The following is a 144179-nucleotide window of genomic DNA, read 5'->3' as shown; positions in this document are numbered from 1 at the left end:
GGAAAACTGTGTGGAGGTTTCTCAAAGAATTAAAAGTAGACCTGCCCTACGACCCAGCAATTGCACTGCTGGGGATTTACCCCAAAGATTCAGATGCAATCAAACGCCGGGACACCTGCACCCCGATGTTTCTAGCAGCAACTTCCACAATAGCAAAACTGTGGAAGGAGCCTCGGTGTCCATCGAAAGATGAATGGATAAAGATGTGGTTTATGTATACAATGGAATATTCCTCAGCCATTAGAAATGACAAATACCCACCATTTGCTTCAACGTGGATGGAACTGGAGGGTATTATGCTGAGTGAAGTAAGTCAATCGGAGAAGGACAAACAGTGTATGTTCTCATTCATTTGGGGAATATGAATAATAGTGAAAGGGAATATAAGGGAAGGGAGAAGAAATGTGTGGGAAATATCAGAAAGGGAGACAGAACATAAAGACTCCTAACTCTGGGAAACGAACTAGGGGTAGTGGAGGGGGAGGAGGACGGGGGGTGGGGGTGAATGGGTGACGGGCACTGAGGGGGACACTTGACGGGATGAGCACTGGGTGTTATTCTGTATGTTGGCAAATTGAACACCAATAAAAAATTAATTTATCAAAAAAAAGAAAGAAAACATGTGTATAGCATGTTAGTCGATTTCTTCTAAAACTTTGATTATGTCTCACTACCTACAAATTATACTCTGAAATCCTGACAAGCCAAGCCTAAATAAATCATCTTTCTATTATCTTATGTAAACTCCAACTTCAGTGTATACATTCTGCAAATTCTTTTCTCATCTTCCTCCCAAAAATGATCTCCTGCATGGTCCCTGCTTACTTATTTCCTACCTATTAAAATAGAACCATGATAAATTAAAAAAAAATCATTTCTGATCTCCACGTTCTATGCTCTACATTATTTTCTAGACTTACCTCCATCACTTCTTGCACTTCTTCTTCTATGGCCTCAGTTATTATTATTTTCTTTTACAAGCTTTTATTTAAATTCCAGTTAGTTAACATACAAGGTAATATTAGTTTCAGGTTACAGTATACTGGTTCACCACTTCCATACACTACCTGGTGCTCATCACAGCAAGTGCCCTCCTTAATCCCCATCACCTATTTCACCCATCTGCCTGCCCACCTCCCCTCTGGCAACCATCAGTTTGTTCTCTATAGTTAAGAGTCTGTTTGTTGGTTTGCCTCTCTCTTTTCTTTCCCCTTTGTTCATTTATTATTATTAATTTCAATTTCAGAATATTTGCTCACACTATTATCTTAGCTAAGAATGACCTTTGTCATAACACAACTTCTCAGCAGCATCTCCAATTTTTAAGGCACAATGTTAATCACTTTTTTCCATAAAGACTCCTTATCAGAAGGAGTTTTCCACTCCCCCCAGAAGTTGTTCTAGCACTTATGACTTCTAATACTCACATAAAATCAAACATCTACTGAGTTTAAAGATTGTGGGAGATTTATGTACAGAACTCATCTCCTTTACTAAATGGTAAACCCCAGGATGGCCATCCCGAGTTTCATATAGCTTTAAATTCTTTATATAATTTAGCATCACATTTTGCACATGGGCAAGACATGAGACCCTTTAATAATTATTTCTTTTATTCTTTGAAAACTTACATCTTTGTTTGACTTCTTAGGAAGGGTAATCTTGCTTCTGATTTTAAAAATATATAATTGTAGAAACACAACTATAGACAATAATAATAATAAAATGATTGCATATAGTTCCACCAGCAAAAACTGAAAATAGTTAATATTTTGATGTATCTTCTCTTTTTTTAATGTCTCTATTTATATAGATCTATGGATTTTCATATCTAGTTTCACACAAATTTTGGTGATAAGGTTTTTAGCCCATCAGTAAACTTATTAGGAGCATAATTTTATGTATTTCCTTCCATGCATCCTTTTCTTCTTCTAGAGATAGCCTCCCCCCCCCCATTTTCATTGGAATTTTTGAGTAAAATTATGTAGTCTCCTGCATTATTTTATATCTTTTATTGTGAAAAGAAGAACCACCACTTAATTAAGACTTGATTGATCTGATTTATTGACAAAGTCTTATCAAAGGTTAAAACAAAAATCAAAATCAAGTTTATTATTGGGCAGGAGGGACACTGCTTTTTAAAACTTTTACTGACATATAAGTTATATACCATAAAATCCATCCCTTTAAAGCAATGTTTTTGGGACGCCTGGGTAGGTCAATGGTTGAACATCTGCCTTAGGTTCAGGGTGTGATCCCAGGTCCCAGTATTGAGTCCTGCCTCAGGCTCCCCACCAGGAGCCTGCTTCTCCCTCTGCCTGTGTCTCTGCCTCTCTCTCTGTGTCTCTCATGAATAAATAAATAAAATCTTTAAAAATAAAATTAAAAATAAAATAGTAATGTTTTCTTATAGTATATTTACAATGTTGTGCACCCATCACTACAGTAGAAGTTAAGAATATTTCATCACCCCCAAAAGAAAAAAAGTCATTTCCTATCTCCCTTCCACCAACCCTTGACAATCACTAACCTACTATCTCTATGGATTTGCTTATTCTGAACATTTCATAAAACTGGAATATTACCATACATTACCATTCTTTCATGAGTATCTTATTATAATTAGCATAATGTTTTCAATGTTCATTCTGGTTGTAGCCTGTATCAGTACTTCATTATTTTTGATGCCTGAAATATTCCATCGTATGGATATACCACATCCATCGTTTATCCTTTTATTAATTGATAGACATTTGGGTTTTCCACTTATGGACTATTATGAGTAATGATGCTATAAACATTATGTACAAATTTTCATACAGACATATGTTTTCATGATTCTGGGTAGAATCTCTGAGCCACTACTCTAGTGATGACTGTGGATTGTGGTTGTTTTTCTCAAAGTGATCCCTGCTTTCAAAGCAGAGCTGTGGGAGTGGTTAGACTCTGATCCTCCCAACTTCTTTTGACTTAAAAATCTCTTCTCATTGCATGAGCTGGACTGAGTATAATTGGGGGCCCTCACATCCTTAGCCTGCCTTACAAGAATGAAATTTCTTCCCAGTGAGTGGAGATGAGTAGACGAAGAGAAGAGAACCTCAGATCTCTGAGCTTTTCTTGCTTTTAGTAAAACTTCTACTACATGGAACTGAGAAGATATCGTAGTCCCCAAGTGAGAACTGAGGGAAAATGGAGCTCTGTGCTTCTGGCTGCACCTGCCGGAGGTAGAGCTCCCCTCATGCTAAGCTCAGAGTGAGAGTCAGGAGGCTGCTGTAGAATGTCACTGTTCAAATTTAGCACAGTTTCTCAAATAAACGTATCCCCATTTCCTTTATGGCCTTAGGACAATTTCTAGAGACTCAAAATAGTTGCTATATTTTATAGCACTGCTATATTCACCAGTGACAGTTATTTCTATGGGAAGAGGGTTTGCAGATCACCTGATGCCACTATTCCTCACAAACTTCTGCGGGGCCACCATTTTTTGAAGTATTTTCTCTTCCTAGGCACTATATTAAGCTCTGTTTGTAAGTAAGTACATTAAACTCTTCTGACATAACGTTAATACACTTATTTTACAGATAGAAAAACTGAGACTTGCCCAAAACTAGTAAGCATTAGTGTCGGAATTTAAATACAATTTGTCTCAGTCCAAAGTTCATACCTTTAGACACTATGTTAATATACAGAGCACAGCACAATGTCTAGAAGATTAGAATCTGCTCACTTCTAAACATTGATTTCATGACTATGGCCTTAGGAGATAAAATATTGGACACAGAATAATGGTACAACTAGGTAGAGAGAGAAGAAAGTGATTGTTGGTAAGTAACCAAGAAAACTCATTTTTACATTTTTGTCAGGGTTACCTGGTTCTAGCAATTGCTTTGGGCTTACTGAAATGGAATAAAAAATACGCAAAGGCATGTAACTGATTATATAACAATTTTCAGATTCAGCAAAGCACTTCAAATTGCCTACCTGTCTGAAATGACTATGTGTATATTATAATCTGTACAGGGAGAGCTCTTAATACAGCCAAAACTTTTCACTAGTAATGCAGCACTTAAACCCATCAGCCAATTACTATTATTTCTTCATATTTTGTCAAATTATACACAAGAATTTAGAGGGAAAAAATTGAGGAACCCATAAGCATTTAATAAGGATTAATTAACAGATTCAGATATATATTCTTCAGTATCAGCTCCAGAGTAAATTAGCACATAAACGTTTTGAGACATGGTTCTCACGCACTGACCACACCAACCCTAATGACAGAGTTGGTGTCTGAAACTAGATCCTGAAATAGAGAGTATTTTCCATTGATAAGATAGATTCAGCAGTGACTCATATTTTATGTCACGCTATCACTTTTGAATTCCTTTTAATCCAAATATAGTAGGCTGTCTTCTCATCACTTCAGAATACTTACAGTAACTACTCTCCGGACCTGATATATATAAAAAATATGAGCAGTAATTTTGCCTGAAATATAATAAATGTGCTAGTTTGTCTGTTTACTTTTGCATGATTAATAAATTTAGTACAGTTGACTCTTGAACAACATGCGAATTTTTTTAGATATAGTACAGTACCATAAATGTATTTTTCTTGCTATAACCTTCTTAATAATGTTTTCTTTTTTCTAGGTTACTTTATTTTAAGAGTGCAGAATTAGTGCAGTATACAATACATGTAATATACAAAGTATGGTTAATCAACAGCTTATGCTACTGGGAAGGGTTCTAATCAACAATAGACTATTAATAGGTAGGTTATGGGGGAGTCAAAAGTTATATGCAGATTTTTGACTGCATGGAAGGGGAGCTGTCAGTGCCTCTAACTCCCATGTAGTTTAAGGGGCAACTCTATAATGCAAAATATTAAACTATGCCTGTGGAGAAATTCCCATTCTAGAATGCAATCCAAAATGACACTCTGATACAGAATAATAGTAGTAGGGAAAAATAACATTGATCTTTATTGCCTTTATCATGTGCCAGCTACTGTATCATGGACATTATGTCTGAGCCTCAAAACAAGGTCATGAGGTTGATATATGATATTCTCCTTTTGCAGTTGTGTAACTAAGATACTTTGAGCAGCAGAGCCAAGTCTCAGAGCTCCAACTCCCAAATCCACTCCTATTACCTCTGTCCATGTCTCTGGTTCACAGTTGCAGATAACATACTGGGTTACTTAAAGGAACTTAGAGTCCTTATTTCTCTGCCTCTTAGAGTGATATTGCTATGTCAAAGTAAGCGCCCTTTAACAGTAGGTGATTAAAAGAAGGGAGAAGCGACTTATTTCTATGGACAAGGAGAAAAAAACATTCATGCCCAACCCCTTCGTTCCCGGGAAGTGTGTGTCTTATTGCAAAGGCAATATCAAGAGGCCTTTGCATGGCTGCCTAAGTCCTCGTTTAACATCCTGCCGAAAGCCAGAGGATCAGAAGTGGTTCTAAGGATGGATGTAACAGTGAGGCAGAGCCGGTCTACTACCAGGGCTGAGACTGTTGGTGGGGCTCCCTTCAATTGCTTGTTGTCATAAAAATAAACTGGATTCCATTCCCCTGATGCAATTATATCAGAAATTACAGGGGCTCTTGTTGACTCCACTAGGTTTAATTTAATAAATGAGACCTTTTTTTTTTTTTGTATTGGCATCTTCTTTAGCAGTCCAACATTAACTTGGTTTAGAACAGCTTTTTGACAACCTATTCAATAATTCATGATTGGCAATTTGATGGTTATTATGAACTGACTTGTGTCTCCTCAAAATTCATATGTTGAAGCCCTAACACCCAATGTGAGTATATTCAGATATAGGGCCCTTAAGGGGATAAATAAAATCAAATGAGGTTACAGGGTTGGGAACCTAAAGCAATAGAATTTATGCCTTTATAAGAAGAGAAAGAGACAGCAGATATCTCTCTCTCTCTCTCTCTCTCTCTCTCTCTCTCTCTCCCTCTCTCTCCCCCTCTCTTTCCTCCTCTCTCTCTCTGTGTGTGTGTCTTTCTCCACATGTATGGACACAATAAGAAGGCATTTGTCTATAAACCAAGAAGAGAAACCTCACCAGAAACCAACCCTGCTGGCATCTTGACCTTGGACTTCTTGCTCCAGAACTGAGAAAATAAATTTCAGTTGCGTAAGCCACCCAGTCAGTGGTATTTTGTTATGGTCACCCTAGCTGAATAATACAGTGACTGAGGGCAGATTTAAGCTTACAGAAAACTATTGTTTGTTTTACTAGCATCTATACTACTACTACTACTACTACTACTACAACTACTACTACTACTACTACTACTACTACTACTATTGCTACTGCTAATACTACAGCTACTGCTACTACTATCGTTGCTGCTGCTGCTGTTGCTGCTTCTGCTGCTGCTGCTGCAATGTCTTTAAATACCTTTAGGCCTAAGGCTCAATAACAAACTCTATATTTTAAAACACTTCAGCTTGGGGACGCAGGGGTGGCTGAGTCCATTGAGAGTCTGCCTTCCTTCTGCTTGGGTCATGACCTCCAGGTGCTGGGATCAAACCCTGCGTCTGACTCCCTACTCAGCAGTCTGTTTCTCCCCCTGCCCCTGCCTGCCACTCCCTGCCTCATGCTCTCTCTCTCTTTCTCTTTCAAATAAATAAATAAATAAAATATCTTAAAAAATAAAACAAGACACTTCAGCTTCTTTCTAGCTGCCAGTGTAAGAAGCCTTTTGAATTTACAATCGCTAAATGCAAAAGGCTACATCTGCTTTCAAGGGGAGAAAAATGAGTTTACAGAACTTCTATTTAATTTGTCTTGGTATCTGAAAGAAATTATTGTAAAATGAGAGAAACTAATATAGATTTACTTTTCAGAAAAACCTTCATAGAAATGGTAGCTCTTCAGCGAGCTGTATCAAACTATTAGAGAGGAGAAATTAGGATGATTCACAGTCATCCATAAAGCACAATTCTTACCTAAGAGAACTCCCTTTACCTATTAGAAATTTCAACATAAACAAAAACAAAATTGATACATTTAGAATAAAAAATATTTTACATGTACTTATAAGCCTTAAAAATTATACTTTTGAACTTCTTTTGGATTACAATGACCTAAGAATAAAACTTAGACCGCTAACATAGACATCCTTTAATAGAGGCAATCCACAACTATCAAAACCACAGACACAGTACAGTATGATTAAAAGAATGATCTCGGCATTAGAGTTTTTAGTTGCCTTTTTAACTTCTACTGGAACTTTGACAGGCTGAACTTTCTCAGGTAGCTGAACTGCTACCACTGCAAACAGACCTGCTTCTCTTTATTTGTACAAAACTATTATTAATGAGAAATAAGTGGATGCGTTCTTTAGTGCTTGTGATTTCCTCTAGAGTCTTGATATATTTAAGGAATTTAATTTAGAACTCATGTATATGTGTTTCATGATGAAAAGATGCATACTCTTTTCATTCATCCTTCTTATTGAACCACCAACAGTACAAATAAATCTACATTGGAATGTGAAGCTAGCCAAGATCAATGTGGGAGTCTGTGTGCTAATGCTATAGTAAATGCAGTCTCACAGCAGGTACCCCATTGCTGCTTGCTGATATCCTATGAGGGAGACCATTCCATTGACTCTCGAGGGCTGCTTAGGATCTTAAGATCCCAAGAGAGAGAGACAATATAAGGAAAAGTCACAGAGTATGGAAAGTCAGAGTATAGTTCAAAACAAAAGCCAAGAAGGTGAAAGTCTTCCCTCAGACGTACAGTGTTTACTGGTAGAGAGAGCAAATATTCTTCTCAGAGTTGAAAGATTACTTATGTCAAATTAGACGATGAAACCAACACTGTTTTCACTGTTTGCCAATCATGAGGTGGGCCACAGCCCCCAGAAAAATTGAAATTCGAAGTGATATTGACAGTTTAGACTAAGTGAAGCAATATACACACTGTTGAAGTTAGTCTGGCTAATCTTAAAAGTGCAATTAAAAATTGGAAAATTGGGCAACCCCAGTGGGTCAGTGGTTTAGCGCCGCCTTCAGCCCAGGGTGTGATCCTGGAAGACCTAGGATCTAGTCCCACATCCAGCTCCCTGCATGCAGCCTGCTTTTCCCTCTGCCTGTGTCTCTGCCTCCCTCTTTCTCTATGTCTCTCATGAATAAATAAATAAAATCTAAAAAAAAAAAGAGGAAAACTAATTTACATAGACTGGAATTCTATCATTTTGTGTACATATGCACAGAAATGCACATCTGAACCTAAGCAGGGAAAGTGTAATGCTAATCATTATACTGAAAATAGTGTCAAGAACCTCTGGACTATTCTTTTTTAACCTGAATTGACCAATATAATAAGACCATTACTTTTTTTCTTATTGTAATTTTGGTACAAAAATGAAAATATAGAGACAAAGCTTCTTTAAAAAGCCACAACTTCCCTTCCCCTTAGTTCACAAATTATGAAGATTAAAATAAGCATCTACAAAACTAAAAATATTTTTTCTTAAATACAAAATATAAAATAAGCAAATCTTTAATTAGTAATATATAGAGAGATACTATGGGTATTTGTTCCATTTCACTGAGTATTTATTCAAAAACTGGATTATAACCAAGGCAACAGGAATTTCTATATGTAGAGTAGAAGCAGTGGAAAGAACAAGTATCAAAACTAACCTTTTGGCTGCCTTCATACACACTATATATCTTTAGGTATTTAATTATGAAATGAGTAGCATTATGTTAATGTTTGCAATGTCTGCCTATACTTCTGCTCATCCTATTACTGCTCATGATTGCTTAATTCTTATATTCTCTTTCTTCCTTGTTCCAGGTTTCATTTTTTGCTTCTCTCTCTTTCTTTCTTTCTTTTTTTCTTTCTTTCTTTCTTTCTCTTTCTCTTTTTTCTTTCTTTCTTTCTCTTTCCTCTATGTCCTTCTTCTTTCTCTAGAAACACTGGACATCATAATGCATCCTAAAAAAAATTCATATGTTGAAAAAATAGCATTGTTTGCCTACACAGTTCAAGAACCACATTATTGGAAACTGAAAATGTTTAATAACTTATATCATATCTTTAAAATATTCAATAAAATCTAAATAAGCTCACCCCAGGTAGAGAACACCAAAAAAAGTTGTTTATAATTTGCTGAGCAGCAATATGTTTAGACATATCTAATAGTTTCTATTTGACAATTGATGCTACAACAACTACTGGATAGAACTGCTTTTGTATTCAATTTAAAAACATGAATGTTCTTCTCTTTACCCTAGAGCTTAAAGACAATTTACAGAAGTAGGCCAGTATGAAGTATTGCCACAATAAGCTGTTCTTTTACTTCCCTTTTGTAGCAAAAATTAGGAAAACACTGCAATGCTGTTGAGTCATAAAAAATGTTGCAATAAAACAAATAAAAGCTATCAAGTTTATTTAATTTCTATTCTTACCTTCATTATTCAGAGACCTTAAAGTCTTTCATATATTTGAAAGTAATTTTTTTGAAAAAATATATCAAAGTTGGAATAATAGATTTTTTCAAAATGCACACTTACAAACAAATAATCTTTTATAAAACAAAATATACGAAAGTTCCTCTACTTGTTTCACCCCAAAAATACTGTTTGAAAATAATTTTATTTTAAAAACATAAATCCCAATGGGAATACTGTGACAATATTCTTGGTATTCTTTTTCAAACAATAGTTATTGTTATTTGTCCTCATTAGATCAAGATCAATTTTATGGAGTAAACTTGTGTTAAGTAATGAAATTTATAGTGTTACACTTTCCTCCACTGAAAATATTCAATTGTCAGAATGTCAAAAATCAAATCTTAATCTTAATTTTGTCTACCATACTATCAATTTTCTATTTTAGATATTATTATTGTGATAAATTGTATTTAGATAAACAGTTTTTTTTCTAATTGATCCAAGTTACGAGAAGTATTTTAGTAGAAATGACACAAAGAGTAAAACTATAAATATGTCGACAATCTTATACATTTAAAGTTATTTTCAATTGTTAAAATGTTATTTCTTTAAATTAATGACACATTAATATTCTATGTACCATTTTCTAATTAGTAAATACATAAATTTTTATAATTTTACCAATCAATATATGAAGACTCAATAAATGACATTCTCAATAAATCACTTTATTTTGCAAATTTGATTCATCAGAAATTACTTCTGAATTTCCCTGGAGAATTAAATAATTTCATAGAGGTTCTCAAATCTGTCAACTGGAACCAAGGAGAACACATATCATTTTTTGTGCAACTGTGTTAACAGGTGTGAAAAATGATCCAGTGCAGTGGGATAAAATGGAACCCCATTATAAGGAGACAGGAAAGGTTGGTAGGCTTGGAGGAACCTCTAGCTTCCCCAGAAATTCTCAAGTTATCAAAAAACAGTCAAGACAGAACACAAACATTTAGAAGTAAGATTTCTCAATTTAACAAAAGTCAAGAGAGAACGATTATGAAAAACAGTATGAAAGTCCCTGAAAAAATTAAAAATTAAAAATACAACTACTATATGATCCAGTAATTCTATTGGATTTTTAAAGAATATGAAAATACTAATTCAAAAAGATATATGCACCTCAATGTTTTTTGCTGCATTATTTACAATAACCAAATTGTGAAAAGAGCCCAAGAATCTGTTGTTAGATGAAAGGATAAAGTGAGATATGAGTGATATATATATATATATATATATATATATATATATATATATATATCACCAGATACCAAGTTTGCTGGCACCTTTATCTTGCTCTACCAAGTCTCCACAACAATGAAAAATAAATTTTGTTTAAACCATTCAGTTTATGGAATTTGTTAAAGCAGCTCTAACTGACTAAGACAGGTTGATTAAGATTTCAGTTACCATGGAATATTAACTGCAATTGCATAAAGTACTAATTTCACTACTAGGTCTTCATTCCATAATGCTATGTGAATACCAAATGCATATCACAATCAGTGACCAATTATCTCATTCCTCTCAAAGTCTGCTGATAATCAGTCACTGTGCAGCTTGTATACAGTTCTTGCACAGACACTGAAGCATGCAGTTGTGTTGCCTCCTGGCCTACCAGTAATAAACCCACATGACATTTTCAAAAATGAATAATCAAAAGAGGGAATTGGCCAACAAAGATGAAAGTCCAACAAAGAAACAGTGAAAGGGCTGCATATGAAATTGGCTGTGATTAGAAGACAAATGCGTATGGGAATGATAACAAGCCTACTGTCTGACTCACTATGTAGCCAGAGAAACTTAGTGAAGGCAGACTTACCAACATAAATGAAGAGTGATTGTGTCTAAAAGGACGTCAATGTCCTAGAGAAAGTCACACCAGCAAATAATTTCACATTAAAGTAATTCTTGGAAATACTTCACAATGTCAAAGGACAAAGGACAGATGTTGGAAGCCAATCCAAACTTAAAAAGAAGATGAAATTTCCTGAGACAATAAAAGTGCTTACTCCATATTTCATTGTGTATCATAAAGACATATCATTGTTAAAAGATCAGAAGAAGGCAAGTACTATTCATGTACTTGGTAAGTTTTTTTTTTTTAACTTGGTAAGGTTTTAAAAAGAAATAAAACACTTTAATTCTCAATGTTTCTAATCTCTAAATTACAGTATACGAAATAATTCTAGTTCTGCTACTTTTCCTTTCCCTATATATTTATAACCAATAATAAAGAGTTCTTAGTGTTTGACAATATTTTTTAAAGACTAAACAACAATGCAATTTTCCCAATAAATATTAAATATGCTTAGTACAGTTTCAGGTTGTGCAATAATTTTTATAATTTTCAACTATTCTACAAAGACTTAGATATACACACATTTATATATAATATTATATATTTATATAAATGATATGCATTTGGGATCCCTGGGTGGCTCAGCGGTTTAGCACACCTGCCTTCGACCCAGGGCGTGATCCTGGGGTCCCCGGATCGAGTCCCTGCATGGAGCCTGCTTCTCCCTCTGCCTCTGTCTCTGCCTCTCTCTCTCTGTCTGTCTCTCATAAATAAATAAATAAATAAATAAATAAATAAATAAATAAATAAACTCTTTAAAAAATAAATGATATGCACTTATATAGATAGATATACTGCGACAGGCTAACTTATTAACATGCAAGTAGGGAAAAATGTCAATCTCTGTGCATTTTTTGACCGTATTAGTATAAGGATGGGAGTGACATGCAGAGTGACACACATGACTTTCTGAAAGAGAATGGATGAAGGCTTCAAAAGCCAATTGGCAAGATTTGAGAGAAGTCTATCTAATCAGCATTGAAATGATGACCCAACCATATGGTTGTCGGAGCAATATTTTCTTCACTTTCTTGCCTGTTAATGAGGAGGTGGATATAGGTTGAGTCCCAGGATAGGTTTAAAAGTTGTTGTCCTCGTTGTTGCTCACTCTCCTCTGGGGCAAGGGACTTTCCTCACCCACCCCGCAGCCAATCTTGGTCTGCTCTACTGTTATAACTAGTCCTGAAAATAAATAAATAAATAAATAAATAAATAAATAAATAAATAGTCCTGTGATTTGTCCTTAGTGGGCATAAGAGTCTGACCTTTCCCAGATAACAGAAATGTGTACCTACACTGCATGTGGAAAGAGGAAAATTCACAAGTGTTAAAGGCAGAAACTAGGATAATCGTTAGATTATTGACTAGTTCACTTGAGAGAGGTGACAAGATGCTCGAGGCTTCTTAAGAAAGAGTGTCAATCGCTGGACGGTTTAACAGCTCAGCCATTCCTAAACATGTTATGCCAACATTAAATACACTTGCACGTGATAGTAAAATGTCTCCATGTTGTTTTGTTTTGTTTTTTTGTTTTTTTGTTTTTAGTTTTTTCAGTGGTTCCTGACTGACCTAAAGGGGATTTTCGCTCTCCATAGGAAATTTCCCCAAGAAAGATAAACTCCTGTGGCAAACCAAACATAAAGCATTGACTTGAATTTGGGTTCTTATTTTCCAGGGTGGTTGTCTAGTTCTAATATAGGTAACTGACTAGAGAAAGTGACTCAAAAGGAGTTATATAAATATTTAAGTCAGGCCTGCCCCCCTGGAAGATTCCCTTGGCACTTCCATTGGAACTAAGCCAAAAAGCAGCAGATGATCTCAAATAAAGCAGAGTCTGCAAAGGATCTTGCTGTTACACAAGCCACGTGTGAGTCAGATGGAGGGCTCCAATCCCACAGTCCCACCCAGAAAGCAACGTGACCATGGCTGCTGAGCCAAGGGGCTCCCAAAGCTGAGGATAGACAGCTAGAGGATATTAGACAGGACACAGAACGCTGAATAGTTTTCAACTGAATAGGTTGAAAATATTAGAGGCTCATTTGATTGAGTCATAAGATATCACGTGGCACTTGTAACAGACCATAAAGGTGAAACCTTGCTTACTGGCATGGAACCACTCTCTCCATCCATGCCCCATGCCCCCAATCCCCATAGGTCTTTCCCATCACAGTTTCTCTGAAGCACATTCAAGCCCATACCCATCTGGAGATGTCAGGGAACTTTTGAGAAAGAGAACTTTGAAACTGATTGTTCTCTTGGTAAAGATGTCCAAGTCATTGCCCTGCACAGATCTGTGGAAGGAAAAGTTGCTGGGTTTAGCTTATGGAATTCGGGCAGTTAATATGGTGTTATAGGTGGGGCCCTTTGGATCAAGTAAATATACTGATGTTTCCTATGTATCTGGATTAATGGTAGAAATGTATGTGTTATATTTATTTACTTCCCTTGCCCATAAGTGCCAGAGAGGATTCTTCCAATTGGGAACAATTGCATATAAGGAAGAATTGTTGCGACGGGTAAATCTCTTCCTGACATTAGTCACAGCCCTAATGCTCCCTTCGCACTGTAAGTTTCTGTGACTAATAGAGTCAAAGCCTCAGGGCTTTGATACTTACCATTCCTTCCACCTTATAATATTCTTCTCTAAGATTTTCTTGAGGCTTCTTGCCAATTTGATCTTGGCTCAACTGTTACCTCTTCAAGGGTGCCATGATCTCCAATAAATATTAGCTCTTCATTTCTTGCATCTGTGATGTCTGTCACTTTCTATCATATCCCGGGGATTTTCTTTTAAATGATAACATGGACAGGGAGCTTATCTGTAATATTGACCAGTAAGTCATGGTTTCTTGAGCTGTGTCTCACGTATGACAGATATTTAGTAAATACTTATTTAAATGATGAAAGAATGTACTAAGAACAACACAACTTAGGCAAAATGAAAGGATCTCATATGTAAATGTGCAAAAGTCCACTGAAGTACTAATAGTAGTACATAGAATAAGCATGAAAGATTGTATTTTCTGAAGATGATGGCAGCAAAAATTCCCCCCCCCCCCCATGCTCCTCTTGCTATTCTCTAATCAAGAAGATGAGTCTATTTCTCAATCATACTGAAATCAATCTGGTTGAATTTTGTGATTGCTTTGTTTGGTTCAGGCTTTGTCCTTAAGCTGGCCTGAAATGTTTGCTCTCTGCTTCTTGGAAGCTAGCAATTATGTTTTGGGGAGGTTTTTTTGGGGGGGGGTTATTTCATTTATTTACGAGAGAGAGAAAGAGAGAGAGAGAGAGAATGAGCAAGGAGGTCAGGGACAAAGGGAGAGGGAAAAGCAGATTTCCCATTGAGCAAGGAGCCAGACACTGGGCTCCACCCCAGGACCCCGGGATCATGACCTGAGCTGAAGGTAGATGCTTAACGGACTGAGCCACCCAGGCACCCCTAACAATCATGTCATATGGGAAGCTACCTTAAGACTACCAGTCTCTGAGAAAAAAACTCCATGGTGAAAGCCAGAGGATGAGATGCCACATGGAAAGACAAAAATAAAAGGATGTCAAAGAGCACCAAGGTGCCAGACCTGTAAGTGAAGAAGACAACAGGGGATCCTCTGGCCCCAGCTGATGCCATGCAAAATGAGGTCATCTCACCTACCTGAGATCTTCCTAAATTTTTCATTCACAAAATTATGAACAATATAAATGTCTGTTCTGAGCTGCTAGTTTTTATAAGAATTCATTACACAATAACTGATAAATACAGCAATAACTAACATTTCATAGCAGCAGGCATTGTGCTAAGTGCTTTACAGGATTACACCATGTGTTTTTTTTTTTTCTACCTTCCTAAAGGGTAGGTTCTACAATTCCCCCTTTTTATCTAAGAACAGAAAAATCAGGGTTTGAATTTGGAGAATCTCAGTCCACATCATGCTCTTAACCCTACGTTTATGAAACAGCAGCTAAAAAAAAATAGGCAAGAAAATATCTAATAATGATTCCAGATGTGCTTTAATGATATATCAGCCATTTATCCCCAAGTCTTAATAAATGTTGACAACATACATGCAGCCAAGGGACCTCCATAGATCTTCAAGCAAGCAAAAGAAAGTATGGAGTAAGAGTAAGGTGGAGCATACAAAGGAATTTATAGCTGTAGTTTAGGGCAGTTTACATGTTAGCATTAAAAGGTAAAAGCATATTTAAATGGAACTAGTTACGAGGCATTTAATATAATAGTTTATAGACCAATCATTCAATTCTTGAACTACAGAATTTAAATTTTCATGAGCTTACCATTTTTCAAATGCCTCTATTTTTTGTATATATATTTTTATTATAGTTCGATTTGCCAACATGTAGCATAACACCCAGTGCTCATCCCATCAAGTACCCCCCTCAGTGACCATCACCAGTACCCCCATCCCCACCCACCTCCCTTTCTACCACCCCTTGTTCATTTCCCAGTTAGGAGTCTCTCATGTTCTGTCTCCCTCTATGATATCTATGATATTTTCACTCATTTTCTCTCCTTTCCTCTTTAATCCCTTTCACTACTTTTTATATTCCCCAAATGAATGAGACCATATAATGTTTGTTCTTCTCCAATTGACTCATTTCACTCAGCATAATACCCTCCAGTTCTATCCACGTTGAAGCGAATGGTGGGTATTCGTCATTTCTGATGGCTGAGGAATATTCCACTGTATACATAGACCACAACTTCTTTTTTTTAATAGTTTTTTTTATTTTTATGTATGATAGTCACAGAGAGAGAGAGAGAGAGAGAGAGAGAGAGAGAGAGGCAGAGGGAGAAGCAGGCTCCATGCACCGTGAGCCCGACGTGGGATTCGATCCCGGGTCTCCAGGATCGTGCCCTGGGCCAAAGGCAGGCGCCAAACCGCTGCGCCACCCAGGGATCCCGACCACATCTTCTTTATCCATCATCTTTCAATGGACACCGAGGCTCCTTCCACAGTTTGGCTACTGTGGACATTGCTGCTAGAAACATCGGGGTGCAGGGGTCCTGCCATTTCACTGCATCTGTATCTTTGGGGTAAATCCCCAGCAGTTCAAATGCCTCTAATTGTTATTGTTATTTTCTTTGGGGAAAAAAAAGTAAAATGATACTATATACTCTACAAGCAAGGTTGAGGAGGCTTAGAAGTCCACAGAATCCTATGCCGACTGACTTAATTGAAGCCAAAGGCACAGGATTTAATTTTGTTAATTGTCATAAATTTTTATGTGTTCCATATATGAGTGCAAAAACCCTCTAAAATGTATGGGAAACTATAGGTCTCCACAGTAAAGAATTCTGAGTAGTGGCAAAGGAAAATTGCACCAGGCAAAGTTAAACAGGCCAGGAAGACTTTACCCAAGACCATCGCAAGACGGAAGAGACCACTCAACAAAGGGTTGAGAGAAACAAAGGATTTTAAGAGTTTTAAGAGCTGAGTCAGGGGACCTCTTAGATCACCTAAGTTTGCTGACTGGATCCAAAGGATTTTCAACTTTCTCCCATCCTCAGGACCAAAGGCACTTTTATACCTTGGAGTGAAGTACCTACCAAAATCAGGCTTCTACCATCACAGAGACTAGGAGATAGGAGCACTATCCTCCTTGATGATTATATTCCAAAGAGATGGTTCCCCAGGTCCTTGAAGAACACATTGCCTGGGTCATAAAGCTGTCAAGAGACTTTCCAGGGGATTAATGTACATTCCAAAGGGGTCAGGGAAAGAATTTGCAACTACAAGTTTTCTAAAGTAAAAGCTCTAAGGAAGGGGAGACCACCATACTACAGTCAAGAATAAACTCATCTAAAGTTTAGTCAATCTGAGGGGAACATTAAAGACCTCATGATCAGTAGTATGTTGATTTATAATCTTTCTAATAGGAAAGCCAAAGTGTCCATTATTCTATTTTACATAATAAAACATCTGTGTGTGCTTGTGCCCTGTATGTGTGAAATGAGGAAACTATAAGGAGGGGATTTTAGTGAGGAAAGAGTTTGCAGACGCAACCTAGTGTCTTGATTTTAATTAAGGACCATCTGTATTTGGAATGCGAACCCATTGGAAACTTAACTGCTGTAACAATGATACAGATACTCTGAAAATTTTGAATCCTTTAAGAGCAGTTAAGCCTCATATTTGTTGGTCAGTGAGCTGATAGACCAAAATACAGAAATGCAGAAATTTTAAAGTCTTTTTATATAGTTGAAAGAACATTTAATGCCAGCTCATAAGTACTATAGTTTTCCTTTTAGATTTTTTTTTTTATGTAAAAAGGGGGATTCTTAATGCCATGGGTTGTGCAGAGCCTCTTCTGCTCCATTCTGTGCACTTAAAATTTCGAATAAGGCATTTCCTCTTAATGGCTCATTAGGTCTAGTATCTATTGAACCATGGGACATCAAGGGACAAGCCAATGGTTTAAATCCCTGCTAAACCTTTTTCCAGATCTGTAAACAAAATTACTTAAATTAATTGAGTTCCCTGTCCTAACTTCTTGTTGATAAAAGTGTTAAGAGACAAAGATTTAGGTAAAAATCAAAAACAAAAAATGAGCAGAAGATAAGTGACAATAAATGCAAAAACAAAAATTATTTAAAATAGCTATATTTAATAATCTGAACTTTGTAAAAAAAAAAAAAAAAGAGTTACCCACACATAGGGCTCCAGGCTTCTTTCAACGCATAGGTCTTTAATTGCTCAGAATAACTTTTAAAATGTAAAACTACTAAATTTTCACTTCCATCCACCTACTCGTTTTGTAATATGCTCTGGAATCTTCCATTCTTTATTTGAAATAGTTTGATTTACCTCTGATATCATCTTAAATCGGATGATTTTTTTAAAGAAAATTTATAAATAGCTTTTCCATTGAGTTTCCCTCTCCTCTTTGAGCAAACGTGTACACTCACCTTATATAATGTTCTAGCTTTGCAATCTATACAATTTTTTTTTGTAATGTGAATATAGCAAGTACATTGACAGAGGAGTTCTTGGATCATTGTTAAGAACAAGAAATTGAAGAGGAAAAACTCAGTGTAATTCCTATCTGAACGTTTATTCATTGCTCCTCTTTTGTAAATTCATTGATCTCCCTGAGAAATTCAATTTCCTCATCTATATAACAATAAAAACATTAGCACCTACTGGCCTTACAGAGCGATTGTGAAGATTACAGTGAAGAATGCCTGTGAATATTTGATACAGTGTCTGAACTCAAAAAAACGCTAAAAAGACTTCCTATTATAACTGAAAGGACTCAGAGTACAAGAAAACCTAGGGGATAATGTGGTTCAGTTCCAAGCCTCCACAATAAAGTGAATATCACAATAAAACAAGTCTCATAAAGTTTTTGGTTTCCCAATGCACATAAATGTTGTGTTTACACTATACTGTAGTCTGTTCAGTGTGTAATATTATTCTCTCTAAAAAACGTACATACATTAATTAAAAAATACTTTATTGCATAATTGCTAACCATCATCTGATTTTTCAGCAAGTCATAACCATCATCTTTTTGCTGGCAGAGGGTCGTGCCTCCATGTTGATGACTATCGACTAACCCAGGTGCTGGTTCCAGAAGGTTGAGCGGCTGTGGCAAGCTGTTGGAAAAAAATGGTGCTGGGAGGCATGCTTGACAGGATCGCCACAAACCTTCAATTTGTAAAAAAACACAATATCTATGTATGTAGCACAATAAAGTGGAATGCAATAAAATGAAGTACACCTATATTACAAACAGAGCAGGTAAATTTCAAATTATTTTTATATCTTCTCATTAAACTGTGTAATATTGTCAAGCTACCTACTGTACTTTGGGCTCTTCTAAAATGAATGTCCCTTTTAGAAATTAGAAGATTTGGTAAACATATAGGGTTATTAAAAGACACCTCAAATAAATTCCTTGTCTACCAATGGTAAACCTTTGCTCCTATGTTGCTTATTACACATGATTTAATATTCAACTGGCATAATTGAAGTATGAAAGTAATTTAGTAGTATGAAATCAGCAAAAGTAAAGTGAAATATACCCTCTTCAAAATCATTCTAAATTTGTATAATTCATGTTAAACATGAACAGAATATAATATAGTTTTATATTATTTTCAGCCTATGTTCTTATCAAAATCCTTTCCATATTCTTTTTATAAGGTGACTTTCTAGGAAAAATCTTTGGCAAGAAAAACTAAGCAGACTAATTACGGTTTCAGTGATTTAAAATGACATGGACAAAATATAGTAGAGTTAAAATTTAGTTTTGGGAATTCTTTACATTTTCTAATAAATATATGCAAGTGCCAATTTAAAATAATAGCCATTTATTTTTCTTTCATTTTTCAACTAGTCACACATATGTTTTGGTCTTGTATGCTTTTTTATCCTGTTAACAAAATAATGCATACAAATGTTCTATGAATCAAAATGGTACCTGATGGTGTAGGACAAAAAGGATTAATCATGCACCTGATTATTACTATCTTCTAATACCACTTCCCAAAAAGGTTATACTTTTATTGATTTGGGTTTTTGTTTCTCTAATGTGACACTGCAGTAGATCATATCTGTGTTCTCATCTTTAGCATATGCCTTTCCATTTCTTAACCATTTTGGCTAGGCCATTAGACCTGCTCTAGTCAATGAGATGTGTATTAATCAGAGCTGTTGTGTTATTTTCAAACCTAGACCTTAGAGTTTTGAGGTGTTTCATTCACATTCTACTTTTGCCACAAAAAGAATTTGCACCAAGCAGCATTAGATAAACTAAACCCACAGCAGAAGCCAAGCCCAAGGATATGGAGAGGTTGAAACGGAGCTGTCCAGAGGATCCCAGAGTAGATCAGCTAATCCCTGGGTGAACTGCTGACACATGAGTGAGAACTATATGATTGTTCTAAGTCACTGAATTTTGAGATGGTTTAATCTCCTTCTTCATGGCTCATATATGAGCCATGGCTCATATATAAATCATGACATTGATATTGCTTATTATAATACCAATTTATTAATATATCACATTAAATTATTACATTATATTTTAATTAATATTAATATAATTATTAATATACTAGTTGATCAGTTATAAATACATTATATGATGATATATTATCACATATATTAATGTGCTATTTACATGTTAATATAGAATATTTTGTCAGATGTTTATCAATTATAATATAATAATATATAATATGTGATATAATAATGTATTGTTATATGTAATTTATCTAACATAATATAATATTTAATCCATATAATATGATGTAATATAGCATAATATAATATAAATACTAGTCATAATATATAGATAATATATTATGTGTAGTTTGCATCTGCAATTTTTTAAATGCTATAACTTTTAGGTTTACTTCATCATTTCAGTAATACTGGCTTTCTATTCTGCAAGATGAAAATAATAGTATTGCTACTTTCTGTTTTCTCTCTACATTTAAGGACCCATTTCTTTGAGCTTTTAATCATTCCTAGGTTTACTATGTTTTTTTCCATGTCATGCTAAATTTACAAAGTTAAAAAAAAAGAACATATAAAAATAAGAATAAAAAGAAAAACATACACCAGAAAAGAACAACGATAAGAATACCAAGCAGTATGTTAGGGTTACGTTTCCTTTTGTATGCACACAATGTTAAGATCTTTGGGTCACTCTAACTAGGATTTTCCTACTAGCAGTGAATTATTAGTGTATATGCTTTTAGTATCTAGAATATCACTGCCTATGCTCACTAACAACTTGTTCATCCTAAAGTAGTTTTTAAACACATTCATAAAAAAAGAGCAATGGTGCAAATTCGCTTTTCCTCTATTTTTTTCCCCACCACTTATTTAGCCAATGTGGATACTAATAGAAGGTTGAGATCTGGCTCAGACTACAGAAGTGGTAGTAGATATTCATTTTCCCAGAGCACTGGAAGTTAACAGCCCAAGTTCTGTCAATCAAGAAGTTCTGCTCATGAATTTGATTCTGGAAAAAATGTGATACAGAGAAGGAGGCATTTGAGATGGCCTTCTAGGGGTCTCATGAATTAATTCAATATTCACTGAAGTCAGCACCAGGAAAACATTCAAACCAGACTTCTGATGAGATGAACTGAGTTTTTGGTTATTGATTTTTTAATAAATCCCATTTCTACTACATTAAAGAGAATTGGTTTCTTATATTCACAATTAAGTTCCTGAGTAGAATATTATTCTTATTTTATTCTTAAAATCATGGTTATTTCATCTGTGAATAGGAATGAATTTTATTATACAACCTCTATATTTGAATCCCTACATTAAGTATAATGCAGCTATATAACTTGGATGATTCTGATAATTATTCATTTTCAGTAAAAGAAAATTATAGATCATTTTAACATTTTAATAATTTGTATTCACACATTTTAGTGTAATAAGGAATTAAATTAGAGACAATTACTAAGTATTGTATTTTATTGTGTATTTATTGTTTTTTATTCATTTACTTATTTTTAAAGATTTTATTTATTGGGACGCCTAGGTGGCTCAGTGGTTGAGTGTCTGCCTTTGGTTCAGGGCGTGATCCCGGACTTCCAGGATCGAGTCCCACATTAGGCTCCTGCATGGAGCTTGCTTCTCCTCCCCCTGCCTGTGTCTCTGCCTCTCTCTCTCTCTGTGTGTCTCTCATGAATAAATAAACAAAATCTTTAAAAAAAAAAAAGATTCATTTGACGAAAAAAAAAGATTTATTTGAGAGAGAGGTGGTGAGAGTGAGCAGGAGCAGTGGGAAGGCGTTGAAGAACAGGGATAAGTAGGCTCCATGCTGAGCAGGGAACCCGAAGGGGCCTCCATTCCAGGACCCTGGGATCACAACCTGAGGTGAAGGCAGATGCTTACTGGACTGAGCCACCCAGGCACCCCTTTTCTGTTATTTATTATTTTAAAAATTTAAAGAAAAATGAAATAGCACTTAACTCACAAATTTGTAGTGGCCATACTCACATTTACAATTGCCATCAAACCCTCTCTCAACAATTTTTAACTTTTCTCTCTCTCCATGAGTAATTTATGAAAATTATATGCATTATAATTTCCGAGTAAATACACTCAAATTATATTGAAGCATACATATAAGTGATGACCTTAGGGATTTTAAATAAATTAGTAAGGTAGTTAAAAATTTAAATAGAATATTGTTATTAGGGAGAGGTTAATTTTTAGACCTACTAGAACTATATGTCACATTAATGAGGCAATAAAAGTTCTCCAATATTATTGCTATATTTCTGAAAATCTTTGGAATTTCATTCTTGAGGTTTAGTTCAAGGTCTATTTTGTGAGCTGCCATTATATTTAGTCTTACTACTTATATTGTTTTTCTTTGATTTAAATAGTAACTTTCAACTTAAATCATTTTTATTTAGCAAACTTGACTCAAAATTGGTTATGTGGTTTCCCAAAATTGAAACCACCTTTAAATGCTAAACATTTTCCAGGACTGAGAATACTCAAAAGGATGTATTGTAGGGGCATCTGGGTGGCTCAGTTGGTTAGGTGACTGACTCTTGATTTAGCTCAGGTTATGATCTAAGGGTCATGGGATTGAGCCCCAGACTGGGCTCCATGTTCACCAAGGAGTCTGATTGAGGTTCTTCCTCGGCCCCTCTCCTCATCACGCTCTTTTTCTAAAATAAATAAATAAACCTTAAAAAAAAAAAAAAAGAATGTAGTACTATAGCACCTGAAAACTATTCCAGGAGAAGATCCAGAAATATTTCAAAGAATGTCAGCATATTTAGGAAAAATGTACAGTCTTGTGACTGCTCACTAGTTTTTCTACTATGCTTGTGTTTGATTATCTTGAGGATAAATCTAATATATCCTTCACAATTACTAATTAGAAAAGACAAGTTTTCTTAGCCTGAATTTACATTTAATTTTACTTTTTAAAGGAATTTTTTTAACCTTTGTAAATTCTGTAACACTAACAAAGATGTAACTTATTCTTTTTTTGGCAATTTGCACATATAGAAACAAGAATATATTATTTTAAAAATAATAGTAAATTTCATTCATGTTGAGTCTGAGGTAATAGATTGCTATTTGTTTCTATACTTATTTGTTTATTAATATTCCTATAGATTCCCAGGGTTTTAATCCTCACTTGTTTTGATTTTAGTTTGTTTTCAATCCATAATTATATATTCTATGACTTGTGATATAAATAATTGTGCAAGGTAAATATAATAGACATGATCTTTTCCCTTATTGGAGCTTACATTTTACTGTAGGAGAAAGACAAAAAAGATAAGTAATTCCTCATGCTGATGAGTGCTTTGAAGAAAATAAACAGGGGTGAGAATGAGGTTCCTCCTCTAGAAATCTGAGTGATCAAGGAAATCTACCAGATTCTTGGAGAACAAAAAGACAATCAATCATTCTAGGCAACATAAGAATATTGAGGAAAGGCCAGTACGGATTGATCATGGAGAGAAGGTGTTTGGGAAGTAAAGTGGAGTGATTGCGGACGAGTAGCAGAACCCAGACCATGTAGGGTCCTGTAGGAAAGGAAAGAATTGAGATGGTTCAGAGTGCTCTGTCATACAACTTTAAATATTTTGGTTGCTTTAAATAACTTTGCCAAGAAAGATTAAGAAAGATATTGCGCAGAAAGGCAAAGATAATTTGCTTTTTTGAGCCTGTTAAATTTTAGAGATTAACATGTTGATACATATATATAATATCTCTTGTACAAGTGAATGAGCATATATAGACAGATGGATATAAACATATGCATACATACAAATGTATATCCTAGTGACTCATAAATAGAATGTAATAATATTCATTTGAAAAGAATATAATAGTAAAATCATAACATACTAGTATATATCAGTTGTCTGGATAAAAATCAATCGTAACTTGCACACAGATAATTGGATATTTTATGTTTAATGCTATATACATTCCATATAAAGATCTGATCAATTTCCCATGCTTCAACTCTTAATTTCTTGTATTGCTCCAATCCATATCTTGCATGGCATCTCTTTGGAAAAAAAAGAAAAAGAAAAAATCAATAGCTTATTTCCCTATTGGTCTCTCATAGATGAGTAAATTTTAAAGTCTGCCTGAAATACACATTAATGTCCATTTATTCTTCTAATTTCATCACTGTCCATGAAAAGCAGGAGGAATGTATTTATTTTTAAAATATGAAGGAATAAAGAATGCATTAAACATTCTAAGATTTATTTCTGCTATTTTTTCTGAACTAATATCATTGTTATGATCTTAGAAAAATATATTTGATTCAACAATTCCACTCCTCGGTATCTATCCAAGACAAATCAAAGCAGGTCCACATGAAAACTTGTACGTGAATATTCATAATAATCAAAAAAAGGAAACAACTCCAGTGTACATTAATGGATGAATAGATTTAGAAACAACATACACATACAATTGAATACTATTCAGCCATACAAAAGAATGACATATTGATACATACTGCCACAAAGATAAACCCTGAAAATATGATATTAAATGTAAAATAAAAGATGGAAAAGGCCACAAATTATATTATTCCACTTACATGAAATATCCAGAAAAAGGCAAATCTGTAAAAAGTAGATTAGCGGTTTACTGGGAGCAGAAAAGGAATAAAGAGTGACTGCTAATTTGTACTGGATTTTCTTCTCAAGTAATGGAAGTGTTCCAAGATTAGATTATGGTGGCAGTTGTACAACTCTGTGAATATACTAAAACCACCAAATGATGTACTTTGAATAAGAGAATTGTATGGTATGTTAAGTATATCTCAGTCAAGCAATTAAAGATTAAAATTCAAATACACAAAAGGAGATTAAAGAACTCAGATATTTCATATACTATTGTAAAATAAATTTGTATATTTAGATGAAATGTTAATTGTCTAAAATATGTGAACCTCCAAATCTAACTTTAGAAAGTTTAGGAAACCTGAAGACCAATAGTATCTAAATAAAATGAACATTGGGCAGCCCGGGTGGCTCAGCGGTTTGGCGCCACCTTCAGCCCAGGGCGTGATCCTGGAGACCCGGGATCGAGTCCCACATCAGGCTCCCTGCATGGAGCCTGCTTCTCCCTCTGCCTGTGTCTCTGCCTCTCTCTATCTCTCTTTCTCTCTGTGTGTCTCTCATGAATAAATAAATAATCTTCTAAATAAATAAATAAATAAATAAATAAATAAATAAAATGAACGTATTGTCAGAAATTTCACTCCACTTCAAAGCACTGTGCAAAATTATTTCATAGGCTGTTTCTCTTAAATTGAAATAGTAATAAATATATATACACTATTCAAAATGTTCTACTACATGGAGAAAGTAAGTAAAATGAAAAGCAAAACAAAACAAAAGATGACGGATATAGAATAAGCCCATACATACTCATTTATGACCAATATGACAAATTATAAGGTATTATTAAATTTGGTCTGCATATATATTAAGAATATAAAATGACCAAATAAGTTTTACACTGAAGTGTAAATAAGTTCCTTACTGAAGATGTAAAGATAGCTTCACAGTATATTTAGCTAATTCATAAATCCAGTGAATCCCGGAGGAGTAAGTTATAATCCATTAACAAAAGACTAAATGACATAGATATCAACACCTAAGTTTTTGTAAACCTTCTCCAAATCTAAGAAAGCAAGAAATGTTTATTACTATGATTCTTTCTTTCTCTACCTTCCTATTTAAATGTGGAATACACATATATACAGCACACATAAATACATTTATAATATATAAATACATATAGTATATATACTATGTATGTTTATAACTGCGTATGAATATAAATTCAAATTAAAACCAATATCATGCTCAATAAGAAACACTGAAAACATTTACAGCAAAAACAAGAATAGGAGTCTAAAAACAAGAATAGGAGTATAATGCTCTAACTCCATATTATTTAACATGGTTCTTGACATTTCAACAACAAATTTTGACAAGAGTGTGAAATCTAAGTTAGGAGTGCTAGAAACAAAGAAGAAAATTAGTCATTAAAATACTGGCTCTGGAGTCATATTTTCTTATTAGAATCCTAACTTCTGCTCTTACCAAATGCTGGTTAAAAACATGTGACATTTATGTTTTGAAAGACATAAATATTTGCATACTCAGAGGGAAGGGGATGGAGACGACAACAGAAAAATGTCAAGCTGCTGTTTCAATTTATCTGGTAAAGGCCTGCTGCAGTTTCCCTCAATCTTTCTTGGTCCCAGAAATGTTTATCGTGTGGACTGCCTCTTGTTGCTTTAGAGATCCGTGTACCTGAGGCGAACACTGGGTAGGACAATCGATGTATGGTCTCCAAACATTTCTGACATGTATTTTCATCACTTAAAGACTTGAATGTGAATTCTAATAAATGCACATGCATTTATTTGAGAATTATATCTAGGTACTACTGTATTAAGCAACACAAAAATTGAAAAATTTACAAGGAAGCAAAAAAAGATGAAATAAATAATTTAAGAGATTTTCTTTAACAGCACAAAAGCAGTCCTTCTCCAGAGATACTATTACATTTTTATTGAAATCAATATGACTGAATAATCATTTTAAATCTCTTTTTCAGTATTTTATTGTGGGATAACATGTAAACCTCTGAGTTTAGAAAAAATAGTTTTGGGGGGATCTGGGTGGCTCAGTTGGTTAAATGTCTGGCTTTCAACTTCGACTCAGGTTGTGGTATCAGGGTCCGGATGGAGCCCTGCCTCAGATTCCATACTCATTGGGGAGTTAGCTTGAGGAGTCTCTCTCTCTCTCTCCCTCTGCCCCTTTCTCCACTCATGCTCTCTCTCACACTGTCTAAAACAAACAAAAATTAAAAAAAAATAGTTTGGGCCACTCTACATTCCCTTCCATGGTATTAAAACTTTCTACTATTAAAGGACTTGTTCCTATGATAGTTAGAAATTAGAATATGCACATTCCAAACGTGGGGACCACTGAACTAAGTAGACTTTCCATTGAGCTGAATTTCCACTGGAGTCTCCTTCTGAATGTGTCTACTGCAGATGCCCATTGAGTAGAATCTTGTTTTCTATATCCAGGTTCTTCTCAAATACAAAATGAATTGAATTCATAAAAAAGGGGATAATAATTGACCTGCAAATCTTTAAGTCCCCTACTCCCTTCCTCATAATTAAAGTTTAATAACTTTGCTTCTACAAATGACCACTGGCAAGTACTCCTTTAGATAGATATACACTGCTATAATGTCTTTGGCACGATCTCAAATATTCATTCACTAATTGGCATCATTAATACTTGAGTACCTCCTTTATAAGCATCTCTATTTTAGATATTATAAATAGATGATCCCTGAAGTCCAATCACTGATGAAGCTTATAGCCTCTGGTATTTTCTATGATTTCTAATTCCGCTCTTCACTATGAAGTCAGCCAAAGTAAGCAATCTTGATGTTCATGCTTTTGTAAATTATAGCCATTCATTCATTCATTCATTCATTTTGAGATGAATGAGCAATAGTAAACAATAACTACAACTCTTTACTATTACCAAATTATCTTTCTACCACCTAATTCTCTGAATATTTTCTCTGCTAGGTTGTGGAAATTCTAAATCCAGAAACAAAGTAGTGGATGAGATTAAATGAACTTTCTCAGCACTGTTTTACCTCACCCTACCCATTACTGTGTGTCTGGTTAGGGCAGACCTCAGTTCCAGGACTCAGTGGGAGTGTCTCTGGAAATGTCAAAGTATCCTGATGACAGCTATTTCATGTTGCTATATTATATATATATATATATATATATAATGGTGGGGAGGAGATGGAGCCTATAGTTCCTAATACATCACCTCCTGAGATTCTCTACCTACTGATTCTCTTTCTACTTGCTCTTTCATAAGAAAACCTCCCTCGTACATTTTACAACACAAAACCATAAGTGATATGAAACCTTTGGACATATATTGTTAGTAAAAGCTATGCCGAGGCAAGATTATATAAAGTACCGTGTTAAAATAATCAAAGAGAACAATTTAGCTAAGCAAATTTTATTTCACACCTCATGAAGTGGACCATCTCCACTCTCAAGAATTCAGAGAACTGCAATGTAAGGAAAGGCTTTAGGAAGACAATCAGGGAATAAAAGAGTATTTAGGTTAAGTTGATTGGATGGGGATGTATATTTGAACTTATATTGGAATAAGGAAATTATTACAGATTCTTGTCAGTTGGAGATTGGCTGGCTAGATAATCTGTTTCTATTTCTGGTCAAGTGAAACATTAACAAGAACATGAAAATTATCCAAGTTTTGATTTGCTGATGTGATTCCTCTAAGCAGGAAAGGCTCTATCTTGGGCCTAGAAATTTATTTCAACACTCATTTGAATTTCCTTAACATTGTTCATTTGACATTTATATCAAAGGCAACTGATATTTTCAGGGCAAGAAGTGGGGGATCATACAATCTATTAAATATCCGAGAGGGAAAATTGATTTTAACCCATAGCATGGGATACAAAATGCAGCACACAGTGTATGTCTATCCACAAGGTGCTTATGATCTAGAAGGGTATATTACTCTTAGGTATATAACTACTAAAAAAAGTAGTTCCATATGAAAAGATTTTGTGAGTTCAAATGCACTGCTTCAGAATTATCCTTGGCACTGCTGGGTTAATTAGAAATAGGTGTCAAGTAAATTAAGTCTTTTTGCATTGGATTCTATCAGAAAAAAAAACATATCATCTGCTATCAGTGCTACAAAATAGAATTATAGTTCTAGATAAAACATTTACATACAGTTAAGTGGAACCACAGAAATGAAACCATACGTGCAGTTTAGTGAATTCCCTAAATCCAAGATCCACTCACATTCAATAAATACAAAGCAAATTACAAGTGCAATTACTTTTCTCATAACAATACTATCATCCTATTCTTGAATTACTATCACTCGCATATTAGGCTGGTTTATATCATAGGCCCACAACTAATCTTTATGCCCTTAGGGTAAAGAGTTGAGTTGATTTGTTAGGATACAGTATAGACTCTCCCCAGTCAGTCCATTCACATGGATTGAGAATGTGAGAAGATGAATTGCCAAGTGAGGTGATCAGTTGTAGAAAGAATGCATGGTGGATGCTCAGAAGAAAACTACAAATACAACATGATAGAAAAGGAATAACTGCAGGAAGTCTCTCTGCTGCCTATTAGCATTTAAACAGTCCTTTCAGTTAATATTTAAGCTCTAGAAAAAATACTATGTCTCTCAAATAGCCTTGGTCTTCCCAGCTTTCCTCCCAAGATTATTTCTGAAGGAAGTTGTGGCCAACATATTGCTGGTAGGAAAGCAATGGGAGTCCATGGTACTTTGTGTGTTGAATGTTCTGGTCACTATCAGCTTATGTCCCTGCCTCCATCTCTTGTTTTCCATCCTAAATTTTTTTTTTGTCATCCCCTAATATCATCTACACTTCAACCACAGTGAAGTAGACCTTATGATCTCAAGAACTGAGGCAGAATTGTCTTTGCTATTATAATATGAGGGCAAATTACAATGTGACTCCCCCAGTAATATTAATGATAATAATAATAACACTTGATAATAATAATAATACTTATAATGCACTATGTTATGTGTCATTATGTGTCAGACGTAGTTCTAAGCTCTTTACAACTATTAACTCATGTAATTAATCACCATATTAAATCATGAACTCGTATGCACTTTATTCATTCTGCAAAGAGATAGTGATTCTGTTCCCCTCCAGATGTATTCTCTAAGCCAAATAGGATGAAGATCCTGTAATCAAAAAGGTCACAGTAAAACACATTAAAAATTTCTCCCAAGTTACTCCTTTATTTCTCCCTATCCTTAGCGACATGTAGCCACATAGTTATCTTAGTTACAAAATATTTGCACAGGCATTAATAACAGATATTGTAGAATATAGTAATATTAACTCTGCTTTATTTGACCTTCCTCTGAAGAGCCTCTCAAGAGCTAAGAGCATGATCTGAGAGAGGAGAAAAGAGAGAGAGAGGGCGAAAGATAGGGAGAGAGGGGACACCAAGAAAGAACTGAAAAGGCAGGCAGACAAAATGGAAATAGCTAAGAACAGTACAATAATGATAACATACCTGAATTCATCATGTTAAGACAAAATTGTGGATTTATTTTTATCTCTTTCCTCAGCATGATCTTCCAAATCTGCAACATCAACCCCACTGTTCTCTTGTCCCAGAGCAAAGAGAGAAGTAGGGATTTTGAAAGGAAGGGGGAGAGATGGGGGGGGGGAGATGGATTGCTGGCCTAGGGCACATGAGAAGGAAACCCCACTTACACGGCTATTCCTGGGTCACGGCCCAATATATATGAGACATAAAGGCCCAGGTGAATCGGTTTAATTGGTTTGAAGTTGCCTATCACGGGAAGCCACACAGCACTGGGAAAAGATCAAGAAAAGGACACTGAAAAGCTTGGCTTCTGGTTCCTACTGCTATCAGCTCTTTGATCTTGGGCATGTCATTTCTCTGGATTTATTTTCCTCTTATTAATCATAATCACACAATCTCTTTAAAAAAATACAATCTTTCTGTATCTCATTTCAGACCTACAAAATACCATTCACTTTCCCAGGGTTAGAGTTCCAGGTTGACTCTAATTGCCTGACATCACGGGAAACACGGGAAAAAACTTTTAGTTTATATTTGCTAATAGACTACATTTCCAGGAGATTTGCTGAGTTATATGAAAATATTTAATTTGACCAAATGGCACCAGTTTGCTTTCTATAATATGGCTTCACCAGTCATTAGCCTTTCCAGCAATTTCCATATATCCTCACATTGCCAATTTTTGGCATTATCTAACTACATTTTTTCCCAGTAAAATAGGTTCACGGCTTTATTATTATGGCATTAATATGCATTTTTCCAGATATTAACTATTTTAAATCTCCCTTTATAGGCTTTCTAGATTTGAGGTTTCCCTGTTTGGGAATGACCTGCTCATAATCCATTTTTTGGCTTGGGATCATGCATTTCTTTGTTAACCCACAGAAGCTCCTTCTATGTGTTAAATAGTCCCTTTTTGTTTGGGGCATTATACATAAATTCTCACATTCTTTCAGCTATACATTAACTTTTCTATATGGCCTTCCATGGACAAGAAATAATATAATCAGATTCTCAGATTCACAATACTTTGCTTCCTGTTCTGTGCTTTTGAAAAATTATAGTTTTTTCTTCCATTTAGATTTTTCAAGTAATTTTCCTATAGTTTCCTCTAAGTGTTTGTTTAATCTTTCAAATTTAGGTTTATAATCCAGGTAGAGTTCACCTTTGTACATGGTTTTAGGATGTATTTGGAGTTTTCTTTGAGAATTATTTTAAATTCCAGTATAGTTTACACTGTAATATTAGTTTCAGCTGTAAAATATAGTCATTCAACAATTCTGTACACCACCTGGTACTCATCATGACAAGTACCCTGCTTAATCCTCATCACCTATTTCACCCATCCCCAGCCCACCTCCCCTCTGGTAATCATCAGTTCTCTATAGTAAAGAGTTTCTTGGTTTACCTTCTTCTTCTTCTTCTTCTTCTTCTTCTTCTTCTTCTTCTTCTTCTTCTTCTTCTTCTTCTTCTTTCTTCTTCTTCTTCTTCTTCTTCTTCTTCTTCTTCTTCTTTCTTTTCTCTCTCTCTCTCTCTCTCTTTTTTACTTTGCTTATTTGTTTTGTTTCTTAAATTCTACATAGGAGTGAGATCCTATGGTATTTCTCTTACCGTTACTTATTTCATTTAACATTGTGTTCTCTAGCTCCATCTTGCAAATGACAAGATTTCATTCTTTTTTATGTCTGAATAATATTCTATTTTATATACATAGATATGTATATATCATATATTTCACATCTTCTTTATCCATTCATCTATATAGATAGACACTTGAGCTGCTTCCATATCTTGACTATTACAACTGTATCCCTTTGAATTAGTGTTTTTGTATTTTGGGGATAAATATCTAGTAATACAATTACTGAATGGTAGGATAGTTCTATTTTTAACTTTTGGAGGAAACATCATACTATTTTCTACAATGGCTGTACAAGTTTCCATTCCTATCAGCAGTACATGAAATGTTCCTTTGTCTCTACATCCTCACCATTGCTGGTTGTTTCTTGTGTTACTGATTTTAGCCATTCTGATAGGAGTGAGGTGGTATCTCATTGTGGTTTGATTTGCATTTGTATGATAATGAGTGATGTCGAGCATCTTTTCATGTGTCTGTTCACCATCTGGATGCATTAACTTAGTTTTCTACACTGTCTACCTAGAATTTACCTCTTCCTCCTTGACTTGTGTTGCCTTCATTATTTACTAGCTACCTTATGAATAAAATGTTTTCAAGCTCTTTTTTCTCTTTCTGCTGCTTTTCTATTATTATGTCTTTGTAACATGTCTTATGCTGAGTCAAATAACTTCTCTTAATTCTACTTTTTAACGTTGAGCTAACAATTCTTGCTCACTTTTTCCTCCATAAATTTAGAAAAAAAAATATCAGGTTTCTGGAGGAAAAAAACTGAATTCTAATGCTAATTGAGTTGAATTTATAGATTAATTTGAAAAGAATGGAGCTTATTTATGTTATCATGTCATTACTTCCAAGAACATAGATTATGTTTCTGTAGGTAATCTTTTATATACTTTATCACACTTACAAACTTTTCTCCAAGAGGGTCTTACGTAATTTGGAAAAGTAGTTACTAGACATTTCGTGACATTATTTAAAAATCAGTTGTTAGAAGCATAATTTACATTCAATGAAATCTATGCCTTTAATGTGTAAGGTTCAGAACTTTGACAATGGTAAAAGATTGGTAACTATCATAATGTGTATAGTCTGTAAGCTAAAAATTTACATTAACCATTATTGATTATTAAAATCAAAATAGTAATAGTATTTTGTCACATGTGAAATGACATGAAATTCAATGTCAGTATCTATAAATATATTGGAACATAGCCACATTTATCCTTCTTCTGTTATCTATGGTAGATGTCACATTACAAGGCAGAGTTCAATAGTTGCAGCAGAAGACCACATGACCTGCAAGATATGAAGTATTCACTACCTGTTCCTTTACAAAAGGTTTTCCAATATCTACTCATTTTGATTCTACTCTATCACAATTAATCACCATCACCTCTTCTCTCAGACTAACCAACCTCTTACTTTCATTTACTTTCAGCTCAGGGTATCACATCCAGGTTTATTAAGAAAAGTTAACAATCAGAAGAGAATTTCCACAAGGTCTTAATAAATTTACTTGCATGTGTACATCTCAAACCACACATATGTCTGTTCATGTTTTCACCACAAATGAATTAACTAAAAGTCAATCTTTTTATTTGTGAGCTAAATTTTATTCTATTTAAAGACACTACAACTGCATTTCCCCCATTTTTACCTGTAGAACCAACTTCTGACTTTCCTCTGGTCCAACAAATGATATGATACGTCTCGCATTCTTAAAAAATAAGAAAACTTCACCTACCACTATAATAAGATACCTCTACTTACTGATGAGAATAGTTCTAAAAATAGAAACAAAAAATATCTGACAATGCCCAGTGCTGAGAAGGATGCAGAGCACATGGAATTCTCACACATTGCTAATAGCAAAGTATTCTAGACACTTTAGATAGCAATTTGTCAGTTTCTCTTAAAAGCAAACATACTCAGGGTACCTTGGAGGTGCAATCTGACAATTTTGGCTCAGGTTGTGATCTCAGAGCTGTGGGATCCAGACTCCCCTCTGCTCCACTCTCTATTTGGAGTCTGCTTGCGACTCTCTCTCCCTCTTCCTCTGCCCCTCCCCACTGCTTACTCTCTCTCTCTGTGTTTCTGCTATCAAATAAATAAATAAATAAATAGTTCTTTAAAAAATAAAATAAAAATAAACATGCTTAACATACAACTCAGCAATCTCACAATTAGAGCTTATTCAAGTGAAATGAAAACTTATACAAGTACAAAAACCTGTACAAGGGTGATCTTGACGGCTTGTTAAATGATCAGCAAAACCTGAAAACAACGCGAAGTATCTCACTTGGGGAGACATACAAAGTCTCTTACTTGGATAAACAGATTGTGGCATATCTGTACAATAGAATTTTCAGCAGTAGAGAGAAATAAACACTGATACATGAAGTAACACGTATATGCCTTATTTTCATCATGCCAAGTGAAAGAAGCCATATCCAAAGCTTACGTACTATATGATTCCATTTATGTTACATTCTGGAAAAGATAAAACAATAGAGACGGAAAGCACATCAGTGGTTGCTAGAGACTGGGAACAGGGAAATTGTCAACAACAAAGAGACACATGAGAAATTGAGTGATGGAACATTCCATATTGTAATGATTGTGGTTGTTAGACAATTATATGTGTTTATCAAAACTTACATAATTTTACACAAATAAGGGCAATTTATTACATATAGACTATTCCATAATCATAATAAATATTCTTAAATGAGCAAGACTTTCAAAAAAGTGCCAAGATCAATAAATCGATCAAATAAAGAGGCCAGAGTCTACCAAAAGAAATGGAATAAAGGTAATGGCAGAAATCAATGAGACAGTGAGAACAAAAAACAAACTAGAGAAAATTAAATAAACCAAAAGCTGGATCTTTAAAAAAAAAAAAAAAAGATTAGTTAAGTTAGATACACAATCTGGCAAGTTGAACCAAGACAAACAGAGAGAAGTTGTAAATAACCTCTTGTGGAGAGCAGGAAAAATTAATATTTCAAGAAAAATATCACAAGCAATATAAACTAATATGCTATAATAAATTTGAAAACATACTTGAACTAGCCTTCCAGTGAAATTGTGATCCCAAGGACCTGGTCTGTCCAGATAAAGTAACAACTGCCCTGAAACATCTGGGGATGGACCTCCCCAGTCTGCGCCAGTGTGGGCTGGCGTGCAGTGAAGGTTATGTGTTGGAGGACGCTAAGCTCAGTGAAATAAGCCAGACTCATGAGGACAAATACTGTATGATCCCACTTTTATGAGAAACCTAAAATAGTCAAACACATAGAACTAGGAAGTAGAATAGTGGTTACCAGGGGCTGTGAGAAGGGGACAGCGGGGAGGTGTCGATCAAAGGGTACAAAGTTTCAGTGTGCCAGATGAATAACTTCTGGAGACTACTCTATAACACAGAGCCTATAACTAACAATGCCATATCCCATCCTTAAAATTTTGCTAAGAGAGTAGTTCCGTTAGGTGCCCTTTCCACAAAAGAAAAGAAAATTAATTAAAAAATAATACTAAAGGTGCCAGGAGGAAACGTTTGAAAGTGATGAATAAGCTTATTGCCTTGATTGTAGTGATGGTTTCATAGTGTATATTCATTGTCAAACTCATCGAATCATATGCGTTAAGTATGTTCATTCAGCTTTTTGTATGTCAACCTTATCTCAATAAAGAGGGTTTTGTTTTGTTTTCAAGTGCTGATGCATTTCCTTTTTTTTTTTTTTTTAAGATTTGTTTACTTATTTATTCACGAGAGACAGAGAGGCAGAGACATAGGCAGAGGGAGAAGCAGGCTCCCTGTGAGGAGCCCGATGCGGGACTCAATCCCAGGACCCCGGGATCACGACCTGAGCCAAAGGCAGACCCCTTGACTGCTGAGCCACCCAGGGGGCCCTGATGCATTTCTTCTCAGCACTCTTGAGGGTGGGGCCTGTGGCTTCTGGGGATACCTGGTCTGGCAACCTTCTTACCCGAAGCATTCTTCTCAATTATTCTTGTGTCCCCAACCAGTGTTATTCTCTACGCATTCTCTACGCATATGCCAGGAAGATTGGGAAGCGCTGCCTTTGAGAATCCTGTCAAAATAATAAAACCCTGTGAGACAGCAAAGGCATTTTTCTTCAGCCTCGTTAGCCATAAGTATTTAATACCATCTCTCCTTCAAATCCTGTACTGAAAATCATCTGCTTCCTCCTAAACACCCTAGGGCACTCTGAATTCAGGATATATTGTGACAATTTATTAATAATGAGCCTATTCAGACTACCATAATCTACTCACAGCCACACAACTTTTTTTTTTTTTAATGCACTTCCATGATGAGAAGGCACGAGGCCATGGAACTCAGGGAATACACACTAGATCAGTATGTTTTCTGTGTGCTCACAAATTATTGATCTCAAAAAGCATAATGTTTCCCTACAGAGTCAAACATCTTGCAGCCTTATTTTATGTCACTTTCTCTGAGCACGTTCAAGATATGAAAAAGCCTTCTGTGACCTCTCCTTTTTAGAGTATTCTGAAAAATACATTTATCTAGATTGGGGACTTTGGGGATGATTGTTTGGTGGAAACCTAGGAGAAGGGCAGCAATAGTGTTGTTTTTCTTTGTTACACTTTCACTTTCTGGCATCTTCTATCCGTAGAATGAAGATGGGAATGACTTCCAGCTGCCTGAAGTCCTTGGACAGTACTTCTTAAAAGTTGGAGCATGTCCTAATCATGTCTAGTATCCCCTGCATGAGCCCTTTGTCTGGACATAGCAGAAGCTTACTCATCTTAGAGCCACTGTGTCTCTAAAGTGAGGATAGGCTTCAGTATTTGAGCTTCAAGGAGATGAGCCAATCAATAATTGCCATAGGAAGTGCTTTCCAGAAAGTAATTTGAACATATGGCACCTGCAACCCACTCCTCACCATCGCTACATTGCCTAGCGCTTCTATGTGCACCACTTCACTGTTTTGGCCTCCTCAACTCTAAAGGATTAGGACCTCTGAAGCAAATTTGGCAGGCATGTGTACTCAGGTGGGACCCAGGAACAATGAATGCCTGGGACCTCTCTGACATTTGTGACTTGCCCAGGGGAAGCCCTCCCACACCCAAATATCTCTCTTATCATAGATATTTGCATCTCTGCCAAATGACAATGGCCAGCATTGCCATTAAAGGATACAAACATTATTTATACTGGAACTTAACTCAAGGGCTTATAAAAGAGTGTTAATATTTCCCTCCCCTTGGGACACCTGGGTGGCTCAGCATTGAGTCCTGCATCCGGCTCCTTGCAGGGAGCCTGCTTCTCTCTCTATGTCTCTGTCTCTGTGTCTCTCATTAACAAATAAATAAAGCCTTTAAAAAAATATTTCTCTCCCCTCTACTTAAACTAAGCTTTTAATTGTAATTATATATGTATATATATTTTTTTTTTCTACAGTGATTATCAGTATCTTGGGAAGAACATTTATTGTGGCTTCTTCAGTCTCTGAAATGACTGATCGCTCTTTCCTCTCCTTCCTTTGTTACAAACTTCAGGACAAGGTGCAAGTTACCAAAAAAATCACATTTAATAAACACTGTAAATGAATCCCTGGCTAAAACAAAATCTCTTCTCAGTATGTCTCAGGGAAAAAAAAAAAAGGAACCATAAATGTGATCTCTGGAAAGACATTTCTCTCCATATACTTTTTAATACTTCGTTTTAAGATATCTGGAAGCCAAAACCCCCTCTTGTACACCTCTTTTATTCCAAAAACAACTTGTCAAATGCTTACCTTTCTGTCTTTATGCCTCACTGATCTATTCGTCCAAGGAGACCAGTCTTCCCAGCACTTAGTCCTGAAAGTTTATTAGGGTGAAAAAAAAAAAAAAAAAAAAGCAGTGAACCAGTGTTTGTTCAAGTGAAGGCTATAGGCAAGTATACAATTTTCAGGACAAAAATGTTCATTCTACAGCATGGCCGGAGTCTGAAAACATGAGTGAATATAGATAGCAAAATATTGATCACCATCGCGTTGCAATACATAACGTGGCCAATGACATTACACAATATGTTTGATGTGTTGTCTCTTATTTTCAACGCATAATACAACGCACTGTGCAAAGTTGCAGCAAACTCAGTTCATTAACACTGCATTCCCTTCAATCCCTGGGTTGCCTCAGATGCTTTGTGTCTCTGATTTTTACTAAATTGACACAGACCTTTAATATACCCCTGAAGGGATCTGATCTGTAAAAAGCTGTGTAATTGTTATCTATGTGTTTAGACCTTATGGCCAGCTATAAAAGTAATTCTGTAACTCACACATTGTCCTAATCACTGGAATGCAGTCAAGAAAAAGACAGGAGAGTAGCTGTCCTCATGGAGTAGATTATCGAGATAGGATAATTGCATGTATAATGTACAGAGAGAAGCATTGTGATATGAAATCATAAACCAGGGGACCTTAGACTAGTCTATGGGATTAGGGAAGATTTTCTGAAAAAAAAATGATATTTTGCTCAGATAGTAAGGAAAAGTAGACTGTATTAAAATGAGACTACATATTTGGATGGATTGGCTCAACCTAAACAGCAGATATGGCACAGGCAAAGCCCTGGACTAGCATAGAATGTGTCATCTTTGAAGCACTGTAAAAGAGTCTAGAATATTATCTGGGTGTAGAGTCTGGTGAAATGGGTCTGGGAAGGAAGTTAAGACTTCATGTGGAGACCCTTTTAAGCTGACATTACATTTCATTAAATGTTACAGATTCTATCAGAAGAGCAATAGGAATTCATCGGAAATCTTAGAGCCCAACTAACACAGCTGAATTTTAATTTGAAAATAATGTTTTAGATCAGGGCAAGTGGATGCAGGGAGACCAACAGGAGATTAGTGCAACGGTCAGGACAAAGATGCGGTAACATGCCAGGGGCAGTACACGGAAACAGTGTGTGACTTAAGAGACCTTGCAGAGGTACAATTGATCAGCTGGATTTGGTGATTGTTAAATACAATGGGGCACAGAAAAAAAGAATCACAGGTATTTCCAAGATTGAGCAATTCCAGGTTATTTAATGAGATAGAGAAATGCAGAGATGGAAAAGTTGAGAAAAATTGATAAATCTGTTGCTGGATGGTCTGAGTTCGAGATATAATGAGCTGTCCATTGAGCATATAGAGAATGGAATTAGGAACTATCTGTTGATAGGTGGTAATTGAACCTGTGGACTGGATCCGTGCATATGGGTATGAGTTCAAATGTGTGACTATTTGTTTTATCCCTTAATGTAGAAGCAGTTAAAGCATGTTTAACATTGGTTGGAAGAGAACAATCGAAGGCACAACTTTAGTGTAGAACTAAAAAGAAATAATTTTGTAGCTGAACAATCTTGGGAGTATTTGTAATTATCCACTCATCCTAAGAAGACTGGTTTCTGGTAAGCAGAAAATTCTTAGTAGAGAATTCTTAATCTATGGAGTACGAGTTGTTATTGTCAATATAGTTGCTTTCCCGCTGAAACGAGTTTTAAGAAATGAAGCAAGTATGCATTTAAAAGAAATCTGACTTAGCTCACTTTACTTGAATGAAATAAAAAAGAAAGATTGAGACCCAATGGGGAGCACCTGGGAGTGGAAAAAAGTAGGACCAGAACGGCTGGGCTCTTTGTGCAAAGGAAAGAAAAGGGACCTAATGCTGGCAAAAATCTAAAGAGGCTGAGGCATAGATAACAAACATTTTAAATTGGGTTTTCGAGTGAAGTTCTACTCAGCATCTGACATAAAGCTATACTTCAATTCCCATCAAAATTGTTGGCAAAATCATCACTTCTTCCCAATACCCTAATATAATTTGCTTCCTTGTATTAACTGTGAAGCGCTACCATTAATCGTAAAGAACCAGTATTTCTGTCAAAGAGGCCCGTGGATTAGCCAACCTATACATCAGCATTGATGATACCAGGTTTTCTATGTGATAGCACTGAAGGTGGAAATCAGAACACAGGTGTAAGGACAGCTCTGAGGGGGTTCCACACCTTTCTATTATAAGAGGTGGGGGGGGGGAATGAAGATGGGTACATAGCAAAGTCAGTTTCGGAAATGGATGAGTGAGATGAAGTTAATGCCAGTTTAAGAATAATGGGGGAAACTGAAATTATTATGAAAGATGGGCATGTGAGCTTACAATGAGACCAATGTAAAATTGCCAAAAAGCATCGAGAACAGTGAGTGCCAATCAGCCCTCCTGTAACATTGGTTCAATAGCCAGGACATAGTTGTGGTTGGGGGATTCCATCTGAAGACTGACGTTTTCCTATAATGGTGGGATGAAAGGACAAGGGGGCCAGAGAGCTCACCCACTAATTTGACAATTCTTATTCCTAAGAGTCCAGCCCTCAGCAGAGGACAGTCTTGAGATGTCTCATCTCCAGCATGCTTTAAAATACTGTTTCCATTCTGCAGAACAGCAAATTCTTTTATAAAATAGTAGCTTTCTAGTTCCCATTTTATGTGAAAAAGGTCAAAACCAAACAAGTACAGATGGATCCCTATTAACTTCACATATGACTCATAAGATATACTCCTTTTTCTTTTTTTCTTCCTGATTTAGTTTGTCTGGAGAAGGCTCGAAACTCTCCACCCTTATTTACCCAGCATTACCAGTTTAAAAATTTGCTTTCCAGCTTCAATTTTTGTTTTCAAGAAACCATTTTCCCACTTTGTTTTCTGAGGCAGTGGGCGGTAGTTTTGAACTCGGAACAACAATTTGTTCAAACGTACATCGCTCATCTAAGTGTGTTAACCACATGAGCTAGTAAATTCCCAAATAAAACCACAGATTTGGAAATGCTGGCTTGTAGGGGAAGCCTACGCATGCTGCAATATTTTAAGTATTTCTCTACAGGCCTTTACAATGGTTGGTACAATAGTAATGCTAACATTTAAATTATAAACCAAAACCCCAACCGAACACCATTTAGAAGAAACCAGTCCAAGAACAATTACATCCTTTCTGGCTTTCCCTTTGTCTGTTTAACAGGATGAGTAACAGCCTTCTGCAAAGCCTGGAAGGAGCACATAAAAATATAAAGCCATCTTAGAAAACACAACCCGGACGTGACCCTTCTATAATTGTAAATCCTCATAACAGAGGCAAAAAGTTCCTTGTACCCGTTCCTTCCCTCGGGCCTCTCACCTTGCATCAAACGGCCAAGTAGATTCAATATTTTCAGTGTTGCCTATTTGGAAGCGTGAAATCTGAAAACATTTTCATCCACTATGGAAAAACAAAGCAAAACTGACAAACAGACATTCGAGGAATGAAAAAAACACATTATTTAAGTGGCATTGGTTTCTTTGGCCCTTAGAGAAAATAACCCGTGCTTGTGTTTTTATCATATGGTCCCAGAGCTTTATTTTGGCAAACAGTAAGAACCTCTCATGTTCTGAAATGTCTAGTATGTCTACAGTCCATTGAAAAGTCCCTTCTTAACTTAATAGCTTACTGTAACAGAAATAAGTATTGGGGTGCTGCCAAGCAAGGAGAACATTCCTTCCTTACTGTTTATAATGAGGTTTTAAAAATGTAGACCATCCATACTTGCAATAGGCCAATTAAATCTGAATTTCAGGGTAAAGGAGTCCAGATATTGGTCTTTTAAAAAAATACCCTAGATCATTCATATGTGCAGACAGGTTTGAGAACCACTTACACAGACCAACAATCTGACTGATGGACAGCTTCATTTCTGTTGTTGTTTGCTTTTTTTAAGTGCTGATTGGGGTACAGAAAACCATTATTTCCTTTTAGACTCTTAAGCTTTTCTGGATACCATAAGACTTATTGGGTGTTTCAATTTTAAATACAAATCATTAACAACTCAGTCAAAAACACGAAATGGCATGCATCAATGCAACTACTTGAATAATTTAGCTACTACGAATTGTGCTTTACCTCATGGCTTGTACTCGCCTGTTCTTGAATCAAGCAGACTAAAGTTAAGTCAAATAAAAAACAACTGTTATAAAAGATCCTTTATACTATTGCAAGAAAAATAAGAGTCCATTTCCTATCCCAGCGACACTAGTAGTTATAAAACACTGGCTCTGGGGTGGACACTAGAGAACATGTTACTCAAACTTTCTTTCCTTCTTTCTTTCTTTTTTTCTTTCTTTTCTTTCTTTCTTTCTTTCTTTCTTTCTTTCTTTCATTCTTTCTTCTTTCTTTTTAAGGAAAGGAGGATTGAGATGAGGTTTATTTTTTATTTTATTAATTTTTTAAATTAAAATTCAATTTTCAAACATACAGTATAACACCCAATGGCTCTTGCCATTAAGTACTACTCAAACTTTTAAGTTTCAGAGCAGCAATGCTATTTAATATAAAGAGTTTCAAGGGTGCTGGGGTGGCTCAGTTAAGCATCTGTCTTCGGGTCAGGTCATGATCCCAGAGTCCTCAGATTGAGCCCTGCATCCAGCTCCCTTCGCAGCAGAGACTCTGCTTCTCCCTCTGCCCTTCACCCCATTAGAGCTCTTGCTCTCTCTCTCTCTTTCTCTCTCTCTCCCTCTCTTTTAAATAAATAAATTAAATCTTTTTTCAAAAAATAAATAAATAATAAAGAGTTTCAGAGATGGGATAGCAGGGGTGAAAATACCACGGCTGATCCTCCACACACCAACCACCAATTTCTAGCTACGTGACCACAAACATTTAATCTCTCTGAATCTCACTATCCTCACAGGAGAATATGGTATTGTCATGAAATTAAACCATGTCAAGGATCTAACACATGGCATCATTCTTTGAACTGGTCCCCATCATTTTTTTTTTTACTGTGAGTACCTTGTCATCTACTGTCTAGTTTCAAACACAATAGTATTCGAGATAGATCTTGTTTTCAGATAGTTATTGTTATTTTCTTATATTAGAGGTTAGGTAGCTTTGGTTGGCATGAAAAAATGTCACTTCTGCATTACTAGAACAAGAATGTTTCCAAAACAAGGCTTCATAAACCAAACAGATTTTTCTCTTCCTTCTTTCCTCCCCGCCTCCCTCCTTCTTTCTTTCCTTTCTTCTCTCCTTCCTTCCTTCCTTCCTTCCTTCCTTCCTTCCTTCCTTCCTTCCTTCCTCCCCCCCTTTCTTTCCTGTGAGAATATGGTACACCAATCTAGTAGCAATAGATCCAACTCTGATTTAGCCTATATGTGAAGATGAAGCTATAAATGTGAAGCCAAGAAGAAACAGAAAGCCTTCTAAGTAGAATCAAAATGTAAAAGCAAAACAGTTCTCTTCTTTTCTTGAGACTTAAGTTTTTACCTTGACTATCAGCAATATTACTCATGTTCACATGTAAGAATGACAGATATAAACATATATTTATGCCTCAGTATAAATTATAATTTGATATAAATATTACTTTATATTTGTCACTATGATTTCTTCATACCATTACTTCATACCAAATGACAATAAATGTTGATACATAAAAATAAAAATAAAATGTTTTAATGGCATCTGTCTACATTCCGCAAGTAAATATTTTATATATGTATTTATCAAACAAATTTTTTCTTTATATTTTCCCTTCAATTTCCATTGTATTTGTTACTCCTGAGCTCAGGTAAGTACACTTCAGGACTTGATACTGCAACAGCTACCTGGGATTCTCTATTTGACACTGTCTTTAGTCAATGGTTATGTGCTAAGACAAAAACATTTTTATTAGCTTTTCATAAGATTCCACATTGTTTTCCAAATCTAACTTTTCCAGCTACCTTCCATCCATTCTCCTCCACAAATATTCTATCCCCATCAGCCTGCTGATAATGCCTCTGTTGAATTTGTTTCTTCTTTCATCTTTTTTCTCTACACCCTGGACTTGATTTCATCCTCTTCTTTCACAGTAAAAACTCATCTAACCTTCATAATCCTACCCTGCTTGCTTCTCTTCTGTAATGACTTCTCTGGTGAGCCAAACCAAAATGTTTTCTCCTACTAATAAAGCCTCATAGCACAACCTTCCGAAACACTGTTTGTCAACCAGCCCCTGGAATGTGCATCATGTGAGGTATGGTTGGAAGAACAAAGGCCCTCTCAAAATATTCACCTCCTAACTTGTGAGATCTTTAAATATGTTGTCTTACATGTCAAAAGGGACTTTGCAGATGTGTTTAAATTTTCTTGAGATTGGGAGAATTTTAAGAAATTCTCCCAAACTCTGAGCCCAGGTGGCTCAGGTGGGTTTAATGCAATCACAAGGCTCTTGTGATTGCATTAGATCTAGCAGTTCCACTTCAGATATTTTTATAAAGAAAATAAGAACAATAACAATTTGAAGAGATATGTGCACCTCCATGTTTATTGCATCATTATTTACAATAACCAAGATATGGAAGCAACCTAAGTATCCTCTGGTAGATGAATGGCTAAAATAGATGTGATATATACACACATACATATATACTGGAATATCATTTTGCCATAAAAAGGAATGAAATCTTGTCTTTTGTGACAACATGGATAGATCCAGAAAGTATTATGCTGCGCCTTACAGAGAAGGACAAATACTGTTTGATTTCACATATACGTGGAATCTAAAGAAACAACAAATGAACAAACAAAACAAAACAGAAACAGGCTCATAGACACAGGAAAAAAAAATCTGTTGGTTACCAGAAGAGGGAGAGGGTAGAGGGGGTGGAAAAAGTTGAACAAGGGTGTTAAAAGGTCAACTTTTCAGTTATAAAATACGTAAGCCATGGATATGTAGAACCCAGCAAATATAGGCAGTAATGTAATAACTTTGTATGGCGGTAGATGGTAACTGGACATCACAGGGATCGTTTTGTAACATATAAAAATATTAAATCACTGTGATGTATACCTGAAACTAACAAGATATTATGTGTCTCTTATCATTCAATTAAAAAAGAAGAAGAAATGAAGAGGCAAGAAGCTGGAGAAGACAAGGGAATGTAGTCTCCCCTAGAGCATTCCTCTGTGAAGAAATACTGCCCTTCCAACACCTAGATTTTCCCATGGGAAGGCCCACTTAGGACTTTTGCCCTTCTGACTCTAAGTCATGCATTTGTGTTGTTTTAAACCACTATGTTTGTGGTAATTTGTTGCAACAGCAATCGGAAAATAATACCTGAGCTAACCACGTCTAATAATGAGATGGGTGCTTCACTGTAAAGATGCACATGGAATAAAAGGGGCAGGTGTGGCAGCCACACAGCTCTATTTCATGTCATGGGATCCGGAAACATGGCCAGCCTCCACAGCTTGAATTTAAGCTGTCTCCTGGACTCCTGAATGTATTTCAAGCCTCTCCACAATAGCGGAAATATGTTATGTTTTATCATTAAAATTAAGTCAGTTCTTTTTGTCTGGACTACACCCTTCCGATGACTACTAGTAACTCTTCACCTTTTAGTCTGCACCCCTATCCTGCACTTCATGGCTTTTGCTTGATTTTAGCTTCTGTTTATGCATCACTTGCCTTACTTCCCTGTGGTTTTGACGCACAAGTCTATCTACTGGCATTCTGCTTACTTGGCACTCCTGCTTCCAGATGCCTGTTCCTGTCTCCACATCTCCAGGTCAATACCTGGAGGAAGAGAATATAAGTGGTCCAGGTAGTACTTGGCACTTCTATTTGGATTCAGCTTTCGTATCAAGTCTCTTTATGAGCTGTAGCTGGCCAACAATTACTGCCTGGTTGGCCTTGCTCTGGCACATATGTGACTTTCAGTTCACTATATGGAGGTTTATCTTTGTTTTTAAAACCTGATTACAAGAACTTTGATATCTAGGACCAAATATACTGTGTTCAACCCACCTTATTTAGGGCCCAGGCGACCCAGTTTCTAATTAGCTGTTTTGTCAATTGACTAAGATTGAAATTATTGCCATCAACCCTATTAATGAATGAGAAAATGACAAAATACATATTTGCCAAGGCTGCCACTTCTTCAATGTGAGGTAGATGATGTGTACCACAAACTTAGTCCTTAAATATTGCCATCATTTTTCAGATATAAATTTAACATACAATAAACATGCACATGTGTAAATATTAAATATATACAAGTTTATAGGTAAATAATTGGAAATATACGTTTATATGTACATATAAATGAAAATATGTTCTCTGGTTCATTTATAATGTTACAAACTGTACAGATATGTTTATTCTCACTGACTTTCCAATTAAAATATCTAATCAATCAGTGATGCATTAAGAATTTTAACTTAAGGGAACCTTAGGTGGCTCAGTCAATTGAGCATCAGCCTTCGCCCAGGTCATGACCCTGGGGTCCTGGAATCCAACCCCACATCAGGCTCACTGCTCAGTGGGAAGTCTGTTTCTTCCTTTTCCTCTGCCCCTCTCCTCCACTCATGTTCTCTTCCTATCTCTCTCGAATAAATAAAATCTTTTTTAAAAAAATTTAAAGAAAATTGTAACTTAAAAGTATCCATGTCATTAGAGGATAAGAATTTTATGCGCTTTTCTTATAATGTACAAGAAATCTATCCCTAATTAAGTTTACACATTGTCCTATGCTCATATTTCTTTTAAGTTGATGACATGTGTAACACTATAGAAAGTCATGTAACATGATAATGTTGATATAAATATGGACATTATTTTTGCTCTATATTTTTATACTTTACTCCTATTCTATAAAGTCCCATTATATATTTTCCATGTCTCTAGAAGATGATGATCATAGTTTCCCAAACAGTGAATATAGCTAGTTCAATTTATATGCTTAAATATAAGCCTTATTTAAAAAGGAGAAACAAACTCCAGGACAAACTAAGAATTGTACTTTTCCATGGTAAATATTGTGAAACACACTGGAGAAAAATAACCTGCTTTACAATAGACATATTTTATGTTCATAAATAATAAAGCTTAGATTTTGTCTAGCAAATTACATTTTTTTTGCTAGAAAAGGACCATGAATTCACATGAAGTACCCATTAGGAATGCCCTATTATGGAGAATTTTAAATGACAATGTATTTCTATTATTATTTATCAGGAATGCACTTTTCCTCTTGTAGAGCTCAAATACCACTTCAGAAGAGCATATTTTATAGTTATACACACAGTTAAATTCTTTCTTGGCAGGAAATTCTTCCTGAAAGGAGTTTAGGAACCTTGTTATTCATATTTCCCTCTCGTGCTATCACTTCATAAATAATTGATTAATTAGAATATAGAACATAAGAGATGTCTCATTTTTTTTAAATGCATAGAGACTGGAGATAGCTCACCAGCTTTAGAATGAACCACAGGAGGCAATCAGCCCCATAATGCTTCTTTCAAGTAAGTAGTGCAGAGAGTTAAATTGGTAGTGTTCTCACTATTGCACACAAAATATTATTTTTTAAGCATGATTGGTCCCTATCCTGAAGTGCCTTCTATTCATTCTTTAAGTAGTAAGAATAAAAATACTACAAAAAAAATCTAAAAAGCACCAAACGGTATGAAAATAACATACGGAGAGTCACTCTGGAGTTAGTTGTTTTCTTCAAGACCCTTTTTTAACTTCCTCTCAGCTACCTGGTACAAGAATAAGAAACTGAAAGTGAAAAATGGCAAACGAGTAAAACAGAAGCCATACACTTGTTGCGATATCCTCTTGATTACAGTCTTCAGCTTCAGTGTCTGTGGGGGTTAACTTGTGTCACTGTCACTCATTCTCTAAGTATATAGGAGCCACATGCCACCTAAAGTCCCCATGCCCCTGGCTTATAGTGCAGTTTTCCTTAGGGGGTGCTGATTTTGTAGCTTTTCAGTCACTTAACATTTAAAAAGTGAGTCTCAGTGATATTTGTCTACCTGGTGGTTGCCAGACAGGAGGGGCCAAGGGGATGGGCAAAACGGGTGAAGGGGAGTGAGTGATACAGGCCTCCAGTTATGGAATGATTAAGTCATGGAATAAAAGGAACAGCCTAGGGAGCACAGTCAATGGTATTGGAATGGTGTTGTTTGGTGACAAGTGGTAGCTACACTTGTGGTGAGCACATCATAGCCTATGGAGTTGTTGGCTCATTATGTTGCATGCCTGAAACTAATGTAACATGGTGTGTCAACTACACTTCAGTTTTTAAAAAGTAGTATTTGTCTACTCATTCCAGACTTAACTGAAAACATAGGCCAAGAATAAGAACTCCTTTGACTAGGTGCTTTATAAAAGAAAATGCACTGTTTAAATTCTGATGGTATTGTATAAAGTCGTGGCAACAACTAGAAATGGAATGATAAAAGGCCCTGTAAATGGCACGTTTTGTTTCTCTTGACTGGTCAACTTTATAATCAGCTATCATAGTGTTAATAGTTGCTAATATTTAATTAGAACTTAGGAATCATTATAATAAACAATTACATGTATATTATCAAAAAGTTCTTTAAATAACTTTATAAAATCAATCTGAGAAACCAAAGTTTAGACAACTTTGTGTACGTTTCTGACTTTGTGATATGCCTGGAGCCAGCTGTGTGAGCAAGAGAAGAGACAGCAGTAGAGATAAGGTCAGAGAAGTGGCTGCTGCACTGAGAAGAGACTGAAGCAGAACATGCGTGAAGTGGAGAGATCACCCAGAAGCTCTTGCAATAATCCACGTGAAAGATGATGATAGCTGGGACAGGTGGGAAAAGTGGGCAGAAACTGGAAATATTTAAAAGATGTCTCCTGCAAGAATTACTTAGAACTTATATGAAGTGTGAGAGAAGAGCCAACGATAACACTATTTTTGCGCCCAAGTAATTGGAAGGATAAAATTGCTTTCACCAAAAGCTCAGAATTATCTTTCAGTGGTCTCTCCCTTGTTAGGTTCCAGTCACACTGACCTGCTTTCTTTTTACCCAACAGATGCAGCTCTATCTTACCTCAGGGCTTTTGAACTTACTGTTCAGTTGTCTGAAACGCTCCTCCTCTTCTGTTAGCTAGCTTTTGCTCGCCCTCAGGTGTTAGCATGAATATTAACTCCCAAGAGCTTGGTTCCCTGAAGGCCCAATCTAAAGTAGAACATTCTGATATCTGTTAACTCACCTACTTTGCCTTATAGTACGAGCATATGTCATTCCATTGTGTTTTGCTTGATTGAACCTCACAGATATTGTGTTTTTTACAAATTGATGGTTTGTTGGCAACCCTGTGTTCAGAAAGTCTATCGCCGCCATTTTTCCAAAAGAATTTGCCTGCTTCGTGTCTCTATGTCACATTTTGGTAATTCTCACAATATTTCAAAATGTCTTCTTCTTATTAAATTTGTTGTGGTGATCTGTGATCAGTGATCTCTGATGTTACTATTGGAATTGTTTGGGGGCACCACAAAACAGGCTGAGGTAAGATGGAGAACTTAATCAAGGAATGTTACATGTGTTCTGACTATTTACCCATCCCTCTCCCTCTGCTCAGACCTCCGTATTCCCTGAGCCATAACACTAGTGAAACTAGGTCAATTAAGAACCCTATAAGTTCCAAGATCTATAAAGAACTTGTTAAACTCAACAGCAAAGAAACAAACAATCCAATCATGAAATGGGCAAAAGACATGAAGAGAAATCTCACAGAGGAAGACATAGACATGGCCAACACGCACATGAGAAAATGCTCTGCATCACTTGCCATCAGGGAAATACAAATCAAAACCACAATGAGATACCACCTCACACCAGTGAGAATGGGGAAAATTAACAAGACAGGAACCACAAATGTTGGAGAGGATGCGGAGAAAAGGGAACCCTCTTACACTGTTGGTGGGAATGTGAACTGGTGCGGCCACTCTGGAAAACTGTGTGGAGGTTCCTCAAAGAGTTAAAAATAGACCTGCCCTACGACCCAGCAATTGCACTGCTGGGGATTTACCCCAAAGATACAGATGCAATGAAACGCCGGGACACCTGCACCCCAATGTTTCTAGCAGCAATGTCCACAATAGCCAAACTGTGGAAGGAGCCACGGTGTCCATCAACAGATGAATGGATAAAGAAGATGTGGTCTATGTATACAATGGGATATTCCTCAGCCATTAGAAACGACAAATACCCACCATTTGCTTCAACGTGGATGGTACTGGAGGGTATTATGCTGAGTGAAGTAAGTCAATCGGAGAAGGACAAACAGTGTATGTTCTCATTCATTTGGGGAATATAAATAATAGTGAAAGGGAATAGAAGGGAAGGGAGAAGAAATGGGTAGGAAATATCAGAAAGGAAGACAGAACATAAAGACTCCTAACTCTGAGAAATGAACTAGGGGTGGTGGAAGGGGAGGAGGGCGGGGGGTGGGGGTGAATGGGTGACGGGCACTGAGGGGGGCACTTGACAGGATGAGCACTGGGTGTTATTCTGTATGTTGGCAAATTGAACACCAATAAAAAATAAATTTATTATTAAAAAAAGAACCCTATAAGTATTCAAGTGAGAGAAAGAATCGCACTGTCTCCCACTTCAAATCAAAAGCTAGAAATAACTAAGCTTAGTGAGGAAGGCATGTCAAAAGCTGAGATAGGCTGAAGGCTAGGCCCTTGCACCAAACAGTTAGTCAAGCTGTGAACACAAAGGAAAAGTCCTTGAAGGAAATAAAAACTGCTATTTCAGTGAACACACAAATAATAAGAAAGTGAAACAGCCTTATTGCTGGGATGGAGAAAATTTGAGTGGTCTGGATAGAAGATCCAACCAGCCACAACATTCCCTTAGGCCAAAGCCTGATTCAGAGCAAGGCCCTAACTCTTTTCAATCTGTGAAGGCTGAGAGAGCTGAGGAAGCTGCAGAAGAAAAGGTGGAAGCTGACAGAGGTTGGTTCATGAAGCTGAAGGAAAGAAGCCATCTCCATAACCAAAAAATGCAAGGGGAAGCAGCAAGTGCTGATGTAGAAGCTGCAGCAACTTATAAGAAGATCTAACTCAGGTAATTCATGGAAGTGGCCACACTAAACAACAGATTTTCAATGTAGACAAAACGGCCTTATATTGGAAGACCATGCCATCTAGGACTTTCATCTAGGAAGTCAATGCCTGGCTTCAAAACTTCAAAGGACAGGCTGGCACTCTTGTTAGAGGCTAATGTAGCTGGTGACTTTAAGGTGAAGCTAATGCTCATTGACCATTTCGAAAATTCTAGGGTCTTTAAGAATTAGGCTAAATCTGCTCTGCCTCTGCTCTAGAAATGGAAAAACAAAGCCTGGTTGACAGGCTGACAGGTTGACATTTGTTTACAACATGGTTTCCTAAATATTTTAAGCTTACCTTTGAGAACTACTGTTCAAAATAAAGCTTTCTCTCAAAATATGACTGCTTATTGACAATGCACCTGGTCACCCAAGTGTTCTGTTGGAGGCGTACAATAAGATTAATGGAGTTTTCATGCCTGCTAACACAATATCCATCCTATAGCCCACAGACCAAGGAATAACTTTGATTTTCAAGTCTTATTAAGAAATACATTTTGTAGAGCTATGGCTGTCACAGATAGTGATTCCTGTGATGGATCTGTGTAAAGTAAAATTGAAAACCTTCTGGAACAGATTCCCCATTCCAGATGCCATTAAGAACATTCACGATTCATGGGAAGAGGTCAAAATATCAACACGAACAGGAGTTTGGAAGAAGTTGATTCCAACCTTCATGGGAGACTTGAGAGGTTCAGGACCTCAGTGGAGGAAGTAATTGCAGCTATGGTGACGGCAGCAGGAGAACTACAATTAGCAGTGAAGCCTGAAGATGTGCCTGAATTGCCACACTTTCATGGAAAGTTTTAATGGAGGAAGAGTTACTTCTTATGGATGAACACAGAATGTAGTTTCTTGAGATGGATTTACTCTTGGTAAAGATGCTGTGAAGATTGGTAAAATGACAATAAAGTATTAAGAATATTAAGTACATGTAGTTGCAAAAGCAGTGGCGGGGTTTGACAGGATTGACTCCGATTTTGAATGCGGTTCTATCGTGGGTAAAATGCTACCAAAGAGCATCATGTGCTCCAGAGAAATCATTCATGAAAGGCAGAGTTAATGGCTGTGGCAAACTTCATTATTATTTTAAAAAAATTGCCACAGCCACCCCAACCTTTAGCAACCACTTAATCAGTCAGCAGCCATCAACATCAAGGCAAGACTTTCTACCTGCAAAAAGATTATGACTCCCTAAAAATTCAGATGAGGGCTAGCACTTTTAAGCAATAAAGCATTTTTAAATGAAGGCATGTACATTGTTTCTTTAACCGTAATGCTATTGTTCACTTAATGGACTACAGTATACTCTAAACATCACTTTTACATACACCCTGGGAAGCCACAAAAATTTATTTGACTTGTTTTATTACAAGATTCGCTATACAACAGTGATCTGGAACTGAACTGCAGTATCTCCAAGATATGCCTATATGTACAGACATGTGCACATACACACAACATACATACAGGAACATATTGACTATATGAACATATAGTACATAAATCTGTTATATTTATATGTATATGATTATTTTATAAGCACATTTGTTTATCATATGTTTATTTATTTACTTTTTGTGTCCCCATTAAATTTCATGACTATACGATAGGGTTTACTTCTGTACTCTCAAAAATTAGCACAGCCTTTGACCATAGAAAATGTAGATGAATTAATGAATGTGATTTGGTATTATCTTGTCCTTCCTTCAATAACATCCTTCTACTTTATTCTCTACTAAAGAGTCTTTAGTGAAGTTGAATCTGGTCAACCAGACCTTAGTGCCACCATCCCTTTTAAGATGACTCAGCAGAACTCTGCTTTGATTCTGTGTACTCATAGTCTACCATTTTACTACAGGAGATCTTTTTTTTTTTTCTTCAATATATAAATTTAGAAAAATACCTATGCCAGTTATTAGCTGATTCTATCACCTAAATTTTATTTTATTTTTAAAGATTTATTTATTTATTTATTCATGAAAGTCACAGAGAGAGGGGCAGAGACATAGGCAGAGGGAGAAGCAGGCTTCTCACAGGGAACCCGATGTGGGACTCAGTCCCTGGACCTAGGATCACACCCTAAGCTGAAGGCAGATGCTCAACTACTGAGCCACCAAGGCATCCCTATCACCTAAATTTTAAATCAACCTTTTGTGATGTGACTAAAAGCTTGAACACATTTTCTTCACTCTAGCAGATTGGGCTGCTATTGGTGAAACACTGGAATGCATAAGTATATCCACAATGCAAATACCTTAAAATAGTCCAAAGAACGACTAAATCTTTATTGGTAAAATTGTCTGACTCACCACTAGAGTCACAGTAACTTCTCTCTAAGGTCATCCTGCTGATTAATGCAAGATTAACAGAATCAGGAGGTTCTGTTTAGTTGATTCTCCGATTCTGCCTCTGAATAAGGAGAAGATTACATTCAATTTCTTTTTATTAGTAACTGTTTTATTCTTAATTCTTTGAAAATTGTGGATCATTTCAGATAATGGCAATATTCAATGCACAAGAGCATTATTTTCTTTACTTCCTACCCTTTTTCCTACACTAGCCAACTATTGGGAAATTACTGAATTAGTGTTAACAATTATGAGGTCCTTTGTGAGCCCCAAATAGGTTATGTAGGAAAAATAAGGGAAGAGTAGACATTCTCTTAGTCTAACTTTTAGACCCATGTTATTATATTTAGATACTAGTATAAAGGATGATTTATTTCAGCAAAAAAGCAGAAAGTATTAAGTGTTGAATAAATTAAATAGGTCATGGGAACAAAAAGAGGAATGAATTATAATGTAAGTATATGGGAAATTTTTTTAACTGTAGTAATTTTGTTTCAAACTTCCATAATATGTTCATCTTTTCTTGTATTCAGATAGAACATGTGTGATAAGTAATACAGGAAATTACTGGTACAAATGAGGTAAGCTCCTGCCTAAGAACCAGCACTAGAAAATTCTCTCATTTTTCTACTAATGAAAGAAAATAATTCCTGCTCCTTTTTTTTTCTGGAAACATAATATATTAAAATGTTTTTTTTCTTTATTGTCCTAGCTCTTATTGAATATATTTTTAAATTATATCAAACTGCATTTCCATCCCTGCAGGTAAAAGTTAATAAAATTTGTTTGTAATTTATATTATAGAAGTATCTCAGATTCACGTTCTTGAACAGTTGTTAAGATTACACTCTGTATTGAAGGATTGGTTAAATGCAAAAATAGTCTGTAGTTCAGAATTAAAAATCTTTTTTATTATATGTTTGTTCACAGCTCTCTTTTAGTAAGAGAAAAAAATTATTTAGCCAAAAGTTCCAGCTGTTGAGGTTTAATAATCAAAACACAAATGCTAACAGAAGATATACTTTGATTCACAATTTTCAATTAATATAGGAAGATATTATTATTTATGTGCTATCAATTATTTACATAGAATGGAAGTTAGAATATAAGATCACTAATATATAAAATGTTAGTCTAATTTGGGTTTGATAAACATAATTATAGAGCTAAATTAATAATACTTGAGAATATATATTTAACTTAGGACTTTACTGAATCCATCTTTGTACTTCCATATCCTTTGTCTCTGACCCGAGTTTAGAGATGTGAATCTTATCCATATTTTCTGACTTTGGTGTGGCAACCTGATTCCAGAGACATAGAAACATGGTTAGGTGAGGTATCGGAAGATTCACTACTTCAGCTTCTTCTCTCCTCCCATCACACCTAACCTTGCACATCAACCCTAACGCTCGATCATAAAATCCCTATTAGATCCTTAATAAAACTGAAATCCCATTCAGACTCTGAAAATGTTCAAGAAGGAGGAACTGACTTCCTATTAGATGCATGACCCAGAATCCTCTGTTGGAAACATATTTTGAAACAACGCACTGTGTTTCTGCAGCTCTAGTGGGCTCACTCGGGTGTCTGGGCTCCACTTCTCACTCCCTCTGTCCTACATTACAATGCTCCTCACTGGGAAATCTCAGGCTGAATCCTGATTGGGATAGCTCTGAGATGCTCAGGAAAGTCTGTAGGTGCTGCGGGAACATGCTTACATTTTCCTCTCCTGCTTCTTCACTGCCTGGCATGGAGCAGATGGTGAATAAGTATATTAAATAATTCTTACAATGTATCAGAGAGAAGAATAAACTTCAAAAATCTGAATGCAGTCATATCCACATGAGAAAGTGCTTTTTAAATTTCTGTGTTGTTGAGATGAGTGTTTATGACAACTATAAATAGCCTCATTCTGTGATAACGGCTTGTAGAAACCACAGGTCTTGGCTCTCCCATGGTTTGCATCATGGAAACGGAATAGTTGTTTTCATAACCTCTCTGCTCAGGTCACTCATGGGAAGAACAAATACAGGAAAACACAATTTTTTACTCAGAATCTACCACTGTCAAGGCTCTATGCTACAAACATGGAAACAAAGATAACACTGACTCTACCTTCAAAGAGCTTATATTTCCGTAGGATTGATAAAAGATGCTCACAGAGAGCTGCGACACAGACAAGATTTCAAGAGGCAATGTGCCATGTAAAAGGTACAAAGAAAATGATTTCTGACACTCTCGTGTGACAATAGCTATATCCCTGTGGAAATGTAGAGCTATGATTATAGAGACATATGTGATGGGCATCCATTTGCAAGAAGTTTTGTTTTGTCTTGTTTTTAATTCAAAAAATGCTTGAAAAAAATGCTTGAAATTTGGTGACAAAAAAGTAATTGTTTTTTTCTTTTGTATCACTCTTCTCTATACATCCAAAAAGAAATACTATGTCACTGATATATTCATGTACATATAAAACTCAAGCTCCTAAGTAATGACTCAGCTTTGACAATTATGGCTTTTTAACATATGGATCATTACTGATTTCATCTTAGTTGATATGACACTTTCCTCTACACTCTGTCATCGTGGTTTTATTCAGAATAAATAACTCAAATATCTGACGATGTCATTTGGGGATATCTGTCAGTTCTGAACTAGAACTGATCATTAATTTTTCAGCATCAAAATGTTCAGAAGTTATACTGATGGAGTACAATATGATCTGTGAAATAATTGAACTTTTTTTTACAAATTATATATTCATATCACACAGAATATACTGTCTGCATGGACAATATTTTGGACATCTCTTTTTCTTATAAATATAATTTACATCGCAAAATTTATTAACTACAATTTTGTGTTGAAGCAACACATGAGATTTCCCTGTCATTGAATCGCAAATAATTTTTGATCCTCCTTTAATGAAACAAGATAAAATGAATTTTCCTCTTGGCTAGTTTCTGAAAGTCTTGCAGTTCAGTTACTACATATAGGATGTTTGTTTTACAAATAAATACTTTTATGAATATTGCCAATGATACAGTCTGTGATTTTTTTTTTACCAAGATTCAAAATATCACAGTATTGAAATTAGCAGTAGTAGACATTGACAAAAATGACATCAAGCGTTCTCAGCCAAACTAGGGGTTATATCAGAATGATCTAGGGAGGTCATTTTAATTAATTAGACTCCCCCACACCAAAAGTGTTCTTTTTTTATACATACCATATTCCATCCCCCTGCTTCAGCCAGCCACTCTTATTAACAATACAGTTTGTTACTTAGGTGTGTGGAGGGAAAGGCAAATATTTGAGAACCATTAAAATACATTAAAAAGCAGTCTATATTGAGTAAAAACAAGTCAGTTCTTCTAATGGCATCATACTTAGGTAATTTTCAGAGATAAGGAAAGTAGACACAAATCGTTTCTACCCCCTTCCAAAAACTGATGTAATAGATAAAATGGTTGCTGTTATTCATTCTTTGTCTTTGCAGGTACATTGGCTACTATGAGAGCATATGCACTGAAATTGTGTTTTAAGAATTACTGTGAACTTGGCCAATTTCAACTGTTAGCTTTGAACATATACATGGAAGAGTTTGTTTGAGGCCAAAGACCCCCACCCCCACCCCCTCCTGTTTTCACTAACACTGGTGCAAATGGTTCATGGCTCATATATGGAGAAAGATTGCCATGAGAGTTGAGATCAAGGTCTTTGGAGACATACTGGTTAGTTTTGTTTACTGGGTCTGCCACTTTTCAGTTAAGCCACCTCAGGCATTACTTATTTAATACAGCTACCCTCAGCTTATTTAACCACAAAATTGGAATAATAATAGTGCCTATTTCTAAGTGAGGATGCAATGAGGTGATTCATGCAAAAGTATTTAACTCAAAGTCTGGCACTAGGAGGGTGTCATTAAGTTCTGCAGTCATCATCATCATCACCTAACAGGTGTAGAATAACACTTTATATTAAACATACTCGGAAGCAGCTTCTCTTAATGCTTACTATTTATTTTGATAGTATATTATTTAAACTTTGTTTGTTTGAGTTGTTTGAGTTTTGTTTTGTTTCTTGGTTGATCATTTTCTTAACATATAAAATCTTTAGAGCTATTTTATGAAAGCAATTTACATTTTTGTAAATATTGCAGATTGCTAAGCCATTTCAGGGGAGCAAAAAATAAATATCAAAATATATCTAGCTGGAAAAATTCAGCTGAAATGTCTAGAAAGAGTAATTTGTTAATCTGCAAGAGTGAATTTATATCTCTTTCCTTTTGATGAAAGCACACATTATGCTAAGTGAAATAACTCAGACAGAGTAAGACAAATACTGTATGATATCACTTATATGTGGAATCTAAAAAGACAAATTCACAGAAACAGAGAACAGAATAGTTGCCAGGCACTGGAAGTTGCAAGAAATGAGGGAATGTTAGTCAGAGGGTACGTACTTCCAATTATAAGATGAGTAAGTTCTAGGGATCTCAGGTATAGTATGCTGATTATAGTTAACAATATTATATCATATACAAGAAAGTTGCTAAGAGAATACATCTTAAATATTCTGATCACACACACACGCCAAATGTTAGTTATGTGAGATGATAAAAGGTGTTAACTAATTCTGTGGTAGTCATTTTACAATATATACTTGTATCAAATCATCACCTTCTATGCCTTTTACTTATACAACATAGTATGTCATTTATATCTCAAAAAAGCTGGGAGAGGAAGCAAATATCCCAAGACTAGTAGAAGCTCTTCTATGGAGAGGACACTTCCACACAGCTAGCTCTTTTCTCACTTGTGCCACGTGTGGGAAACAACTGATAAGATGGAGAGACACCCTGTTACTTAGCCAAACTGCATCTGTCCTGCAGTTGGGTCTACCAACAAGGCTAAAGATCCCAGGGGGGATTTCTCCCTTTAAACCATAAATAGAGTCTATTTGTGCTTAAGATTAATGTTTCAACAGGAGACAGTCATTGGGAAACACCAAAGTATCACATTGTTTCTGGAGGCTTATTATTTCATTAAGTGTTCTACTTTTTTCATCCATTTTTTCCATTCAGAGCATTCATTTGAACAACAATAGTCTCATAATTGACACTATACAAGCAGAGCTAGGAAATATAATCCTCCTCCGCTGCATGTGATTTGTGAGGAGGGATGCTTTTTGAACTACACTTAACACTGGATATTCTCAGGTTATATAAATAAGAAATACACTTTCATGTATACCGTAGCCCCTTAAAAAATCAGAGAATATAAAAAATGTATAATGTAAAAGTTACCTCAAAATTCCTGAGGTGATGGAAATGTTATGCATCTCATTTGGGGTGTCGGCTTTATGGGTGTATGCATTGGTAAAAAAACTCACAGGTTACACAAATAAGTATTTGCATAAATTCCCATGTATAAATCTTCATCAATTAAAAATAGAAGGATCTGTGTTGATGTCTTTTGTTTGCCTTTTAAGATAGAGTTCTACACTGATTATTTTTTTCGTGTCATGAATTACATGCCTACTTCTTCTAGCTCGATTAAAAGAGATGAAGCATTGAAGTCTAGATTCTGTGGCAATATTGTCACCCAGTAGCAGCATATTACCATTGCAAAAATGAGATTTACAAGGAAAATTGCAGCACATAGCTACAAATAATGGAAAATCATGGCTTCTCAAGAATATCCTCTTTTAGTTACCATGGTTCCAAATATTTTGTATCTTGAGACCAATGTAAGATTTTAATCTAAGGAGGGTATCTTGGATTCAAAGAAATATAGTAAACATCTCTGACCAACCCCCAACATTGCTAACATTGAGAAAAAGACCAAAAAAGGTCAAAATGTCAGCTTTTCAAGACTACTTTGGAGCTGAAAGGACCAATCTCATTTCGGGTTGGGAAAGGGTAAAGTCTGTAGAGGGAAACATCCTCATTCTGTGTCTGTCTTACACTGGTTTGAAGATGGAGATGGGAGAGATGATAAAATTCCCAGGGCCCCTATCTTTTGATAGGTCAAAACAAAGAATTCATAATACTAACTTTCACCCAGCAACCAGACAACTGGCTCTACTTGTGTGAATAAAAGTGGGAGAAGAAGAAGACAGAAACGTTCAGGTAACAATGAAATCAGGAGTGCCTAAGAGGGTCCCTCAAAAGAGATAAAATACATAAGCAGAAAATATGTGAGATCAGGATATGAATTATAGGCAGGGCTGACTTCAGTCTTACGTACCCTGGATCACTCTCATTGGATTTCAGTGATGTACAGATTCATCAAAAGAGTTCTTTGCAGACTTAGGCAGACTTTTAAAATGTTATTACAATGCCAAATATCAGCATGAGAAATAAATAAAATCATAAAGCAATTTGTCCAGTAATGATTGGTTAAAAAGGTCTCTTGTCAATCGCTGTATATTATTTTTCAAACCATTTTAAAGGACACCTGTGGCTATCTGCTGCTGGAATTAAGGGCCAATACAAGGTCAGAAGACTTCTGTATATCTGATAGGATTATTGTTACTTGGAGGTCAAAAGGGGTAGAGACAGAAATCAGTGACAGGGGAGTTCACTGAAGTCTGCTTTGGGTATAACATGACTAATGGAATCTTCGGGCTTCTTGTTGCATGTTGAAACTTTCCAACAGCTTCTCATTTCACTCAGGGTAAAAGCCCAAATCCTGCTAGTGGCCCACAAGATCCTGTGTGATAAGGCCTCCTATCACCTTTTTATCCTAATCTAACACTACTTACCCTGTTGTTCATTCCACTACACACGTGCCTCCTTGCTATTCCTCAGACACAGCAGCTGGGACCTCACTTCAGAGTGTATCTGTTTAGCTCATACCTTCAACACACACACAAGAGTTTTTTTAAATGTCACCTTCTCAGTGAAGCCTAATAATTAGCTCAATACTCCTGGACCCTTTGACCTCTTACTTGTTTGTTTCCCATGGAGTGCATCACCAACACCATATAACATACATGTTTATTATGTGAGAGTTTGAGTCCCCTGACTGGAGTAGAAACTCCAGTAGAGAAGATATTTTTGTCTCTGTTAGTCACTGCTATATCTGATGAATGAATGTGTAGTCACATGCAGGATGACAAAAGCAAAAGGCATTCAGGATTCCCTGGTGCAACAGGATACATATCTTCTGCCTGCCATGCTGCTTTACCCCTGCTGCATGCAGCTGGCCCCTCGAGCAGTGGAATCATCCATAAGCACAACCCAGTGGTTAGGTATTTTCCCAGGATGACACTACAAAGGACCTAGTGCTTAGCTACGTCTCTGAACCTGTCTGGTCCGGCATCGCCTGCACCTCAGCTTCTGCTCCCTTCATGTTGACAGTTGGTTTGGGCTTCAGTTGGACTTCTTGCCCTCTCATCCAGATCTTTATATTATTTCCATGCTCACCTGCACCCAGTGGCATCTCTCATTCTGCACAAAGGGGTAAAAATAGAAAGCAGCCTCCTTAATTGTTGCATTCTTCAAATATTCAGCCCTCGGGGTAGTAATTTGCCACCTACAATTTTGTACTTATAGCCATGTCTGTAATTTTTAAAATCCCAGATATAACATGCAGAACATAAGGAAAAGAGGCTTCTTTTTCCTTTTAATCATATTATTTTCTCTGTTCTTCAATTTTCCTCTGCTCTCTATTGAGCTATTTTATTTTCTGCTTGCCTTGAGGTCTCTCATCCCAGACAGTATCCTAGGGGCCTATTTTCCATAGCTTGCCTCTCTGTATGTTGAATCTCAGAAGCAGGTGTGGAGTACAGGCATCTGAAACACATCATCCACCAACAAGGTGCCGGAGTGAATACTGAGTGGGGCCAGGGATGAAGCTGGGGTGGGGATTAGAGCCAGGGTGAAACAGGCTTATGATGCTAAAATGTGGACTAGAAGTCACAGGGCTGAGGAAAAGATCCAGATATAAACTTTTCACCATACTCAGGTTTTCATTCCGGGAACAAGAAAGATTTATTTTTTAAATCTTGGCGTCTTCATTTGCTGGTCGTGTAAGACTTGAGAGAATATTCAGCTCTTTAGATCTTTTCATCTGGGGCTGATAAAACCTATCTTGATGGAATCCAACTGACCTACTCTAAGGGCCCTGTGCTCCTGCACTGTGATCCCAGGTAAGTACAGTTCATGCTTTTGTGGAAATCTCTCCTTCTGAAAGTGGATAGGACCAGTGACTTGCTTCTCATCAATAAAAACTGTAAAGGTAGTTGATGGATGTCACTCCTGTGGTTATGTTACATTAAATAAAACTCCATTTTGCTAGCACACTTGTTCTAGGCTCTTCCTCTTGGCTTGACAAAGTTAAACAACATGTTGGGAAAGCCAACATGACTAGGAACTGTGGCAAACTTAGGAATCACAGAAACCTCTAGCAAAATGACCTCCAACCTTTAGCCAGCTAGAATGAGAAGGACCCTCAATGCTACAGCTGCAAAGAAATGAATTCTGCCAAAAACCTGAGTGTGTCTGAAAACACAATTTTCCCCAATCAAGCCTCCAGATGAGACTGCACCTCAAGCTTATCTTTTTTGCAGCCTTATGAGACTGTGATACTTATTATATCATTGCAAGCAAATAGTTTGTAACTTATAAGCAAATAAGACAGCTAAGATGGACCCAGACTTCTGACCCACAGAAACTTTAAGATGATAAATACATATTGTTATAAGCCCCTAAATTTATGGTAATTTGATACACAGCAGGTAGCTAGTACACTGAATTTGCAATCCCTGGTCATTTACCCATGGTAAAACACAAAAGGCTGCCATCATGCCAAAGTCTTCTGTGATTTTTACCAAAGTTAGCCATTTTCCCTACTTTCCAAGCCACATTTTACCATACTAGGATTGGCCAACTGCTAGTTCCTAAACTAAAAGATGTAACTTTGGTAATCCTTCTTGAAAACAGAACAATGCCTATTAGATTTTCTTCACAGAGCTAACACTAAGTAGCACCCTAAGTATCTCATAGATTTTGGGGAGGAGGAATACATTCAAGAACATAAGTGAATGTGTGTACTACAATATGCAATTCTTTCCACATATAAGATATTGGTATTTTATTCTCATAATTTTAAAAGTAAGAGGCAACTAAATTTCAAATATAGCCTTCATAATCGATACAAATTTACATTTGTCTCTACCAACTTGTGTTGCTATTTCTATGTTAGACATATTCTTAAAAAGTCTTTGGTAATGAATCCACTTATATAATTAAACACTTGCTAGTGAGAGATATTTAAATCAGAATCTTTTTTTATGGGGAGAAACAAAAATAGCATGGGGCCCCCAAATTTAGTGATGTATAAAAATTTGCTAGTGGAAAAATGAGTGTTTAAAAAGTGCTGAGGGTATAGAAAAGTAAATTTGTAATTTTATTATAATTAGTCTCGGTAGAAATTCAAAATCAAGTCTTCCTAATAGCAGTCACATAGTATATCTGATTTTTTAGTGTTTTAAAAATATCAGCTGTTCCGTAGTGCCAATGATAGCAGATGACAGGTGCCACTCAGAAAGGGATGAATGAGACACGATACACTTCATCAAATATTTTACACCTAGAATAATAAACATTATATATTTCAAACACATTTTGCTCAACCCTTAATAAAATTGTTGAAATCAAACACCACATGTTTCAACTATTACTGAGAGAAACATGAGGGAAACTTTAATATTGTACCTCAAAATATAACATTGGATAAACATTACTTTTTTAATAAAGAAGGAAGGGAGACAGCACAAATGTAGCTGGCATAGTGAAATCTACACTTAACTCTCATCAGAAGGTTGAATTGTCTGTTTCAGTTAATAAATTCCCCAAGACCAGTCCTAAATGATGGAGAAGTTTCCCTTCATAGTTCCAGACATTGTTGCCTTAGTACTTTGATAATATAAATACTTTTCATAGGGAACTAAGTGTGTTAAACTATTTGTTGAGAGAATATGGATCCATTTAAACTTGTAAATGATGTCACAGGAGATTGGCAGGATCACTATCTGGGAACATGGAGAAACGGGGCCCACAGAAAATAGAAGAGCAGGAGATGGTGAAATGTTGTTTTGGAGGATAAGCTTCAGTTGAAAAGCAGAGAAGGGATAGCAGAAGTAGGCACAGAAATAGAAAAGGAGGGTCTGTTAAGGGCTGACATGTACCTTTAATTAAACAATGTTCTCACCGAGTCTATTTGAGAAGGTTTCTTTCAACCTCTGTGATTTATGGTGCAAATGTTTTAGGAATATTCTACTTAATATTAACTAATGTCTCCTTTCTTTCACAACAGATCTAGAGTAAACATCACATACAGATTTTATAACCACTGTAAAAATTTCTAGACAAAAGCATTACCTAGTATTTATATAATGTCCAAAAACCGGTTATTTAACTTAAGTAGCCATCTTAGTCCAGTTGATAGGGAAGTCATGTAATTAGGACTTTTTTAAAAAACATACTTTGCAATGGCAGGTTCATATGGAATTCCCAAAAGGGAGGGTGTTTTGCCACAAATACTTGTGGGAGAAAAATATGTGAAAACCCAAACCATTACCAAATCATTGTTAATAAAGCATTGAAGATGCAGCACATTCATTATCATGATGGTTAATTTTTATGTGTTAAGTTGCTTCGGTGATGATGCCTAGATGTTTGGTCAAACATTATTCTGGAGGTTTCAGCAAGGTGTGGTTCTTTGATGAGACTAATATTTAACTCATTAAATTTTGAGTACAGCAGATTACTTTATGATATGGTCCAATCAGATGAAGGACTTAAAGGAACAAAGACTGACCATTCCTGAGCAAGAAAGAATTCGCTCTGTACATTGCCTTTGGATTGAGGCTGCAGTTCCTCCCTGGGTCTCGGCATGCTGGCCTACCCTGCAGACCCTAGACTTGCACCTCCACAATTACGTGAGCTGATTTCTTAAAATCCTTTTTATTTATTTATTTATTAATGAGACACACACACACACACACACACACACACAGAGGCAGAGATACAGGCAGAGGGAGAAGCAGGATCCACGCAGGGAGCCTGACATGGGACTTGATCCCGGGTCTCCAGGATCACACCCTGGGCTGAAGGTGGCACTAAACTGCTGAGCCATCTGGGCCGCCCTGATTTCTTAAAATCTTAAAATAAATTTTCCGATTCTCCGTTTCTCTCTGATCTCACCTAGATTAATACAACTGTCTCTGTCCCAATGAATACTTAATCACCCTGAATAATAAGTTCCCCATCCATAAAAGAAAAAAAAACAGACCACATGACTTCAAAATTCTGTATAACCAGACTTTCTATGAGCTACAATTTGAGGTCATATTCTAAAAGAATTGTGACAGATGAGATTTTGGATGAGTTGCATTCTATTTTCACAATATGCTTAGAAGCAAAAGTTATAATTATATACAAACTAAATAATCATGTGGATATACCCTGTTCCTAAGGAAATCAGTCATGCCCATAGGATACCAGCACAAATGCAAGAGAGAGAGAGCTACATAGAGATTTTTCCCAAAATATTAGCACTTTGTTACTTTTTAAACTGTTTTTTTTTCATGAACTGACCAAACCAACTAACACTTGGTTATCATGTTAGTTAAGAGTTATTGCTTTGATTGAAATGATGTTTATTTTCAGTGGTCACTACATCTTTGCAGTGTTATTTGGCCTTTAAAAACTAATGATCTATGCAGACTTCGCATGCATATATCATCAAGAACATTTACATAAAGACACAAAATAATCTATTATCTTGATAATCCATCCACGTTGGCAACTATGTTTTTTAAACAGATGGCACTATGATAAATTTTCCAATATGTAGAAATCATGGCATGAATCTGGAAGCTTTGCACAGATGCTTATAATGAGATGTTCATGATCGCATACCCCTTGCACATTCAGAGAATGACAGAGCCTTCTGTTGTGAAAGACATTTATATGGTGAGGTTTCTTTTAGTAATGTTTAGTGATGCTGCTTTGCTTTAAGGGTGTTGTGTTCCCTAGGAAGTAAGTATGTTTAGTGGTCTCAATCTTTCAGGAAAATAATTTAAAGAGAAATTTTTGATGGAAAAGATCAATTTAGACATTATTTTTAATAAAAGGGGTTGAAAATACTCTGGCTTAAAGGAGTTTACAAAGCCAGCTTTCCAGATCTCAATACAATTTTAATTTTCAACCATAGTGCTCTCCAGGCTGTCAAGAGAAAAAACTTCAATTTGTTATATGGAGAAAATATTGTTTCAAGTGAAGAATAAAGTGTTGCTATCAAGTTATATGAATTATGATGTTATGTTAATTCTCCTTGAAATACAGGTCATAGAATAGCAGGTTAGCTGCACTACTCCGTAAAAAAATCTTTTATTGCAAAGGCACAGAGCCACTCAACTTGAGTTGTAAAGGACTTTAAGATAATATTAATAGGGAGCTAGTGACTTGGAATCTTGAGTGATGATTCCCAAGGAAGACAGATAAATCACTTGACATAATATGAATACAAATAACTGGCAGAAACAGGGATCATAACAATCTATTTATTGGTTCTCTACTACTGAAATATTTAAGTCGCTAATATTCTAGTAGCCGAGTCTCAACTCCAAACACAAATTCTGACTTTCTCTGATTTATATATGGAGAAAAACACATGGGTCCTAGCATATTCTAGGCCCTAATTTATCTATATTTACTCTCCGTCTCTGTGTCTTTCTTTCTTTGTGTGTGTCTGTCCTTTACATACCACATGTACATACAAACATGTTTTCTAAGAATTCCACGGATCAGATACAGGACCATAAGGAACTTGCACAAATATTACTAATTATTTTAACTTCATTTTAAACTTGATACTTCTAAATTATACATGAGAAATTCTCATATGTCCACATCTTTATCATATTGGCAGTCATTATTGAGCTTTACATCTAGAAACCAATTGTGATGGAAACAGGCTAAATTAAGTGCCACCTGTCTTTCAGTTGTGTATGTCTTGACTAAATCATGACCACTTTTTACCTAGGCACACTTGAGATTTTCTTGAACAGGTTATACATTTGATTGATGTGCAATAACTCTATGTCTCTATTACAAAAAAATTTAAATAGTATCAGGGACTTTCATTGAGAAAGTATTAAAACTGGAACCTACAAATTCACAATATTTTGATATCTCTTATGTGGAAGATAAATTGCCATTTTTTGATTAAGAATATAATAGTCCCTTACTGAGTCAGTAGAAAAATGTAGAAGCTATTTTTTAATTCTTTAAGCTCATTGTATTTTCTCAACTTTCCTCTCTGCACTCTTTACTTTTATTTATTCTTCTTATGTCCAGATATTGTGTTTAGTGGCTATAAAAAAATAAGAAAACTATCATGAAATACCCAGGCCAACATTTTCAAAATAAGGTCTGGGGATTCCTGGGATTCTAGGAGACTTTTTCAGGGGTCTTATAATATCAAAACTATTTCTTAACACTGAGGCTTCATTTATTTTTTTTCATACCCTTTGTCTCTTAAGTGTACTATGGAGTTTTCCAGAAGATAGATGGCACATGATGTCACAACAGATTGAATGTTGAAGCAGATGTGAGAATCCTACTGCCTTCTATTAACACAGACATTAAAAATATTTTCAAAAATGTCAGTGCTACTCTTTTGACTGAATTGTTTCGCAGTCCACAAAGTCAAGTTATTTTGTTTAAGAATATATTTAAATGAACATATGATGGATTTATTACTATTTTAAATTAATACATATTATAAGCATTTCTCTATTTTACATTTTAACACTGTGACTATTAATAGATATAACTCACCTTAAAAAGCTATTTAAAATCTTCAATTATCTTTAAATATATAAAGGAATGCAGAATTCCAAAACTGTAAGAACCTCTACCATAAATGAATCTCAAATGCCTGAGATTATTGCCATTTTCCACACATGTAAACAACTAAAGTGGCCCTAGTATCTATCTCTTCTGGTAATTTACTTAATTTTCTGGTAATTTACTTAATTTTTAACAAATTAAGATTTTTTTAATATGAAAATCACTATGCTAAGCACTAGGTCTAGAATGATCAGTAAGATCCTATGTCTATCACAGAAGGAAACTATGTTGTGGATTATCATGTTCTTACAACTAAGAGGTGTCCTCTTGTGAAATTGTAGCATGCATCTGATATAAAGCATTGTTTAGACTAATGCTTTTTGTATTTTTACATTCATTATTATGCAATGAATCATGCCTTCCTATACCTAAGGCAATGTTGTCTTAGTTACAGAAAATCCAGACCACACCTGGGCTAAACACACCGCCTTGAGAGACTTTATTATGGCAGGAATAGAGAAAAAGAAAGAGAAAGAAAGAAAAGAAAGAAAGAAAGAAAGAAAGAAAGAAAGAAAGAAAGAAAGAAAGAAAGAAAGAAAGAAAGAAAGAAAGAAAGAAAGAAAGAAAGAAAGAAAGAAAGAAAGAAAAGAAAGAAAGAAAGAGAAAGATCTCCTCACAATATAGACTTTTGAGAGTTTATTTTAAGGTCCACGTTTTTGATTTATAAAGGCTTGGCTTTGTTAAGAGAAAAAAATATTCTTGAAAAACAAAAATGAAGGCACTTACCTTAATAGAATGTTAGCTTATGTCACAACAAGAATTGAAGAGATGATGGAAGACACGACTTGGCCCCAGGAAGATGTAACTTATCTGTCATGGAATGAGGTTTAGGAGACACTGCTATCAGAGATGAGACTTAATGGAGGCCATGTACGGAGAAACAAATACAGCATCGTAAGCCTGGCCAGCATGGGTCACACCACCATCATAGAACTACATGGGATTCACATCAATGTTTGAAGCACATCAGTTCCCATAGCATGTGCTTCAAATGTGTTGGGCTGAGGAGTCGTGTAGTTACCTTTCTTATCATTGCCTGTTAAGGGCCTTCATCAATAATTTCCTGCAGTTTGCTCATGAATCATCTCAGGGAAGTGATCCTCAACTATGTTGCACAATTGTTCAGAGTTCCATCCAAAATGACCAACATGGTGTTCCAGTATTTACTTCCAGACTTCGTGTAAGCCTTTTGAATAACATAAAAGAATTTATGAAGTTAGAATGATATGAAGGGAAAGACCTTAGGTACTTCTGGACTATAGAGGTGTAAACATCCCAGACCTGTTACTTGTGGGGATTTATGTTGGCACCACAGAGGCATTACTAGTTCCTGAGGGGAATAAAAAACATAGCCTAGTTATTTGAACCCAAAAGTCAGGTACAGAATACAAATTTCCACAGCTCAATCCCTCAATGTTTTGGCCGAGAGAATATTTAAAGAGGTTGGATTTTGTAGGCAATGATTGGTCTCTATAACCGGAATACAAAGAAATGTGCTACTGGTAAGGTGGACGCTAAGTCACTCTGGAGATGTCTTGGGAAGTCAGAGAAGAATGAAGACACCTTCATTCCTCTTGAATAAGATGCAATTGCGACTCATAACTGAAAAATGATGCATAAGTACTCAGAAAGATTTGCTTGTGCTGGTGGCATAGATACTAGTAAAGGAAATAAATGTTCTCGAGCCTACTGAAGACCTACTGAATCAGAAACTTTGAAACCAAGTCCCAGGAATTTGCTTTCACTAAGCTCTGCAGGTGATTCTGATGCAAGTTGAAAATCACTGAAAATCACCATTCTTAGGGTAAGACTAATGGCCTCTAGTGTTCAGAGAGAGAAATGACAAGTGATAGAAAAACAAGTTGGGCAATACTTCACTTTCAACTGCTAGTACAAAATGGCATAAGATTAAGTGTCTTTTCCAAGGAAACAGTGTTTTACTGGGGTAGGATGAAACTGAGGTTACATTTTGGCAGAAAAAGCAATAGAATCTTATTCCCAATAACCCCTGGCTTCCACATGCATTGATTATGCATTGTATCAGAGGAAGTTTACATTTAGCCTGAATATTTATAGGTTAATTTTGAGTTTCAATTTAGACATTTTTTAATCTACCAGAAGATAACAGACTTTACTGTTAACTTTTTCCTACATCTTAAGAAATCCTTTCCAAATATCAATATAAAATTTAGAGGTCTGAGCATAGTTTTTTTGCCAAAACCAAAGTGTAGAGAAAACAGAGTATATAAATGATATCAGGACAGCTTTACTGTGACTTTGAAAGGAAATAAATGTGTGCAGAAGTAACAGGAGTATAAACATATAGAAGAGAAGGCTTGTTAAGATACGGAGTAGGTCTCTGATAAGGGACCAAAGCCCCCAGTTGGGGGTGAGGAAAAGATAAAATAGACACAAGATAAGGCTGAAAGCAAAGACCTGGAACCTGGGACATGTTATAACCACAGAAAATAGAAGTAGCAGCTTGACATTCGTAGGCAGAAGGAGAGCTAGAGATGGTGCCACAGGGATGCATCTCGGAGCTTTCTTGAACCATGAAGAGTTACAGAGCTCTTCAGTCATTCTCTGAGCATGCAAACATGAGGTAATTCTGAGAATTTGTGAGCTGCCAGGTGCTTCAAGTTGGAATAGGGGAGCAGAGGAATCTGGTAACCACGTGAAGTGAGGCAATGGACAGCTACCCAGTCATCATCAGTTGAGTATCAGCCTGATGGTCAAAAGCCAGGCCAAACCAGATGCACCTGAGCAGTCATCCGTTTTGGGTGACCATCAGGGCAGAGGTCAGGGAGGACAAGAAGGAAAGTACAGACAATGCCTTCTGTGGAGATTAGAAAGCTTCACTTTGAACCACATTATCAAAACAGGAAGTCATAATGAGAAGGGACTTTCTGGAGGAAATACCCCTGATAGGTTCTTAAACTTTTTACTGACTGAATATCTAAAGGAAAGCCAGTATTTCAAAGCAGAAGAGATTAGATTACATTTAATAAGCAAAGAAGGGGCTACTCCTCTGTCAACACCATCAGCAGGAATATATGCTCCAAGAGACCAGAGGTCAGGTACAGTTAATAAAGTCATATCTTCAGAGGTAAAATATGTAACTAAACACAGGAGTCAGGATTCATGGTTTGTCTTTTCCAACAAGCTTCTTAGATCTTCCAAGTAAAGCCTTCCCTTGCAGCCAGTGAGATATTTTGGTAACATCTCAGATAAATAGATCAATTCCATGTCCAAAGTGGTATTATAGTTGCAGTAATTAAGTAAATGCACATTCTTTAACTGAAAAAAAAAATTATAGGCAACCCATGCATCTTAAATAATAGCAACTAATTGTGTTTTTTGAAGTAGAATTTTCACTGTCATGTTAACATCTCTTAAAATAAATTTAAAAAGCTATAGCAACTGAAAAGTTTCCCAGGAACATTTTTGAAAAATCAATATGGCTTATTTACCAAAGCTAAGGTGAGAAATCTGACATGTGTGTTTTTCAAATATTGGCATCCATTCTAAGGCCATCAGATATAGCTTATAGCCAAAGTTTGAGGGCAAACAATTCAAGACATGCTATATAAAGTGATGCCAAAAATGATAATAAATGCCTCTATAAAAACAAGACTTATTCCTAAAAGACATTCTTTGTGGACAGATAACTCATGCTGACAGCTTGTGAATTCCAGAATTCTTCAAGCAATACTTCTATTGGCTCTTCTCTCTTGCCCAAGTTTACAATGTTAACTGATTATCACACAAAGGTGACTAGGAATGCATTTTAAAAGGAGTTTGGATAATTTGGGATTTTCAGTGGTGACTAGGAGCTTTACTAGGTTATATTATCCTTCTAAAAATATAGACAAGAGGATTAGGCACTAAAAAAAAAAAGTTTCAGCAAAACATGCATTGCATGGTTATGTAATTAAAATTGTAGCTTTAGCCTACAAACAAATATTTCCAAACAGCACACATTGAAAACATGCAGCCATAAATCTACTTAATGGCTTCTTCATTCAGGCCTGCAAACATAGCATTGTCTTTGTCAATTTGTCTGTAGTCCATTCTGGTAGGTGACATTGTTCTTGAGTACTAATCAATTGATGTCTCCGTGCCATCTGGCATTTTGCTGCTAAGCACAGCTGCAACACTGTAAGGTGAAGTGTGAGTGGCAAGAAGCAGGGTTTGTGTCCAGATTACACAGTCAATAAATCCTTGGTATGCCAGGCTTATCCCACCAAGTGAAGAAATGCCTTGGCAATACATTGCAGAAAATATGGCGAAAAGTAATCATTCCAATGAGATTTTGAAGATCTTGCTTTGTTTATTGAGTGACCTCTAAGAAAGGATACTGTTCTTTACTTGGGATTGAATATATAAATCTTATTAATGTTTATATCACTCCATAAAAAGATGTTACTGGAAAACCTGAGTTCATACCTGCTTCTTTACCACTTAGTTATGTTTAATATTTCTGATCCATTTTTACCTATCAGTAGGGGCCTATATAACTTCTTTTAAACTTCAGAGAGTAGAAGACAGTATGCAGAGAAAAACGGGCATATACCAGGAGTGTCCCAGACAAATGTAATAAAAGTCTGTAATTCGAGGAAATGGAGTCCCATTAAATATTGTAACATTCAAGTAAAGGCTTCAGTTCTTATCAAAATGTCTTCAAAATACTACTAATGGTTTGCTTTCAGAAAATCATAAATAATCAGGTGTTGTTTCAGCTTGGACTGATGAAATTTTACACACACCTGCCTCGAAGCAATGATAAGTAAGGTGTTGATTTCAGTGATAATTACTCATACTCAATAGTCATGTTGTACCTATAACATTCCAGGAAGCTTCTCTTTGCAATGTGTTTCATGATACCACAGTCACCATTCCTGCCACCCTAGGAATATGCACGGCTAGTTCAAAAGCATCCTGAATTTGATATTCCAAATCTCCTATTGGATTCTTTAGACAAAAGACACATGACTGACCTTCAAATAAACTGCTTCATTGAGTGTATCCAGGCGCAATACAGGGTGTTCAGAAATCATCATCGGGAAGGAACTGACAAATTCCTGTAGTAGGTACCACCTGCAACAGTTGAAGGTTTCAAAGATATCCCCAGCGAAGGGAAACATTTCTTGCTTAAAAAAATTTTTTAAAAAAAGTGTAGTTTCTCTTTCTAGCAATGAAACTCTGAGATAGGCACCTTGTACATTTAAATGGTTTTGAGCAAATTGTTCTATACATTTCATACATTCATCTATACTACCAAACAACCACCGCATTTTTATATGGTATTTACCATGTGCCAAGGACTTTGCAGGGTGCTGAGGATACAAAGATAACATTGTGTCCATTTTATAAACTCAAATGCAAGAAGGTGACTCAAGGAAATTAACTTTAAGAAACTACAGGAAGGTATTTGCTCTAAAAACAGGCCCTCTCTTTTTTTCTCTGACCACTTACCCTGGCCTACTCAGATGTTTTAACTGAAGTCATCAATGAGTACAACGTTTGCTTCGAAAATGAATGTTTGAAGAATGCCAAAGGGAGGAGAAATAAAAATAGACCCAGCTCCATCCTTCGATTTTCACATCCTCGCTCCAAAAGTGATATGTTCTTGTGATATGGCCATCCTTCTTCAAGGTCACGGAGACTGCCCTCCAATGTGCTTGTGTTCCTTCTTGTACTTTGACGTTGCAACTCCTGGAAATCCTCCACTGGCAGGTACTATAACAGAAGCAGGGACATTTCTCACTTTTGTAAGACCAAGTGTGAAAAATGGCCTGGATCATGCCTGGTGCTACAATTTTATTGTGCTTTAGGAAGCAGAGTATGATTAGCAATAGAAATAAAAATATTTTCTGGTTATTTACCTGTATAAGCTATAAAATGAAGCTATGTAACAACATGATAATTTATAACATTCTTTCTTTGCATCACTTCATGTGATTTTTTTCACCCCAGATTGAATAAAATAGTTAAACAGAAGTGTACAGTCTCTGCTGAGGGCTCTTAATGTCTCTTCTAGGCCTAGTGATACAGATGGACATAAATTTATGTCTTTAATAACTACTGCATACAGATAATTTAGATACATATAATCTATTTGTAGAAGAATATTTTGTAAGGTTATAAATAGGTCACCATTTCATATTATGTTTTTTGGGATTTGCAGCACTAACTTATGTTTTATGACATGTTGATTATTTTAAACAGAGCCAGAAATTTCACATCAGACGAATGATTACACAGAAGCGAATTAAAGTGCCATCTGATGGGTTTAGGGGAAAAAAATCAAAGGTAGAACCATTGTTGGAAGACAGCAAATTATCTAAAGCCTCTTCGTGGCCAAAATAAGCTCCCTCATATTTAAGAATATACTCTGAATACATTTCCTGTATATGGTCAAATTATTCTGTGAATGTGATCACCAAAATGAACAGACTGAAAAACAATATTAAGATGCAGACGGTACTAAGACATGGGAAGATTAATTATTGTTTGCTTGAGTATATTTAGTAACTGCAGTAATGGCCCAGCAATCCAGCACTTTGCTAAATGTCAGGCTATTTTGGCAATACATTCGTACTCCAGTTGCACAACAAAGGTAAATCTCAGCAATTTACAGTTCCTGCATTGTGGCTTTCGCCTCTATTTCTCCCTCCTCTCTCCAAAAAATAAGATTTAAATACTGGCACTTGAAAAGTCATCCTGAGATGATAAAAAAAATAAAAATAAAGGTTTTTTTTTTTTCTAAAAAGCAGAAAGAGGAATCTGGACATATTGCAAAAAGGATGAAGGGAAAGAAGACATAGGAGACAGAAGTTGGGAGGAAAAACTGAGGAGAGATTACCCTGGGAATAAAGGAAGATCCTGCCAGGGAAGGTGCCACCAGTTGCTTTCTTCTAACTATTGTCTCAGAGGTCAGTGTACGAAATGTGCTTTTATGATGATCAAAATTATTTTATAAGAAGTTTATTTTTTATTTAAGCATGTTATATGCAAATTAGGGAAATTGTCAAATTATGGAAATGAAGAAAGCAAAAGTTACAATTTCCCACCTCAATTTCCTTTTTTCTAAAGATTTTATTTATTTATTCATGAAAGACACAGAGAAAGAGGCAGAGACAGGCAGAGGGAGAAGCAGGCTCCATGCAGGGAGCCTGATGTGGGACTTGATCCCAGGCCTCCAGGATCACACCCTGGACTGAAGGCGGTGCTAAACCGCTGAGTCACCCAGGTGCCCCAATAAGTGTAACAATTTGACCCTAGAGATTTAAATCTCTATCTTTTCCATCTCAGGTCTCGCTCTGCATATTTTGCAGCCCGTGTCTCTCTACTGCTTACACACACACACACACACACACACACACACATGCACGCACGCACTCACACACACATTTGTTCCAGAATCATTGAAAAACAATGTTAGTTTGTCCTAACAAGCTCAAGGATTTTCGGGAGGGATTTACACCTCACTACAAACATCATCCCTTCCTTAATGTCTTTCTTATGCACACAACTCCCCAGCACTTGTACTTTCTAGGACAGTTCCCCAAATTGCTCCCCTCTTGTTAGCGCTTTCCCTGTATCTACCCTAAAATCTCCTTGCTTCAAACTGCAGCTTTTTTTTCTCTTTTTTTTTTTGCCTTTAACTTATTTTGCCACAAAGTTTATATTATTTTAATAATATCAAATGGGAATCTTTCCCCTTTCCAATATGCTGAACCAGTTAACGCAAGCCAAAATTTCGTTAGATCACCTGAGCATGAGGTCCAGGGCAGAATTTTTTTAACTGTTAATTTGAATTTGACTCTCTCTCTCTCCTCTCTCTCTGATTATATATAAATAATGATTATAGGATTATAGGAATGATAGTTTTGCATTACAGAAAACTTGAAAAGAGAGAGAAGCAAACATTTAGAAGTAAATATTATATATGCTCACTATACAGCAACAACCAGCACATGCTTAGGCTTTGAAATCTTTGTGTGTGTGTGTGCACAAACCACAATAGCATCATATTTTCATAGTGTTCTGCTACTCCATTTTTTTTTAAGATTTTATTTATTTATTCATGAGACACACACACAGAGAGAGGCAGAGACACAGGCAGAGGGAGAAGCAGGCTCCATGCAGGGAGCCCAATGTAAGACTCAATCCCGGGTCTCCAGAATCAGGCCCTGGGCTGAAGGCGGCGCTAAACCGCTGAGCCACCCGAGCTGCCCCGACTCACTTCTTTTAATCAAGAACTTCCACCACAGTTTTCTCATCTAATGTAACACCAGTAATTATTCAGATTTTCAAAACCAACCCTCCAGATATTGTTTCTGATATTCGAACCCATTCCTAGCATGCACCATGCAGTGCATCTGATTAAGTCCGTTAAGTGTTACCCAGTCTTACATAACTCAAGCTTTCTTCACTGTTTTGTTGAAATGACCAGACCTGAATATCCCACTTTTGGGGATTATCTGGTTACTTCATTGTGATATAGTTTATTTTTTCATTTATTTTCTTTATTTCATATAAACTTATATTTCATATAAGCCAAGATATGGCTTATAACTTGATGATAAAACACTCAATTTATTTTTTAGGTAGACTAGATACTGTTCTATGCCTTGTATTCCATTGATCCCACAGTCCATGATGCTAAGTTTGACGCCCCTGGTTAAATCATGAAATTCTGAGTGTAACCCGTGTGGTTTCTCAGGAATATCAAATATCCAGTTCTTCATCAAGCATACACCTAATGATTTTGATATCAATTGTTCATCTGTGCCTGACTCAATATATTCATCAGGGTTTGCCAAACTCTTGTTGTTTCTAGAATATGATTCCTTCTACATTTATTGGTTGTCCTTTTTAAAGTTAGAGTTGTCTCTCAGTAAGAGGGCTGTTTAGCCTGTGTTCTATTTGTCAGACTGCTGATTGAACTCAGTTATATACACAGCCAGAGATCAGGTATATTTCCAAAGATCTTACAGGAGTGTTTAGGGGTAAGTAATGATGAGATTGCAAATAATACTGAAATAATTCAGAAAAAATAATAGGCCCCTATGTGTCTATACATATATATGCATATTATCATATATATGTGTATGTGTGTATATATATATATTATTCATATATGAAGAAAGGGAAAATGATATTCAAAACAGGTCAAAATACTAACATGTGAATCTGGGTAAAGGTATCTAAGAGTTCATTACACAGTTTTGAAACTTTTCCTATATTTGAAAGTAATCTAAAGTTACATTTCAGAAAACTAATAAACTCATGAAAATATACAGTTGTGGGGCACCTGGGTGACTCAGTCAGTTCAGCATCCAACTCTTGATTTCAGCTTAGGTCATGATCTCAGAGTTGCAGAATCGAGCTCAGTGTCAGACTCTATGCTCAACAGGGAGTCTGCTCAAAATTCTCTCTGTCCCTCTCTCTCTGTCCCTCTCTATAGTCTCTCTATCTCAAATCAATCTTTTAAAAAAAGAAAATACACAGTTGATCATAGCAATAAGCAAATGAATTAAACATAGTGTTATTTTATCAAGTGAAAAGGGAAAATGATTTTCTTTTGAGCATTAGAAAAGAAACATTTTCTTAAATTGCAGTGGAAATATAAATTGATATATTTTGTGATATAAATTGGTAATATTTTTGTGGAGGTAAGTGGTCATATATGCCTTAGTCATAAGTCTACATTGCTTTTGTGGTTTATTTTTTTTTAAGATTTTATTTATTTATTCATGAGACACACAGGGAGGGAGAGAGAGAGAGAGAGAGAGAGAGAGAGAGAGAGAGAGAGAGGCAGAGACATAGGCAGAGGGAGAAGCAGGCTCCATGCAGGGAGCCTGATGTGGGACTCAGTCCCGGGACTCTAGGATCATGCCCTGGGCCGAGGCAGGTGCTAAACCGCTGAGCCACTTGGGGATTCCCATCTACATTGCTTTTGAACAATTCTGATTTAAGTAATTATCCTATGAAATATAAGAAATGTATAAAAATAGTTACAATTGTAATGCCCATTTTTATATGACTATTCCCGTGATAAATTTAAAGCAAGCTACCTGTACAACAAAGATGAGTTAATAAAATAATAGTCCACCCAGAGAAATGATTAAAATACAGGCAATAAAATTAAGTTGAAGAGAAATATTTGATAGCATCAGTTACATGAAAGCATACTACAAAATATTATATTTGACATGTTTCCAAATTAGCCTAAATTTAAAGGTATAATTGCATATGAGTAGATAGAAAAAAAAAAAGATAAACCATACATATGATAGAATAACAATTTCCTGAGGAGCCCAGCCCTGGGACTCTGCCTCTTAGAGTGTGGCCTGTGAACTTCCCTAATAAGCCTCATATAGGAGGCTAGTTTATTTAATTATTTTTTAATTATTTATTTAAATTCAACGTAGTTAACATATGGTGTATTATTACTTTCAGGAGTAGAATTTAGTGGTTCATCAGTTATATATAACACCCAGGGCTCATTACATCCCATGTCCTCCTTAAGGCCCATCACCCAGTTACCCCATCCCCCAACCGATCTCCTCCAGCAATCCTCATTTTGTTTCCTAGAGTTCAGCGTCTCTTATGGATAGTAGGAGGCTCGTTTAGAAGATCCCACTGCAGATCTATTCAAGCCAAAGCCCATGATGTGGTCCAGGAATCAGGATTTTGAAAGAGCACTTGGATTGATTCTGTGATATGTTCATGTACAGCTTTTCTGAAAGTAGGACTCTAAGATTAATCAAATGTTTGGCAAGAGTAAATTTAAGCCATATCAATAAATGAAATTATAAACAAAGAAGGGTGCTGCTTCTTTTCGCTCTCTTTTTTGTGTGTCTGTTTGAAACAATGAGTTTCTCTTCCTTTCTTTGCTCAAGCACTGTGTGATTTAGTTTCAGAGTGTATTTCCTTTGATTTCCATGAAAATCAGTTTGGTACCACATATCATCAGAAGCCACGTGTTTTTTCTTGATTTTAATTATCTTCTTGGCGTCTGGTGTTTGAGACTCTAACCAAATTGTTGGTGCCTATAAATTTCTCTTCAGAACTCCTTTATACAAACTACCTGTTTATCCAAATAAATAGCACAGGGCTACTTCAGACTCCTCATCATTCAGTCTTCCTTAACTTCAAAAGATCTTTGTTGCATCTCTAATACCCGCAGGCACTTCCATATAGCTGGCATCACACTTTAATTCTATTGTATTCGGTGCTGGGCCCACTTGAAAATCTGTCCAGAAATCCACTTTTAAACACCTGTCACATCCATGTGTGAATGTACAGTCTCAGCTCCAAGACTTCATCAGATTTATTCTGATTAAGAACATTTCCCCTTTTGGCCAGAAGTATTGGAAACGGTCTATGGAGGGCCTCAGAAGATTGCAAAATAAAAAATCTACTTTGTACTAGTCATATTCAATTATTCCACTTCTGGGAAAATAAATTAAGAAAATAAGCAAAGGGGCAGCCCCGGTGGCGCAGCGGTCTGGCGCCGCCTGCAGCCTGGGGTGTGATCCTGGAGTCCCGGGATCGAGTCCCACGTCGGGCTCCCTGCATGAACCCTGCTTCTCCCTCTGCCTGTGTCTCTGTGTCTCTGCCTCTCTCTCTGTGTCTATGAATAAATAAATAAAATCTTAAAAAAAAAAGAAAATAAGCAAAAGTTACACCTAAATATCCATACACCAAAATGCCAGTTGCAATAGTGTTCATATACAAAAATTAGATAGTATTTTTATTGCCTGTATGATTTTTGGCAAGTTACTTAAACCATTTGTGGTTAAATTTCTTCAACTATAAAATAAGAATAACAATTGTTCTCATTCAAAAGGTGGTTTTGCGTTTTAAATGAGCCAACATATTTAAAGTGCCTGGCACAATGTATGCAAATAGTAGTTATTAGCTAAAATTATCATAAAAATAACAAATGGTGCAATAAATTATGGTATACTCATTGTAATACATCACTCAGTCATTAAATATTTAGTAAAAATTAATATCATGAAATACATTTTAAAACAGGAAACAAAATTATACCTCCTTACTATTACTATACATAACTGTGACTATGTACATATATTTTGCAGAAGGCTAGATGAAATACATCAGATGATCTTTTTCATCTCTGTGATATGTAAAATGTCAATCCAAATATGTCAATCCATATTTTCTTAGGAGGAGGTCTTGTTCTTTTCAAGAAAACCCAAAGGATTAATAAAAGATCAGGGCATCTCGTGACATCAGTATGCCTAAGGAAGACTAATTGTAATATGGGATTAGTATTTCATTCTTTTCAAATCTCCCGGAATGTTGCTGTCTAGAAAACAACCAGCCCAATGGTAACTAAGTCACAATAAAAGCTTAAAAGCAAAAAGCCACTGTGACAGGCTCACTGACAATGAGCATAGACTCCAGACCATAATGAGACCATAATGAGACCATAAGACCATGTCTTGCCTGAGCTCCAGCATACATGGCTGCAAAATCTGAGCAGTGTTAATGCTGTGTCAAGAGTCTTATGGTATTTTAGCAGTGTCGCTTACAAGGAAGGCATCCTTGACAGTTAACAGCATGATCTTAATCATCCAGTGACTAGTAGCAAAAAAACATTTCCCTAACCCTGAAACATGACTCTCGAACAACCTTTGACCTACAAGGTCTGCTGGACATATGTTTTTTTTTTTTTTTTAAAAAATGGTGATGTCACAGGAGCAAAACAGCTGTTATATATCAAGCCACAAAGAAAGAGACCCTCAAAAAAAATGAGAGGAAAGAAATGCACTGACATAATGCATCAGATAATGTAGCATAGCTGAGAAATCAGAGAAAACAAACTAAAGGGGCTGTAGTAGCGAAAGGTGGTCCGCTGAGGCACAAATGCTGAGCTGAGGAAAAACTGTCAGGTGTTGTAGTCAGTTGATACTGCCAGGCAGCCACATCGCGTTTAACACGGTGTTGTGTTTAAAAGAAAAATCTACTTGTCGCAGATTATTTTTACTCTTTAGCTTCTTGTCTACCGATGAAAAGAAAATCTGTGTATATATGTGATGTATTTTACCTGGTGGGGAGTTGATATTAGGAGTATGCAAAATGCTCTGCCAAAATTCACTAACATCAAACACATCCCTTGACAATTGCTGGATTTGAGAATAAGCCACACGAGCACAGAAAACACTGCAGCAGAGCTGTGTTGGAGAGAATTATGACATTTGCATACAAAATCACACTTATTAAACCAATGAACTGTCATCAGAATGACATTTTCTTTCTTTCTTTTTTTTTTTTAAGATTTATTTATTTTAGAAAGAGAGGGAGAGAGAATCTCAAACAGGTTCCACGCCCAGTATGGAAACTGAGGCAGAGCTCCAAGTTCACCACCCTGAGACCACGATGAAAGCCGAAAACTAAGTCAGATGATTAACCAACCCACTGAGCCACTCAGGCACCCCAGAATGACTACGTTTTCAACAGAAATACTATCATTTTATAAAGCATTGCTTAATTGTCACTGTACTTACTACCTTTTAAAAAGCCTTTAGGTGGACCATGTATTTTGTAACTTTTATGTGACTAGATTGTCATCATCTAAACTATATTCTAAATACATTACAAATCATTGTAGTTAGGGGGTTTTTTATCTCCTAAATACCTCCTCAGTAGCAATCTTTGCGGAAAAGATATTTTTTAAGACCCAAGTGGCTATTGATTATCTTGGAAACAACATGAAAAGACATCAGACAAATGTAAGTTAAAATTTTGATTCCAACCACTACTAGTGGTGGAATATATAAGCTTCTTATCTTTATAAGTCTTAGCTTCTTCATCTGAAAAATACTTATCTTTATAAGTCTTAGCTTCTCCATCTGAAAAACATGTTTAGTACTACTTAATTAATGTATTTTTGGAATAAAGTAAAATAATAGACGTATCTGTCAATTATAATGACTGGCACAAGGTAGTATCAATAATAAATGACAGTTCTTATATGTGCCTATTTGAAATTTTAGCACAATATTTTTTTAAACTTTTTTTTAAAACTTTTTATTTATTTATGACAGTCACAGAGAGAGAGAGGCAGAGACACAGGCAGAGGGAGAAGCAGGCTCCATGCACCAGGAGCCCGACGTGGGATTCGATCCCGGGTCTCCAGGATCGCGCCCTGGGCCGAGGCCGACGCTAAACCACTGCGCCACCCAGGGATCCCATTTTAGCACAATATTAAAAACAAAAATGGGTTCACCTGCGATTACATGCCTAATGATTGGTCCATAGTGAACCAAAAAGTGACAGATTTAAAAGTGAAAGCTATCATTTGCAAGAGATAAAGAATGCAATTGCGTTGAGAGATCAAGCATTAAAAGTCTTTTTTTTTTCATTTTCCCAAACATAGATTTCAAAGACCATAAGCCTGAAAGGAATAAATACATCCCTGAGAACTCACACTCTTCCAGCTGACAAGTGTATCTTTTTAAAAGTTTGGTGGAGATCGTTCATTGTACTTTTTTGTCCTGACCAGAAAATTGTGGCTTCTCATCACACTTGACCGCCTGCCTGCGGGGCTCCTGGTAGGAAATCAGCAGTGCTGACCCTCCTAGACCTGGAATGCCCCCGGGGCACCGCGCTTGCCAGGGCCCACGGATCTGAGCCCTGCAGGCAGCCAACCTAACTGAGCAGCGGTCTGCAGGCGTTTACCCAGAGTAGTTACTTTGTTTCCAAGTTTCTCTTTCACACTCCCTTGTAACTACATGAAAGGCACAGATTGAAGGTGCAAAGAATTTCAATACCAAATTTCTTTAGAACTATGCGTTAGGTCTTTAAATCTTAAAATGAGCACATTTGACATTTGCATACAAAATCACACTTATTAAACCAGCGAACTGTCATCAGAATGACATTTTCTTTTTTTTTAAGATTTACTTATTTTAGAAAGAGAGGGGAGAGAGAATTTCAAACAGTTTCTATATATATATATTTCAATATTATATATATTTTTCAAACAAAAAAAATATTTTTCAGTTTCAAATATATATATTTTTTCAATATTATATATATTTTTTCAAACAGTTTCAAATATATATATATTTTTCAATGTTATATATATATTTTTCAAACAGTTTCAAATATATATATATTTTTCAGTGTTATATATATATTTTTCAAACAGTTTCAAATATATAGTTTTTTCAATATTATATATATTTTTCAAACAGTTTCAAATATATAAATATTTTTCAATATTATATATATTTTTCAGTTTCAAATATATATATATTTCAATTTTATATATATTTCTCAAAGTTTCAAATATATATATTTTTCAATATTATATATATATTTTTCAGTTTCAAATATATATATTTCAATATTATATATTTTTTCAAACAGTTTCAAATATATATATTTTTCAATATTATATTATTTTTTCAGTTTCAAATATATATATTTCAATATAATATATATTTTTCAAACAGTTTCAAATATATATATATTTTCAATATTATATATATTTTTCAAAGTTTCAAATATATATATTTTTTCAATATTATATATATATTTTTCAAACAGTTTCAAATATATATATATTTCAATATAATATATATTTTTTCAAACAGTCTCAAATATATATATATTTTCAATATTATATATATTTTTCAAACAGTTTCAAATATATATTTTTTCTTTTTTTTTCTTAAAGGGGGAAAACACCTTAAAAGTTCTGTTAGTATTTAAAAGGGAAAACACATGCATTTCCTATTCATTTTCAGCTGCTGGTAGCTAAAGAGGTTCTGCATCCCCCCCCCCCCCCCCCCCCCCCGCGCCTGCAGCCAGCGCCTGCGCTCCTAAAGGGGGAATCCGGTCACACTTCGGTACCTGAATCCCTATCGCACTGGAACCATCAGCCTCGGAACAGATGTCAGAAAGTAAAGATTGGCTGCTTCCAGAGCAGGGGCGGCTGCCAACTCTCGCGAGCTTTGTCAGGGGGGGTGGATCGCAATGTCAGGGCAGCCCACTTTGCAGGCTGGAGCCGCAGCTGCAAACCGCGTCTCCCGAAGTGTTGCATGCTCGCCGCTCCTTGCAAACCTCAGCGCCGAGGTGCAGCGCGTCAGGTAAGCTGCCGGTGTCCTGGGGCACCTCACGGCGAGGCTCACCCCGCAGGAGGAGCGTCACCCCTGCACTTGTTTGCTGTGCCCCCTGGGTGCTCCGTGGAGCACGGTTATTGCAAGTGGGACAGATGCAGCAAGCGAGCGGACACATGCATCCCATCTGCCCATTATTCAAGGAACCTAAACGGAGTCCGTTTGCCTGCGGAGGAAATAGCGAAATGTATTCAACTTTGTGCAAAGGACCGTAGTAGCACTTGTGGAATCCCTGGGATGTGTGTTCTGAGCGCCCTCCCTGCGCGAGGACGCTTCTGAGCGGTCTTTTACCCTTAAATGCATGATGCAGGGAATCTCTCCTGAAAAGAGTGACAAAAGTGGTCCCTGGCCAGTCTTACTCTATTTTTTTTTTTTTTACCTTTTTTCTTTTTTCTTTTTTTCTTTAAGTGGCATGAAAGAATAGTTCTCTTACTGTCTGGCTTGACACTGTACCTAATCATCATTTTGTCATCTGAAACTTTAACAGTATCATTGGCAAAGAATGAGGTCTAGGTTTCTTATATCTAAAAGAAAATTCTGTTTCCTACTTCGGTTTGCAAACTTTTCTCCCTGTGTCCTGTGTGTCCTTTAAGAAAAAGAAAATTCGCATTTAAAGTGTAGCAATATATTGTGAATTTGCTATTATTTCTGCTATTATAGAAACAACTAGCAAATTTAGATTTTTCTGCTCATCCTGCAGTCTTGTAAATCTGCCTTTGTTTTTAGTGACATCAGTTCTTGTTTAATCAGAGGATTAAGCATTGAATATAAAATGTGTGAATGATTAAATTAAACTGAAATGTGACCGAAATTATTCCATGGTTTAGGATCTCTATTTATAATTTATTTTTTATTTCAAAAGTAGGCCTTCCAAATTTTTATAAATCTATTACACAATAATAAACCCAGCGAGGAGTTACCGTCACTAGTCTGTCTATGCCTTCCATAATAAAAACTATCTAATGCTTATGATAAGCATAATTGTATTTCACTTATGTAAATAGTTACTTATTAGGGGATGAGCATGAGTTTTTGAAGAGTGACTTTAAATGAAAGTCTTTAGAATTCCCTGTGAATTTGAAATAACATCACCTTGGAATGACAAATAAAATTGCTAATTGGATTAGCAAAGCTGTTTCAGTATCCTAGATTTATTTTTATTCTTGTTTATTTTTAATGACCTGCTTCTTTAACCGTAAGAAAATGTCTTGAGATCCACATTTCACTTTATTTTTTTCACTTTTTAAAATATAAACTAATAATGTCTTGGCAAGTCACGTCTTGTTTATAAATTTAGTTTCTGCTTTGAGTCGTTTTTTGATAATAATTAATAATAACATATTTAAATTAATGCTTTCATGCCAAAATCTGCTCATTCTTAGAGACACTGCAGGTTGTTAGAGGATCGTAATTGAATAGGCATCAATCAAACACCAAATTCAACTTTCAAAGACCCAAGATATCTCTCTAATAGTAAATGTTTGAATTACTTCAACGATCTTCTTCCTGATTGAGGGCAGATTTGGATCTTACGCTTCTCATACCTAATATAGTGTCTTATATCTGTACACATTCTCTCAGTGCCTAGGGTACCCGAAGGATCCCTGAAAGACAGTGCTATAGTCTATTTATAAACAGACTTCCTCAGTTCCCCACTTCAGATAGCCTACAACAAAACAAGCTTTTTAGATTTGGTATAAAGGCTTAGTTGTTTTATTTTGACCAAATACATTTATAGGCGCTTGTTCTAGATCATATTATCTAGATGGCTCTTGCCCCACTATTTTAAGAAGACTTATTTTTATATAGAAATGAATCTTATAACTTAAAAAAAAACAGGAAAATTACACTTGGAGAAAACTATTATCAATATTTGCTTGGCCATCTTGTAAGAAGTCCTTGGGTGGCCAATTATTTTGAAAAGGTGGTTGATAATTAGCTATGGCAAATAAGTAGCTCTGTCAATCATTTTATTACATCCATATCTTAGGGCATAACATATATTTCTTAAAATTGATACTACTTTCAAAATTAATTCAAAAATGAAAAGAATAATGTTTTTTTGCATTTTTTTTTAATTTTCAAAGTTACATTGTTAAAAGTTTGGAATATTTTCCAAAAATTGCCAGTTTTTGATATCCTGAAGATTTTGATATCCTGAAGCACTTGACAAACTTGGGATACTGTAGTCTTTATTATCTTCCAGGTTTTTCCCTCTTCCCACTCCCTTCATTCATTTTCTTTTGCAATTCCAAAGGAGGACTCTTGCCTTTCTTTCAAAAACTATGGCAGTAAGTGAATTAAATTCCAATACTCACTGTAGTTGGTATGAAAAATTTCCCCATTCTTTATGATAAATGGATTATATATTCCCGAAGTTTAAATTGTTTATTTAATGTGACATTATTCAACTTGCACCAGAATTTATTGAAGAAAGACAAATGAAGTTTTAGTTAATGTTTTAATTATTGATAAAGATTTGGATATATAGGCTAATTATATTTTCTCAGTCTCCTTTATTCCTCCTTTGATTATTTAATCATGTGATAACATATACTAAAAACATGAAGCAACCTGTTAAAATAGAGAATACTGGATTATGAAGAGGACAAAATAATGCTTATTTAAATAAGGGCTGCAGCTAACTATGAAAATATTAGCCTACACTAACCTAGCAATGTGGACATGCATATTTTCATGTTAAAGTCTAAACTTAATAATATGGTATATAAGCGCTCCAACAGGTAGCATGGTGGTGAGTTGGAATTATATTGCCATTCTTACAGTGAATACATGCTTACAATGATTTTTTTGAATGTTACTAATTACATTATTTGTGAGCTGATGACTCACAGATCATCCTTGAGAAAGCAACATAATTACTTGCCTAAATCATACTATATAACGTTAACATCTTTTCAGCACAAACATAAATAAAAACATACAAGACACAGCTATGTAGATCAAGCTAAGTGACCTGGAATGATACTATAACCTTTTAAGTGTTATAGTAGATATTTTTTTAATATTCAAGGAAAATTATTGCATTTATTAATTACATACAAAACCAGAATGTTTTGGTAGTATATTATACTTGCTGTGCAATATAATTATTAAAGTATACAACAAACATTTGAAAATTATCAGAGACCAAAAATCACATAGCATTAAGTGTTTGGTTTATAAAGGTAAAATAATGTTTATATAAAACCAAGAAAAAAAAAAAAACAGACAATCTTTACACTCAGAAGAACATTGCTTGAGCGGGGCCACAGGGAGGAATGAGTACAACCAGACATGCTGCAATGAATCTGTTGAAATGTAGGTTAGAGTTAACCCGATTTGTATCTTAATTCCTATTTTCTTTGCAAAGCAGGTTTTTAAAAAAGAAAAAAAATCCATTGCTGCACTTTGTTCTCCCTCCATCTATTTAAGAGAAAGGGTTTAGAAATTATCAGAAGGAATTAAAAAAATAAGACTGCGGTTGGTATGCCTCTAAAACTCCTGAACTGTCAGAAATATAAAATTTCAGTAGTAAGTGCTAAGTCTACCAGAAGCTTCACATTATTACTACATTATCACAATGTTATGATATCATATATTATAGTTATCATAATTTATCATAAATATAGCATATCATAATAGTATAGAAATCATAAATATAAGCACAGAAATAGTATTAAAGTATTATATACTTCAATAACATTTTAATGGTCTTTACAGGTTCAGTTGTATCAAAATTGAGAGCATAAAATAATCACTGTTTTTTTAAAAAACTTGTTAGCTTAATAATCATTATAGATAGACATATATGTGTATATATATGCATAAATATATAGACATTGATATAATTAAATCTAGATAAATAGATATATAAACAGAAACAGAGGTAGAGATATCTGTAAGTACACTAACAAAATACTGTACACAGTTGATCAGTTTATCCAGATCTTTTGGGGGCTCAAAACCTACTTGCTGATCACTAGCTATACCATTAGCAGTGGCAAATGAGGTTGATTTAACATGTGAGAATCCTAATCCTGTGACAGTTTTCAGGATAATACTTTATTTTCTCTACCTTCTGAGACAACCTAAATTTAAAAAAAAAAAAAAAAAACACTAATACAAATTCTCAAAGCTCACAGGATTAGCTTCTTAGGCACATAGATTGTATTTACAACTACAGTATGAAAAAATAATACAGAAAAGGTTGTGTACATTTGCGGACCTTTGTTATTATTGCGTGGAGGAGAATCATTGTTTGTATTTGACTGTTTCAATCAGGTTTTATTCCAGTTATATAAAGCTGTTAGTTCTTTAAAAAAATATGGGCATTACATTTCTGTGTCCCTCTGTGTCATGTGAAGTTTCAGAATCTGATTTTTAAGTGTTACTAACTTTAAGGAAACTCGGTGTGCATTATGAATTTTTTAGAAGATGGATTTATTTATTTGACAGAGAGCAAGCACTAGTGCAAGTGGGGACGGGGGCCGATAAGGGAGAGGGAGCGTGGAGCCCCATGCTGCTAGATCACAGGACCCATGAAATCATGGCCTGAGCTGAAACCAAGAGTAGAACCCCACCCCACTGAGCCACCCAGGTGCCCCACATTATGAATTTTTAATAAAACTGATTTCCACCAGCAATCTTTCCATGTCATAAATAAATATTATTTAATAGAATGTCAAAGGGTTATGATTTGGTAGGTCTCAAAGATTCCTTTTTCTTCCTCTACTCTTCCCAGTAGTTCCTTAGCCTTCGTCCTCTTAATCTCACTTATTTTGTCCACTGTCAAAACACAAGTGATCCAAACACGTTGACACATTTAACCTCACCAGTCGCATATACTTTAATCAATTAACAAATAACATTGAGTAATCCCTGAGTGTAAAATTCCTTCAAAGTATCTCCTCTCACACATCATATTATCAGCTGCTGCTTCTCTCCACTGACATTGTAATTCAGGTGGAGAAGGCTTTCTCTGTTACTCACTTTCAAAGAAATTGTCTGGTATATACCCGCAGCCCTCTCTTCCAGTTTTCCCCCATAGTTCTTTAAGGTGGTAGCAGATTTGTGGTAGCAGATATGTTAATTTTCACAGTTTTTAGGAAAAATGACAACTGCTGAATTTTTGTTACTTAATATCCTATGAATAGATCATCCAAATTCTCTTCTGGGTTGTGTAGAGGAAGAAACCACAAAGCAAAAAGGACCACAGAAGGGACCATGGAAACAGAAAAAGCCACTAACAGAAGTCTGGGGATCCTTAAAAGTTCTCATTCTACTTCACAATTCTGTCAAGAGCTGGGTGACCGCACACATTTCCGACAATACATGACCTTATGTTTCCTCCTCTAACTGAGGTAGAAATTATAACTGTCATAAGTTGTCTTCCACTTAATGCCCCTTTTGGCATGTCTGTGTACAGTAAAAAAGTATAAACGTATAAATCTACATGCCTGGGACAAACTTCTGCTTTAAAATGCTTAATCTTCCTTACAGAGACTTGATAATGAATCTTTCCAAAATGAAATAATTTCTACCTTTCCATTCCACTTATTTCTATTCTAAATTGAAAAGTGAAATATTTCCAAGCATTTTCTGTGTGTGTGTGTGTGTGTTTACAAAACCTGTTTCATACTAGCAGATTTATTGGTTTTCATAATTGGTAGGATTAATAAGAACTACTGTATTTGGGCTAATCATCATAAATAAAATATAATATTTGATGCATGAGGCTTTTAAAACTTCCTAATTACCTCTCTTTCAGAAACCAACATGCAGAGCAAGGGTACAATCCTAAGCATCCGACTTCTCTTGTGGTTTCTCCTGCTCTGGGTGCTTATTGGGAAGTCACACACCGAAGAAGACATCGTCATTACAACCAAGAATGGAAAAGTCCGAGGGATGAACTTGCCGGTTCTTGGTGGCACAGTCACAGCCTTTCTTGGAATTCCCTACGCACAGCCACCTCTTGGTAGACTTCGATTCAAAAAGCCGCAATTCTTGACCAAATGGTCCGATATTTGGAATGCCACAAAATATGCAAATTCTTGCTATCAGAACACAGATCAAAGTTTCCCAGGTTTCCCTGGATCAGAGATGTGGAACCCAAACACTGATCTCAGCGAAGACTGTTTATATCTGAATGTGTGGATTCCAACACCTATACCAAAAAACGCCACTGTAATGATATGGATCTATGGTGGTGGTTTTCAAACAGGAACATCGTCTTTACCTGTTTATGATGGCAAATTTCTGGCTCGGGTTGAAAGAGTTATTGTAGTCTCAATGAACTATAGGGTGGGGGCCCTGGGATTCTTATCTTTACCAGGAAATCCCGAGGCCCCAGGGAACCTGGGCTTATTTGACCAACAACTGGCACTTCAGTGGGTGCAAAAGAACATAGCAGCCTTTGGTGGAAATCCTAAAAGTGTAACTCTCTTTGGAGAAAGTGCAGGGGCAGGTTCAGTTGGCCTTCATCTACTTTCTCCTCGAAGCCAACCGTTGTTTACCAGAGCCATTCTGCAAAGTGGATCCTCTAATGCCCCTTGGGCAGTAATGTCTCCTAAAGAAGCCAGGAACAGAACGTTGACCTTGGCTAAATTTATTGGTTGCTCTAGAGAAAATGAGACGGAGATAATCAAATGCCTTCGAAACAAAGATCCCCAGGAAATTCTACTGAATGAAGTATTGGTTGTCCCCTCTGATACTCTTTTGTCTGTAAACTTTGGTCCAATTGTGGATGGGGATTTTCTCACTGACATGCCCCACACACTACTCCAACTTGGACAGGTCAAAAAAGCCCAGATCTTGGTGGGTGCTAACAAAGATGAAGGGACAGCATTTTTAGTATATCGTGCTCCTGGTTTCAGCAAAGATAACGACAGTATCATAACCAGAAAAGAATTTCAGGAAGGCTTAAAAATGTATTTTCCAGGAGTGAGTGAATTTGGAAGGGAATCGATCCTTTTTTATTATGTAGACTTGTTAGATGATCAGAGGGATGAAAAATACCGTGACGCATTGGATGATGTTCTTGGCGATTACAATATCATATGCCCTGCCTTGGAGTTCACCAAAAAGTTCTCAGAATTGGGAAATAATGCCTTTTTCTACTATTTTGAACACCGATCCTCCCAACTTCCTTGGCCAGAATGGATGGGAGTGATGCATGGTTATGAAATTGAATTTGTCTTTGGTTTACCTCTGGAAAGAAGAGCTAATTACACAAAAGCTGAGGAAATTTTGAGTAGATCCATAATGAAATACTGGGCAACTTTTGCAAAATATGGGTAAGTGCTGATTTTTTGTAATTGTTCTTGTTTGATTTTTATTTGGTTTTGCTTAGCTCCGCTTGCTCTCTGGTATAGACTTCATTAAAGGCACAGAAATGTTTTATTATTTTATTTTATTATTTTATTATTTATTCTTCTTTGTACCATAGGCTACTTTGGCGTTTTATTAATATAATGAATTTCAATTTCTTGCATCAAGGTACTAAAAGAAATCAGCGAAGAACTATTATGAAAAATATTTTCTGATATCCTTTCCAAAGGACTGCAAAGTACTTTCGTAATGTTAGCCAAAGTTTATATGCTAATAGATGTTTACCTTGAAAACTAAAGTTATTATGACCACACTTTTTAACTTGAAAGTTTATAGAGTTTCCAGTTTAGGGAAGAGTAGGAATATGTCTTCTTTCATGCTCATAAGCATATATAGTGGTAACTGATAGGTAGAAAAACATATTGCCATTCAGGAAAATCAAAGCACAGGATGGTGGTGGAGTTGGATTACTCAGATTACTTCAAAAACAGATGCAGAATTCAGCATTTTATCGATTTTTCCCCTAATAGGTTTGTTCAGAGCTTTCAGGTGATGTGTATTGGACAGGAGAAGCTACGAGTGTTCTCGCATTAGCTAAGCTGCCTCCCACTTGAACAGCTATTTGGCCGACATTAGATAATCAGAAGTATGTTAGAAGAAACTATTTTTCTTCATATGTCACAAATATTGTGATATTATGTCCCCAAGAGTCAGAAGAAAATAATCCGTTCAAATATATTTTCTAAATTGTATCTCTTAAATATACAGATGCATGGTAGAGAAAATAAGGGTTTTTTTTTTTGTAACCCCCAAAATAATTTTATGCATTGGGATAATTTGTATCAGTGAGAAAACCAAAAGAAAGAGAAGTTCAGACATCTGTTTTTAAAAGGAGTCCTGACAGAAACTCACAACTTGATAGATGCTTTAATCCAATCTGTCATATTATCTTTTATAATTGAAAAGAATGTTGATAGTGATATTATTGCTTTCTGGTTTTCTCTTCCAACCTCCATTTGAAATTCATTATCTCTTCGTGTCACTATATAAATCTTCTACAAAGTACTTGTGTGATATAATTCTTCTCAAACGTTTTTTAGTGCTTATCCACTGCGTCTAAACCGAAAATTCTTTCGTCTGTCATTAAGAGACCTCTATAATCTTACTGCGGCTCAGATTCCCCAACAGTACGTGGCTTCCAATGATCTCATGAATGCCAAAGATTGTAAGCTTAATATACCTTGGAGCCCGCTCTTGCTCTGCACCCTGCTTAGAACATGTTCCCCTCTCCTTTTTAATGACACAAGTCCTACTTTTGTTGAGGTCCTGAGCACCCACATGTGTCGCCAAGTGTATCTTTAATTCCTAGAGTGGTAATTGCTTTGGACCTCTTTTTCCTTCTCAACAGAAGTTATTGACTGTAACTGGTCTCTGTGTGTTTTCTCACTGTATGCTGAGCCTCCCAAACTATAATGAAGTAGCTTCTGAAAAGAGAAACTGGTTTTACTGGAAACTCATGGAAGTACTGCCGTAGGCATATGACAAATTTATCAGACATCTGGTTATCAAGTGACTGAACAAAAACAAGTAAAGGCTAGAATGAGCAAAAATGTACCTATGTTCAAGATATGCAGACTGTTACTTTATCTGTAGTTGTGCAGTATCTTATGACTTCTCCACATCAGCTTCAATTTCTGCTAAAGAAGGATCATCATTTCTAGAGCAGCGGTAGAGTTATTTCTATCTCATTTTGTTCTCACCCTAAAGGCTAGATCTATATTAAATCATTTTAATATGTTTTAAATTCTTTCTTACGATTCTAGATATTATAAAGAATTTAAGGAGATATGTTTCTTAAAATTATTGATGCCTGTAATTTTTAAAAGACTTTAAATTTTACATGTCTTTGAAGACAGTCTTTGACACTTAGTAGAATAGATTGTCTAACCCTAATCTACTTCTGTGATTAACATATTTTCGTGGGAAATACATGGAGGTTGACATATTTCAATTATAATGATAAACTCATATAAATAGGATTATAAACCATAAAGATTAGGGGAAATTTTTAAAAGCAGTTTAGTTATCACAAGAGGTCATTTTAGTTGGGAAGTTTCTTTACAGTCCATATTTGCATAGTCCAACAGAAATAATAATCCTTCTTATGTGTTGAGAGTTGACTTGATGGCAAACATGATGTTAATCTCCTGGTATACATTATCTGTCTTCAAAGCACAACTGTGAATAAAAATAGAAGCTTAGAATGGTCAAGTAAACTCCAGTGGAAGCAAAGGTGGTAAATGTATAGTTTGTAAATCCATCCACATCTATCTGACCACAAAAGTGATATATTCTAACTCTGTGGTTTTCAATGCATGGAGATTAATCCCCTAGCCCCTCACCTTCCCACCCCTGGGAACATGCAATGATGTCTGGAGCTGGATTGGAGTGTCACAACAGAGAGTGAGGGTGATACTAGCAAGGTAGAGTCCAGGGATGCTCCTACACCTCCTCAAAACACAAAATAGCCCCCACACCAACAAAAAATTATTCATTCCAAATGTTAGTAATACCAAGCTTGAGAAACCGCAGGTTTAGGCTTCTTCATAAGCCCAAAATGACACATTAACAAAGTGAAAAAGCAGAACTAGGATCTGTAATAAATTACTCAGGAAAACGAGTTTTCAAGTTCATGGTTCATAAAATGTTTTAGCAAATTCTCCTTCTTAAATCCTGTCTAGTATGCATTGTGGTTTTTGTTGTAATTAAATTCAAAATAAGGGGTGCCTGGGTGGCTCAGTTGGTTGAGTATCTGAATCTTGGCCTCAGCTCCGGTCTTGGCCTTAAGGTCGTTAGTTCAAAACCCTCCTGTTGGGCTCCACACTGGGAGTGGAGCCTACTTTAAAAAAAATTTTAATTCAAAATAATTTTGAATTTTTCTTGGTGATTTTTATTATTTTTGCCAATGCCTCCTTTAGTAAACTGTTATTTAACTCCCAATTATTTGGATAATTTCTAGATATTTCGTTGTTGATTTCTAAATTAATTCCATTTTAGTAACAGGCAATACTCTGTAAGATTTTCATCATTGAAATATTATTAAAAACTATTTAATAACCCAGCATATGAGCTATATTGGTGATTATTTTATGTGTTCTTCCATTACCTGGTATGGTGTGTTCTGTAAATTTACTAGTTGATGGTCACTCAGGTCTTCTGATATTCTCCCTAATATTTTTGTTTCAAATACTGAGAGAGAGTTACTGACATCTTCAACTGTAATTGTGGTATTAATCATTTATCCATTTGGCTCTGCTAATTTCTTTTAATATTTTCAATCTATGGTATTAATTTTAAATCCATGCTATTAATTTCCATGCATATTTAGGATTATTTAGTCCTGATTATTTTTATCATTATGAAATGTCTCTTTTCATCCCAAAGTTGGCTTTGTGTAATATCAAGATAGACATGCCAAGTTTCCCATACTTGTGTTTACATATTTTATCCCACTTGTATTTTTAAAGAAATCTTCCTTACAGTTGAGTTGGTATGATTAATTCACTTAATATTTAATGTATTTTTCAATATGATTTTAAGTATATCATCCTGGTTTTTTTTATTCATTTTTCCTGTTGCTCCTTTGCAGCTTTCTTTTTTTTTGCATTAATTAAAATGTTTTTTATCATTCCATTTTATTTGTATAAAGACATTTTAATTTGCCCTTAATATTTTTTTCCAGTGGCTGCTTAGGGCTAGGAATTGTTTAACTTGTGAAGTCAACCTAGTTAATACTGAAACATTTTGCATATTGCTACTGGCATTTCCCACTTTCTTCACAATTATCATTTCCCACTTTCCCTGTCCCCCTTACTACTTCACAAATGCAAGAAACTAACAATACTGTTCCATGTATTCTCAATGTTCTTTGTATTGCTGTTGTATGTTTAGGCAATGTGTAATATAAAATCTCTCTTAATATATTACTTGCTTTAAACCATCAGTTATGGGATGCCTAGGTGGCTCAGCAGGTAAAGCATCTGCCTTCAGCTTAGGGTGTGATCCTAGAGTCCCGGGATCGAGTCCCACATTGGGCTCCCTGCATGGAGCCTGCTTCTCCCTCTGCCTGTGTCTCTGCCTCTCTCTCTCTCTCTCTCTCCTCTCTCTCCTCTCTCTCTTTGTATCTCATGAATAAATAAAATCTTTTTGAAAAATTTTTAAAAATGAACCATCAGTTATATTTGTGTAAATTAATAAAAGAAAAAATGGTCTATGTACCCATAGGATTGCCATTTCTAACCTTTATTCTTACCTATGGATTCCAGTTTTCATGTGTTATCCTTCGCTTCATGCTGAGGAACATTCTTTAGGATTTCTCATGGTGTAGTTTGGCTAGTTACAAATTCATCACTTTCCCTTATCTGGAAATGCTTTTTTTTTTTTTTTTTACCTCCATTGAAGGATATTTTTTAAGAATATAGAATTCTGAGTTGATTTTTTTTTCTTTTCCATTATCTTCTTGTCTCTCTAGTACTGATGCAAAGTGAGCTTTTATTCATATGACTTTCCCCCTGTATGCAATATCTTTTTTTTTCTCACCCCTTTGGGTTGATTTTAAATTTTTCTCTTTATCTTGAATTTTCAATAGTTTGTCCATGACGTTTCCAAGTGTAATTTTTTTTCGGTCTGCAGTCCACTTAGATTCTTCTTGTTGATTTTTAATGTCATATTTGAGATATTTTGGGTCAACATTTCATCGAATATTCTTTCTGCCTCTTTCCCATTCTCATCTCCTTCTAAAACTCCAATTATATGTATACTACGTTGTTTAAAATTTCATAGGTCACTAAATTTCTGTTCCCATTTCTTCAGTTTTGCTTCTGTTTTTCAAATTAATACTCTTAATTGATTTCTCTGCAAGCTCACTACCCTTCTAATCTTCCCCAATTTGTGGCTGAAACTATCCAATGAATTCTTTATTTAATTTTAGTTTTCAGATAAAAATTTATCTTTTTTAAAAATAATTTCATTTATTTGCCAAGAGTCCCTTCCTGTCTCCTATTTAAAAAGATATTATTTTTTTAAGTTCTTGAATATATTTAAAATAGCTTTAAATTTTTGTTTGCTCATCCAATATCTTGTTCATAGATTCAGTTTCCATTTTCCTATTTCTTTGCATGGTTAGTAATTTTCGGATTTATACTGGACTTTGTGGATTATACGCAGCAAAAATCTTATATTATTGTAATATTTTCTGAAGAATGTATGCTTGCATTTGAGAATGTTTTTCTATTTTACCAGGCCATTCAATTAAAGGATGTGTGTAGGTTTGAGTTTGTCTCAAATGTGTAACAGGCATGTTTTTATATTTTGTTAGAGTGGATCCAGAGGAGGTCCAAGATATTATATAGATCCTCTAACTTGGCAGAACTTAAACTCAAAAGTCATCTTCACTGAGGGTATGGCAAGTACTTGGTTTAAGGGTCTGCTAGGATGGGGTAGCCTAGGTCTTATTGTGTCCCTTACTTCTAAGGCTTGGCCCTCCATCCAGGTGGACACTAAGTATTGAAGAGGTATTAGTGAGATATAAATGAATGCTGACAACATTATGATAGTTATTTGCTCTCCAACTTTCCCCATCTCTCTTCTGCTCTCAGCCCTGCAGCATCTTCTCTGATCAGCCTCTTTAGACTCTCTCCCTGTATATATTCAGCCCAGGACTCAGCTAAAGATCTGTAGGGAATCCCTGCGGAGACTTTGAGCCTCACTCCTTCTTTTTCTGAAGTCCTGCCCCACAGACTCCAGCTTCTGTATCCAGGAGCTCTTATTTCTGTGTCTTGACTTCACTGGAGCTACTCTACTGCTTAGGTTCAAGCTCCCTGCATCTTGGACAAGAAATTCTGCTTATGTGAGTAACCAGGGTAAACATGGGCTCACTTTGGATTTCCCTGCTCTCAAATAACACAGACTTGTGCTGCCTGTTACCCAGTTCCTGAAACCCACTGCCTTGTGTTTTTGTTTTGTTTTGTTTTTGTCTACTTTTATAATCGTTTATGGTGGGAAAGCTAATCCAGTTCAAACCACTTCATCATAGATGAACATAAAGGCCCGAACTCCCCACGTTTGTATTTTAAGGGAATCTTAACCTTTATATTTCTCATTCAGTTATATGAAATTCCTTTTTTGCAGTTACTTTAGAATATCATATTAGTTTCCAAGACATATAAAAGCCTTTTTAGTTTGACTTCTTGGCAAAAGTAAGAGAACGTTATTCTGTGGTAGCACTAAATTGTAAGCAAATTTAGTATCTTTAGTTGTAGTGTTTTAAATTCCTTATAAAACAGAAGCCAAAATATCATGTAAGCTTTTGCTAGTTGTAATTACCACCTGTATGTACTTTGCTTACTCCTGCTTTTCCCTCAATCCCATCTTTGAAAATGAATTTAAAACCTTACCCAAATAGCACACAGGTCCGTATATGCATTACATCCATTACTCTATACTAATATATGTTGAAATATAAATTCACATATATATCCACAAACATTCATCCAAGCAATAACTTGATGGCCAAGAAATTAAATTAAGCAAAATTTAATGACATCCATTCAGCACTATTCCAATTATACAGGAAATTGGTGAAATCAAACTTGATTTATCCGAGAAACCAGAGCAGCTAAAGAAAGTAAATAGCCAAAATATAATTAGTAGCAGAATGTAAGATAGTGGAGGATCATTGTTCCAGGACCTTTCCAGTTGCTTCCTACTATTTCAGATCATCTTTTGTTTACTCTGTCCTCTCCAGGTGCTATATTCAGAGCTCCTCCCATATACAGCTTCAAGGGGAGCCATTCACGGCCTAGTTACACAGGTGTCCCAATTGTATGGGACAGCTCTGATGGGTCCAGTGTTAATCTTCCTTCAGATCTTATGTTTATATCACCTTAGTAACTTACAACTCCCTACTGTTTTTCCCTTTCTGCAAAATGGTGCTATAAATATATCCCTCTTACTGACATATTTAAATATTACCTAATTATTTACAGTTAATTGCATTCCTCCCTGCCATTAAAAAAATATATTTTTCCCCTTCCAGGCACAAACCACTTCAATCTATTCTTATCTAAGATCAAACTAGCCTTTCCCCAAAAAATGTACAATTGTTTGACTTCCCAGATCCACGTTTTCAAATAAATAAAATTTAGGCAGTTAACTCGCTTCTGTTTGGAAATAATCCATGTATTCAGAATCCCTCTAAAGTGGTTAACATTTCCTACCATATTTTTTTGGGGGGGCCAGAAATAAATGTTATGGCACACTTTTCTTTTGTCCTATTTTGACATCATGAAACCAAAAAAGACTACTTGACAAAGTATTTGTAACTTGACTGCAGCTTATCTGTTGCTACTCTCATGTATTTATTTATTTATTCCTTTGCACTGGAAGAAACCTTATCACAGATGGAACAATTATTAAGTGAAAATAAAAATTCACTCCTAAACTCTTGGTTGCATGATTCACCAATCTATTAAAAAAATAAGAACAGTTCCTGATTTCTGTACTGGGGAGTAGGTGTGATTAAATTAAAAGCTAAGCCATAATTTCTTAGTGCACAAGACTTTTTTCGATAATTGAGACAATTTAAAAATAGGCATGCTTCCATGTACTAAATTGTAATTATAACGATTACAAATTTCAGATTTGCCAGATTTCTAATGCAATGACCTTTGTTTCTGATTTGGAATATATATATATATATACACACACACATTAGGGATGGGTACTTCATATACATGGCTATAACTTCACTATACTAGTAGAACGCACATGATAATAATGTATTTTCTACTATTCATAATGTGAAGTGGATTTAATAATAGTAGGGTTCAATAGGTAGGATTCTATCTTGTTTACTTATATTTGACACAGGAAATAAAGTGTTGAAAGAACAATATTTCAACCCCTCTTATTTTTCAAGTGAGTGTATTTTCTTAGTGTGTTCTTTTTTTTTTTTTTTTACCTCTGGCCATCATTTTATGTTTTCAAAAGATAATAAAAAAAAACTGAGGAAAATCAGAGAAAGCATAAGTAGAGAACCAGTGCTGCTTCTTTCTAAATCTCAGTGTAGGAATTAATATGTGTCCCTACTGGTTATGTAAAGTTTGTATGAATCCCTTCACCAAGAAAATAATTTTCAAATTGCACTTGAAATCATTTTTATTTTCTGTTCCAGCTGAACCAAATATATAGTCTAGGGCTTCATTACAACATGTTTCTTAACAAGCGTTGCCTTGAGTATAGCAAAAGGATAGCAGTTGTGTTAATGTGAATGATACCATTACAATGGTAAGGTATGAAGTATATAGGTTCTATTATTAGAATGAAAAAATGCTGAGATGATGACGCTGTCTAACATTTCAGATGAGAAGAGTGTGGTCCATAGAAGAAAAGTGAATTGGAGCTAATAGGTGACAGAACAAAGATTAACTATGACTCAAGACTATTAACTTTCATTTCCTTGTATTATCCATTCACCAGGCTGCCTTCACCATGAATTATTGAAAGCAGTCATTAAGCAGCCTTAGGAAATGCATTTGGTTGCAAACTAATAATTTTAACATGTTAGCATGCTGATACCTGCCTGGTTAATGCTACAGGGGTAAGGGCAGAGAACAGACTAAAATTAGACATCATGAGATGTAGAGACACGTTTAAGTTTGTGAAAGACTGTCATCTGGCCATCTAGTGCAATTATTATCAGGCTTATAATTAGATTTTCTGACAGATAATAGTTCATGTGGTTTCCGGAGTGAAGAAAAAAATCCGTACCCTCTGATTCTGTAATTATTTGTGGTACATTATCATAATTAACCTAACTGAAACATTTTGATGACTTTGCAAAAGGGTCAGGGTTCCAATCCCCTTGGATTTATTTTATTGCTATCATGACAGCATTAGTGTTTTTTCACTTCAAATTCTGCCCCCGCTTCAGGAATTAGGTGAGAAATTACCCAGTAAGGAATAAAACAATGAATAGGAGATGCAGTGTTCCTGTAAAGTACCCTGAGTTTAACAGAAAGAATATAAATGTAGGTTAAAAAAAATGTGCATGCATTAGTGCAACCTATTTGAAAAGGAGGAATTACATTATGGGACAGTTTGAAGTGTACATGAGATCACTTGCAAAACCACTTCAGGATGCAGCAATATTTTACCCTTCATGACAGTGGAATGAGAAGGAGAAACCAGATGCCCCCAAGGGGCTGCATCTATGAAGCAGCTATAAAAGTAAGATACATCTGACTGTTTTGAAATACTTCAGTACAGTAAAATAGGGGAACACTCTTGCTTTTATAGTATAAAGGGGCTCATTAAAAAATGGAAAAATCATGTAATAGGATCCATTTACTTGGAAATAACGATGTGATTTGTTCTGTATGTTTTTCCAAATGTTTTCTGTATTTGGAAAAAATAACATTAAATGAACTTGTAAATTTGAAGTCGATTCTGAAATTAGAATGAATCACTTATCTTTTTTTAAAAATTAAAGTCATTATTTCAGTAACATACAAATGCAATACTTCAAAAGGGCTTCAGATACAATAATATGTCATATTTCACTAGGTAACAAAATGCTGTAGCCGAAATGTGATTTTAAATATTTTACTGTATATAATACTATTTTTCTGACTGTTTCACCATCAGATATAACAAATGTGTTTAGTCAGACTTATGAGTTCCAAGGAACCATTCTTGCTCCAATTTTCCTTCCTTGTCAATAACACTCAAGATATGAGTGCTAAAAAGCATAACTTTACCCTATCTTTATTTTTTATATGTTAATATTTTATCTACACTCCTTCATATTGGATGACAGTTCCTATTAACCTGGTAGGATAATCTGTAGATTTATTGTGAGTGACATGTCAGTGTTAACTTGTCCATAGCCTCTGTTATATAATAGCAATTGAGTCTTTTTCTTATACAAATAACATTATTTTTGGTATATCCGTCCCTAAGGATTGATACCCAAGTAATTGTTTTTATGACTAGAGTTAAAATATTAACTACAAAGATATATTTTATCTGATAAGCCAGTACAAACCAACATAACAGCCCAATGATGTCACAAGTGTTTGGATTCCATGTTTTGTTTAAAAGCCATAATTCAAATCATGCTTTGACTGGTTTCATAATGTTTCTGGAGGTATGAAAATTAGAAATTTCATAAAACTCCTTGATATAAAAATCTACACTTCTTATAAAGTTGAAAGAATAGTTGAACAGTCAAAATAAATACACTTGTTGATTAAGTTCTCTGTCTTATGCGAGCATGGTTTGTGGTGGCCCAAAACGATTCCAATAGTAACGTCAAAGGTCACTGATCATAGATCACCATAAAAAAAATATAATAATAGTGAAAAAAAAGTTGCCATATAGTGAGAATTACCAAAATGTGACAAGAGAGACACAAAGTGACCAAATGCTATTGGAAAAAATATGCCAGTAGCCTTGCTCGAGGCAGGGTGGCCACAAACCTTCAATTGTAAAAATTGCAGCATCTGTGAAGGCCAATATAGAGAAGTGTAATAAAACAAGATATGCCTGTGCTGGGAAGGAAGATTTGGTAGGACTTGCTAATAGATTGGATGTGGGATATGAGGGAATAAGGGATGGCAAGGATGCCGCAAAGTGTCTGACCCAAGCCACCAGAGGTACCATTTTCTGAGAGAGAGAGATGCCTCTGGGAGGAGGTGGTGTGGATTTGGTAACCAGTAGTGGTATTTTAAACATTTTAAGTGCAGGGTGCCTATTTTAGGCACTTTTGCTTGGAGCAAAAAAATAGTAATTCTGACACTGCAGTCTAGAACTCAAGGGAAGGGTAGGGGTTAAAGATATAAACCTGGTATCTAACAGCATGAGGATGGCACTTAAAGGCACAAGATAGGGCGACAGAGGTTGTGGACAGAGCAGATTTCTGAACACTCCTAGGCCAGGGGTCTGGAGGGAAAGAGCAACCAATGAGTAGCCAACGAGTTAGAAAGGCAACTGGGAGAACAAATTACCTCCCCAAGAGCAAGTGAGGTAAACATCCCAAGGCAGGGGTCATCTAAGTATCGCATATAGAAGAAGTATAGTGAAAATGACATGAAACCATGTACAAAGCCCTGTGGGTTTGGAAACGTGGAAGTTATTGGTGGCAAAGACATGTGAGAGGCTTGCTCTGAAGTCGAAGCAGGGAAATCAAATTCGGTGATGTAGGGAAAAACAGAGGGCAGGAGCCTTTTGGACTGTGTCAACTTAAAATTAAGAGCCAGGGTGAGAGGGGCACTTGGGTGGCTCAGTGGTTGAGCATCTGCCTTTGGCTCAGGTTGTGATCCCAGGGTTTTGGGATCGAGTCCTGCATGGGGCTCCGCACAGGGGGCCTGCTTCTCCCTCTGCTGTGTCTCTGCCTCTCTGTGTCTATCATGAATACATAAAACTTAAAAAAAAAAAAAAAAGAGCCAGGATGAGAAGCAAAGGAGCATTTATTTGAGATCAAAGAATGGCAATTTGGGAAGCACACACTCAGGTGGAGACCCAAATAGTGTTTCAAATACAGGTGAAACCAGGACAGTTATATGAGGAAAGAGAGGGAGGCAATCACAGGAGTTGAAGGAAAGACAAACTTTTTCTATGGGTGTTAACAAACTTTCTGTGGGGTGTTAAGTCACAAACTACTCCGGGTTATCCATTAACAAATGCAGATTTTATCTTCTGAAAGTCCTAAGTCTCAGTCCTGTGACCCGGGTATCTGTTGTCCCTCCTATTTTGAAACAATTGCCTAAAACACTTGCTTTTTGACTCAGTACAAAAGTTAGGGCCCAGTGCAAAGAAAGGCACAGAAGGCAGTTTCTCTGCAGTGGCTGCTCAGGCTCTATTTTAAAGTGGATCCGGTCATGTCCATTTCTTCCACAATCGTTTTTGCTTTTTTATGGGCGATATGCAACATGTCTGTGTGCTGATGGGTCTCGTACAGTGAGTGATTAATGTGACTAATTTGGTTTTGCGTCAGCAGCAGCATCATCTACCTAATGGTATTCATGTATTTATTTTCTGTTTTAGAAAACAGTGCATCTCCATATAAGGCAAACCACTTAGTTCCAAGTCAGGCTGTCGCTAACTTGGATTTTGCAGAGCACAAAGGAAGGGAACCAAGAGATGAGAATCAAAGAGAAAATAAACAAAACCCCCACCCAGATATTCTAAACATAAAAAAAAAAAAGCTATCATGAAATATTCCTTTGAGATTTATTCCACCAGAAAGGTGGTTATTTCATCATTTGGAATCTTTTGGTTTGTAATGTGCCCTAAATTCTAAAAGAGTCCTTCCTTTATTTTTTTAAAATGAGAAACAGTCAGAGGCAGTTGTTTTCTGAGAGCTGAGGCAGAAAGCAAGCAACTTTGCAACAGTCTGAGAGATCATGGGAACAGGAAGAGAAGCAACTGGGAGGGGGGGGAGATAACCTCTAATGTGCTAGCTAGGAAGCAGGGGAGCAAGGTTCTTGTCTCTAGAAGTCCAAAAACGAATTTCCAGGATAGAGGAGAGTGAGTAGAGCATGGAGTTTTATTAAGCAAAGATACAGAAAAAGCTCTCAAGAATGAGAGGGCTCACCCAGAGGGTTTTTATGTCTAGCCTCTTATTAGAACCTTACCAGGAATTTCCCAGTGCTTAGGTCAGTGATCTGGAACCAGACATGACGCTTATACATTGTGTAAGAGTCTTTGTTTCTGTGACATCTATGATCTAGAGATAGGTTTTGCTAGGTCTGGTTAATCTTTCGAGTTAACTTCTCCTTTGAAGCCTGGTCATTTTTTTTTTTTTTTTTTTTTTTTTTTTGGTGCTTATTTCCTATTTTCTGTGGTTACAATGTGATTATTCGAAAACCATGTTGACCCTAGCATTTGGGATAGGGCGCCTGATTTTTCTTCCTTCTCTTAATTTTTGTTCTGTCCCGTTGTCTGTATACCTGAAATAGCCCCAGAGCCTAGATGGGGCCCCTAACCTTTCCCTACCTAAAGTCCCATCCTCTCCCTATTCAACTAGTGCCAGTAGTAACACAAAATTGACGCTGACACTGAGTCACATGCTATGTCGTACCTTCTAGGTGTCCTTTAACATTCAAGGAAATATTGCATGATGCTTGTTAGGAAAATTAATTTGTCAAAATAAGATGAATGTGGTTATAATTAAAATAACTGAGGCCTTAAGGACTGTGCTTTGCACATAACCTGTAAGGAATAACGAGTCATCCGTATTGTGTGGTCAGAATCCATTTAAGAAAGTACTGACTCACTTCCAGATTAATAATTTGAAGTCCATAGTATTGTTTGTATTACTAGCATCAATTAAAATATACTGCCTGCTAACATGACTAGCTGTCTGCTCAGGACTTCACTTCCATTGTGCAACTCTCTAAGGAAGTATGGGCATCATCAACAGGGGATATGATGGAGCATACAGAGCTTACAGAGCTTCAGCTGCCCCAAATCCTACAGGTATTAATAAAAACAAGAGCTCCAATTTGAATCCTGGGGTCTGATGGGAGAATGCAGGTACCTCTCTCTTCCCTATACTTTGTTCCCTCTCTATTAGAATTTGTGTGTGCCATTGGGAAAGAGAAAGAGCAGATAATTGAATCCCTTTTGCCCATATTTCCTCTAGTATGGGAATACTAATACCTATCTCCTGAGCTGGCATGGAAATTAAAAAAAAAAAAAGAAAAAGAAAAAACTTTGTGCACAATAGCGAACATATTTCCAAACACATACTACAGGTAGCATTGCCAGATTAGAGGATACCTAGGTAAATGTGACTTTTAACTAAACAGCAAATAATTTTTTCCTAGTTTAAATACATCCCATAAATTTGCATGGGGCATACTATACTAAAAGAATTAAATTACGTGTTGTTTAGCTTAACAACATATTCATATTTAACCGGGAGTTCTGTTTGCTGTTGCTTTTTTGTCTCATTTTTGCTAAATCTGGTAACTGACTGAGAGTCAGATGGCCTACAGAAAGTGTTCCCAGTTGGAGCAGGGTTTGGCAAAAGCTGAGAAAGGTGTCAGAGAGAAGTTTGGTAAAGGACTCCTTAAGTCGGTAGGAAAAATAGAAGGAAATACAGAACATTGAGTTGAGAGCTGGCCTTCAGGACTGTATCAGGCTCGCAGGAATTGCAGAATGGGGCTCTCAAGGGACACCCTGCTTTTCTGGAGTCTGACTACATTTCTCAAGATTAGCTCTAGGGCAAGGTGGGGCTTGGTTTGCAAGTTTAGGACTTAAAGTGTCTAGAGTTGACATAAGTAAAGATTAACATCGTAAAGGCAAATGTTCATCCAAATATTAACATCATAGCAGAAATAAGGATTAGTGAAAGGGACCATGAAGGAAGGGGGAAACTCAGTGGCAAAAAATTAGAAAGGAAGACAAATCATGAGAGACTCCAAACTCTGGGAAACAAAAGTTACAGAAGCCGAGGTGGATGGGGGCAGGGGGTGACTGGGTGATGGACGTTAAGGAGGGCACCTGATGAGATGAGCCCTGGGCGTCACGCTATATGTTGGCCAATTGAGTTTAAATAACATTTACACAATAAATAAATAAAATTAAATTAAAAAGAGGTAAGGTTTTCTTCTCCTGTAGCCTGCAACCTAAAATCTCCAAAGCTCTGAGTATGCATTTGAATTTATTTATTATTTTTGAATCTTTTACTCTCCTTTTCCACCTCAGAAAAGGTAACCTCTGGGAAATGAGTGTTTCATAACATGTATTTGTGAAGACTTTTTCTTTTTTTTTTTTTTTTGAAGACTTTTGAATCATATCAATGAACCCTGAAATAAAGAATGAGGGAAAAATAGCATAAACCAGAAAGCACATTATTTGCAGGATTTTCAAACTAATTCTACTTGTAACACTGGACTTCACAATCTCAAAATTCATTTTCATGTTATTTATTACTAAAGATAACTATTTACAATGCTCTGCTTACTGCTTAGAAAATAAATTATTCAGACCTTGTGATTATATAAAGGGTTTTATTGCAAAGTAAACATTGTGAAAGTCAAAGAAACCTAACAGTTTAAAAATGATTAAAACTCAAGGGAGTACAAGTCCTAATCTTGTCTTCTCCATCAAATTTGGGTTCAGATATTCTATTACTTAGTTATGACAGACTGTGTGTAAATTAAGACTGGCTTTTTGACCTCTACCTAAATTGTTACACTGAGCTACATTGACTGTTTTATACCTTCTCTATTTAATTACATTCTTTTTCTACTATTAGTACAATGGAGAGCATTTATATGTAATGAATAAATAATGTTACAGTGAGAAAAATTATTAACTTTTAAACATTAAATTGAATCTTGTCTTTACAATTGGCCTTTCTAATGTTAAAACAATTACAGAATTCACTTAAAATTTATGAATTTAGATTTATTATCAAATGACAAAAATAAAACAATGTAGTAGCAAGTTTGATGTCCTTTATTTAGGGGGAAAACAATCCTTAGATTGGTGGAGTATATAGTGCCTACCAAGCAGTGGAGCATTTTTCCCCAGGTATGTTTGGACAAGAGCAAGTTTTCTAGAGCTTTAGATACAGCAACATGGAGATTGGACTTTACTGGCTGGGTTTGCATATCTGACTTTATTTAAAAAGATCAAGGAACAAAAGAAATAAGTATAGAGCCAAGAGTTAGCTTGGCATTTGGTATTAGCCGACTGGATGTTTCTGATCAAGTGGAGCATTTACAGGAACACAAAAGTTATCTGAGTTTCTTTTGCTGACCTAGCACCCCAAGCAGAAACTACTCCCATTTTGGGCTTAGAAATTTATTTTAACATTGTGTTTTAACATGCTTTTCTTCTTCATCTTTTGGACTAGGGAGATATTCTGTGTAAATAGTGAATCTAAATGGTGAATCAATTACGTTATAAACAGAATATGCTCTCCACCAACTTTCCACCTGATTAAAGATCAATTATTTTTATTTTGTAAAGCAGTATTGACTTTACCAAATATTGGTATACATATTTAAGTTCTTTCATTGTGAATCTACTCTTGATATAATTAGATATCTACAAATGGAAAGTAAGATGGAAAAATCAAAATTGATCTTCAATTTTTAGTGATTAGGAACTGAAAATTATTTACTTAATAAGGAAGAAAACCAAAGGCCATAAAAGATGATTGTAGTAAAATGATCAACAAAAATATTTGATAATTCAAAACCTACAAAAATATTAAACTTACTTCAACATCAAAAAGATTCTACCTACAAAATATCTTAAAAATTCTGTAAGTAAATCATCAAAGTGAGCTTTAATTTCTTGTTTATCAACATGCCAAAGAGCACTGATTTGTTATAATTTTGCAGTTTGTATTGTTTAATTCAGAGTAGCATCTCTTCCTGTCATTTTTTTTCCTGATTAAAAAAAAAATTGAACCCAAACCCTACAAAAAATGTATGCAGATGATCCCTATTGAATAGTTGAGAATGAGAAGTAAAGATGGTCTGGCAATTAAAGAATTGTGGAAATCATATGACATTATGAAAGACATTGGAAGGTTTTTAATAGCTTGAAATGACAGACAATACAGAAAGAGGTCTAGACAAAATCTGGAGGAACTAATGTTAATTTTTAATGCTTTGGAGCATATAGTGTGTAATGATTAGATTATATTCAGCCCTATTTAAGAGGGCATGCCGTCCCACACTATTAGACTGAATGCCTTCATGGTGTCATGTTTCTTTTATGGAATATTAGTTAAACATTTTTCATCATGGGAAAATACCACATTAAAGAGAGCACAAATAAATAACAATTATATTACTAGTAACTAGTAAACAAAACATATGGAAAATACTTAATTTTCTTTTTATTTTCCTGGTGCTCTAGATTAGCTGAGTTATAAACATAATGCAAGAGATAAATTAAAAAGAAATAAAAGTATTAAAAAAATAAAAGAAATAAAAATAAAACAAAATTAGAAAGGTGTATCTAAACAGTTTAAAATTTGAACATGCTGTTTATTTGAAACTATAATAGCTTTATAGTTTTCTCATGTCTAGCATGTGAAATAATTGTGGCCATATTATCATTCCAATAAGAGCAAATTAATAACTAAAACTTGAACATAAAATATAAATGGTGATAAATATGCTTGCATTTTCAGATTTGTAGCAGAACAAAAAAGTAAAAGACTTATGAGATCCAACTTTTCTCCAGTTATGGATTCATATCTAAGAAATCTTGGGATGAGGATATTTTAGTGTTTTTTTTTTCTTTTCCAACTGTTTAACTATTGTAAAGTTGCATATTTCAGATGTGGTACCAAAGTGTTGAGAATGGATAAAATCAAAACTATTTATTTATATAAATTTCTGTTTGTTCCTGATAAATTGAAGTGGTCACTTATCTGTTATTGAAAGTCAATATTCACAGTCTTCATGATCCAGCCTGAAGATACTCTGAACTTTTGAGCCAATCTGCATTAAAAAGAGAATGATGAGAAAAAGAAGAAAGGAAATAAATGAAAAGAAAAGAGGAAACTTTATCAGTTTTCTAGCTTTGGACTCACATATTAACCCACTTAATTTCCATAACAAATTTGCTAAGAAATTATTGTCTCTACTGATTAAATTGAAGATGTAGAGTGAATTAAGCTGAGCAAAGACATGATTTGAAATAAAAAGCTTATGGAAGCTGTTTTGACATCGAAGCCCATTTCTTGCCATTAGATCATCTAACCATCTCATCACTCTAGATTCTATTAACTATGATTTTCTAACCCCCATTCTGCTCAGTACTTATAATTCTGGGCTGAGATTGGCACTCCATGCAGTAGGAAGGTAAAACAATGGCTATCTATATGCCCTCCCATCTTACTGAGGAAATAATGTCTGAATTATTGGATTAAATTATCTTTATTTCAAATTCACAAATTAAAATTTTAATGTTAAAAGTAGAAATACAAAAAGGGAATTTTTGAAGAGCAAATGAAATTAATGTCTTTGGTCAGTTGAAGAGTTTTGTTTTGTTTTGATTTTGGTAGGTGCAGAAAATTCAGTTATTCCTGAAACATTATCATCATCTGTTCATGCAAGACTTCTGTCTCATCAGTAAAATTATTTTGTAATTTTTTCCCTTATGCCACATTCTTGAATCTCCCCATCATGAACATGCTCTGAAGACGTACACACGAGATGGGTCTTTCCACAATGTCAGCTTTATTCAATTACAAAGTCAATCACAATTACAAAGCAGGTTCAGGATTCCAAACTCAATGACATTTCACCATGTCAAAAAACTGGGCTTCTTGGGCAGCCCGGGTGGCTCACGGTTTAGCGCCGCCTTCAGCCCAGGGCCTGATCCTGGAGACCTGGGATAGAGTCCCATGTCAGGCTTCCTGCATGGAGCCTGCTTCTCCCTCTGCCTGTGTCTCTGTCTCTCTCTCTCTCTCATAAATAAATAAATAAAATCTTAAAAAAAAAAAAAAAAACTTGGCTTCTTACTTAGTACACAGAGCAGGACAGAAGACAAACCACACAACAAACAAGGTATCAGAAGGGTGTAGGAAGTCAACAAACCAAATACGAAGTCCATCTGAGGGGGTTCAGCTGAGATAAGGTCCTGTCTATCTGGTCAGCTGTCCACACTTACTACTTCTTGTGTTCAAGCAATGAAGGATCTCAATTGTTTGGGGATCAATAGGGCAGAGCCTTTGGCAGTAGTTGCCTTTTTTTTTTTTTTTTAAGTGATCAGATTCAGAGAGGTCAAGTCTGAAGAGTCTGACAGGTTGCTGCCAAAATTCTCCCCTTTTGAAAGGGATTTAATCAGTCTTAGGTCACTGCAGACCTCTTCTGGTTCTGGTTGTTATCAGTTCTGGGTGTCAGCTGAGGCTGGTCCTGGCGATGTCTCAACCGTAGTCCCTTTTTCACTGCTTGCATCACTGCTTGACCCAGGTGCCTGCTTGACATGAGAGACTCCATTTTGCTCTCTACACCCACACACACCCTCACTCCTCTGTTAAGCATGTTTGCACCAGGTGGGCATCTATTCATGAATATATAGGTAGATATGTCTTCACTTTTATTTCAGACTGTTGTCCTTTGGTATTAAAAGAAAATTTGGTTAAAAGAAGAATTAGGCCTCCACTTATATATGCAGAGTCATTTCTAATTTTCACCTCTTCATTGCATATTAAATATTAAATGGAAGTCTAAATCTTTCAACTTTAGATTCATTTGCAATTTGGGTCTTCTTCCACTTTAGAGCGAGATTGTTTCATTTCTTGAGTTGCTGTATTTTACTAATTAACATTTAACATCATGGCTGTTATGACTGATTTTTTAAATTAATGATTTATTGTATCTTAGTTATTGTGTACCTTTATTTTTATCACCACTGTGAAGTAAATTTTAGTCAATTTAACTTATAGCTCTTAAGCAATTTTTTTCAAGAAAGGGGTGCTTGCTAACTGCATGTTTTAATGCATTAACACTGAGTTAGATGTTTCTATTCTTCCAAAAATTTCCCCTTAGTTTTATCTTCTAATCTTGCCACAGTCTGTCCTTTGAGATAAGAGCTCCACATCAATTCTTCTTTTAATGGTATACTAAAGAAGAAAACTTTTTAAAAGAGATAAAAGGAATAACAGCTTGCCTCAAATGCTGCTAAGGAAACCAATATCCAGCAATTTACTATCAATTTCAAGTGGAGGGACGTGAATCTCCAAATCTCTACCCAGACAGAGCTGATGGCACCATGCATCCTTAATCCCACAGGTTAGTGGTATTTGTCACAATATCACAGGCTCATCTCAAAACTGAAAAACCGGCAACAAAATAACACACCCAAGGAAAAAAAAATGGAAACAGATGTTATAAAGTGAGAAAGCTATGCAAAGTATACAGAGAATCCTTCCAAATACAACATTAGCACAGGAATAAAGAAAAGGAGGTGTAAGTACTAGAAAACAGCAGGCTCCCAGGACACTAAATATATTCGGATATTTTGAGGGGGACATAATCTTCCTAGTAGCGTCAGTATGCAAAATGTCATACATATTTGCTCTGTGAATTGGAATCAGCTGCTAGAAAATCACAACTTGAACAGAAAAACATTATCCTCAACTCATACTCGTGTAACTATAGACAATAAAACTGTTATTATCAGAGATTTATTTTTAAAAACTCAGCATGCAAGAATATAGCCTGCCTCAAACTTACTATATTTGTCTCCGAAATAAATATCAATTTCTGTAATTGATGTGAAAATAGAGATTTTTTTTTCAAAGTCACCTAATACAATGTCTATCATATAGTAAACATGACTAAGAACAATAATTTTTAATATTATTGATGATCATAAATACAGGTGCATCCTAGGAATGTAAAACTCTAGTGACTTCTTTAAAATACCAAAGAAATAGGGAGCATTTTCCAATAAATTATAATAAAAGAATTAGCTTGGTAACACTTTTTGTTTTTAAAGCTTAACAGTTCAGGAAATTTAACTAAGGGCCATGCTCACTAGACGTGCTTAAAGGCAACCTTTACTGTTATTCATTTAATTATCAGAAAAACCATATCACTTTTCTTAGAGAACTTGTATTAACATCATCATATTATGCACTTTACTTTAGAAGATACTGTAATATGAAAGTATGGTGTACCTGAATTATAAAAATGCATCATAATATGAATGAGATAGAGGAAAATATACCTAACAAATATTGGCCTTCCCTAACCCTGCTAAACTTATGCTAAATATAAGCATTGGATCTAAACAGTTATGCATGTGTGAGTATATAGATACATATATAATGGGAAGTAAGATATTTCTTTTATTAGTATTTATCTTTAATTTAATTTTATTTTATTTAAATTCAATTAATTAACATAGAGTGTCTTATTAGTTTCAGAGGTAGGGAAGTAACCTACCTCTTGAATGTCATTTAAAGCTTCTTGAATGTCAAAAAAATTCTCTAAAATCTACTCATTCATCATATGTTCTTATTATATAACAATTTAAAAAAATGTTAAAAGCGTCCTGTATTTGAGTTGTATTTAGTATGCCACACAAGAGGTCTATGAATATTCAAATTTGGTCTCAACCTAAAAGTTGAAAAAAATTCAAATTTTTAAAATTAAAACCAGATAGAAATTGGGTTTAGTTATTTTTTGTACCTATTTTCAGTTATATTGGCTTAATGTTATCCATCTAACTCCCCAAATAGCCCACATAAAATAACAGTTGTTTCTATAAGACTACAGTGTTCTAGTCACACTATTCTTCTCTGATTTAACGACTGAGTTTTGCATATTCAAGCAACACAGCCATGGGAAGAACCTAGTTTGGTCATTAAAATAATCAGAACAATATTTCATCCATTTTGACTATTATTCACGCAGATTAAAATAAACTACATAATCATGATTGTCAAGATACGATTATACCATTATTTGGGCATCTGGTTCTAGTCTCTTTTTGCTTCATGCAATATTATGAACAAAAATTATGATTATAAAAAATCAAATGTTTTATATTAAATTTTACCCCACATCTCTATAATATTTTATAATTTTATTCATTGAAGAAACTATTGAGCACTAATTATAAGCCAGGCACTGCTAAAGGCTGTAGAGTCAGTAGAAATACACTGCAGAAAAAAATGCAGACCTACCATCGAGGAGGCGCCACTTACTGCTGAAAGAGAGCAGCAAATAGCAATTTGCCATGCCCAGTGATAAGGGTTATACTATGTATGAAAAGCAGACTTCTGGGAAATAAAACTTAGAAGAACCTCAAGTCTGTCCTAGAGTCTTAAGGAAACCTTTCTCAAGGAGAGAGTTCTTTGGGAAGATGAAATAGTATTTGCAAAGAGCCAAAGATGATAGAGCAAAAGAAGTGAAAAAAAGAAGGCAGGCCAATGTGGAGGTACATGAGTCTGGAGAGATATACAGAAACCAGATATCATAATTGTGTCCACCCTACTAGCTTGGGATTATATCAGAAGGGTACTATGTGGAAACATTTTGTCTTGTTGTTTCTCTGCTTGTTTAAGTCTGGGTAGAATTACTATAAATTAGCATTTTACTAAGATCATCCTGTCTGCTGGGTAAAGGGTGGCCTAGACATGAGCAAGAAAGGTGACAGGAAATATGATTTAGAGATGTGTTTCAATCATTCAGGGCAGCAATAATAAACCCATATTAGAAGGATTCTGGTGAGAATGCAAAGACCAATCAGATGCCGGATTTGTGAAGTTCAGTGGAGATAAGCCATAGGGTTTGGTGATTATTACTTAGATATATCGGGCATTTGAAAAGAAGGAGAAATCAATGAATGTTACCTAGTTTTCAGACTTAAGTAGTCAGGGCCTCTTCCAGAGTTAGGTACATGTGGATAAAAGGACTAAATTAATGAGTTCACATGATGATATGAGCACTGAATGTTACACTATATGTTGGCAGATTGAATTTAAATAAAATAGAAAAAAATTAATGAGTTCAGTCCTTCATACATTGAGTTAGTGCCTATGAAGCACCCAAGGAAATAGGTTGATAGGTACTTGGATATAAATGTGATTTAATCAACTAAAATGAGGGTAATCAGTAAGATATTTTATGTACAGTGAGAAGCCTAATGGCCTATGATACTTGACAATAACCAATGTTAGGAAGCAAAGGAAAAGGAAGCTAAAATTCAGAGTAGAAAGAAGTGGCTAGAAAATTAGAAAGAAAAAGGAAAGTAAATTTATGGCATTTCTAAAGATAATGGGGGTACATTTTTTTTAAAAGAAAGGTAAAAAAAATGAGCAAAATAAGCACCCAAAATGCCCTTTATATATTTAATGATCTAGGCCATTGGTGTCGTTCATCTGTGCTGTATCTTAGAATCCTATAAAAAAATATAAATGTCTCTTCTTCTGCCTATATACATATGAGTGTGTAAACACCGAGTTAAATATTCAAAATATGTAATAAAACATCTTATACCACTATGCAACAATCTTGTGTTTACTAAAAATCCCTTTGGAAATATATTTGTACGTCTTTCGGAACCTATACTGAAATATGCACTAATCAAATGTCCACTTTTTCTAAGCTTCCAAACCTCTCCAACTCTCTCTTCTTGGATCCCCTGTCTGGCAACAAAATTCATGGCAGTTTCAGTTTTTAGACTTTTCTTTGGTGTTCACTGATACCTGGCTGATCCTGAAGATTTCATTTAGCCTTCAGCCCATTCAAGTGAGGGTGTTTTTATGCCAGTATTCATGTAGCACAGAATTGTACAAATATCTACCTGAGTGCTCATCACCGTTTCCAAAACATCTTTCCTCCCATTTCCCTCAGAATAAGTCAATTCTGAAACAAAGTCTATGAAACACTCTCAGACTATGCTACCCATTCCCCATTTTTGCTGTAGTCATCGGCATAAACCCTGGTGAATCCTACTCATTCACTGGAGATTTCTAGCATCTAGCCTACTTGCCCTCTCTCTACCATAAATCCTGTAAGCATTTTTAATTATCTCAGTGTTCATAACAATAATCCATCCAATGCTTTGACACTTTTCAATCTTTTTCACCTGCAGGAAACACAGCTTTATTTATGTCTAAATATATAATTGCAACCAAACAGTTTAATGTGGCTGTAAACACACACACACACACACACACACACACACACACACACACTGAGCTAATAAATTCAAGACCTTAAAAATCAAGATCTTTAATGTTACCTGGTGTTTAGTGTCGCTAAGCCAATTTATTTCTCCAGCTTCTCAAGCGAATATGTATATTTTTCTCACTCTTCAAAGCTTAAAAATATCTCCTCCAGTCACACTTTCAGTTAAAAACTTGCATGTAACACCAAATGAACACACAAACAAATAAACCCAGACCCGGTCAGCTCACCGAATCAATCAGCCTATCAGAACTCATGCCTGTGCACCCTCCCTTCCTCCTTCTGTAGTTAACATTCTGTCTCCCATCCCCACAGTGAGTGGGATTCCGTAGAGCTCCTCCACTCCTAACTATGCAAGAACTCTGTTTTAAATTGTTTTCCTTCTCCCTTTAAACATCATTTTTCTCTACATATCATTCCTATTATTTATTAATATATAATATCTCTTATCTTTAAAAAAAGCCTTCACATTGTTCAATGGGTACTTTCTCATTTTCTTATTTTCTTTGACAGCAAAACTCTCTGAGTTATCTCTAACAATTGCCTACTTTTCTTCACTCATTGTATATTTAAACTATTCCATTACCCCAGTCACCCCAAATTGACCAGTCTCATAATGGTCAGTACATTATATAATCATTTCTCAATCTTCTTGCTTAACCTGTCACCAGTGTTTGATCTTCATGTATCCTCTCCTCCTGGAAGCATCCTCTCCCGTTGGGTCCTGCAAACCCAGCCAAAACCAGGCTTTGTCTAACCTTTCCAAAATTACTTTTGTCCCCTTCGGTGTTTCTCCTCTTCTCACCTCTGCATGTTGGAGCATTCCCAACCTTAGTCCTTGGATGTGTTCTCTTTTCTGTTCATTTTCCTCCCATAGGTGATCCCATCCAGCTTCATCTCTTGAACTACCGTCAATATACTAATGACTCCCAAAGTTGTATCTGCAGATCAGATCTCTCCCGGGACTCCAGACCTTACGTCTGTGTCTGTTTAGATAGTTAGTATCGTAAACCAAGAGCCATACTTTTCTTGTCATATTCTCCTCACAGGTTTTCTCATCTCAGTTAAGAATAACTCCATTCTTCCACTTGCCTAAGCCCCAAACCTCAGGACAATGTTGCTGTCTCCCTTTTTAACCTTCTTCACATCAAGTTTGTCAGTAAATTCTGTCAACTTGACCTTTCAGAAAATAACCAAGCCAGAATTATCTTAAAGAGTACATGTTGCTTATAATGATTAATGCCCATTACATATCTTTGAATCTAAAATAGTCATCAGGAGATGCTGGGCATTCAGGGATATTAAGAAATTGTTGTTAAATTTATTAGATGTGACAGTGTTGTTTTAGCTAAGTAGGAATATATCCATTTTAGGGAGAGGGAAATGCATGCTAAATCACTTAGGTGGGGCAGCCCGAGTGGCTCAGCGGTTTAGTGCAGCCTTGGCCCAGGGCCTGATCCTGGAGACCCGGGATCGAGTCCCACATCGGGCTCCCTGCATGGAGCCTGCTTGTGTCTCTGTCTCTCTCTCTCTGTCTCTCATTAATAAATAAATAAAATCTTTTAAAATAAATAAATAAATAACTCACTTAGGTGAAGAATGTAGTGTCTGTACTACAGCATAAAACAAATAAATGAGTAGAAGGAGTTGATGGAAGGCTCTTGACTCCTTCACTGCTACTACATGGGTTCAAACCACCGTCATGTCCCACATGTATTTTTTCACCAGCTTTCTGCTGGTATTTGTTTTCTTGGGTTCACTCCAACTTTCATCTGTTCTCAACAGAGCATCTCCATTCCACACCGTGATGTTTCTTTGCTGTTTCTTGAAGGCACACTCACACATTTATGCTCAGAACTTCTACAGAGTGTTCCTCACTGATCTCTTTGCCTCCTTCTCCAGATATCTGCATGAATATACCCTCCATTTTCTTCAGGTCACTCAAAAGTCACCTTTTCATTGGAGCCTTTCCCGGCTGCCTTAACACACTCTCAATTTTCTATGGGTTTAACATTTTCCTTCTCTACGTATGTTTGTCCTCTTAACATGTATTATTTAGCAGGTTAATCTTATTCATCATCTCAAGTCTCCATCAAAATATGACACCCAGAAAAATAGAGATTTTGTTTATTTGGCTCAGAACTGTATATCCAGGACATGTAACATTGTTGGGCACATAATAGGTAGTCAAGGAGTAAATAAGTAATCAAGTGGATTCTTCTCAACTTCCCTAGGTCTAGAGCTCTCCAGAGCTCAGTTCTTAGATCTCTTCCCTTTGCTTTCTCTATACTCTTCCCTAAGTAATCTTACCTATTTCTATGATGCTAAACACTGTATTTGTTCATTAATTCCACTTACGGGTCTGGAAATGTTTCATACATTTATAAGTTGTTTAAAACTTAAACCTTCCCTCTTTTTAAATCCTTAGTTCCTCCATTCTATATCAGCAAATTCTATCGGCTCAATCTTCAAAAATGATCTAAATATAATCTAGGTCTCACTGTTTTCAGAAATAAGCCTGTTCTATGCCACCGTTGTAGCTCTTCTGGTTTAGTACAATAACCAATCTCCCTGGTCCCTCTGTTGTCTCTTTATAGTTTATTCTCCTTCTTTATAGTTGCTGTTATCTTTTTAAAATGTTAGCCAGATCTGCCTAGATAATAGCTCTCTAGTGATTTCTTATTTTATCTAGAAAAAATCTAAATTTCTTATCATTATCTAAAAGGGCCTATAAGACATGTTCTTTGGCTGTCTCTATTAAGATCCTCTCCCTGCTCACTATGCTCCAGCCAACCTTGTGGTCCTCTTGAGATCACTTATTAAAAATGTATGGATAAACAGGCTCTGAGACATTGTATAACATCATGCAAGTTCAAGCAGTTTTTAGTAGTAGTGTCTGGTTTTCAAAGCTTGTGATTTCCAACCACGTACTATGCAGCCCCTCGGGGTATAATGTGATACTGGGAGCAAGTTGGGGACATTAATTGAATCTGAGAACACAGAAAGTGCCTTTGTGGAGGTTAAATATGGTGTGGTCCCATAGAGTTGGAGGAAAAGCAGAATGATGCATGTAGGTGTATATGCGGTGGCTGGGATTTCATGACTAGAGCCCAGCAAAGTGTTTGTAGGAACTGAATCTGGAGAGAGACATCATGGACAAGAATAGTTACAACTGAGAATGGATATGTTTGTCAAGGGAACAGACAGAGGCAGAAAGAAAATTTGAGTCAAAGTTGGGACACTGGGGTGGCTCAGTGGTGGAGCATCTCCCTTCAGCTCAGGGAGTGATCCCGGAGTCCTGGGATCGAGTCCTGAATGGGGCACCCCACAGGGAGTCTGTTTCTCCCTCTGCCTCTGTCTCTGCCTCTCTCTCTGTGTTTCTCATGAATAAAACAAAATCTTAAAAAAAAATTTGAGTCAAAATTATCCCTTGCGAATCCAGAACCAAAGGGCAGTTTGATTTTTAGTTTATTGCAAACATTTGAATAACAACTTGCCTCTGGAATATTAGGGCACAATGACAGTGACTGTAAAGATAGGGAAGAGAACATATACCTTGATAAAAATCTCTAGGTGAGCATGGGCAATTTTAAAAAGTCCTGCGAATAAATCTGAACAACCCTTAAATAGAGTTATCACCACTGACTTCTCCTCTCTTATTTCTCTGCCCATTAAGAATCACTGCTTTACAGCATAGGAAACAGAAACACATTTAAAATATTTTCTCAAGCCACACCGACAAAAAGTTGGTTAATATAAGAAAAAAATTATGGTAGTAGCAAAAGAGACATAGCATAAAGATATGTATTTAAATTAAAAGCAATGTCACATGGGTGCTGGCGGGGAAAGGGCTAGTGGGTAAGATCTAACACCTGATTTCAGGTGTGGTCATGATCTCAGGGTCCTGAGATTGACCCTGTGGGTCTCCACCCTCAGCAGGGGGTCTGCTGGAGACTTTCTCCCTTTCCCTCTCCCTCTTGCGTACCCTCCCCACTCGTGCTTGCTCTCCCTCTCTGTCTCTCAAATAAATAAATATATAAATCTTTAAAAAAATTCTATCATGAATAATATTCTCTTCGATGAGCAGATAAGATAAATTACTGGAAATGCACGTCTGAAGGAATGTGTTTTCTAAAAAAGCTGGAATGAAGATTTTTTAAAATTACAAGTACGTTTAAAAGATGAAACACTATTTCATTTTTAATTTTAAAAATATTGAAATAAATCACATTAAAAGGTGAAAATCTAGGGGCACCTGGGTGGCTCAGTGGTTGAGCATCTGTCTTTGACTCAGGGTGTGATTCTGGGGTCGTGGAATCGAGTCCCACATCAAGCACACTACAGGGAGCCAGCTTCGCCCTCTGCCTATGTCTCTGCCTCATCTCTCTGTGTCTCTCATGAATAAATAAATAAAATCTTTCTTAAAAAATTGAAATTTCAAACACAAGCTGAACTGCGGATTTATTGGTTTTTCTCTCACCTCCAACAAAAAGTACCTTTGGTTTTGTTGTTCAGTTTTCAACTATGATGGACCAGAAAGGATATGGTCATTAGTGAAAGTTACATTTGATACTGAAGTCCATGTTTGCCATACAGTTTCCAAGGTGATTAGTTCTTCTGGGTCTCTGTTTCCCTAATAAACCTACCTCACATCTTTATTGGGAAAACTTGTCCAGTGAGTCATATGTAACCTACTGTGGAAAGCCTGCAAGAAATAGCCAGAATGGTTTTGGTGGTTGTAGAACACTGTTACCTTTCCTGTTGCTGTTGCTGTTGTCATCCACTTCATCATCACACTTGTCATTTATTAAATATTTTATCAAGACACTGATATGACTTTAAGTGTCTTGCATAGGAATTTCATGCATTCTTTACAACTAACCTATGCAAAATGCATTCATATTCCTATTTTACAAATAAGTTGATGATTGGAGGGTTTAGGCAAAGTGCCCAAGGTCACGCAGCCTATAACATTTTCAATAAATACTTCTTCTGCCTCATTTCTTGATACTAAAATTGTTTCTAAATTATGGTACCTGAAATAACAGTTTAGAAAACTAGAAATGGTGAGATAAATATATTGTTGACAGGGATACTCCTTATCTTCTTTATATAGCTACTATTTCTATGTAAAAAATAAACTTCTAATCCCACCTCTCAGATTAAGGACATTTTAGGATTTCTAGTTTCAAATACACATATTTATTAATTTTATATGCTATATTTCATAATTTACATTTACTTCATAATTATATATTCATATAAAATATTAAAAATATTTCTGATCATAGCAAGATAATTATTTCTTTAGCTTTAATCATAAAATAGTACACAATTTAATAGAGAAAATATTTTTAATTCTTCAGCATTACCTCAGATATTTTTGCATAAAATTCATGAAGAAGTGTCCAAGGAACACTTCCTTTATATTCATAAGTTATTAAACCCTACTTGCCAGCATAAAATAATTATCTTTTTAGCTCTTTTTATGGTACATCTGCTTTGGATATAAGAAATAAAATCGTGTGACTGACTTGACTGCAATTTGCAAGTCATTCAGAAGTTACATTCATCATCGTCACTAAGGAAGAGTCTGGAAGGAATTGTCTGAGCTGTATTTAGCATCTATGAGAACTGCACAGTCCACTCTGTTCATCCTTCCCACATTTCCTTTTGTAAGGAAAGGCCGGGAAGCTAGAGTCAAGATGCAGCACATAAAGAAAGGTTTGCTTTCAATATCCTTCAGTTCACCTCAGACTCTTTTCTATGACTCAGTAAATAACCAGTTCTGAATTAGTACATACTTCCCAAAAATGTTGGTTATACTACTTGTTTCTTTCATAGACAATATTACTATCTGAATGTTTAATATCTATTTTAATATCTATCACTTTGTTTATATATTATCTATCTCCCAAATTAAAATAATGGATCTCTGTGATCATGGACCTTCTCAGTCCTACTCACTACCATATCCATTGTCTAGAGAGGAGTTCCTGGCACATGCTATGCAATATAATTCAATGAATAAATAACAGCTTCCTGAAGAAAAACTAGTTTGATATTTTTTGTGGATTAAAAAATTCAACAGAACACTATCAATGTGATACATCTTTGATTAAGAATAACCTCATTGTCTCACAAATGAAAAGCTTATGTTTCTTCTGAAGGTCAACAAAAAGGTGTTTGCTGATGGGGTGAGTGTATCTGGCTTTAAGTAAAATAAAAATTGCATTATAAAAGACAGTTTAGGTATATTCTATGTAGACACAAAGCAGAGAACCTTTGGGCAAAATTCATATAGAGATATATTTTAGCTTAGTATTAAAAAAACACTTATTTCTCTTTGAGAAAGACTAAAAAATAGCCCCCATGCCTGGAATTCTAGTAGGACCTGAATACAGTTCTGTTCTATCAGGTAGAGTTAGTAGTGAATAAAATTCTCAGGGATTGGAATGACCTTCACCAGAATATGAGGCACATCCTATTATGGAAAGTGCTTTATGCAGATTTAGAAAAAAATAAAACACTGCACAGGAGATTAGACAGCATTATTTCAAGAAACTTATTCATCTTTGAGTAAAAAAAAAAAAAGGATATTTAAGTAACAGAAAAGTTAGAAAAAATATCCAGAAAAGAGTTAAGAATGGCAAAATCATTGATTATGAAATATTTCCAACTCCATGCTAATAAATAGTAAAATATAATACTTTAAAAGGAAATAATTGGAGGCTGAAATGGGTTTTAAAAGTTTTAAATAATGGAAACTGTGGATAGGAAAAAAGTTTTAAATAATGGAAAATGTGGATAGGAAAAAATTTAATTTACTAATTATTGGGCAAATGATTAATGTAATACAAAAATTCTTGAAAAACAATATCATATTTTATATGGTAGGTAGCAAACACATAAGTACTGTTATCTCTCCAATGTTCACAGAAATTTAATATCACTTAGATCAAATGTTTTCACCTTTCATTAAAATAAAATAAGGCTGTTTTGTATGTATAACTATTTTAATGTTTTTGAAATTCAATATGCTTGGGTACTCACTTTGGAGAATTCATTAAGCATATTTTGAAGCTCCGTATGTATGCATATTACAATAAAATATACTTAAATTATTTCTCATGCTGACAGTTTTCTCCAAAAATGATATTAATTGCTCTCCATGTACCTTAATGTGGCACATTTGTTTCTTTTACTTTATTTTCCCTAGAAACAATGCCTTGTATATGTATAGAAATAAAATCACATACACATATTTTTTAAATTTTCTTTTGCAATATATCCATCATTTAGCTAAATCTTTCTTTGCACATTAAAAATTTATATTTGCATATCTATACATAAAATTACACCAACTTCCAGTACAATCAGTTTAATGGTTTGCTTACTTAAGCAAGTTCTAGTAGGTAAAACCTTTACCAAGTAGCTTTACTGAGCACTGACTTTATTAGGCACTGGAATGAACAAACAGTCACGTTCTCTGCTCTCATGGAGCTTTTCAGTCTAATGGAAGTGATTACTCAAATATAGGGACCTCCAGTGAATAGTGATATAAGGAAAATAACTTGGAATTCAAGGAGAATTATTTGATAAGCTCAAACTACCCATTAAGGAAAAAAAATTGCAATAATTACAATTTTGTATAATTTTCTTAGAGCATTTGATTTCCCAAGTCCCTTCTAATGTTTAAGTGTTCCCTTAAAGTCCAGCTATTTTAAGACTTATATATCCTACTACAAAACTAAGTTTCCAGGACTTTTTCTTGGCACTTCCTAGGCTCATTCCTGAAACTGTGGGCTCACTGCCATTAATTTTATGGCAGAGACTAGAGCAAATGAACACGAAGAAAAGCAAAACTGGTAGAATTTGAAGACTCAAAAGAGAAGCCAATTTGTTTCAAGTTTGGGATTATGTTCTTATCCATAATTGATGCCATTATGTGAAAGTGCCTTTGAACTTTCTACAGACCCTTGGACTGTAGCCTCTAATCATGTAAGCATATCCAAATGATAGTGGTTGCTCTACTGTCACTAGAAAACAAAATAGGTACAATATGGTACATTTTGGCACTTGGAAATTAGGCAAGATATCTGGATGCACTTGCCAAGCTAATAAAAAAGAAGAAAGAAAAGAAGGGAAGAGGAGAGAAAGACAGGAAGAACAGGTTTCTGCTTCTCTCTAAGCCTCTGCACAGTGGAGGAAATAGTCAATGAAACTAAAAGGCAACCTACAGGTTGGAAGAAGATATTTGATAAAGAGTTGCTACCTAAAACATACAAAGAACTTATAAAACTCAACACCCAAACATGAATAGCAATTTAAAAATGGGCAGAAGACATGAACAGACATTTCTCTGAAGAAAACACATGGAAACATGAAAACATGAAACACATGAAAAGATGTTCAACATCACTGATCATCAACAAAATACAAATCAAAGCTACCATGAGATATCAGTTTACACCTGTGAGAATGGCTAAAATCAACAACACACTACACAACAGGAGTTGGTGAGGATGTGGAGAAAGGGGAACCCTCTTACACTGTTGATGGGAATGCAAACTGGCACAGCCATTCTGGAAAACAATATGAGGTTTCCTCAGTAAAGAATTCAGCAATTGCACTAGTAGGTATTTACCCAGAGGATATAAAAATATTGATTCAAAGGGGCACATGCACCCTGATGTTTATAGCAGCAACAACAATAGCCAAACTATAGAAAGAGCCCAAATATCCATTGTCTGATAAATGGGTAAAGAAGTGGTGGTGTATTCATATAATGGAATATTACTCCGCCATAAAAAAATAATGAACTCTTGTCATTTGCAATAGTGTGGATGGAGCTAGAAATTATCCTGCTAAGGAGTAAGTCAGATAGAGAAAGACAAATACATATTATTTCATTCATATATGGAATTCAGGAAATAGACAAAGGGGGGAAAGAAAGAGAAGTGGAGGGCAACCAAGAAATAGACTCCTAACCATAGAGAACAAACTGATGGCTACCAGAAGACAGATGGGTGGGAGGTTGGGTACAATAGATGATGGGGCTTAAGGAGGGCATTTCCTGTGATTAGCACTGGGGATTCTATGGAAGTGTTGAATCACTGTATTGTGCACCTGAAGCTTATATTACCCTGTATGTTAACTAACTGGAATTTAAATAAAAACTTTTTAAAATGCTAAATTAATCAATAAATCAGTCTAGTGCTCAGCCCAGTTCATTTTCTGGAGCCTCTTTCATTTTCTGGAGCCTTGGAAGAGACTACACATTGTCTGGTATTCCTCTTTAACTGGCCAGATAAGCAAATCCATCTGTCCAAACAATGCAGAGGAAAGAAGAAAGAATAATCTTCCAGACCATGAAAGCTTTGTTCATCCATCATACCATACTTTGCCAGAATAGTAAAGATCTTAGAGATCTTTCGTTTGGCAACCTTTTGCCCTTTCAGCTGATGAACAACTGAAGATGTGCAGGGCAACCCAATTGCTAAATGGGAACTGAGCATTGGGAAACAATTTATTTGCATGACTCTATCCAACTATTCCAGTGAAGTATTTAGGAAAGTAGGTTAAGTACAATAGGAACTTTTAAATACTAATTAAGGTGTAGAAGTTCTTATGAAACAGAAAATGTGCCTTAAAGTGAGCATCTTCTTCCTACTTACAAATATAGAAAAAAAAATACTACACCTCAGCAAAGGTGAAGATGTGTAGGGAGATCTAGATTTGGATTTAAATGAGAAACAAGTTATGTGTATTTGGGATATTTATTTACTCTCTATTATTTTCTTAAATATAATTAAGTCCAACAATACTGATTGATAATCAGTGCCAGGTTCTTTGTTAGGTATTAGTTAAAAAAAATAAAAAAAAAAAGGTTTAGAGAAGGCTCCTGACACCAGGACGTACTCAAGAGCTCTCACTTTATACGCAATATTCACCAGCTTGGCTTTTTAGGATTATCCTTTAAATAGGATGTTTCTTTCTTACTTCCCAGGCATCTACTTTCATAACACATTTCTAGCTACCTTATATCATAATTGGCCTTTGCTTATTGCCGGGACTGACACCTCAGCCTAGAATCTGCATACCTTCAGTTACAGCAGTTGCTAATTATTCTCAAAGTTAGAAGATGATCTGCAGTTAAACATATCTCACTTCCCTAATGGGATTTATTTAAGGAAATGTCATCTGTTTCTTTTTATTAATGTTGAGTGAAAATAAATCTCTTTTTTTTCTTCCCTAGAAGGATTAGCCCATTGATATGTTTTACCTTTTGAGCAGATTCGGTCGCAGGATCATACAGTTTACATATTTCCTTTAGGATTCTTTTATTTTCTTCCCTTCTCTTCCTCTCTCTTCCCCTTCTTCCATTGTCTCTTTCTCTCATAAAGATCCGTATCCCTATTTCTCGGTGAGATTGAGAATGTATCCCAATCCTCTACTTAGGGATGATGAAATAATAAAAATTTAATAACCAACTTGACCATGGACTCTACCCACGCAAAAGGGGCAGATGCAAGAAGTCCTTGTTAGAGCACTTCTGAATCACGGACAACTTCTCTGGTACTAATACAATCCTGCCCCTCTGGGTACCCAGGTTCCTACCTAGAAAACCAAGCCTGTTGAAGTAAGGAGGAAACTTAACAAACCAGTGAATCCAGGGAATTGTTCTTCAATCATTACTTCTCTCATCTCCACAGTTTGCAATGGATATGTCAGGAGGCAGAAGGAAGCAAATAACAAAAGTGAACTAGATTTAAATATTTGCATTAAATATAAATTGCAAATAATCTACTTATAAAAATCTTTCTATGCACAACTATATTATACACTACATATTGCTTTAGTAACTAATATTTTTGCCCTGATTGCCTACAGAGGGAGAACAGTACAATCATAAAAATCTTTCTAGTGAACTGCAGTGAGGGCAGAAGAGGGGCATAAATGAGCCTTGGAAAAGAATCGAGTTTCAGTTTGTAAATAAGGCTTACAAGAAACTCAAGCATATTGTGACTCCACTTCAGTTGATGTAGGACTTTGACATCAAATGGATTATTACTTCCGACACTGAAGAATCAATGAGTTTTCAAGTTTTCAATCTGAAAATAGCATTGTTTACAAGCCTTTTTTGTCATCTTAACTCATTAGATTAAATTTAATTCCTCTCTCCTAATACAGTGAAAATTAGTATTTTATAACTGATACTGAATTAATCTAAAATATATGCAAAATTCTGAAGGCTATTCAGCTAGGTATTTTAGCAAGCATTTATAGAGTATGTACTTTCTGTGCAGCCTATGACAGATGCTGAATATGCAAAAGTAAATAAGAAGTGATTTGCTCTAAAACCCAAAATCTATATAACATGGTATAGGGCAGCCCCGGTGGCTCAGCGGCTTAGCGCCGCCTTCAGCCCAGGGCATGACCTTGGAGACCCGGGATGGAGTCCCACATCGGGCTCCCTGCATGGAGCCTGCTTTTCCCTCTGCCTCTGTCTCTGCCTCTGTGTGTGTGTGTCTCTCATGAATAAATAAATAAAATCTTTAAAAAAAGAAAAAGAATCTCTTATATAACATGGTATATCTATTGTGAGTTTCAATAGGATGATATAAATTAAATTTGTATGTGAGTGATATTTGTTCAATTGTTTTGCCTCTAATATTCAAGCTGCAGAATCCATACAGACACACATACACATATACACACGATGTTGGGATTCAGATACATGGAAATATGCATGCCTGTGTGTTTATGTGTCTATTTTTGCAAAATATTATTTAAATGATTATATTTGTCTTTAAAGATTCATCTTAGAAGCTGATCGGAAACCAGAAAATTCAGTATAAGTTTTATGAAACCAATCAAATGGAGCCAATATGAATAAATTATTGAGAATGCATTCATGAATTAATACTAAGTTGCCTTGAATAGAATTCAGTGATATTTAGTCAGTTATATAATTAAGAATAAGTGTACAATTAATTTTTTTCATTTAAGAAAACTATTGTTGGGTCAGTTTTAAAGATTGAAGAGATTCTAAAACACTTAAATGAAATCAGCAATGGCACTTGGTCAAATTTATAGATAAAATACAGTTACATAAAATTCCTCTAGAAGGAATCAAAAACTACTTCAAAATGTCTTTAATGTCTGTATTTATCCTAAGGAGTTTCCTATACAAAATGAAGCAAAAAATATGATCTTGAGAGAAACAGGATTTTATCCTTTGCTATTTATCAGCACCACTGTTTTACCAGTGTCTTCATATTTTTCTGAAAGATTATATTATGGATTCGTATTCATCATCATATACTTAAATATGAAAGTTTGTTTACTATTTGAAAATTTCTTTGCCTGTTCTTTATATAAATATGTCAAAATAATAGAAGCAACTTGTGAAATTTTCATTGTTGCTACGACTATTAATCATACTAAATAAATGTCTCCTTTTTATTTTCTTTTTGCTCAATTGGTTCCTAATTCTTTTTCTAATAATACTAAATCTGCACATCTCCCTTGTTAATGTCAATCTTCTAGGCACAAGTTTATGTTATCAATTATTTTATTTACATGTTAAACTATCATAATAAAAATAGTTTACGTGTAAGGCATGTGTTAAAACTATGGTCTCTTATAGCCATATTAAAAACTTATTTGAAGAATAATTTCATATTATTTGGATCCAGATACTGATTTTACTAAAATTGAAGAAAAGATCGTCTTTGAGTATAATTTCTCACGTGGTGGTAGTTTTAAAATGTGAAGATTCACAATAGTTAAACAAAAATGAGCTAACTTGAACTATCCGTTGTGATGTTTCTTATTTTTCTATTCATATTTCTTGCCTAGATACTATAAGACAGGCATAATTCCAGGTTGTAAACAAAACAGCCAAATGATGTTTTGCACGGAACCTACCCTCTGTCTTGATCCATTCTGGCTGCTATAACAAAATATCATAGATGTGTTAGTTTATAAATGACAAAAATTTATTGTTGACAGTTCTGGAGACTAGAAGTCCAAGATTAAGTCACTAGCATGGTCTCTTTCTGGTGAAGACCCAATGGATAGCCAGCTCCTTCTCACTGTGTCCTCATATAGTGGAAGGGACAAAGAATCCTTCTGAAGCCTCTTAGATAAAGGCCCCAATCCCATTCATGAGGGCCTGCCCTTACAGCTGAAACATCTCCCAAAGTCTCTAGTTCCTAGTACCATCACCTTATTTCAGGAGCACACAACCATTCAGACCATAGCACTCTGTAATAAGGGAAGAAAAAAAGTTACAGTTAAAATCAGTTTTGAATATTTCTCAGCCATAAAAAATAATGAAATCTTGCCATTGGTAACAACATGGTTGGAGCTAGAAATTACTATGCTAAGTGAAATAAGTCAGACAGAGAGAGACACCATATGACTTCATTCATATGTGGAATTCAAGAGACAAACAAATGAACAAAAGGAAAAGAAAAAAGAGAGGGAGGCAAACCAAGAAATAGACTCTTAACTCTAGAGAACAAACTGAGAACAAACCCAGAGAGGAGGTGGGTGGGGGGTTGGGTAAAATAGGTGATAGGGACTAAGGAGGGCACTTGCTGTAGTAAGTACTGGGTGTTGGATGCAAGTGTTGAAACACTATATTGTACACTTGAAACTAATATTACCCTGTATGTTAGCTAATTGGAATTTAAATAAAAATTGGGGAAAAAAAAAACATGAGGAAATTAAGATTGGCTATTTTAATGGAGTCATCAAGGGAAGATCTAAAGAGATGCTAGGATAAGCATAGAACAAAGAGCGACGATCCAGGAAGGGACACGTGCTATGTATGCTATGAATTAATAAATCGGCATGTATATATTTCTAGATGTCATTTCTATATTGAAATTTGGAAATTGCATCACAATTTTGGTGTTCCTGAGAAATACTACATTAAAGAGCTTGTGAATCCTTTTGGAAGGCAGGGATTCCCTCAGTAAAATAAAAGTTACTACTAAATTCCAATCTGTATTTGGATCTCAAATTTAATATGTGAAGAGCTGAATTCTCAATATTTTCCTTCAAACATGTTCTTGCAGCAGTTTCTATCTCAGTAATGGCAACTCCATTCATCCTTCCAATTTCTCTGGCCAGAATCCTTAGTGTCATCCTTGCCTTCTCTCTATTTCTACTCCATTGCCTAATTGCAAGGGTGTTAGATACCTTCAAAATACATTCAAGATCTAAACACTTCTCTCAATTTCTACTCCTACCTCCCTGGTTCATGCAACCATCATCTCTCACCTAAATTATTCCAGTAGTCTCCTAGCTGGTGTTCCTGCCTCTGGCCTTGGATTCTCTGCAGACTATTCCCAGAACTCCAGCTAGACGATCTTTTGAAAATATTAAGTGAGACCTTGTCCTTTCTTTGTGCAAACCCTCCAATTACTTCTTCCTTGAGAGTAGACATAAAAAGCTTACAAGGACCTACAGGTCACTAAATAATGTGGCCTCCTGTCACCTCTCCAGTCTTGCCTCAGACTACTCCCTCCCTAGCTGGCTCCACTCTAGCCACACTTCCTCACTCACTTTTCATGTTAAACTCCATATGCTCATCTGTCTTATACCCTTTGCTTTCTATTCCTTCTGTTGAAATGCTCTTCCTCCAAAACACTGTATATCTCACTCCTCTCCTTCAAATCTCCACTTAAAAGTTCCTTTCTTATCAAATATTGCAGAGTTTCTCTACCCAGAGGTAGCCAAAATCAAGGTTAAGGGCTTAGGCCTTCAGACTTCCAAGTTGGCCCAAGATTTCTGACACCAGTTGCAAGTTCAAGATCACCAGGGCCACCCTCACTTCAGACTAGCTGGCTATACATTTGAGATCCCTAAGGACTTCCTCAGATTTAATCATGCCCTAGAATGACTCACAGAACTCAGGAGGGTGCTATATTTATAATTCTGATTTTTATATAATAAAAGGATATATATCAGAACCAGTCAAAAGAAGAGACACATAAGTAGCATCTGGTACTACTCACTGAATTCCAAAGGTAAAGCTTCTATCACCTCAGAGATGCATTACCTTCAGGGCATTAATTGTGTCAATGTGCGCATGGAGGAAGGAAGCTCACCTGAGCTTGAGGTCCAGAGTGTCATTGTAGTTTCATTATATAGGCATAATTAATTAAATCATTAGCCATTGTGGTTGCACTCAATCTTCAGCCCCCTCCCTTCCTGGAGGTCAGGTTGATATCACCAGACTCAAAGTCCCACCCTTCTAATCACATGGTTGGTCTCCTGGCATGGCTGTTCCTTCCACAAGATCATCAGTGTGAGCAGGCCCATCCTGAGTCATGCCTTTATTAAAGGCTGTAAGGTGCTCACCATGAGTTGCTTTGTTAGCGTAAACCATTAGATATAGTGCAAAATTCCAAAGATTTAGAGGTTATCTCGCAGAAACTATGGGCGAAGTCCAAGGAAATTCATTATTACATATTCCTTCATCACTGTCCCCTCTCTAGCAACTCTTACAATCTAATATATTATATATTTTCTGTATTTATCTTTTTTATTGTCTATCTTCCTCAAAGAAAGAAAACTGCAACGGGCAAGAATTTCCATTTTTGTCTTTGTTGATTGTCTGTGATTTAAATAAGCCTGACATAATATGCACTCAATTAATATTGGTTGAATGAATAGATGAATTCTGTTTTTCTAATTCAGATTCTCTTATAGCCCCTCTATTCTTTAAGTTAAAATACAATATTATTAAAGTGTGACTTGGCATAAAATATAAATCTATGAATACTTGTATATTTGAGAAATTATCCAATATAATCTGTATTCCCTTTGCCCTCTCATGACGGTAGAAAATTTTGGATATCCGTTTAATTTACAAGTACTAATCCTGGCTTTATTTTATTAGATTGTAAGGCACACTGAAATATATTTACTTTAAAATCATTGTATAGCTTGCCTAGACATCATTGTCTCTGAATTCTTACTCAAAAAGAATCTTAATTCCTATGTTAGAATTGATGGGCAACCCTGAGATTTATAATCCCAAGAAAACATATGGAGTTAAATACATGAGAGTTTTTCATATCAGACATCCTGGGTCAATTAATGTCTTTTTTTATAAATCTACTCATAAGATAAGATCAAATCTGTGCTCAAATATCGATGACAAGCAAGTAATTTCCTGAAATATGGATGTTAGGAAAATACTCTGCCTTTTTTGTTAAATAAGCTACATTTGAAAACTTTTCAAATCTACCGAAGAGAAAAAGTGTAGTAGACGATCTTTAGACGACTTTTGCATACCACAAAGTAGAACAAAAATCTCATAGTAAAAAATAGAGCAAGATTTCTCTGTTTCATGGAAAATTTTAGGTATTATCCTTTCAAAGTCTTTATTTTGTGACAAGAGCAGGAAATATTTTTGAAAAATAACAGAGCCAAGATGTTTAAATATACCTTATAATTTTGGGATTAAATTCATATAGTGTTTCAGAATTGTGTATCTGGGAAATATGTTGTATTTCACAGGCTTTAATTGATGCAGATAGAAAGAGAATTATATCTCTTGTTAAGTTTTAAAGTCTTTGAAGATTTCTTCAAATTATACAGTAAAATGCTCCATCACTTCAATAGCTATTTCAATAACTTTTGAAAACTGTATCTGCATCCATAGGCAAAGGAATTTTATTATCTCTGAATTGCGTTTTGGAATGTCATCAGATACTTCACAGAACAAAGTTTGTCAAATGAACACGGGCAGTGCCAGTAGACTTTGCTCTTGAACTCAAGTACGAGTCAGCTTTGTTCAAGTCACCATTTGCAGAAGCCAGACATGAATGAGCAGTTAAAATGGTGCCATAAGTTAATTAGAGTGGAATTAGAAGGAAAGTGGGCAATTTAGGAACATAAGAATTGCTGTACCGAATCAGACCAATGGTTTTCCTGGTTTCATATCCAGCCTCCAGCAGCTGTACTTGTTAGTTTCTAAAGCTTTAAAAGAAAGGGAAAAGACTACATAATTCACCTAGACAAGTGTGCCATCTGTGATCTGGAGAAATTTTCTTCATGACCTCTCTCAAATAATACCCTAAAGCAAGAGGTTTCAATCCTGTTATGATATTGGTTTAGCTTGAATAGCTCTGGTTATTAATAACTCTTTTTTAATCATCCAATTCCTACATAAAATCAACTAATCCATCAAGAAGCTATTTATCTCCAAAGCTCCTGAATTCATGGTTGGATATGTCTGCTTCTACGATAAAATATGAATTTGTGGTGCTTATTCGATACAAGTCCTTGATGGCAAAATCTGCTCTAGATAACCATGCTCAGTGAATGCTTGCTTCTCTTTCCAAAATCTACTGGATTCACAGGCCTGTGGCAAAAAGAAATCTTGTATCTCCTGTCACTGCTCCCAACTTTCTGTTACCAATCCACAGAGCTATCTGAATGATGAAGAAATTCACGTGCTGAACTTTTAGAAGAGGTCAACCAAGAGTTTTTCTTACATGATTTTACTTTAAGGTAGGATGAATCTAAGAGAAAGGAATGAATTACGCATCCTTATCACTTTAGTCTTCTGTTTATGATAGAAGAAGCTGTGACTATTTTATAGGCTTCTTGGTTATTCTGGATAATCTCCAGGTCAACATTTCTAAAATGTTATGTTCAAAATAAGCCATTTAGTCAAAAATCCCTCAAGAATGGTAAATGCCGACAGTTAAAGTCTAAACCATTTTCCTGGGCTGTTAGATCTTAATGTGATAACACTAATGTCCTAAATCTATGACTTTAGTAGAATCTCCTCTATCTTATATTCCAGGAAACTAGTTTTTTCATTGTGTTTTGACCTGAGATAAACACTCATTATTTATAACGATGTTCATTCTGTTCCCTTTCTCTAGCTTTCCCAACTTCTCTTTCTGGTTCGGTTCCTTATTTACTCTCCTTCCTTCAAGCTAGAATCTCCTTCCTTCAGGTAATTACCTTTTAAACAGGTAGTGATTGTTTCCTCTTCTGATAATTTGTATCCCTTTGTTTATGTTTGGTTTAGGCTACCAGTTCTTTGTTTTCATGAATGTTCTTCCTTGTAAATTCCCGGAGGGAAAATATGTTTCCCATATTTATTTGTATTTCCAAATCCTAGGCCAGTGTTTAACTCATAATCATAGCATAAAAATAAATTAGAGGGAAATCTATAGACTTGCCAGGGACTAAACTATTTGGAGCCACTTGCAAAAAAAACTCTTTGAGTTTATGTTTGTGTGATCTAGGTAAGACATTATTGAATGCTACAAAGATGTAAACAAACCCCAAACTATACATTTCTAAAAATTAGAACCAAGTGTTATTGATACAAAAATCGCAATGAAAGATATGGGAAATATCAGCACAAAAAGAGAATATGAAAAAGAGAATCTGAATTACCTTTGGGAAAAGAAGGGATTCTAAGCAGAATAGCTGCACAACGGCAAAGAAGTGAAACAAAGGAGGGAATTACTAGGGAACTGTCTCTAATTCCTGTTGGTCGACTCATACAAAGACTATCTGAAAGTAAGCTTGGAAATATGGGAGGCACCACATTCAGTGAATTTACCTGAACTCACTGGGGAATTATTGAAACAATTTTCATTGGTGAGCAGATCTAGAAGAATGTGGGATCAACCTGAAAGGGAGACGGAAGGCAGTTTCCTACAGTAATGGTTATTACATAATAAGTTGTGTAATCGGTCACAAGCTCAGGCAGTAATGGCAAGAACGTATGGAATGACATGGATGCAAGATATGGAGTAGATGGCGTTAATGTTTGCTGTGAGAAGATTGGGTCTGAGGTAAAGGGAGAAAAGGAAACAAAAGGAACACTGCCCTTCGAGCATGTTTAAGTGTGAAGAAAACATCAGCACTCTTGAAATAGGAAATGTTTTTTCCTCCCTGTATGGTAAACAGAAATGCATGTGAAAGTTATCCTTTAAATTTTCATTCCTATACTTTTAATTTAGTGTTTCGAGTTACTGAAAACATTCCACCCAGTTCATTTTTACTTGACATCTTCAAAACAAATCCACATTTTTTCTGACTTTTTAAAAGTTGTTGTTGGTTTTTTAGAACAATATTCTTTCTATCTAAAAATGATTTCAGGGACGCCTGAGTTGGCTCTGTGGTTAAGCGTCTGCCTTTGGCTCAGTGTATGATCCCAGTGTCCTGGGATCGAGTACCCACATCAGGCTCCCTGCTTCTCCCTCTGCCTATGTGTCTGCCTCTCTCTGTGTCTCTCATGAATAAATAAATAAATAAAATCTTTTTAAAAAATTAAAAATAAAAATGATTTCAGTAGAACTATAACATCTCTTTTTAATTTTTTTAGACATCCAGATGGAACCCAGAACAATAGCACAAGATGGCCTGCCTTTGAAAACACTGACCAAAAATATTTAACCTTGAATACAGATTCACCACAAGTATACACTAAACTACGTGCTCAACAATGCCGATTCTGGACACTATTTTTTCCCAAAGTCTTGGAAATGACAGGTGTGTGTATTTTTAGTATTTGGTCAAATAATTGGTTGTGAATTATATAAAAGGAAGAAAAGCTAGATTGTCCAAGGCACAGTGATGGTGTTAATCTATGAGTTTACAATTACTTGATTGCAGTGAGTGCATCACTTTCACAACTTTCTTCCAGCAAGTTTAGGTATATTTGAGAGCTTGCTATATGAGCAGCACTTTAGTAGTTAAATAAAGAAAACTAAAGTAGAAATTTTCCCCCAGAGGAACATGAAACCTAGTAGGGGAACTAAAATAGGGCACTACTTGCTCTTCAGCTCATCTTTCTGGAATTAACTAATGGATAAATGAATAAATACACATACAAAATAAGCAGTGAATAGAACTAAAAATATAATTACTAAAATATAGAATGAATATAATTTATACTCAAAGAGAGGTAAACACAAATTTATTGATAAATAGAACTCTTGATTTCTAAGAGGAAAAAAAAAAAAACTCCAGAATTTGAATATTTAAAGATGCAACCCAGATATTTCTAAATATTCTGAGCTTAGAGACATTTATCATGAACACATACATATAATACACAATAAAATAACCAGACAGTGATTTAGTTACCTAACTTTGGGAAGGGAATCCTTAAGCTTATATAAGGAAACACTAGGAAAGTTGCTTCAGATCATTGTGTTATTTCAAACTTCATTAGAAAGAAAATATCTAAATCAACTTGAACCGTCAGCTTGAATGATCGCCTCTTCTGTGAGGAAAATGACATACATATCTCACTCACTTGCCAGTTTTTAAAAGCCCAGCTGTTTCTAACTCATGTGACTCCTCAGGCCTTTATTTTTCAAAGGAGAAGTAATCGAATCTCAACCATCAGACAGATTGCTGCCCAGTTTCCTTAGACTTTACCACTCCGTTCATTGTAATACTCTGTGATTTTTCAGGCCCTGTTCAGCATCACAATATAGTAGATGCTCTAGTTTCCTGTTTAGAGAGGTGGGGGTTGGTTTCAGGCAAACGTGGGCATCTCAGAGCTATATTTGCTTGTTTAATATGCTTTTTAATGATCAGGCATTACTCACCAAAATTATAATTATGTACTCCATCTGTTTGGGAGATGTTTCTGATATACCAGTGCTCTGTGTATTACCAAATGTTCTGTGACATAATATATATCCAGAGATGGGTTTCTGCATCCCTTGGCAAAGCTACAGTGCTGCCCTTGTGTCCTCCTGGTGTGAATAACAATGAGGTAACATGTTTAATCTGCCAAGAGACCAAAAGAGGTACCATTTAACATAACACAGACTACACATTCTTAATCTTTACTTAAAATATTTTTAAATGAGAAGGTCGTAATCGAGGGACAATGAGAGGGAATGGGGAGGATTTTAAATGATTAACTTATTATTACAAGCCAAAGTGATTTGTTCTGGTTCGAGCTTCTGTGGCCTCCTGCAATTTATTTGTCGATTTAAGTATCAGCAATTTTGGAAGATGTTACTTCAAAATCTCTAAGTACTCAACTGCCATAAAGCAGGTTGAATAAACAAACTCCTAAGTTTTTGGCTAGCTGCCACTCCTGCCTGTGCAGTGCCGGACGATTTTCTAGTTTGAGCAACATTGAGCTGTATGGACATAGCAGGTCTTGCTCCAGGGTAGTATTGTGCTCTGGGATAGTTCCAAAGCCCCTTAAAAACATCATTTTATGCTTTAACATTTTTTTTTCAGATAATTCCCCTGTAAAAAGTTACATAAAATATACTTTATAAGATGTAAAGTAAATGCATGATATGAGTGTGGTAACAACATCCTCCTTTTTTTTTTTTACACTTAAACAAAACCACTTTGAAATTATATGTTTTTTGGGTTTTATAAATGAATAATGTAGGGGGATTAAAAAAGATTAAGAACACACATTCTTACCATATTTTGTGTATTTCAAGTTGCAAAACCTCACACATTTCAGTATTTGGTATTTTGAAAATTGGAGTTATTCCCATGACCTGGACTGAAGTTCCTATGGAAATATTATGTTTTAAAAAAGCAACTCTATATGTAAAGGAACATTTCAAAGAAAAACTACTGACGGGGTTTCTGAAAGGGAGAGATGTTTACCTCACTCAAGATGGAAACCCAATGAGCTTTATAAGTACCACTTGAGCAGTAGTTTACATTTGAGCAATAAATGTTCTCAAATAAAATGATCCTTAAGACTTGTTTAAACACAGGAATTCTAGCACTTAACTTTCAGACTACACTTCAGCATATGCCTGTGCTATTAGTGCGTGCACCTGCAAGAAATAAAATGTGCGATATTTGTTTTAAATATTACCAAATTCAAAATTTTCCCTAAAAATGTACCTGCATAATATTTAACAATTGTTTGAAAAAGAAAAGAGAGAAATGACCCATTTGATGCCAATAAGATATCAGCATTTTTCACTAAAAGTGGAAGAGTAAGTTTACTTAAAGGAAAAACCACTTTGACCTTTTAAATCCTCCCAATAAAGAATAATATTAGCTCCAGTGGCTTTTCTTTGTTTTATTTTAAAAATATAAGCATACTTGGAAGATATTGCCAGTTTGGTTCCAGAGCAGAGCAGTAAAGCGATTATGGCAATATAGCGAGTCAATGAATGTTTTGGTTTCCCAATGCATATAAAAGTTATATTTATACTGTGCTGTAGTCTATTAAGTGTGTAAGAGCATTATCTCTAAAAAACAATGAACACGTCTTAATTTAAAAACACTTTATGGGGGCACCTAGGTGGCTCAGTGGTTGAGCTTCTGCCTTTGGCTCAGGTTTTTTTGTTTTTTTTTGGGCTCAAGGTCTTGATCCCTGGGCCCCAAGATGGAGTCAGTCCTACATAGGGCTCTCTACAGGGAGCCTGCTTCTCCCTTTGCCTTTGTCTTTGCCTCTCTTCTGTGTCTCTCATGAATAAGTAAAATCTTTTTAAAAAAATAAAATAAATAAAATAAAAACACTTGATAGCTGGGTGCCTGGGTGGCTTAGTGGCTGAGCATCTGCCTTTGGCTCAGATCGTGATCCCAGGGTCCTGGGATTGAGTCCTGCATCGGCTTTCAATAGGGAGCTTGGTTCTCCCTTTGCCTATGTCTCTGTCTTTCATGAATAAATAAAAAAGTCTTAAAAAAAGCACTTTATGGCTAAAAATGCTAACCACCATCTGAATTTTCAATGAGACATCATCTTTTTGCTGCTGGTGGAGAGTCTTGCTTCAATGTTCAGGGTTGATGGTTGCTGAAGGCTGAGGTAGGTGGCTGTGGCAATTTCTTCAAATAAGACATCAATGAAGTTGCACAATTGAGTAACTTTTCCTTTCACGAATGATTTTGCTGTAGCATGTGTACCTCTTTGGTAGAATTTGACCTACAGTAGAACTTCTTTCAAAACTGAGGTCAATCTTCTCAAACTCTGCTGCTGCTTTATCAACAGAGTTTATGTGATATTTTAAATTCTTTATTGCCATTTCAACAGTCTTCACAGCATTTACTGGGGGTAGCTTCTAGCTCAAGAAACTACTTTCTTTGCTCATCCAAAAGAAGCAATTCCTTATCCTTTAAAATTTTATCACGAGATTGCAGCAATTCAGAAATAATAATGAAAAATTTGGAACATTGCAAGAATTACCAAACAAAATGGAACACAGAGACAAGAAGTGAGCAGATGCTCACTTGGAAAAAGTTGTGTGGATAGACTTACTTGATGCAGGGTTGCCACAAACCTTCAATTTGTAAAACATGCAGTATCTGCAAGGCACGATATAGTGAAGTGCAATACAATAATTATATGCGAAGCCTTCACAAAGTTTTGCCTGAATTTATAGTAGTTCACTCAACAGTATTAGTCATAGTTCACTGTCATCCCACACTCAGAAATATAACAGGACAACTAATACGTTTCTGATCTGCAACGTAAGAACGTAAAAGAACGTAAAGAATTATGCATTCCTTGATAGCTTTAATAATTGGATAACAGGGAAATAAGCAAGTAATGGGAACAAAAGAGATTTTCAATGAAATCTCAAAGTACGTGATTTTTTTATTATAATGATTAGCACAATTAATTTCCAATTTAGTCTTTTCTTCTAGCTTACCTTCATGACTAATTTTGAGTTGACTCACCTCTCCTGTATTCTTTCTTAACACCTCAGACTTGATAGATTCCACTGGTGAAATATTGCTCGCTCTTTTTTAATTGACAAGTCAAAGAGTAGCCTTATTAGTATTACTCTTTCTGTAGGGAAGAAAGCCTGACTTTTTCTTTTCCAAAGGAGACAATGATGTGGACAAATCAAACATCACAAAAGTCCTGAAAAAGTTGTGTCAATATGTTTATAAACTACTGGTATTGATCTAGCTATACATGGATTCACTAAAGAGCAAAGTTAAGAATAAATTTTTGTAACAGGGCAGTAAATTTGTTAGTGGAGCTCCCAATAGGTCTATAGAGCTTGATTTCATAATGTACAAACCAACTGATTTATCCTTCACGGTAAGTAACACGGCAAAAGAGTGATCACTGACCCCATTTACAGCTGGAAAACTAGTTTCAAAAGTAAGAATTTTTTTCTATGTCACCAACAGGGTAAGTAGTCAAACTGGAATCTAACCCATTTCACCCCAAAACCTATATAATGTCCTTTATTTCACATTGTAGTACCTCGCTAACTGCAAAACAAATAGGTAATAGATCTACATCTCACAGAATATAAATCTATAGCCATCTAAGTAGTATTCCAGTATGGAGGAAGAAGAGAAGTGTGGGAAGAAATAAAAACTTCTAATTTTGGTTTTTATTTATGTCATGGGACTAAAAATGTTTGTTATCTTTTTATTATGGTGTATTCAGTCGACATTGTATTAAAAATAATCAAGTTTTATATTTTATTATCTCAACCAATGTTCAGTATTATTGAAGAAAAAAATTACTCAGGATTACAAAACATTTGTACACTAGAAAGCAAAGTATTTCAGTACACTAAATTGTATAGTGTTTGATTATGGTACAAAAGGAAATAAATATTTATTTATATGAATCAATGAATTTGATATCATTCTATGAACAAGAAAAAAATCAAATCTAAAAGCTTTTCTCTGAGTATTAAAATTCATGGTGTAAGTTGTAAATTACCAGTCATTTATTTATTATAACATAAGTTTTTTCTTTCTGAACTTTAGAGCCCTTATTTTGCATAACATTTTAAAAAGCATTTAATTATAAAAAACACCATAAGACTAGATTATTTGTATGATATTTAATGTCTTTCACATCTAATGTTTTTAGAAAAGTTCTATTATTCACAAAATAACTACAGTCATTGACCTTGTAAAAGACATTTTTTAAACAAGACATTTTTGTATATATTTGCAAATACTTGTCCAAAGTCCAAGCAGTATGAACATTTTAAACTTAAATATATCCTAAATTACAGGGGATATTTTAATAGCTATATAAATATTTTATGTATTTTGATTTTCATAAACTAAAAATCAGTCACTGAATGTGCTCCATTGTTAACAGTATGAGTGAAAAGACACATTTTCATGTATAATGTAGTGAGATCACATGAACTGTCTTCCCCAAATCAATACCTCACAGGTGTAATTAATTTAAAAAATTCCTAACAGAAAAGTATGTATTCAAAAAATTGTCAATTCCTTATTTTCAGAATAGCCAAAATACCACCGCAAAATGTTTTTTAATTCAATGACTATTGCACAGAATCCTAAAAGTGTGAGAACTACAAGTGTATAAAATACTAATAGATTTGAATAATTTAAACTATCTTCCAGCTTTATCATGTGTATTTATATTAGGAACATGAATATATGATTTTAGAGGTTGTAATGTAAGAGTTTCTGTTGTTTATAAACTTTATTCTTTAGTGTAACACATTTTCAAATTAATCAAGATTTCAAGGTGCTTGTAGTACATAGACCATTTTTGGTTCATTGCCTCACATTATTCCTGGCATCAACACTCTCCTCCCCTGACACATGTATACACTTTACAAACTACTGGAAAGCAGAGATTGTCTTAGTCATATTTCTAATTTGCAAAGCAATTAATAAATTGCTTTCATGTAGTAGTTTCAATAAACTGCTTTCAATGATTAGGCATTTTTCGGAACTAAAGTATACTGATACAGAGTGAGAGAAAAATATATATGGAGGGTATACATAGTTACCCTTATGCATTAATACATATATATAAATATTTTCATAGGGAATAATAGTTTGCTATAGATTTACATATGTAAATAAGACATTAAGTGAGATTTCTGTTATGTAAAAGAGCTCAAGAAAAGGTATTAATATCTACGCATCTTCTTAGAAACTAAATACATGTTATGCAACCTAGTTAGATATGATATATCAATGTATTTCCATATTTTTATGATATATGCAATTTATACATGTATATTATTTGCAATTTCATATAATGTATAAAATTTTACTAAAAGCTTTCCAAGTAGTGAAAGAAGCTGATAATAAATAATAAAAAATTAAAAATTGCTGTGCCATGTTCTTGGAGAAAATGGCACGTGTATCCAAAATTATTTTTCAATTAATGTAAACAGATTAAAATTTAGATTAATACAACTTATTGCATGTTTTACAGGAAATATTGATGAAGCAGAACGAGAATGGAGAGCAGGATTCTATCGCTGGAACAATTACATGATGGACTGGAAAAATCAATTTAACGATTATACTAGCAAGAAAGAAAGCTGTGCGGGTCTCTAATTAATAGATTTACCCTTTATAGAATGTTCGTTTTCCTGTAGATCAAGATAAAAATATCAGTAGCTCTCTTACACACCTCATAAGAAAGCTATTATACAGCTGAAACAAAAATGCCAGAAGGATAATATCGATTCCTCACATCTTCCACTTAGTATTGTACCTAGCATTTTGAAATCCAAATGGCTAGAACATGTTTAATTAAATTTCACAATATAAAGTTTGACAATTAATTATATGCATATTAAAATGATTTTGCAGCTTCAAACTTTCTTACCTGAGTAAATTTATGAATTTTTTTCTGCTAAAAAATACCTGTATCCTATTTTTATTTGTCTTTTCTCATTGCCACTCATAAAAAGGTATCTTTTTAAAATGAGCCAGGTCTTGAAACATTGGACACTGATTCACAGTACTATTTCCTTTAAATAATTTATGAATTTAATGTCAACATACTTTGTCAAAACAAAAATGGAAAATAATTGGTTCCTTTTGTTTTTTATATGAAGGCAAAAGGGAATTGTAAAGTAAAAGGCTTGGTCACTTTGCAACACCTAATGACTAAAACAAAACATTGCTCCCAAGAGACAAAAATGTAAAAGAATATAATTATTTCTGGTTTTATTTCTTAGAATATGCATGCTTCGGGTCCTCAAATTCTACTCCTCATTCTTACAACCCTTGCCCTTCCTCACGTCCCCACTCCCTGACTCCCCACCCCCAAAGTGTACATGTGTAAATTACTCTTCCTGTAACTCAAAAATAAAGAGTGCAGATGAGCAGAAGTCTAAAGTCAGAAGTCATATACCATCTGGGATAGGGGAACTCTTGCCTGGACCCAGAAATATAGGATTTTGATAAAGAAATCATTTGACTCCAGGAAAGAAACTGTTATACTTTCTGCAGACAAGTGATGTGATTTTTATAATTTAAAAAATTTACAAAACTGAATTTACTAACTGGCATGGCAACTAAACACATCCATGAAATAAATTAAATGTGTAGTTCATTAAAGAGACAAAGTCAGAGATGTCAAGTTCCAGAAAAGGGCGGTGCATTCTGAATATGTTAATTACGTATTGAAAACCAGCACCCAGAATAAGACAAAGTATTTAGTATATAGGTCTGTGGACTGTTGGTTAAAACATGTCTCACTGATCATGGTGATAAGGATGTTCGTAGTTAGATCTAGTATGGGTCTGCTGTGCTCACTCAAACATCATTCAGGGTTCAGGCTACTTTACCAGCTTCAGCCAGTTAGAGAGAGAATTTATTATACAAATCAAGTCAGTTTTGATATCACTTCAATGTTGCTGTAAATGGACATTTTTGCTTTAGAGTTCTTCCCTCATACTATGATGAAAAAAAATTTAAAAACCACCACAAATGATAGGCGAATGAGCAGACATTCCATTCTACACCACCATCTTTGTTTCAAGAGCCATTTTTCTGGGATCCACTGTGTTTTTCTGAATCATTCAAGCCTCCTTTAGATGTAGAACCCTCTGAAATATGAAACTGGATGATACCTCTTCAACAGTAATCCAGACCCCGTAGATATACTCTTCATGAGACCAATAATTAGGAAAACATGATTATGTTTATAGAATACCTGTAACCTACCTTAAATTTTTTTTAATTTATTTATTTATGATAGTCACAGAGAGAGAGAGAGAGAGAGAGGCAGAGACACAGGCAGAGGGAGAAGCAGGCTCCATGCACCGGGAGCCCAATATGGGATTCGATCCCAGGTCTCCAGGATCGCGCCCTGGGCCAAAGGCAGGCGCCAAACCACTGCGCCACCCAGGGATCCCTGTAACCTACTTTAAATGACAGGCACCAGTCATCTGAAAAGATCCCATGGATCACTTTGTCCCACCTTGGACAACCAGTTGGTTTGTTCTTGACTTCTACCGCGACAACCCTTGACTTACCCTGAAGCTTTTAGCCAAATCCAACAAGCAGTGTCAGCCAGCACATAAACACCTCTGCATTTGTTTTGTAAATCAATTATTATGAATCCATCGTGTCCAGCACCATTGCAGGAAGATAGCTTAAGGCTTTTCAAGAAAATACTATATACAGTCTATACAGTTTCTCTTACTATGATTGCCATTTAAGAGGCAGTTTTAGTGCCAGACTTTAATTCAGGAACCTCATGCCAAGAGAGAAACTTGTGCATAAAGTGATGGAAATTTAGTATCTCTGGATACTTCTCAGAGATTTGCCTTTCAGCAGCCTCATAGATGAAGGAACTTTGAGTTGTCTGAGATACTAGCAGCAGGGAAGTATTAAAACGTCAAAATTGTGTGAAGCCTATCCAAGATAGCAGGGTGTAGGGAGATATTAGCATAAATACTTAATTCTGGTAAATTTTTAAGGTACATTTCTCAAAAGTAGGAGGGAAAATTTGGTCTACATTTACAATAGAACAAGTGGAATTAGTTCAGCCAGTATCACAACACTTAGTTTGATCAATTATTTAAGTGAAAACATTATTTCTTGTGGTGTGGCACTCTCCATAAGACTGTGCATTATTGAGTTTATTGGAAATTGATTCTCATTTATGGTTTGATATCCATTTGATATGTATAAGGATTCAGGTAACAAGTCACATGCCTTTAAAAAAAGGCCATTGGCTGCTGAGTACTATTAGCATGAAGGCAAGGTAAGTAATTTCTGGCCAATCAGAAATTAAAATTCATGGGTAAATGAATTTACCTTAACATAATTGCAACTGTGACATTTTTAGCAGAATATTCAAATAAATGGAACCTCTGACATTGCTGAAGGATAAGAAACTCAGCAGCTAGTAAAATTTCTTGTTGTGTCTGCAACCTTATTGAATTCAACAAAAGTTGTTCTCTTTACAAAGAGTTCGTATTAAAATTAAGATGGTAAGAAAAACAAGACATATATATACTTTAAATGTATTTCGTGTCAATATAAATGCACAGTGCTATTTATCAATACAATCTTGGTGGAAATTTTAGACTGTTAAAGAATAAGCCAGTTTTTAAAACACACACACACACACACACACAAGTACAGGCATACATACATGCATTTATACACACAGAACTACTCTGTTAATGTCCAGCAGGTGATCACATTGAAGAATTCACTAAAGAGTTCCAAGAGAGGGGAAAAACAGGGGCTTTGGAGTATAGACAGTCCCTGATTTACAATAGTGCCACTTAGGATTTTTTTGACTTTACA

General features: G+C 35.5%; 1 protein-coding gene and 1 long non-coding RNA gene across 4 annotated transcripts; one reads left to right on the top strand and one right to left on the bottom strand.

Annotated features, from left to right (window-relative positions):
* Nucleotides 1-24324: 24324 nt before the first annotated feature.
* Nucleotides 24325-83413, bottom strand: LOC129498878 (uncharacterized). 3 transcript variants are annotated; one of them, XR_008662225.1, is made up of 9 exons: nt 83327-83413; nt 72902-73165; nt 72424-72523; nt 68448-68612; nt 68153-68236; nt 41371-41451; nt 37966-38029; nt 36166-36270; nt 33169-33475 (listed from the first exon to the last, which is right to left on the bottom strand). It is a non-coding gene; the product is annotated as an uncharacterized LOC129498878 (long non-coding RNA). The 3 variants fall into 3 exon arrangements; XR_008662226.1 differs by lacking the exons at nt 33169-33475; nt 83327-83413 and adding an exon at nt 24325-24384 and having other exon boundaries at nt 72902-75306; XR_008662227.1 differs by lacking the exon at nt 83327-83413 and having other exon boundaries at nt 41371-41472; nt 72902-75306.
* On the top strand, nt 83352-141745 carry BCHE (butyrylcholinesterase). Its single transcript, XM_055308456.1, has 4 exons — nt 83352-83562; nt 89363-90887; nt 134041-134207; nt 140839-141745. Exons 1-4 carry the CDS (start codon nt 83367-83369, stop codon nt 140961-140963), a joined length of 2013 nt encoding a protein of 670 aa, XP_055164431.1. The 5' UTR covers nt 83352-83366; the 3' UTR covers nt 140964-141745.
* The last annotated feature ends 2434 nt before the right edge of the window (nt 141746-144179 follow it).

This window comes from Nyctereutes procyonoides, unplaced genomic scaffold (assembly GCF_905146905.1).
Source record: "Nyctereutes procyonoides isolate TBG_1078 unplaced genomic scaffold, NYPRO_anot_genome, whole genome shotgun sequence".
In the NCBI taxonomy this organism is placed as follows: Eukaryota; Metazoa; Chordata; class Mammalia; order Carnivora; family Canidae; genus Nyctereutes; species Nyctereutes procyonoides.
This window is presented reverse-complemented; position numbering and strand designations above follow the sequence as displayed.

Bases quoted from the DNA above. Each gene is read 5' to 3' on its own strand.
- BCHE (XM_055308456.1), top strand. From the start codon at position 83,367: ATGTCAGAAAGTAAAGATTGGCTGCTTCCAGAGCAGGGGCGGCTGCCA. The intron at 83,563-89,362 runs GTAAGCTGCCGG...CCTCTCTTTCAG, and splicing joins GCCGAGGTGCAGCGCGTCAG to AAACCAACATGCAGAGCAAG. The intron at 90,888-134,040 runs GTAAGTGCTGAT...TAATTTTTTTAG, and splicing joins GCAACTTTTGCAAAATATGG to ACATCCAGATGGAACCCAGA.